This window comes from Lonchura striata, chromosome 11 (assembly GCF_050655825.1).
Source record: "Lonchura striata isolate lonStrDom1 chromosome 11, ASM5065582v1, whole genome shotgun sequence".
Lineage (NCBI taxonomy): Eukaryota > Metazoa > Chordata > Aves > Passeriformes > Estrildidae > Lonchura > Lonchura striata.
The window spans coordinates 3,167,943-3,309,185 of NC_140713.1; the positions used below are offsets into that span (position 1 = coordinate 3,167,943).

Here is a 141,243-nt window from a genome sequence, read left to right on the forward strand (position 1 = left end):
TGTTGGTTTATTTCTTTATTTGTAGGGTGGCTAGTTGTCTTAGGGGTTCTTTGTAGGTAATTCTTGTTACTAGCTCTTATGGGAGTTTCATATTTGCTTATTAGGTGATGTAATCTTCTTCTTGTATAGTCCGTCATTTTAGTAGGAACAGCGAGGGTAATACCTGATGATAAGGGGATTTAGTTAACAATAGAATTATTGAACAACCACTTTCTAACTGACATTGCAACTTCACAGAGCGATAGAGTATCTAAGAGGTAATTAACACGGAAACTTTCTGTCAACTCTCTTTACAATGTATTAGGTCTTCTCTGTAACAGGAGTGTAAAAATAGCTGGCTGTGCCTTTGGGAACAAGGGGCAGGACTGGGGGTGCGCAGGTGCCAGGAGGGCGCACGGCGATGGTTCCCCGGGAAGGATTGCGCCCCTCGGAGCCCCCTGGTACCTGCACGGAGCGGACGGTGAGCAGCGGTGCAGCCGCCCCCCTCGCACCGTGAGCGGCAGCAGCACGGCGGCCCGGGGCAGCGGCAAGTGGGAGAACTTGTCCCCGACATCTAACTCCCGCAGGCGGCGCCGGGCCTTCTCTGTGAGCTCCTGCCTAGGAGCGGGCAGAGCGGAGCACCGGCACCCTCCGGCCGCACCCTGCTCACCCCCCTGTCAGCCCTGGGCAGGGACAGGGATCGGGGCCCAGCTCCTCTTCCCACTCTGCCGCCACCTCTGGCACAGCCACCGCCTGCGCCCTGCCCGGCCCCCGACCCAGCACCGCGCCATTGTTCCCTTTCCCTTTTCTTTTCCCCTTCCCACACCCAGGTGCGTCCCTGGGCCGGGAGCCGTGGGGCCGCTCGCTCCCTGGCCAACGCGGGGCCCCGCTACCCCAGACATGCGGCGGCTCCATCAGTTCTGTCCAGTCCCACCCGAACTCCAGGACCAGAGGAGCTTGCAGTGGGAGGACCGTGAAAGTGCTGCATTCGTGCCCAGTCACAGAATCATAGAACATGGAAGGGATCTTAAAGCTCACCTTATTCCTCCTCCATGGTTTTAAAAATGTACTCACTTTTAGATACAATTAAATGGAGACAAATCGTTGAAGCAAAACAAAACTCTTTATTAGTAACGATTCTGCTGAACCAGGTGTGTGCCTCCCTTCCCCAAGAGATGAACACACACCACCTCTGAGAAAATGGTTTCTATTTATATCCTTTCGTGGCTGGGGTGGTCCCTGTCCCCTTTCCCATTGGATGGGTACTCGGTAACTTGCATTCTCTACTGACCGCCAACTATGGACAGAATCACAGAATTAATTAGGTTGGAAAAGACCTTTAAGAACATCTCGTGCAACCTGTGACCTAACACCTCCTCATCAATTAAACCATGGCACTGAGTGCCATGTCCAGTCTTTTTTTAAAAATGTCCAGGGTTGGTGACTCAATCACCTCCCTGGGCAGACGATTCCAGCATGCAGTCACTCTTTCAGTGAAGAATTTTTTTCTAATATCTAACCTAAACTTCCCCTGGCTCAGCTTAAGACTGTGTCCTCTTGTTCTGTCAGTTGTTGCCTGGAAGCAGAGACCGACCCCAAACTGACTACAACCACCTTTCAGGGAGCTGCAGAGTGATAAAGTCACCTCTGAGTCTCCTTTCCTCCAGGCTAAACACCCCCAGCTCCCTCAGCCATTCCTCACAGGGCTTGTGTTCCCAGCCCCTCACCAGCCTTGTTGCCTCCTGGACACGCTCGAGTGTCTCAAGATCCTTCCCAAACTGCGGGGCCAGAATCGGACACAGCACTCAAGGTGTGGCCTCACCTGTGCCAAGCATAGGGGAAGAATGATCTCCCTGCTCCTGCTGGCTGGTATGAACAAAAATAAAATTTAAATTTTTGGGGAATGTAGTTTGCAATATTTATACAAGGTTAAATGTTGTTGGCACAAGTAACAAATTGTAATTACAATTATAGTTAACAACGTATGTACAAAGTTGGATGTTGCTGATACAAGTAACAGGTTGTGATTAGAATTGTAGTTAACAATGTATGTACATGGTTAGGTGTTGTGGATGCAAGTAACAAATGGTGATTAGTTATATTAAAACTCAGTACTGTTGTGCACGCATAAAAGGGGAGTGGAACCGGGGAGGAGATGCCAATCTTTGTGGAGGGGGCAGAGAAGCTTCCAGAAGTATTGCATTGTAGAGCACAGCCACAGCTTCAATCAATGGAAGGGAGACCAACTAATAGGAGGCGAGAATCCCAAAATGATTGGTGAAGACTGCACCAACTTAGTAATTAGGGACACTTAGTAACGGAGAAATAGACCTATCACAGCACGGATCCTGAGCACCCCAATCAGGAGTGTCTTGGTTTGACAAGACAGGAGTCTGTGAAGGAGGGCTAAAGCCTCTTGTGCAATGGAGAAGGTAAACCCCCTCCCTCCGAATTACTAGGAGTTTTAAATTAAAAGGCTCTCCGGCAAAAATATGGGAATGGGAGTAACAATTCTTTACTAGGAGAAAACTAGACAACAATTTAAAAAGGCAAATGCAAGCGGTACAAACAAAACCAGTGAAAAAAGTCCACAACCTGAGGATTCGGGGTGCCAGTGGCAGTCCTGCTGGGACGATTGCTCCCCTTGCAGTGGTTGATGAACTGCAGCTGCAGTGGTGATCTTTAGAAGGGTATAGTTTTCCTCTGAAGATCTGGTGGCAGTGGGGCTGGTCTTTCTCTGCGCCGGGGTTGCCTCCGAGCTCTGTCGCCGCCGCCTCCCCGGCTGTTTCGCTGCGAGATCCCGCAAAGAGAGAGAGGGAGCTGCTTCTCTGGGAGTCCCGCAAAGAGAGAGCGCGAGCTGCTTCTCTGGGAGTCCCGCGAAGAGAGCTGCCTCGTCTCCCCAAAAAGCTACCCCTTTATACAACAATAGAGTGCTTGGCTTCCTCCTCTGGGTGGGACCCCTCACAATGGGATGGTGTTACATTTACCAGCCCGGCAGTGAGTCAGTCAATAGTGTATAAACAAACCATTGCCTCTACGGGGCAAACCATTGTCTTTGGGAGAGATAACAAACCTGCCCAACCTTCGACAGATGACAAATAGAATACAAGCTTATCTTACAACCCAGGACATTATCCACCCCTTATTCTATTTCCATCTGCACACCATGAAATCTTACACCCAGTTCTCACTTAAGACCAAGTTTCCCTGTGGTACACAGTGGGTCTCCCCATCTTTCTGCATTACCCACCAAGTGTAACCAGGTCCTTGAGCAAAGACAATCCCACGAATGGGTTGGTCTTTGCCTGAGGTGGGATTAATCCAAACAGTTTTCCCTAAAATACCTTTCATATGTACTACAGGGACCTTATCTCCATCTACTGTGTGTAAGGGTTCTGACTGGGCAGGGCCAGCTCGATTGACAAACCCTCGGGTGTTGACCATCCAGGTTGCTTTTGCCAGGTTAATTTCCCAGTTTCTAAATGTTCCCCCACCAAGTGCCTTCAGGGCAGTCTTAAGGAGTCCGTTGCACCGTTCAACTTTGCCGGCAGCTGGAGCATGATAGGGAATATGATATATCCATTCGATACCATGTTCTCTGGCCCAGGTGTTGATAAGGCTGTTCTTGAAATGGGTGCCGTTGTCAGACTCAATTCTCTCAGGGGTGCCGTGTCTCCACAGGACTTGCTTTTCCAAGCCTAAGATGGTGTTCCAGGCAGTGGCATGAGGTACAGGGAAAGTCTCCAGCCATCCAGTGGTGGCTTCCACCATGGTCAGCACGTAGCGCTTGCCTTGGCGTGTCTGGGGCAGTGTGATATAGTCAATCTGCCAGGCCTCCCCATACTTGTACTTGGACCACTGCCCACCATACCATAGGGGCTTCACTCTCTTGGCCTGTTTGATGGCAGCACACGTCTCACAGTCATGGATAACCTGGGAAACACTGTCCATGGTTAGATCCACCCCTCGGTCTCGTGCCCACTTGTAGGTGGCATCTCTGCCCTGATGACCTGAGGCATCATGAGCCCATCGAGCCAGGAACAACTCCCCCTTATGGTGCCAATCTAAGTCTATCTTTGACACCTCTATTTTTGCTGCCTGATCTACCTGCTCGTTGTTTCGGTGCTCCTCATTAGCCCGACTTTTGGGGACATGGGCATCTACATGACGGACTTTCACCGTTAGCTTTTCCACCCGAGAGGCAATGTCTTTCCATATATCAGCAGCCCAGATTGGCTTTCCTCTACGTTGCCAGTTGGCCTTCCTCCATCTTCCCAGCCAGCCCCACAGAGCATTGGCTACCATCCACGAATCAGTATAAAGGTAGAGCTTTGGCCATTTCTCCCTTTCAGCAATGTCCAGAGCCAGCTGAACGGCCTTGAGTTCAGCGAGTTGGCTTGATCCACCTTCTCCTTCGGTAGCTTGTGCAACTTGGCGTGTGGGGCTCCATACGGCTGCTTTCCACTTCCGGTTCATCCCTACGATGCGACAGGAACCGTCAGTGAAAAGAGCGTAGCAGGTCTCTTCTGCTGGTAGTTGGTTGTATGGTGGAGCTTCTTCAGCCCTTGCCACTTGTACCTGCTCCTCATCCTCAGTGAGACCAAAGTTTTCACCTTCTGGCCAGTTTGTAATTATCTCCAAAATCCCAGGGCGATTCAGGTTTCCAATACGGGCGCGCTGAGTGATGAGGGCAATCCATTTGCTCCATGTGGCGTCAGTGGCATGGTGGGTAGTAGGAACCTTTCCTTTAAACATCCACCCCAGCACCGGTAGTCGGGGTGCCAGGAGGAGTTGTGCTTCTGTGCCAATTACCTCTGCGGCGGCTTGAACTCCTTCAAAGGCAGCCAAGATTTCCTTCTCTGTGGGAGTGTAGTTGGCTTCAGACCCTCTGTAACTTTGGCTCCAGAATTCCAGTGGTCGGCCTCGAGTCTCCCCAGGCACTTTCTGCCAAAGGCTCCAGGACAACCCATGGTTCCCGGCTGCAGAGTAGAGCACATTCTTGACCTCTGGTCCCGTCCTGACTGGGCCAACGGCTACAGCATGAGCGATCTCCTGCTTGATCTGGGTGAAGGCTTGTTGCTGCTCAGGGCCCCAGTGGAAATCATTCTTCTTTCGGGTAACCAGATAAAGAGGGCTCACAATCTGGCTATACTCAGGAATGTGCATTCTCCAGAAACCTATGGCACCTAGGAAAGCTCGTGTTTCCTTTTTGCTGCTTGGTGGGGACATAGCTGTGATCTTGTTGATGACCTCAGTGGGAATCTGGCGCCGTCCATCTTGCCATTTCACTCCCAGGAACTGGATCTCTCGGGCAGGTCCCTTGACTTTGCTCTTCTTGATGGCGAAGCCAGCTTCTAGTAGTATCTGGATGATCCTCTCACCTTTCTCAAACACTTCTGCCGCTGTGCTCCCCCACACAATGATGTCATCAATGTATTGCAGGTGTTCTGGAGCCTCACCCTTTTCTAGTGCAGTCTGGATCAGTCCATGGCAGATGGTGGGGCTGTGTTTCCATCCCTGGGGCAGTCGGTTCCAGGTGTACTGCATGCCCCTCCAGGTGAAAGCAAAATGAGGCCTGCATTCTGCTGCCAGAGGAATGGAGAAAAACGCATTAGCAATATCAATGGTGGCATACCACTTTGCTGCCTTGGACTCCAGCTCGTACTGGAGTTCCAGCATATCCAGTACAGCAGCGCTCAGCGGTGGAGTCACTTCATTTAAGCCGCGATAGACCACAGTCAATCTCCATTCTTTGTCAGATTTGCGCACAGGCCAGATGGGGCTGTTGAAGGGTGAGTGGGTTTTGCTGACCACCCCTTGGCTCTCCAGCTCCCGAATCATTTTGTGGATGGGGATCACGGCATCTCGATCCGTCCGATACTGCCGGCAGTGCACTGTCAAGGTCGCAATTGGCACACGTTGTTCTTCCACCCTTAGGAGTCCTACTGCAGAGGGGTTTTCTGACAGTCCAGGCAAGGTGTTCAATGTCTTAATGTCTTCTGCCTCTACAGCGGCTATTCCAAAAGCCCACCTGAGTCCCTTTGGGTCTTTGTAATATCCGTTCTGGAGGAAGTCTATGCCTAGGATACACGGAGCATCTGGGCCAGTCACTATAGGATGTTTCTTCCACTCCTTCCCAGTCAGGCTCACCTCGGCTTCCACCAGAGTCAATTGTTGTGATCCCCCTGTCACACCAGCAATGGAAACAGGCTCTGCCCCCACATGTCCCGATGGTATCAGAGTACACTGTGCACCAGTATCAACTAAAGCATCATATTTTTGTGGCTCTGATGTGCCAGGCCATCGGATCCACACTGTCCAGAAGATCCGGTTTTCCCGTGACTCTCCCTGGCTAGAGACAGGGCCCCTCTAACACTGGTTATCATTCCTTTCCTGGGCATACATACTAGAGGTCCCTTCAAGGGGGTCTGACAGATCGTACCCACAAGCTTGGTCACGGGAGGTTGAGGCTACCTTCACTTTGGTGGAACTCCCCCGGTTAGAGTTTCCCTCCTTGAGTTGACGGACCCGTGCTGCCAGGACAGAAGTGGGTTTCCCATCCCACCTCCCCATGTCTTCCCCATGGTCACGCAGGAAGAACCACAGATTAGCCCTTGGGGTGTACCCTCTCTCTCTAGCTGGGGATTGTTGGGCACTGATTCTGGGGCCTGTGACTCTCACGGGTGCTGCATTAACCTTCCTTATCTCCTCCTTCATCTCCTCTTTAAACTCCTTAATCACAGCTGAGATATGAGCCTGCATTGGGCCATTAATCATACTCTCATAATTCCTAAGTTTGTTGGCAACAGAACCCACTGTCTCCCGGTGAGCGTCAGCATTGATTGTTGCAATGAAGGTGGTGTATTGAGATGGCTCGAGATTTGCTAGACTCCACAGCATTTGTCCCGTACACCTGACCTTGTCAGGGTCATTATTGTGTCTTCCATCCCTCCCAAAGAGTACCTCCAATACTGCCACTTCCCTCAGCTGTTGGATCCCTTCCTCGAGGGTCTTCCAGCGCATTCTATGATGGTGCTCTTGCATTCTATCTCTGTGGACAAACCTCTCCCTGACACTCATTAAGAGCCGCTCCCAGAGAGAAAGGGATCCTGGTTCCCTTACAAAAACCTGATTTATACCTGAGTCCTGGGTCAAGGGTCCCAAGTTCCTTGCCTCACCACCGTCCAGCTGCACGCCTGTACCCATAAGATCCCAAACCCGGAGTAGCCAGGTAGCATAAGCCTCACGCCCTCGTCGCACAATGTCTTTATGCAGATTACGAAGACTTTCGTACGTCAGGGACTCGGTGATGATAGCAATCTCTGGGTCCCCTGTGGGTTGTGAGGTTCCTCCATTCCTGTCCCTATCTGCAGGGTGCTCTGCTTTCATCTTAGACTTCCTTGTTTCTACTGGGGCAACTGCTCCTGGCTGTGACTGCCTTTGTGGTTCAGCTGGAACCTGGACAGTTGTAACATCTGTGGGTTCCACAGCTGTACTATTAGACTGTCCCTCCTCAAGGCAAAGGGCCGGTTTCTCACCAGCTGGGGAAATGCACTCCTTCAGCATCTCTCGTATCTCCTTAACCAGAACCCTCACCCAATCTGGGCGGTTCATTTCTGAGGTGGGCTGTGGGGCAGGGTCAGGCTCTGGAGCAGCAGCATCTCGAGTCTCTGGTGTAGGTGTGAGGGTAGTTATCCAGGTTAATCTTCCCTTATCTCTGAATGCTAAATATAACAGGACTATCAGCAACACCACCCATTGTATGGTATCATTAGCACTTAGAAAGGATCTTAACCCTTTGAGAACTGGTGGAGCATACCCAAAAAGATGGTTAAAAGGTTGGGAGAAAGTTTGCCCAGGTGCTATTTCCTCGCAGTAGGTACCGTTATTAAAGTAACCCCAAAAACATACAGTTAATGTGTGATAGCTATGAATCCATGTACCTGCCTTCCAGAGGAAATTAAAGATCCATGAATTCCTCACCCAATTAACCCAGAAGCCAAACTTGATAACAGACACCGTAGCCTTAGTTATAGAACCCATTTTTAGATAAGGGTCTGCAAATGGGAAAAGTATAGCTACGGTCACATGCCACCCAAACCAAGGTAAACTAGACCACATGGTGATGCTTAAGATGTTTTTACACACAACAAAAAAACCAAATTACTTAAGAACTGTTAGTCCTTTTTCCCTCTCAATGCCCTCGAGCCGCACGTTGATGCGCCAAAATCTGTCTTGGTTTGACAAGACAGGAATCTGCGAAGGAGGGCTAAAGCCTCTTGTGCAATGGAGAAGGTAAACCCCCTCCCTCTGAATTTCTAGGAGTTTTAAATTAAAAGGCTCTCAGGCAAAAATATGGGAATGGGAGTAACAATTCTTTACTAGGAGAAAACTAGACAACAATTTAAAAAGGCAAATGCAAGCGGTACAAACAAAACCAGTGAAAAAAGTCCACAACCTGAGGATTCGGGGTGCCAGTGGCAGTCCTGCTGGGACGATTGCTCCCCTTTGCAGTGGCTGATGAACTGCAGCTGCAGTGGTGATCTTTAGAAGGGTATAGTTTTCCTCTGAAGATCTGGTGGCAGTGGGGCCGGTCTTCCTCTGCGCCGGGGTTGCCTCCGAGCTCCGCCGTCGCTGCCTCCCTGGCTGTTTCGCTGCGAGATCCCGCAAAGAGAGAGAGGGAGCTGCTTCACTGGGAGTCCCGCAAAGAGAGAGCGCGAGCTGCTTCTCTGGGAGTCCCGCGAAGAGAGCTGCCTCGTCTCCCCAAAAAGCTACCCCTTTATACAACAATAGAGTGCTTGGCTTCCCCCTCTGGGTGGGACCCCTCACAATGGGATGGTGTTACATTTACCAGCCCGGCAGTGAGTCAGTCAGTAGTGTATAAACAAACCATTGCCTCTACGGGGCAAACCATTGTCTTTGGGAGAGATAACAAACCTGCCCAACCTTTCGACAGATGGCAAATGGAATACAAGCTTATCTTACAACCCAGGACAGGAGACAAGAGACTTTAAAAGGCCTGGGGTGTCTGACACCCGGGTCTTTCCTGGGAGCTGGTTTCCTTGGAAACACCCCGAGGTTACATTTACTAAATTGTTGAAACAGTCTCTGGACTAGCCCAAGGCGTTTCCTTCCAGTCGTTCAATTTGTAATTAAATACAAGCAAGCCTGTTTATTAACTGGCCTCCTTTTTTGTTAAAGTTTTCTTTGTAAGCCTGTCTACAACACGGGCCACACTATTCCTGATCCAGGCCAGGTGCCATTTGGCCTTCTTGGCCACCAGGGCACACTTTTGGCTCATGTTCAGCTGGCTGTCAACCAGTACACCCTGATCCCTTTCTTCCTGAGCACTGTCCAGACACTCTGTCCCCAGTCAACATGCAGGCCAATGTGAAGGACTCGGCACTTGGATGTTGCCTTCATGGAAGACAACGGTGACCTGGTTTCAAGGAACAGCACGGCAGCCCAGTCTCCCCTGGGCCACTCGGTCTAACAACACATGCAGGCACCAATGTGGTGGACGGTCGAAAGCGTTTATTATCTTATCTCATGGGTTTAAATAGTCTTGGGGGACTCTGCTACGTCAGGAGGGGGTTGGCAGGGTCTCTAGGGTTAGTTAGGAGTGGAAGACTACTGGGTTAGGTGTGGTTACATTCATTGGGGTAATGGATAACATGTTGCAGGGTGAAAGGGGGATGGGGGTCTTTCTTTCCGTCACATCCCGAAATCTTCCGTTCGCCTGTCCCTATCTACTACATCTCCCCCCTCCTTTTCATAAATAAAATGAGGTAGTCGTAGATATAGGCACTGGAGTGAGGTACAAACTTGTAACTTGGTAAGGAAAAAGGGGTTTGGTAAACCTGAGTAATTCTCGCAAGGTGAGTTTTGAAGGCTTTTGCAACTGACTGTGTTCGCAGTTTTTGGTTTACAGCATTTGTTGCTGGCCCACGAACAGAATGTTTGCCCGTTCTAGACGGGCCTGAACAAACGAGACTAGCTTGTTCAGCACGCATGGTCCTATGGTAACAGCTAAAAGCAGTATTGCCAGTGGACCTACCAGGGCGGAAATTAAAGTGGTGAGCCAAGGTGATTGAACCAGGATTCGAACCAGCTCTGCTGGGTTTCCCTGTCTCTCTTTCTCTGAGCCAGTCTATCTCGGAGTTCTGCCATGGAGTCTTTAACGACTCCCGTATGATCTGCATAAAAGCAGCATTCCTCTTTCAAAGCTGCACACAGTCCTCCTTGTTGCATGAAAAAGAGGTCCAGTCCTCGCCTATTCTGTAAAACTACTTCTGAAAGCGAAGAGACTGATTTCTCTAGAAAGGAGATGAATTTCTCGATCCTCTGCAGGTCTTCATCAATGGTCATTTGCAGCTGAGAGAGTCCGTGCTGTTGGGTTGCGATGGCTGAGACACCAGTGGCTGTACCAGCTGCTCCCAGGCCGAGCAGCATTGCGATAGTTATACCTGTGATTATTTCTCTTTTGTGGAGTCTGTCAGGTTCTTCGAAAAGGTGGTACACTTCTTCATCTGAGTGGTACAGGACCATAGGAACAATCAGAACTTGGACACAGAAGTCAATAGAGTCATTAAATTTGGCAAGGAACACACAATGACTCACTCCGGATCGCTGGCAAACCCACATCCCAGATGCGGATGGGATGATAACCTTCTCTAGATCTCTTGGGGATTACAAACACAGGGGTGTTCCACGGGCTGGTGGAGGGCTCTATGTGACCCTTTTGCAGCTTGCGGTCGACCAGTTCCAGCAAGGCTGCCATTCGAGGCTTTGACAGGGGCCACTGCTCGACCCATACGGGGTCTGGTGATTTCCAAGTCAGTTTGATTGGCAGCAGTGGGTGTACGGCAGTGGCCCTTATTATAAATTTGTAATCCTGACTCCTAACATAGCAAGGATGTCCCTTCCTATCAGGGGTGGAGAGTTTTGCAAAATGTAGGGGTGGATTGCTACTGTTTGTTCCGGTCCCTTGCGGATGGGACCACCCACTTATTGGTCTTTCTGTTGGGCTTGACAACTTGAGTGCAGAAGTTGCCTTTCTGCTTTGCTAAAGTTGCATTGCCAGTGTCAGGGCCACAGTGCTTGGGGAAAAATCGAGCAGTCTGCTCCTGTGTCTGCCCAAAACTGAAGCCCTATGACATGGAGGTCCTGACTGCCATAAAGGCGGCACGTCCCCCATAGCATCAGGGGCTCCTTCCCTATTTTCATGGCCAGGGCCACCCAGGGGTCCCGTTCTGGGGCGTCCCCTGCTGACCCTGCGGCACGGGCGCTGCTTGTGGTGGTAGTGGGTACGAAGGTACTGCAGGCTGTGTTGCAAAATTCGCTGGTGAGGGTACCAAGCTGGCTGTGTCTTTGTGGGGGTATGGGGTATAAGGGCGCCCCGCCCCACTGGGGGTTGGCATAGATGGGCCGCCTTGCATTCGCGGCGGGAGGAGGCTGAGTGCAGCCCGCACACCCCCTCCCTCTCCCGGTTCCCTGGGGCTGGGACCTGCATTCCTTAGCGAGGTGCCCCTTCCTCCCGCAGCTCCAACAGGCTCCTCTCGGGCGTGCTTGGGGTGGAGGTGCCGCGGCGGGCTGCCGTGCCGGCTGGGGACAGCTCACCGCGATGTGACCTGCCTCACCACACTTGAAACATGCCATGGCACTGGTCAGGGTGTGGACGGCTGCCTGAATGGGTGTCAGGTGCTCTTCCCTTACTACATGTCTGATCATGTCAGCCAGGCTGGCTCCGGCTGGCAGGGAACGTAAGATATCCTTGGTGACAGAGTTGCACTGCTGGTGCAAGCAGTCAGCTACCACGGGGCCCTTTGCCTCTGCCGGCAGGGTAGAGGAGTCTATCGCTGCCTGCAGGCGATCTACGAACTGCGTGAAGCTTTCGCTCTCTGCCTGCCTCATGGTGGACCACGGCGACGGCTTGGCCACGACCCGGGAGGCTGCACGAATAGCCTCCCTAGCAGCCCGAGTGGTCGCCCTGACCTCCTCAGCCCGCATCTGCATGGCTTGTTGCTGAGGCGTGATCATATCATCATGCTTTCCCATAAGCCTGGATAACGTCGATCCACGTAGTGGCTGCCTCGCGCCAGATGCTTGGGCTAATAGCTTTGTACAATTATCCTCCCATTCCTGTCTAAACACAATCATTCTGGCACCATCAAGTATCATGCGACCTATTCGCTCGATATCAAAGGGAAGCAGGTTGTCATTACTAAAAAGGCCATCGATTAATGTGGAGACCATGGCCGAATTGATTCCTTTTTCTGCAATGGCTTTGACAATTGACTGTACATCTTTTGGGTTTACCGGGGCATATACCCTCTGCTGGTTCCCTTCCGGGCCGGTGATCCTCACCGGGAAGGCTTGTACGGCAGCCGCTGGGGACCATTCAGCACAGGCTATTTTTATTTCTCCCCAGTCGGTAAACTGGGCTGGTTTGTATTGTGGCTGCTTTTCGGTGCAGCTTAAAGCTTTACTTGGTTTTGTTTTAAATTGCGTTGGCTCTATTCTCTTCGTCTCAGAGTCCCAGCCGGCTCCCAACAGCTCTTCCGAGCTGCCGGAGCTGCTGCTGGACTCCGAGTCGGAAGTCAAATGCCAGCGCACTTCCGGGGCTCGGTGCCGTTTTGTGCGGCTCCGACCCCGCTCCTCCCCCTGGGGGTGGCGCCGCTGCCGCCCCCCGGGCTCGCCCTGCCTCCTGCAGGGGGGGGGTTCCTCCCTTACATGGTAGTGGCGTCAGGCGTGGCTGCCAATTGGCTCCGAGCCCTCTGCCGCTCTCCTCCTCTTTCTCCCGCGCACGCGCATTAGCAAAACTCCGCACCTCTGGGCTCTTCGCGCCGAGACTGCCCGCGCCCCGCCCCTCCCCTTGGCTGCCGGCGCCATTTTCAAAGGGATACGGGGGCGGCGTGGGTAGGATCTCCTCCCGAGCCGCGGCCTCCGCGCCTCTGGCTTCCCCTGCCAGTCCCCGCCAAAAGAACTCTGCGCGCTGCTGCACCTCCGGCAGCGGGTCACTGACCGGCAGTGGTGGGGCGGATGGGGAAGCCGCGGATATTTGGGAGGTTTCCGCGGGGGGTCCCGGGCCCCGGGCCGGGGTGGGGGGCGACGCGCCGGGCCCCCCCGGATCCCCGCTCCCGGGCGGATCACCCTCAGGGCCGGTTTGCGTTGCCGCTCCTACGCCTAGCTTGGGTGTATAATAAACACGTACGCGCTGCGCTCCATGTCTCCTGCTCTTCTATTGCTCTGCGCAGGGCTTTCTCTACTTTGCCCCATGCCTTAAGGCTTCTGCCACTGCCTGAGGATTTTGTGTCCTCGGCCAGCACAGCTGTGCATTTTTCCCATATCTCCGGATGCAAAACATCCACAGGGCGTTCAATTGCCCCAAGCTCAAGCAGCCTTGCTATAGCAAGATAAAAGTCTTTGAGCTTACACTCAATGCCCCATTGCTTATGAACCTCACTTACGACCCTGGCGATGGCATCCATGACGACCGCGGGTCCTGGGACGTCTCCCTCGCCGAGAACACGGTCTCACTGGTCTGGCTGCTGCTCTTGTCCAGGTGACACCCGCTACCCGAGCGAATTATTCCCGGGCTTCAGCACCAGTTATGTTGCCTTCATGGAAGACAACGTCGACCTGGTTGTAAGGAACAGCACGGCAGCCCAGTCTCCCCTGGGCCACTCGGTCTAACGACACATGCAGGCACCAATGTGGTGGACGGTCGAAAGCGTTTATTATCTTATCTCATGGGTTTAAATAGTCTTGGGGGACTCTGCTACGTCAGGGGGGGTTGGCAGGGTCTCTAGGGTTAGTTAGGAGTGGAAGACTACTGGGTTAGGTGTGGTTACATTCATTGGGGTAATGGATAACATGTTGCAGGGTGAGAGGGGGATGGGGGTCTTTCTTTCCGTCACATCCCGAAATCTTCCGTTCGCCTGTCCCTATCTACTACACTTGGACTTGATAAACTCCATCTTATTGGACTCAGCCCATATATCCATCAAACAAGCTGACAATTAACAATTTATTAACAATTGTTTATTAACAATTAATTGAAAATTATTCAGTAGGTAATTAAAGTTATAAGTAGGTAGTTAAAAGATAAGCTGGAGGTGTTCACTGGAGCTTGGAAGGGTAGCTGCAGAGGTTTCCAGGTGGGAGACCATCAGCAGCAGGAGGCACGATGGTGCCGGCTCCAGGCGGATGCACCAGCTGACACAAATGGTGTTCTTTGGGTATTGGTTTCCAGAGCACCTCCTTCTTGAGTCCCTGGTCTTCCTCTGTCTCCTCTAAAGTTTCACCAAGACTATTCTGCTCCTGGGCTCTGCCTTTCACAATCACCTGCCCCATCTTCTGAGCCGGATTCAGGTTAGGAATCCTAGGAAGAGAGGGACTGGTATTAACCAGACAAACATTCCAGGCCAGCTGCTTTTCTGTCTCCTTGCAGAGCACATAGTGTTGCATCCTCTCTCTGTGCAAGCAGTGAGCAGCAGATTTAACAGCTGTACTCGCTGCATGGAGGACAGGAACAGGAAATTCCACCTGAACCTGAGGAAGAACTTCTTTCCTGTGCAGGTGCCATGCTGCCAGAGAGGGTGGGGTGTGTCCCTCACTGGAATTATTCCAGAGCCCTCTGGACAAAACCCTGTGCCATGTGCTTTGGGATGAACCTGCTTGAGCAGGGAAGTAGGACCAGATGACCTACTGTGGTCCCTTCCACCCTGTCCCATCCTGTGATCGCCCAGTGGTACCCATCAGAAGCATGAGATGGCAAGTGTGTCGACGTTTCCCACCTGCACAGCACGGTGGTCTGAAACATCCCCGTGAACTTTGGAGAGAACTGCACATGAAAGGTCTGCTTCTGGCCAGGAGCAAGGATGCCATGGCAGGGGTTGATGGAGAACAATGGCAGGCCATGAGTGAAATCTGTGAAGATTTCCAGGGCAGAACCAACACGCTTTGAGTAGAGTAGCCTCTTGGAACAGTCCTGCTCCTCGGGCTGCTGCAGCTCCTGCTTGAAATCCTGCTCCTGCTTGGCAGGCTGCTGCAGCTGCTGGGCCTCAGAAGGGTGAATTTGGAAAGGATGCTCCTGCTGCCACCTAAAACGATCCAGCAGCTTTCTGTAACGCTTTAAAGTAGCAGAGACGAACTGACCTGCATAGAGGAAGAGAACACCTTTCAATGACAAAATCCTGTGTTCCCAGCAACTCTGCCTCCTGTGCAGGTAGCTGGAAGAGAGCTGGGATGCACTTGGAGCATCCCTGACCAAGTACTTCTGGCAGGAAATAAGAGTGTCTGGGAGCAGAGTCTCTGCCTGCAGCACACACTCCTGTGCCAAAGCAGGAGAGTTGGTTTTAGACAGTGACTTTGCATTTGCCCTGGAGTGGGGAACTGCACACAGACAGTGGCTGCAGGGCAGCTCATTTGTTACACCATTGCTTTTCACAGTCTCAGACTTCTCAAAGAGATGACATGACATCCCCCTTCCCAGTCCTGACCCAGCACATGGCTCTCCCCAGAGCCTGGCTCAGCTCCTTTGCAGAGCAGAAGTGGCAGAGCAAGAACAGAAGGGGCTGAAAGGCAGATGGGGACAAGGAGAAAACTCTCCAGCTGCAGCTGGGAAGCTGCTGATGAAAGTGGACATGTGGACAAGGATGAAAAAGCAATTTATGTTGTGAAGTGACAGTCTTCTCCCAGGCCCTCAGCTACCAAGTGAAATGCCCTTACTCATCTGACCAGTTGCAAATGGCTTCTTCACCGCTTCACTATCTGCAGCTTTCTCCCAGGAGTATTCCAGGGCTACCTTCCCCGTGTTGCATAGCCTGAAACTGAAAAGCGAGAAGGAGGAGTAACAAAAAATGTCCAATAAATATAAAGCAAATAGTACAGTAACACTGTCTGATGGTACTGCTTTCTGCCGAGGAGCATCTTCTTCGCCAGGTAACTCTGCCATGCTTAGACTGCTGTCGTGAGTGGCCCAAAAAAGTATTTCAGAGTCTGGAAGTTTAAGAGGAAAGGGCCAACATGATGCCCAGGACACTGAAGCTAAGGGGCTTACTCTGGCCTTTAGGTCTTGGTTTGACTGCAAACTTATTCTTGAGCAGATGCAGACATGCTGTGAAAGCAAATCCATGGTTGTTCTCAGCAGAAAGGTATGGCAGCACTGAACCTTCTCTTGACCACCACCAGCTGCTTGGCTTTGTGTGCACATAAATGGGCCTGTGCTGGTTTTGGCTGGGGCAGAGTTCTGGGAACACGGCACTGGGCCAGCCCTGGGCAAAGGCAGCTCCTGCTCGCAGGGCCCTGCGTGGCCTCCAGCACTCACGTGGTGGTCCTTGTCTGGAAGGGCAAGGTATCCTTGAACTGAACCACGGTCGTGTTCAGCTTGAACTGGGTGTAGGCAACAACGGCACTGAGGTACACCTCCAACTCCTGGCTGCTCTCCTCCACCACAGTGTGAGCTGGCTCCGGGGCTATCTCGATCACCTGCAAACAGAGAAGGGAGGAATCACTGAGCAGAGCCCAGAAAGTCAGGCTGAGAAAGGAATCTTCTGGCCTCCAAGATCAGCCTCACGGAGGGACTAGAAAGGACCACTCACTTTTACTTCCCTGGAAAGATGACAACATTGAGACTGCTCTGCTACAGTAGTTGTTTCCACCCACGGATCAAAGCAGTCACTAGCACAGCTGTTAATATATCGATGGAGACTATAGCTGTGCTCTAGTCCTGTACTTCAACCTTGTAGAGGCACTGACTCTTTTCCTGGTCCCCTTGAAATCCAGCAGGTCTCAAAATTTGGTTTCAGTTCCCCTGCTGGAGTTCTGTGGATGGAGAACCCCAAGACTGAAGAGTTCTAGAAAGCACCTTTTTCTTCTTGTCTTAGGAGAAAGTGCTTTCCAGATGTCTTGTGTGGAGCAACAGCTACGTTGCTGGGAGCTGAGGATGTGCATTTTGGGATGTGAAAGATCTCACTAGGAAAGTCTCCACCCTCACATGTTCTGATAGAAAAGAGGATGGTATAGAGGCCTTAAAATGGTCCAGAAACTCAGAAAGAACCATCACCCAAGATAAGTGTGTTTGGAAATAATGACAATAAAAGCAAGAAGCTCTGGAGATGATCCTTCTCTGGACTCCTCCATACTGTCATTGGTGCCTGAGCTACTCCATGATGAGATATCCCACACAATACAGAGACAACCAAATTCTCTGGTATCCAGGCAGACAAAACTTGGGGTTCATATGCAGGAGAAGTGGATTTCTCTCCGCTTTGAAAGAAGAGGCAGAGTGCAGCAGACTTAACTCCTTGTTTGCAGAAAGACACGAAATGAGGTGAAGAGATTTCTAACACCATAAAATGGGATAAACTAAGAAAACGTTCCCCATTCAACACAGGCTGCAACACTCGTGCTTGTGGCACAGACTGATGCAGTTTGTGTGTGGCTAAAGGTCTCTTGCCAAAAGGCTTCCCCCTCTCGTGTGAGTGTATCCAGTCACTGTGTTTCCACCTCTCTCCTGGAATGCACTGCTGGTGAACCTCACGGCTGTCCAATGTCCAGAGAAAGCAGGAGCTGCTCAGCCAACAGTGATGGTGTTATGGTGGTTCTTTGTGTAGAAGCTGGGTTGGCTTGTTTGGCCATTTTGCTTCTAACCTTTTCTTTTTGAGGCCAGCTGGCTGCCGGGTCTTTCTTGGTGGTTTCCTTCCATGTGACGATGCATATTTGGTCATCCCAGTCAGGAACCTTCCTTTGTGGCAGCTCAAAGTTAATCTTGGTCACCTTGCAGCTCACAAGGTGCCTCCTGAAGGTGGCTGGGACATCTGATTTCAAGATCACTGTGATGCCCTTGGCACAGCCAGGATGGAGGTGTCCCACCTAGGGAGAATCAGAGAGGGAGTCAAGACCAAATTGGAAGCCTGGTCCCTGCCAAGGTATCCTGGTTTGACAAGGAAGTGAGTTTTCTCAGGAAGTTGGGGTCAAACCAATCAGTGGTCAGATTTGAATGCTGACATGTGGTGTGACCACTGAAGACACTGGACACATGTCTGAGAACACAGGGGGTTAAAAGCGGAGAACTCCAGGGCAACTCTCTCTTTTGTTCCAGTCAGTGAAGAGCTCAGACCTCCCCTGCCCAGCCACGGGCTGGGTGCGGGAGGGGAAGCCATGCGGCCTGGGAGAGGTCAGTCAGGGGGCAAAGGGACCGGAACTGGGCCAGCCCCTGCGGACGGTAGGCCAGGACTGACAGCAAAAGGGACTGATGTGGTGAACACCTATGCCAGGAATCTGCACCTCAGAGTGGATGTACACAAAGTTGGATATCCAAAAGTATGAACAGAAGGTGCCACCTCCCATAACATGAAGCCTTTTCTGCAAGGCTGGCAGCCATGGCCCAGCCAAGCCAGGGGCTGCATCTCCTCCGTGGCACTGGAACAGGCTATCACTGGTACGTGAGGACTCCCTGCCAGCTCCTGGGAACACCAGGGCAGGGCTTGAGCAATGGGGAAAGGCAGAGCAGTCCACGCTCACCTTGGGGAAGAACTGGAATGGGGCGTCTGTCTCCCACTCAAAGCGCATGACCTTTGTACGGGTGTGGTTGGTGATGGTGAAGGTCCTGCGGCAGGGCTTCCTGACAGGACAGTACCCAAACTGGAGGTGATTCACTCTGACAGCTGTAAAGGAGGAGAGCAAGGGATCTCAGCATGCAGGAAGCTCCACCTGCCCCCCTCACGTGCAGACACCTGCATGTTCAATGCTTCCTTGCTCCAAGCCTTCCTCCCTCTGGAGGGAGTGCCCCAGGCAATTCCCCATCCCACCACTTCCAGGGAAACACCCTGACACGTCCCTAAGCCAGCGACATGCAGCACAGCACACGCTGCTCTGCACGCATGGCTGCCATGCCCACAGGCCACCAAGCCCTGTGGGTGACAGCCCAGGCCTGGATAGAGGGAGGACACACATGATCCGACATTTTCCTCTTCCTTGCTACACCTTGGCAGCCTGTCCTCTCTTACCATCAATGATGTCTTTCTTCAGACTGCTCTCAGCATTCCTCTCCTGGATGTCTTCCTCTAATCCACCGAGGGTGAATTCATCCCTGTGGCCTTCACCCACCAGCTCTATTTGGGTCATGCAGATGTCCCCCACTAACAGACAAATCTTCTCTTCCAGACGTTGAGCCAGAGTGGGTTTAAAAATGACATCAAACTTTGTCGATTGCCCAGAACACAGAAGGAAGAAAAGCTTCTTTGGGGGCTTGCTCTCTGCACAGCAATGGAAATCAGATTAAGTGATACAGCTGTACAGAGGAAATATTTCCACAGGATAGATGAGGAATAAGAGGTTGAAACCAGCTGCCTTCTAAGCACAGGTTCTACCCCCAGTAGCCCCAGAACCTCTTCCTCTGTTCACAGGACTGCCACCTCCAGACACAGCACCACTTAAGCAGCTTAACCTCAGGCTGATGCCCAGCCCTCATTCCATTTGCTTCCAGCCAGCTCCAGCCATATGCAAAGCTGAGCCAAAGAGTGCTTTTGGCTTCTGCTGGCTGTCTCTGTGCTCAAGGGCTGTGTGTGTTCAGGCTGGTACCGTCCCACATGCAGCAAATACTTCAGAGGGTCCACTGAGGTAGTGACAGCCCCCCACAACTCAACCCACCATGTCTAGAAGAACAGAAGAACTTCCTACAACTTGCTAGGAGGAGACCCTGCAAAAAGTCCCCAAGAAAAGCTTGGGAGACAGAGCCCAATAAAAGAAACTGTGCCTAACATCTGGCTGCTGCTCGGAGAAGCCAAGAGCAGGGCACAGGTTTTCCCTCTTTGCATGATCACACTTCATGGTTAATGGATTTACCGTTTCCAACGGAGTTCTCTTCCACATCTCCAGTGCGGAATATCCTGAGTGTGGAGGCCCTGCTTCTCAAGAAGAACACTCCATGCTTATCCTCCAGGCATAACATAAACTGAGAAAAGGGAACCCAGAGCACAATGATACTGGTGTGAGTACAGGATGGCACAGGGAGACTGACACCACAGTGCTGCTGGTCCTGCATGAGAGCCCAGCACCTCTCCCACTACAAACAGCATTTAGCACAAAAGTTAAGTCAAACCAGCAGGAAAAAAGGGTGTTCAGAAGCATCTGGATAGAACTGACACAGAACCAAACAGGACAGAAAGTAATGGGCAGAATGTATTTAAAGCACAACTAAGTTTACTTAAAAGGTAGTAAGCTAGGATCAAATACAATCTAATGGAAGTGGGAAATCACACATGTCCATGAGAACAGAGGGTGACCTGAGAGACGGGGGAAAACACCACTTTTCTTGTGTTCAACTTAAAAGAAGAAAGACTGGATAGAAAATTTCCAAGAACTCTCTTCTTGGAGAACAGATGTCGGTCACTTGCTTAAAAAGAATTCTGACACCTCTTCCCAGGTGTGCCATGTTTTTTGGGACCCTTCCCCTGTGCCACAAGCACTTGCTCCCAAACCAGACCATTCCTCGAGCAGGTCCTCCTCACCTCCACAGGTGCGATGCCATTGTTACGGACGACCAGGGGCAGCGTCTCTGAATCCCCCACCTGGAGCCTCTTGAAGCGCAGCACGGCATTTCCCCTCTTGCTGCGAGCACTTGGGCACACGACTGTCAGCTGTGGCTCGAGCCCCTTCCCGCTGATATGGAAGGTCACGATCCGAGGTTCAATTCTCACAGAGCTGCAGGAGAGACACAGAAACAATTTCAGCTGGCACTAACCCATTTCTCACGGGCAAGTTAAGCAGCAAGGGCCACCCACAGTGTTTTCCCTGCTTGGTGCTCATGTACCGCACAACACAGCCCCCACCAGCCTCTTCCCAATCCACTCAGGGCCATTCACAAGAGGAATCTGCTCCAAAGAGCCAGAGCCTTCCACAATAACAGTTAAAACTAATTCCACTTAATTGAATCAAGCAGTGCAGCAGGTAAAAAACGAGGCATCAGATGAGATATGGCAAATCCCCTGGCTGCAGTGAGATGAGACATGCAACAAGCAAAAGCATAGCTTAATTGTTGTAGTGTGTTTTTATATTCCTGTAACAGTTGTGCAGCGGCTCGCCCCTCCACCCGCCATTTTCTCCCAGCGGCTCCGCCCCGCGTTTTCCCGCCGCCCCCTCAGCGCCGATCTCCCTCACAGCGCTCGGGCACTTCCCCGCTCCCCGCTCCCTGGTCCGTCACTCGGCTCCCAGCGCCTTCCTCCCGATCTGCTCCCTGGGCCTCGAGGGATTGGATGAGGGCCCGGGCTCCCTCCCTTCAGTTTCCCCATTGGTTTTTGTGTCTGTCTATCCTTTCACCTTCCACTGCCCCAAATCCCGCACGGGTCAATGGGCGTTCCCTTCCCCCTGCTACCGCCCCGCTATTTAAGACGTTGCAAAAGCCTCGAGGGCGCTTTTGGCTACTGGATTCTCCGTGGCACTGGGTTCCCCGGAGCCTGGATTAAACCTGAAATTGTTTCCCTAGCCTTGAGTCGGCTCCCTTGTTATCTCCTCGGATGCCACCTCTCCGCCACCCAAGGCAGACAGTGAAACTTCTGCCTCAGCCGCTCCCCGGCTCTCCTGGAGATCCAGGGGAGCGTTCCCCGCAGCTGGCCGTGCCTCTGCCGGGCAGGGGAAGCCCGGCGGCTGCAGCTTGGCACGGCGGCACTTAATGAATGCCAGGGAATCAGAGGATCATTTAATTGTACGGAAACAAAGAGCAAAATGTGCCTGCTGACCTGCTGGCACAGAAACTGCTTCATCTAAGCCTTTGTACTTGGAAACGGCCAGAGCTCAGCTGCAGCACATCTCAGTAGCTTCCAATTCGCTACGGAGTATTTCCCTGTCTTCATGGTTTCTCACAGAGAATAAATCATCAGCCTCATTTTTCTGCTCTAAGAGTTACTCCTAGATCATCTGATGCCAAGAACTCTGCCTAAGGCTACCGAAAGCATTAGAGCTAACAAGAGGTCTGTGCCTTCCCAGGGGAGAGGCAGCTGTCAGTGAGGCCTCCCCCAGTATTTCACAGGGTTAGTTACCATTTTGGGATGACAAGGGAAGCCTTGATAATGCAGTCGTAGTCCTGTTCATCTGGTGGGGTGAAGGTCACCTTCACAAGAGCATAGGATGAGGCGGCAATGGACATCTTGACTGGATCCACCTTGAAAATGCTTTCGATAGGGTTTTTTTCCTTGGGGGAACCCAGAGAGCAGTGTTAGGAGAAAATACCTTTCATCATGACACAGTTTTATTCATAAATGCATTACTGAGAACAGCCCCAGACAGTGTCTTCCTTCCTGCTTCCCTGGACAGGCTCCCTCCCTCCCAGGGCATGCTGACCTTGTGCTAAAGCATTGTGTGTTTTGAGTCCTGGCAGCTGCCCCAGCCTATATGGGAGGTGGGCACTGCATGGAAGATCCTGCAAATAACCTAGAACTGGCATTCAAAGAGAAGGAAAAGCCAGGGAGCCTGAGAAAATGGTCTGCTTTGAGCCCTGGCATGTCAATTCGTAACTGAGAAAATGCTCTGCTTTGAGCCCTGACATGTCAGTTCATAACAGCCCGTCTCCGAGTGTGCTTCCAAGAGAGGTTTAGAAGGATTCACTTCTCCCACTGAAGACCCAGAGGTGTGAGCCAAAACCTTGCCCCAGACATGCAGAATTCCACACAACTGTTCCCTGGCTCTGCTGCTCTCTCCTGCAGTTTGAGCTGCACTGAGCTAGCCTAGTCTGGGCCACAGGAAGCAATGCATCTGGAGAACAAAACAGGCTCTCACACGGCCTTTAGAGGACAACCACCACCTTGGCCTCCGTTCTTACCTCTCCAGGCAGGGGTTTGATGGAGAGGGCCACATCACATGGCAGACGGCTTGCATTGTAAATATTGAAATGAGCTTCAGCCTCTTGCCCAACCACAACCTTGTGGAAGACAAATTTGTTCTCATCTCTGATGAACAGGCCCGCGCCTTTCAATGACTGCAGCTCGTGGCAGAAGTTGGTGCTGCTGCAGATCGGGTACTCCTTGAAGATTAACTTGACATCTTTAACAAGTGCTGTGGACAGACCAGAGGGGTGAGCATGGAGAAGCCTCCCTGATGACCCTGCTGGCCTCTCAGAAGCCTTGATAAGCCCTTTCTGCCTGGGTGACTGCTAAACCCAGCCTTGGGTGGGGGAGCTGGCTGTGAGGATGGAGCTCAGTCAACCTCAGTCTTAGAGAGCATTGCTTTCCTTTTATCCTTCCATGCATCCCTCTCAGCCTGGAAGGGATGAGTCCACTGGTGGACTTGAAGAGGGCTGGAACCTCTGAGGATTTTAAGGTGGGACACCAGGGCTAGCGTGCCTCTCTATCCAAGCAGCAAGTTTAGGTGCTGATCAGCAGCAGGTGTGACTGTGGGCAGTAGGTACCTGGGAAGTAGGACTCGGCCATCAGGGTAAAGGGAATGCCGAGGGGATTGTCCTTGGGGTCTCTTCCTGTGATGTCAATGTAGAGCTGCTCCTCATATATCCCCTCTTGCCTGGCGAAGCATTCCACTCTGATCACCTGCTGGCCCCACGGATGGACAGAGCCAGAGCAGGGGGACACCTTGAACATGCCAAGAATGAGGCGATCCTGCAGAGAAAGTTCCAGGAGAGGCTGATGGCTAATAGCTGTGCCTTCAGCACCCCAGCAAGGAATATGTCCTGCCTTGGCTTCCAGCTGGGCCCAAGCACCCAGTCCCAGGGCAGGGAAGGATGACTGCATGGCCCAAAGGCAGCTCCAGGCTGAGAGCAACAAGCCAAGAGGAGCTGCAAGCCTGTCCCAAGTGGCAGAGAGAAAGGAGTCCGAGTGTAAAGAATGAAGGTGGTAGCTGTGATCCTTCAATCTCCAGAGGTAACATAGGAGAGCAGAAATATCTGTGAGAAATGATGGGAGAGAGGTAGAGACTGGGAAGAAGAAAAAGCAATGTTGTCTGAGCTCTGTGGACTGGGAGTTCAGTGGGGGATGTTTTTGCTTCTGTGGTGTTCACAGACCTATGCTGGCTCGCAGCTACCAAACACAGGACCTGCTCCCCCCTCTGTTGACCCTACAACTCCAGGTCAGAGCCAGAGTACAGAACGTTCAGTGGGACTGAGCAGATACTGGACTCCATCCTGCAGACCACGTTCCATCCTGTGGCGATGAGCCCCCAGGCCTGGGCACAGCAGCATCTTCTCACATCCCTTGCAGCAGCACTACTGGGGAGCAGGAGTCATTCACCTGTGTTGAGGAGCTTGATTTCCTTCCTGTTGAGAGCTCTGTAGCTGATGGAGCAGATTCCCCTTGCTTTGAACTGAGGGGAGAAAGCAAAGATATCTGTCATGCTGAGCTCCCCTGCCTTTCTCTGAGGCCAAAGCTGGCCTTCCTTCTCACAGAGGAAAGCCTTCTTGCTCCTGATGGCTCCCAGAGAGCAGCCTGTAGCACCCATTGCTGGACAGAGCAGCTTTATCACCAGCTTTGTACTACACATGGGGATACTGAGACATTTTTTTGTTCCCTCTCCCCTAGCCAGGGATGCAAATGGATGATAGCTGTGGCTGCCTGCCACATACCAGCTGTGGGGTGGTGCCTCCTCACAGGAAGGGTGGTGCAGGGCTTCTCATACCTTTTGCTTTCCAATGCAGATGCAGCCTCGTCTGCTTGGCGGATGTGGAATTTGAAGTTGACCATGCCTTTGTTCTTCAGCACAAGAGTCCGGCTCTTCCTGGTGCCCTTGATCATGGTACCGAAGTCGGTGGGTGAGGCAGGCTCAACGCTGTACTTGCTGTACTCGGCTCTTGCTGACACCTTCAATGGGATGTTGGCGACAGCCTGGCCTCCTTCCCTTGAGCTGCCATCTATCACCTGTGTCCACAGGAAGGGAGGTAACCAAAGCAAAGAGGCCAGCCTCTACCCCAGTCCCAGCCTCCACCTCCATCCATTTACCCTCCCTGTTTAAGCACCTCCTCCAGAGTCAGATGCTCAGCTCCACTTAGGAAGCCTCCCAAATGGTTTTGAAAGGCTTTGTTTGTGTATGTAGCAGAGAGGATTCTCCAGTAAGGCACTCCTTCCATTAGACACCTATCCTGTTTATGCTCCCAGAACACCGTGTGATAACACAGCCTGGCCCAGGCAGCTCACCTGGCAGTACAGGATGGGCTTGTTCTTGAGGACAATTTCACTTGTGGGGTGGAAGAGCATCTCAATATTCACACCAGACTGGGAGGCAGTCAGCATGCCTGACTGAGGCTCAACAGTGAAGTGGGATGCCAAGTCTTGCATCCTGGGACCTGCATCCTTCAGCATGAAACTGGGGAGAAAGGGAAGGAATGGAGATCTCTGCAGTTAAAAATATAGGTGCCACCAGCACAGCCAGGACTTTGCATTGGACCAGAAAAAAAGGAAAGGGAGAGTCCAGCTCTGCTCAGGGAATCCTGGATCTTGACAGAGTGCAGTCAGTCATGAGGTTACTGCAAGAAACCTTAAGATAAAATTTTTCATTCACTCTTTACAGAGTCTCAGAAAGAGAAAGGAGGTGACCATCAAAGAAAGGCAATGAATCTCAGCATTTCAGTGGCTGACATTTCTGGGGCTCTCCTTTGGGCTCCAGCTGAGCTGTGAAGAACTGCTGGTTTGTGGCTGGATTCTCTGGTAGAATAATTGAGATCAGAGAGCCCAAGTTTTTTATTTACCATGAGGCAGCCAGCATGGAAACAGTTCTAGCCATTGACAGAGGGACAACACAGGCTTGGGAGCCTGAGGAAATGCTCACTACCAGGCAGCTGGACTCACCTGTACTCAATGTTGTATACCCCTTTGCTCTTCAGACTCAGGACTTTCTTCACATTATCCAGGACATTAATGGTTCCAAATTCCAAGCTTCCATCTGGACCTGCAGAAAACCCACAGAGCAAAGTCAAACATGGTTGCAGAATATACCAGGTCCCAAACTACATGGAGGTCTTGGCACAAAACCCTTTTCAGCAAGTTTCCATTCTTGGAAGTGTTTTCCAGCTACTTGTCTACCCTTTCTCTTCCCACTCAAAATATCTGCAGGCTTAGTACCTAAGGAGCTTGTCTGCCATTTCCTCGCTTCCAAACACAAATCCAATTGCTTTATATGCTGTGCTGAGCCTGTGGGAGTTGCAACTGCCTGTTTACATCACTGTTCTTTCAAAGCCCCAAAATCCAATCTGCACATGAAGCTGCACACTTCAGAGTTCAGAGGGGAGAGAGTTAAGGCTGTCAGTGCGCTGACAATGCTTTATTCCATGCACCTTGCAGGGTACGTGCTTTATGTGTCCATCCCATCCCATCCCATCCCATCCCATCCCATCCCATCCCATCCCATCCCATCCCATCCCATCCCATCGTGCTTTGGTTGCCCACCTCCCAAGGTAATGCAGTGCACCTGGACTGCTTTGTTTGGGAGGCATCCACTGACCTTCAGGGATGTCGATGCTCAGAGGAATGTCATAGACTTCTGCAGAGATTTTGATGTTTTCAGTCTGAACAATCCCCAGGATGTTTTCTGTATCTGAAACCTAAGGCAGCAAGAAACAGACACTGTTCATTAATTATTCTTTTGGTAGACAGCCTGACAATCCTTGTCTCTGCTGGCTGCTTCCCCTACGGCCTCCCTGGCTTCACAAGCATTGGAGGACTCCCAAGCTTTGCTGTTTATCTCATGGGCTGCCCCAGTGGGATTCTGCTGCAGTAAAAAACCCTGTCAGCCCAACTCTGCACTCCCACAGCAGGGAATGTTGCTGCTAAAGCATCCTTGAGAGGCACAGAGATGTAAGAACAACCACAAGAAGTGTGAGGTGTCTCAGAGCAGGTGGCATTGACAACCTTCTCCAATCACCTAGCACCCTCTCTGAAATGCAGCCCCTAATCCACGGGGAACAAAATCCCAGGGGGAGAGTTTGTTGCACTATGCAAGAGCTTCAGAGAACGTCCAGGAGGAATGTAGAGATCACGCTGCAGTCTGTACAACCACACAGCAACCTTCAACCACTCACAGGGACAAGGTGGTTGTGGTACAGGCTCAGGATGCAGTGTCTGGTTATCTGGGGGGATGTGGACGCACTGCACATTCTGGCAAACGCTGTGCAGAGGCAGAAGCTGGGGTCACAGCACCCTTGTGTCTGTCAGGTGCAGCTCTTCCTGGCTCTGTCCCTAGCAGCACACAGCTGCTCACTGTGCCCCGCTCTGCCAGGCAGGGCACAGCCCCTCTCACCTCTAATTGGAGGCTCTTCTCAATGCTGCCAGGCTGCCCGGCCTTGAAATGCACTGTCACTTCAAACTCTGAGCAGGGATCAATGGTGCCGTTATCTCGTGACAAGGAGAAGTCCTCAGCAAGGTCATCCAGCCCACTGAGCTGCCAGGCCACGGGCAGCAGGGTGTTGTTTCTCAGGACCAAGGTCCTGTTGTCAGTCCTGCAGAGACAGGAAGGCACTTGGTGTCAGCTGCCGGATGGTGACACCAGCCTGGCCACTGAATGCAACTTGGAGCAGCTCCATCCATGCCCTGGAAACCAGGGTCAAATGTTTTCTCTTTGTCACAGGTTTTGGAGTGCTTGTGGGATGACTGACCTGTGCAGAAGCAGCTTGTCAAAAGACAGCTCCAGGGGGCTGACCTCCAGCTTCACGTGCACCCCATGGCAGCACAGGCTGAAGACCACTGGCTCCGGGTTCTTCCCAATGCTGCAGATGAGTTTGTCTTGCAGGAAGCCAGGGGAAGTGGGGTATGCCCAAATGGTCAGCTCCTGGACACGGCCCCACAAGAAGAAATTGAAAGAGCTCTGTGTGTGAGCAGGAGGAGCAGCCCCTGGGCACTTCTACGGTGCCTGCTCTGCCTGCCCTTCTCCTACCTGCTTCTCCTTTGGTTTCAGCGCCATCCTGTGAGAGTCCAAGTGGAACGTCGCTGCTTTCCCAGCATTCTCAAAGGAGAACTGGACCTCTATGTTCATGGGGGAGTTGTTGAGGATGGTTATTTTCTCCGAGTTGCTGGGACAGTTCTGGCACTTGTACCTGTCCACAAAAGGGGAAAAGGCTGCAGAGCAGACTGCTGCCCTTGTCACACACAGAGGAGAGCACCGTGTGCACCTGAGGAAGCAGTGCTGGAAGACCCTACTCTAACAAACAAGTGAGGGAAATGGATCCCAGTCAGGGGCATGGCCGTGTGCTCAGCCTGGCCTTACTCTGATGCCTTCCCCCAGACTTGGTGCCTCCAGCCCAGAAGCCTGATGATGCTCAGGCCACTTTGAGAGTTTTTGATACAATGCAAATTCAAAGGTGCCCAGAAAAATAACAGTGCACCAGGCACATGGGTTCTTTCCCCTTCTTTCTTGGTGTGCCTTCCCTGCAGGGTATAAAGAAAGGCTTTTGGAAAAAGAGTTTAGCTAATCTTTTTCATCAAAGTCATGAAACTGGTTTGAATTTCATGGGTTAGCTCAAAGTCTGAGAAAGAAATATAAAGCATCAATTTTCAAGAGAAATGCAAAAATATAACAAATGACCCTTCTCTCAGGTGTGGAAATGACTTTGGAGTGAAAGGGTAAAAGAAGCAAACACAAATCCCAGACCATCCATCAATCTGGCTAATGATTGTCTGCTATTTTAAACTATTTTGATTTCATTTCCTTGGGCTGTCAAAATAGACTTAGCCCTCCAGAGTTCCTATGGAGACAAGACCTGAAATATTACTGGAAAAAAAAGAGTGACAGTAAAAGTAGAAATACACAATAGCTTCAATGACAGTGTGTTTAGGCAAACTTTATCCAGCAGTGAGGATGCAACGTTTTTACAGGAAAATGTAATTCCTGCTGTACGTTCCTCCTGATACCCATTGGCAGGTCAACCATAAAATCTTATTAATAATTCCAGATTAATAAAAGGTTTACAAAACCATCTACAGAATAATTGCTTGATCAGGCTACTTGCAGAGCTCAAAGCATTTCAAAAATCACCATAAAGTTCATTTTCTAAGGGGTGAAGCTGAGATGTGGAGGGGGACAGAAGTTGCCCCCAAATCACTTTTGGACTGGCAGCAGCTTGTGGCTCTGGCCACCAAGGCGGCCACCAAGACACCCACTGGGCAGGCAGAGCAGCTCCTCCAAGGCTCATTTGCCTCTTATCTGCTCAAGTTCACACATCTGTGGTCCTTCAAAACCCATGTGTCTCCCAGGACTCTGCTGGGGACTGCCCTGGATTGTGCCACCAGGACAGCCTGTTCTCCCTAGGTGTGTCCACAAAAGTGCAAAGCCCAGCAGGGAGCACATACCAGTCTCTTGATTTCCCACACAGCAGCGGTCCAAAATGGAATTGCTTTGTGCTCTCAACATATTCCTTGAAGATGATGTCATCTGCCTCCATGGTCTCCCTCCACTGTGGAAACACCAGCCTGGGCAGAGAAAGTGGGGAAGGAGGAGCTATGAGATGCTCCAAGTAGGAAATGTAGTCAGAAAGCCAAAACCCTTCCTGGTGGCTGAGGCACCATCTGCCTTGCCAGCTCCAGCACAGGAGGAGGTGCTGGGTGACCTCAGGCAGCACGATCTGCCCAGGCAGAAGCCCCAGGGGTCAGCCCTGGCTGTGAGTTCAGGGGCAGCTGTGCTGTGGGGGCTGCCGGGGGCCAGCCTTACCGTGGGTCCTGGCTGATGCTGGGGTACAGGCCGGTGCCACAGCAGGGCAGCTCGTACGCGTGCTTTGTCTGCACGAGCTCAAACCTCAGTGTCTGCTCAAATTTCCCTGGCTTTTTGGTGGAGAAGTGGACCCTCAGTTTCACCTCACCGTGGGCAGGCACTAGCCACCGGTACCGTTTCAGCCTGGCAATTAAAGAGGAGCCTTCAGACATTGCTGAGGAGCAAACGAAACAAGGAGGGTGCACTCGCCATCCCGTGGAGGCACTGGCACAGGGTCACTGTGGAGCTGGGGATGATGGGCCTTGTTTGGCCAGAGGACCAAAGAAGCAGAGGCATCACTTCCTCCTGTGCGCCTCACCTGAGGAATTCTGTGGGGTTTGAGGCACTTTCCAGCATACTTTTGGACCTTGTTGCAGAGGAATCCTGGGGACTTCTCTGCTTCTCCTTTAGAGAGCTGTCTCTGCTAGCTGCTGTACCTGTCTTTGGTTGGCCCTCAGCAGAACTGCCCTTCACATTTGGGGCCTTGGCCTAAGGGGAGAGAGAAAAGGGAGGGAGAGGTGAGCCCTGAGACATCCCCATCCTGGAAAGCAAAATGAGTGTTTGTTCACCAACAGAAGAGAGAATAAATAAGTCAGTCCACCTGCCCATGGACTTGGTCTTCCTTATTGGTGTTTTGCCTAGGACACTCCTTCAAACTCAGGACTCTCCTCAAAGCAAGTTGATGGTTTTAAGTGATTTTTTACCTCTTGTCTTACAGAACTGCTCTGTCTCCACAGAGCTGTCTCTTTTGTCCCATCCCTGACAGAAAGGAGACCTGCAGACACGAGGCCCCATCACATATTCACTACCTCTCCACAATGCTCTTTCCATCCAACCTGTCCCCCATGCCCCCATCCAGCCTGGTCCCTGCCCTGGCACCACTGGAGCACCCACCAGATTGTCTTCCACAGCAGCACCTCGAGGTGCCACAATGGTGAAGGGCTCCACACGCTCTGCCCGGCCCAGCCGCTCCTCTGGGTACTTGACCATGGAGAGCACAGCAGCAGGGGCAAGGGGAGGGCCGTCGGGACGCAGTCCCAGATGTTGCAGCATCTAAATCAGAAGAGAAAATCCTGCTTATACTTCTGTCTCCTCCATCCTTCTTCAAAGGCACTGGGCTTTTGGCAATGGGTTTTTTGACTTATATGAAGTATAAGTGCTTTGTTATGCCCAGTGGGGTGAGCAAGCTCCAGAGCAGAATCAAGAGCTACAAGTGGGACCAGGAGAGAAACCTCTCCCAAGTGACTCAGCGGAAGAAAACAATGACTATGAGCTGCCCTGTCCTGGGACTGTTTATAATGATTTCCGGGCTGGGAAACTCTGAACAGATGGGACACTTGTACACAAAGCACTCATACTTCCTGCCCATCTGAGGGATGGTGATAACCTCCCCATCCACACAGATGGTACAGAGCCATTGTGGAACATCATCAGGGGCCTGGACAAGGCTCTGTGCCATTATCACCTGGGGGACACAATGCTCCAGGGCCCACCACCACGGCAAGCTCAAGATCTCAGCCTTGCAGGGTTTTACCTGGTCTTCTGTTGGCAGCTTCCCATCCCTCAGGATCTCCCTGATCATGGCCTTAGGATCTGAGACCTGGATGTCCAGGCATGGCACCCCAACATGCTTGTCACTGACTGCCCCTTCTGTAGCTTCACTTTGCATCCCCAGCTGAGATGACTGAAGACTCCTTTGGCCTACACGTTCACGTTCAGGCTTCTTCACCTTCTCCTGAGGCTTACTGGTTTTCTTTAGACCTTTGTTTTCACCTGAAGGCTGGGACTTGTTTCCCTTTTGGATCATAGGTAACTGCATAGTACCCTGAACTCTGTCCCAGGAGGAGAAAACCTCTGCGATGTTCTGCTGTGACGACTCGTAGATCTGAAACCTCAGGATCAAGTTCTCCATCTCAGCTGGGTCCCCTAGGATTTTGGCTTCCCCCTTCTCTGGGGCTTTGGTTTCCTCCTTCCCAGAGGTTTTGGTTCCCCTTTTCTGTGGGGCTTTGGAGTCCCTCTTCTCTGGGGCTTTGGAGTCCCCCTTCTCTGAGGCTGTGGTTTCCTTTTTCTCTGAGATTTTTGTTTCCTTCTCTTCTGGGGCTTTGGTTTCCTTCCTCTCTTGGGCTTTGGTTTCTTTCTTCTCTGGGATTTTGGTTTCCTTCCTCTCTGGGATTTTGGTTTCCTTCCTCTCTGAGGTTTTGGTTTCTTTTTTCTCTGGGATTTTTGTTTCCTTCTCTGGATATTTGGTTTTCTTCTCTAGGATTTTTGTTTCCTTCTTCTCTGGGCCTTTGGTTTCCTTCTTCTCTGGGGGTTTGGCTTCCTTCTGTGGTTTTTCAGGCTGCTTCCCCACGGAGATACGTATATTTTCCTTCTGCTTCTCTTCCTCCTTCTGCCTCTCTTCCTCCCCTAAGTCTTTTGCCTCCTTCTCAAGCTTTTGAGCCACCTCCTTCAGCTCCCTTCAGCAAACAAAATAGAAAACATTGCGGAGAGTCACCACCAGAAACTTGGGCTCACTAGTCCTGGCTGGCCCTGCAATTCATTCCTTGACCTCGAGGCCAGGCAGAATCATGAGACCATTTCTGTGGATTTTCCTCAACCCACAGAGGTTGGGAACATCCCAAGAGAGTGCCATGGTGGAAGAGGACCTCCAGGACCAGCCAAACCTACGCCTTGCCATCGTAAAGTCTCGACTGCAACCTCCCTCTTAAGGCACACCCAGACACCTCCAGCCCAATGCCAAAGGCTGATCCACCAGCTCTCTGTGCTGATGCCTGAAAACGCTCTTTGTCTCTTGATTTCCCAGTTTAAAGCAGAACACAGATTGCTAACATCTGCTTATCCCTCCTACAATTCATCCTCCGCTCATTCAGCCCCCTTCTCCCTGGGCACAGCCTGCCCCTTCATGTGAATAATCCTATCAGTCAGAAAGCAAAGGCTGCAGGAATCCTCTCCTGCAAGACAGGCTCCTGTCAGCCAGGTTTCCTGCTGGAATCAGCTGTGACCAAGCAAACCAGTGCTATCTGCCATGCAAACAATTTGAAGCAGCTTTGTCTGTCACCTCGCCATGAAACCAACTTCAGCCTGGGCTGAAAGGAGCCCTGATACACAGGCTTGCTTCAAGCAGCCTCCACTCCCAGCTCCACAATTTTCCTGTGAGTCCTGAGCTGCGCTGCCTTGCTGGAGCAGAGCTTGCCTACTGCTGCAGCAGAAGGGGAGCCTAAAGGACGTGAGCTTTTATGGGTGGTGTCCCACCATAAGGAGAACCTTGGCAGCTCAGCATTGCAAGGACTTCATCTGTGGCAGGACCAGGACCCTGTGCCCCACACCTGCCCATAGCACAATCCCACTGTTTTGGTGAAGAAGGGAGATGATAAAGAAGGCATAAATCAACATCATGGACTTGAAGAGACTTCTACAGGCAGTGCCAAGGCAAGCCCAGAGCCCAGCTCCCTGCAGGCAGCATCTAAGCCAGGAGGGCTCACCACTAAAATAGAGAAGATGATGTTCTAGCTCAACAGAAGAAGGTGCTTCCTCTCTTGGGAGCCAGGGAGCTAAGAGAGTGGCCATCCTTGTGTTGCTTCTGGCCTTTGCTATCAAATACCTCTGAGCTCAGAGTCCTTGGAAACCCTCTAGGGACCCTGAGCAGTAACCCATGGACGGCTTACTCACCCCTCCATCTGTATAGTCTTCGTTTCCAGTATTATTTTATCCACTTCTGCTTTCTTCTCCTCAGGGAGGGTGTCATACTCGTCCTCATCCATTTGCAAGACATGTTCTCTGTTCCTCTGAATAGCTTTTTTCTGCTGCAGTTCTTTAAACCAGAGGAGAAACCATGAGTGACTGCAAGCAGAGCTGGATGCTCTGTGTCAGCTGCAAGGATTCACAGCCTTTCCTGACCCAGCCTATCATACCAGGAGATATTGGGGAGCTCATATCCCTGCTCCAAAATTCAGACAATCCCCCAAACTATGGCCGGGCAGTGTGGTTCTTGGGCTTTGCCTGGCTTAAGTGCACCAAGGCTGAGGACAGTCGTTTGTCACTGAGCTACAGCAGCTGGCACTTGTGCCCAAGATTTAATGTTACAGATTAAGGCGAGTCTTTAAACCTCAGATCTCCTGCAGCTCTGAGATGAGTGCTGGTTACACCGAGGCAGAAGGTAAAAAGATTAACAGGAGTGCTGGTTACACTGAGGCAGAAGGTAAAAAGATTAATAAAAACATTTCTTACAAGCTCTGCTGCAAATCCAGATACACAGAGATATGGTTGAGGGCTTCAGAGAGATAATTTGAGAGGAGATATCTCACCTTCCTTCTCTGTTTGAGCTTTCTTCCTCTTTCTTTCAGCTTCCTCCTTGGCTTTCCAAGAAGCATAATCCTGATGCAGGTTCACCATGTAAATATGATGACAATTCTTGACAGCTCTGAGTACACAGAGCAAAGAAGATTCCAGGCTGCTTGCAAAGAGGGTCTCCAAGCCATCAAAGACCACTCCCTTGTAGCAGTCTTTACCCTGTGAATAAAGGGAAGAGTAAGTCAGCCATTGCACACAGGGGGCTCGCAGCTGCACTGCAAACCCAGATGTCACCAGCCATCCTTGTTCCAAGTGCAGTAGCTAAGAGCAGCTTGGACCTGTCCGTGGGCTCTGCCAATAAGGGCAGCTGCAGCTTCCCCCAGGGCTCCCTGCACACAGTCCAGCATCCTCCTCCTCCTCCTCCTCCTCTCCGAGTTGTACCCCAGTGCTATCTCTCTGGAGCAGGAATGTCTCCTTTTCCCCCACCCCACACACCTTCAGCCTCTCACTGAGGATGTCCACCAGCAGGTCCTTGGGCAGCACACAGCTCAAGAAGTTCAGCTCTTCCCCACCACTGCTGGTAATGTTCAGCTGCTGCGGCGCAGGAGCAGTGGAAACTGTGAACTGCAATGTGGACCATTGTAAGGAAAAGAAACCACGGTGGAAAGCCCTGAACAACTCCCACTGCTGGGCTTGGAGCTGGGGTTCCTCCCTAGTGCAAACTAGAACAGCCCTGCAGTGCAGGCTGGGGGCTCCAGGGGATGGTCCTGGAGGGCCCATCCCTTGGCCAGCAGACACCCAAGATTGCAAGCCCCCAGTGCAGCCTCCCAGCACTTTGTTCACTGCCTGCAGCCACACTAGCCAGGACTGCACTTTGCCAGCAAACCACTGAGAAGCAGTGGAGCTGTCTGCCAGAGCACATTCCCAGCCCAAGTCGTGGCACTATGGACCCACCTACCAGGCCGTGGCTGGCACAGAGCCTCCACTGTAAGCAGCCCCTGCTCATCTCAAAGACAATGCAAAGGTCCCAGGCATCAAACAGGGCAGATCATGTTTACCTTGGTGTCCTTTATGTTGGGTTTGCTGGCTGGCACCTTCTTTTGTGCCGGAGGGTTCTTTCCTCTGGCATCCTTCTTGTTGATTTTTTCCCCAGGGGCTTGTTTATTCTTGGTCTGAGCAGTGAGGTGAGGCTTTTTACCTGCACAGGGGACAGATGGTTCAGAGGGGCTTTGAAAGCAAGCAGGCACCTTTCCCTACAACAGGCACAACCCTGGGAAGGAACATGGCACTTTTTCCCCAGTCTGCTGGGCACTGGGAGCACTGTTTCCCAGAAGCACCTCCTTCCCTGCTTTTCTTACCAGCAGGTAAAGCACACCATCCCATACTTGATTTTAAAGTCAGCACTATGTCCCTCCTAACAACTGTGCACACAGGTGACGCTGCTTGCACAGCAGTTCCCCTGCAGATCAAACCAAAGATTCGTCCTCCAGGAATAATTTTTCCATACACTGCACCCATCCAGCATTCTCCTGTGGAGACCTGCAGCCCTGCCCCACTTGCATCACCTGTCTCCACTGAAGCTAAATCCTCCTATGGGAAAAGTCCGGCTGGGACCCAGATTCTTTTCCTTCCCACCAGCTCCCAACCCAGCCAGGTTCAACACTGAGCAGTGCAAAACTTCCCCCTGCACCGAGCCAGGTTTGGCCTCACCCTGCAGAGCTCAGGGTACCAAGTGCCCAGGAAGTTTCATGAAAGTCTCCAGTCTCACATGGAGAACAGCCCAACGAGCTGTGTAACCTGACAGTGGCCATAGGTAAATCTCTGGAGAAAAGAGCTCATATGGAGCATGTCTCTCATTAGAAATTCCTCTGGGAGGCTGTCCTTCCCTTCCTCTCACTTGCAAGGTTACACTAACAGTCAGTCTTCCTGTGGCTTAATGAGCCACTTCAGAAGACTTTTCTTTGTTGAAGTGCAGGGCAGAACTGCTGCCCACGAGGAGCAAGCTCAATTCAGCTTTGAGGAAATATAAAATACTTGGGAAAGAGACAGGTGTGCTTCACCACCCCTAGAAAAACAACCACATGCCAAGAATGGCAGCAAAAGGGGCTATAGAAGAACCTCTGACTGAGCCCTTAAAATTGATTTTTTTTTTTTTTTAGACAAGCCAGAGATGCACTTCAGCCATGTTCCCTAAGAGACTCAAGGACTGCAAAACTGCTGCTCTGAGTAAGCAGAAGTGGACATTCAAGGTGGGGTTCTCAAGCTCTGGGTCCAGCATTTCTCCTTACCAGCATTACCTTTATCTTTGCCTTTTGGCTCCATGGCAGCGTTGGTGCAGAGCTCCCGGGCACTGAGCCCTGCTGGGCTCCCATCGTTGGCCATGGCCTCTTTCACCACGGTGTCAATGGATATGTAAGCAGCATCATAGTACTGACACAGGCCTGCTGCTATCTCCGTCTTTCCTGAGAGAGAGAGGGAGATGCTTGGTGACACTGGCACAGGAGGCATTGCAGGGACAGGCCCTGGAAAAATCTCCAACAAGATTTCAAAGTTAAAAGGGCAGTGGGAAATCAAGTGTCCCTCCAGGGGAGGCCATGGGGGAGGCAGCTAGAGCGTGGGTACAAGCTCTGAATTCTAGAGCCAAGAGGATCATCTCCACCTCCTGTTCAGCTGAGGACTTTGCCTTAAGCACCATGGCCCACCAGGATATGTTCCTCCTGCCCGCCCTCTCCCTGCAGCCCTGGGCTGCAGCTGACGTACCTGCCCGGGGTGGCCCATGGATGATGACAACAATCCCTCTGGGCTGCCTCTCTGAAGATGCATCAATGCTCAGGTGGCGCATGACAGCCCGAGAGACAGGACTGCCAGTGCCTTTCACCATGGACTCAGGACAGAACGTGAGAGTCCTGTGATGTGCTGCAGTGCAAAACCAGGTCAGCCTCCGGCCTACCTTTGATCCTCATCATCCTCCCCATCCCCTCAGATCCCAGGAAAGGAAACTTGGTGAAAGCAACATGTTCTTGTTCTTTTGTTGCTAGGAAGGTGCAAATATCAAAGAGCCACTGATATTAGACTTGGTCCTACTGGCTGAAGAACTCATACAATCCTAGTCTTTGTGGCTAAGGGACACAAGGGAATATCCTGATTATTTCCCCAGTCTGTGGCAGGCAGATAGGAGTTTGCTTTGGCTACACACAGGGTTGGTAGAGGATGCCACAGCCCTTCACCCAACAGCTCCTCTGCCATCTGGGGAACAGACAGCTGCTAAAAGTATGGACTTTCCCTGGAGAGCAAGGTGACAGAGAGTTCCGGGTGTATGGACTGGAGTCCCAGCTGTAACCACAGTCAAAAGACACCGCCAAACCCTCACTGTTTTTCTGACCTGGTGCTGCCTTGCCCTTGGCCTCAGCCTCAGTCCTGGCCTTGGTCTTAGTCCTGGCCTTGAGCTCTGCCTGCTGGGCCTTTGTTCTCTTCTCTGTTTCATGGTCTTTTAGCACCTGTGGAGGCAGAGTCTTACCCACAGCACATGGAGGCATTAAAAAGCTCTTTTGATACTCAGACCCCACTGCCATCCGCAGGATCTGTGTGTGTAAGGAAGAGAAACCACACACAAGATTCCTTTTCTTGCCTTTTGATCACACAGACTCAACAAACCCGATTTCTGTCTTCTCCCTTCCTCCCAATAACAAAAACTATTTAAGTCCTCCCAAGGTATGTCAGCAGAGTTGCCTTTGCCCTGGGGATTGCCTCCATCTCCCCGGCACAAGCCTGGGAATGCTGGAGTGCTGTGAAGCTTGGGCAGCACGTACATGGGGACCAGACCTGCCTTCTCACCTTCTTCTCCTCAAGGTACTGCTCATCAAAATCCAGGGAGCAAAACTCAATGGGGAAGTCGCATGGGTTCCTCACCACTGCTGTGGCCTCCACCCCATCGCTGTCCACCAGCACCCATCCCATCTTTAGTGCTGGGGGGTTGAACTCCAACCGTGGCTCCAGACCTTGTCCTGAGAGGTGCAGCTTTAAGTGATTGCTGCTCCCACAAATGTTTAACTCCAGCTCATTCCTGTAAGACCTCTGAAAAGAGAAAAGTGGAGAAAACTCATCCAGGTGACAGGACCCTAAATACAACTCCTGCCCCAAGGTCAGGGTGTTATCAGTCCCTCCAAGGTGAATGGAAACCAGATATTTACTTCTGCTAGGGACTACAGCATCTGTGTCCTGGTCTGAGTAACTGGGATGAATCCTGGTGTGCACTGTATCTGGGTATTTGGTAGCAGATGCATGTACAATGGACTGTCAGACATTTTCCCCTAGTCATGCAGGAGTGCAATGCTCATGGGAAGGGCCCTCGGGGTTACAGTGTCCAGACACTGTCCTGGCACTGCTGCATCAGGCAAACATCAGCTCCAGGAGAGAGGCAAATCAGCTCTCACTGGCCAGAAATAAGGGTCAACATCTCTGCTTAGTGTTTGGCTCTGGTCCAAGCCAGACAAAAGATGGTTACATCTCTTGAGCAATTAAAAGATCCCTAGGACTGTCTGTGAGCACAGAAGCACTTGTGTCCATGCTGTTACACACTACCAGTTTCCAAGACCCAGCGGCCACAGGCAAACTACTTTTGGGAATGCTCCATCCTTCAAGTTGAATCCCCAGATGCATGGGAGTGTACAGACAGGCCAGAGCCCCAGGCACTGCTGGCAGCACACCACTACAGGTGACTGTCCCACCATGCCCAGGAAGGTGTGTGGTGGCTGTTTTGTCTGTCAGTCCTGCAGTAGGATGAGCCTTGACTGGCCATTCCAGGATTATCCTCTGCAAGTGGGCAGCTGCTCTGTACTGAGTGTTGCAGCTGCAAATACAGCCAGGCAAGGGGGAGGCTGAGGAGAGTTGGGCACATTGCCCCCATATGCTGAGAGGCAGCCCTGATGCTCTCTGTGCAAGGTCCCTGTGGGCATTTCAAAGCACATCTCATGGGAATGCTCTGTGGGGTGAACTGAGCCACGCTGAGTATGGGCCTGGCAGAAAGCTCCCTGTGAAGGCAGAGCTCATACCACACCCTCTGCACCAAGCCCTCATTTCCAGACAGCCCTGACAGGCCTCCTGGGCTGACACCTGCCAATCTCACCTCCTCCTTGGGTGTAAACCGGATCTGCAAGTTCCGCCACTTTCCTGCACCAAGGATTCCTTTGGAGGGCTTCACTTCAAAGGGACAGGGCTCATCCTCCAGCACCCGCTGCTTCTGAGGTACGGCTGGTGTCGTGTATTTGAGGTGATTGTTCTGGGCACAGAAATCAATTGTGTGAGGTCTCCTCGTGCTCTGAGACACTGATATGGTGCACCCACAGCCAAAGCAAGTGTGGCCCCAAAGCCTAGAGCTGGAATTCAAACCTGTAGACAGGGCAGGCAGACAGGGAACTACTGTCGTCAGAGGAGGAGGAATGGGCAAAGATGGCAGAAAAGCAAAGCATCAGCTAATGGAACAGGTCCAGGCAAACCAGCCTGGATCCAGACCCTCAGAAGCTTCCTCAAATGCACTGTAGACCCAAATGCTCAGGCAGCCACAGGAGCAGAAAGGGCAAGAGACAGAAAGAAAACACAACCAAGAAGTTACGTGTTCAATGTCGCCTGTGCTTTACCTTCAGAACAGGCTTGGTGCCAGTAATGAACCATTTGCAGGGTACTCGGAACCAGTTGTGGAGTTGGATGGTCTCAACCTGGCACTGCCCAATGAGGATGTCAGAGAAGTGCAGTCTGTTCTTGGAGAGTTCGAGCGACAGTTCAGACACGGTGGCATGGAGGCGGATGTTATATGTGGGGCCGTTTGTCACCTGGAGAAGGACAGAGAATTCAGTGGAGGGTCCAAGTGACATCTGCTGCTGTGCCCAGCCTGCTGGCTGCCCCAAGAGCTGTGGTACCTCTATGGGCAGCAGCACATCCACGTCACCCTGGGGCTGGTGGGCACTTTCAAAGCGCACTTCAAGCACCACGGTGTGGTTGGGGGCCAGGCCCTGCACGTGGTTCAGGTCCACACTGAAACCTTGAAGAGGTGAAAACAGAGCAGCTGAGATGCATGAGAAACACAAAATGTGTCATAAGCATGTTAAGGCCTTACAGGTGTCCTGGCTGAGAGGTCTGGGGAAAGCCCCACACTGTGCTGTGACCTGGACAAAAACTTCAGACTGCACTGAACACACCTCAGATGCAGTGAGCCACTGTGTGATGGAAGTGCAGCCTTGCCTCAAGGCCTCTTTTGATCCACCAGAGGATCTCACAGGCTGTTTCCTCAATAAAGGCTGAATACAGGAGCTGCGACAGTGTGAACTCCAAACAAAGCACTTCCAAAAACAGCAGACCCCACTGGATGACAAAACTAGCCCATAGAGTGCCCAAAGAAACTTGCTGCTCGTGGGAGCCAAGGGCAGAAGATGCTGAGAGGTGACCAGGGTGATGAGCCCATCTGGCCCCTGCACAGAAGCATTTGGGCAGTCACAAGGCAGACCAAGTCCCTGGGCATGAGAGTTCTGCCTCTAAAGCTCCCAGCAGGGCCACTGAGAAGAAAAAGCTCAGAAACCTCCCCAGGTTCAGTGGCTTAAGCTAATCTGTCTGAGACACCTCCTTCAAGCTTCATGAAGTGTCTCTACACGCTTACCTGTGTCTGGCAGGACAGATACATCAACCTGGAAGGACACTGGGATCTGCCCTGGGTTGGTGATCTCCAGAGTGCTTCTCTCAATGTGACCCTTATGGACAGGGCCCATGTCCAGGACATACTCGGGCAGCTCAACTCTGCAAGGAGGAGTAAGGACAGTCCTTAAACCACAGCCTGGCTACACATCCAAGTGGATGGAGGATACAAAGACAGTGGCTATTTCTCTATTCACTGCTGTAAAAACTCAGCTCAAGCCCATGAAACCCATGGCCTGACCACCTGGCAATGACTTTGGGAAGTCAGGAGGAGTGCAGGTCCTAGGTTTTATCAACTTCTAATGGTACCTGAAAATAAAATTAGTTTAAAATGGACACTGGCCACAGCTGCTCTGCCATGAAAAGCCAGTGTGAGTACACTGGGTCTCCACTGGTCTCAATGAAACTGCCTAGCCTGGTATATAGCCTGAGCCTGACATTGCTTTGGGGCCTAGGAACAAGATTTGCCTCCACAGGAAATCTTCATTGCTCTGCAACCAGATCACATGATCTGTTCTGCAGAGCATCTTCTTCCTGAATTGAAGCCTCCTGTGCTTGTGCTGCATCACGATGGTGCAAAGAGAGGGACCAAGTTACCTGGATAAGCCCTGCCACCCCACCAGGGTTCAAGCCATCTGATTTTGGGTTTTAAAGGATTTGCTGACATGTGCAGTTCCCTTCTCCTTTTGTTTAGTGTGCTCTGTTAGTTGGCACCAAGACATCAGCTGGGAGCTGTCTCTTTCAGAGCTAATCAGCAGGAACAGAATTTATGCTGTCTGGAAGGGCTTGAAGGTCTGCACTGGGTCCCCCAGCTCTAGGGACAGAACCCCAACACCTGTGGGGAGCTGAGCAGTCCAAAGCTCAGCGTGGTGCTGGGGAAGGGAGGACACTCTGCTGTTCCCATGTAGCGTGTCACAGCCACCGGGACCAGACTCTTTCTGAAGTCCAGGCTATTCCCAGCTCTGCAGACACAAGGAGCTCTCAGGAGAAGGGGACATGGCTGGGTGTTCCCCATGGGGCACCTGGGGATGGGAGTCCCTACTCACTTGACAAGACTCTGGCACAGCTCCTTGTCAGGGAACCTGCTCTTCGGGGGATAGTATGTGAGCTTTTGCTGCAGCTCCAGATCAGCCTTCTCTATCAGCGTCCTCATCATGTCTATCTGTAGCTGAGAGCTTGGCTAAGGAAAGGGAAGACAGTGGCCGATTAGCAAAGGTCCTTCCCAAGGCCCAGCTTGCACCTGAGAAAGGATCCCTCCCTGCTCTTGTTGAGAGGGGGTGTGGGGGTCCTCCTGGCTGGCTGCTCAGTGTCTGTGACACCTCCTGCTCTCTTAGCCAGGACCTCATCTCCAGGGACACAACTCCAGCATCTTTGCCTGCCCAGACACTGTTAGGAAAACTGATCTGGTCAGGCAGATATAGGATGTTGGATGGGAAGTTATGAGGCAGAAATGCCTTGGGAGGAAACAACTGTGTAGTTTAGGGAGAGAGAATGAACCTTTTTCCCATAGTTCCTTGTTTCAGATGCAAATACTGTTCTGTCCATCAAGTTGTAGTTCAATCCCCTGTTCCAGAAAGTTCAATGTTCTGTGTTCATTCATTGGTCCCTATTACTTGTCATTCATCCCTTGTTCCTCCATTGGTTGCTTTCCAATCACCCCATCCCTGCTCCTCCCATTACCCTTTCTCTGGCTGGTTTCTTTCCACAGTTACCCCGCCTATCCTTTCCCAGTTATATACCCTGGACCCTCCTTCACTCAGGGCTTGCTGCCTCTGAGCCTCTTCAACCTGCCACCCTGCTACCTGATCTCTTTACCTCGCTTCGCCTGGACCCTCCAATAAACAGAGTTGGACCCTCTTCAAGCAGCAAGCCTCTCTCCCTTTTACTGGTCTGCCATTATTACCACATCTAGCCCTCAGAGCATCTGGTGGTTTGTGGGAGCTATCCGCACTGACCAGAGAGCTCGCTCTCGGGAAGGCACCACCCCACCGACACCTGCCCTGTGGCCACAGGCAGACAGACCAGCCAGGAACCTTCCACAGCTCCAGGTGCTTGCCTGCCCACAGCTAGTACCAAGGCAGCTTGGACAAAAACTGCTTTGAAAAGGAACCAGAATGAAGCTGGTGCCTCTTGGAAATGAGCACCACCAGCACAGCCCCAGGGCACAATCAGGCAGCCGCTGTTCAGGTCTGTAAATCTAGCAGGGCTTGGGTCGGGACCAAGAAACTCCCCAGAAATGACCTGCATTTCCTTCAGAGCACCATCTGAACTCCATCCTTTGATCTCTCCCTGGGGTAGAGCTGTTGCAGCCCCAGAAGAGGCCATGAGCAGAGTGGCAGCCCTAAGGGCAATGCTGAGGTGACAAATGGTTGTAAGTGGGCAGGGAGGTCCCAGGTGCAGCAGGGAGCTGCTGTGGGCTGCAAGGGGCTCAGGTGACATGGGGAGGGTCGCATGTGCCAAACAAGGCTGTAGCTGTTCTTACTACAGTGCCAGAGCCAAGATAACGGGGCTTCAGGTCCCGAGTCTTTGGATTCAGAGTCTTCAAGGTCTCAGTCATCAGGGTCTGAGACTTCTTCCGAACAGCTGATATACTCCTCCGACTGTACTGATGCAGGGGTTTTACAAGCTGTTTCAGTGGCTTCTCATGTTTTTCATTTCCTGAAGGAAGAAAATATCCACAAAGAGAAGTGTGGGCAAAGTGCCAGTCCCATTTCAGCTGGGAAGTCCCTGCCTCCCAGCACTGGTTTCTTCCAAAAAGAAATCCCTGAAGCAATCTATGGGAAGTGGATGCTGCTGCTGCTCTCTGAATCCTCATGTTTGCTCCCACCCATCTCCCACCCCCCAAGGAGCATCTCATCCCCTGCAACGTCACAGAATTCCAACCCTGCCAGAAGCCCTGCCAGCCTCTCTTACAGCTTTCCCAAGCCCTTCAGTCTAGCCATCATCCTTCAGGACCCTGCCAGATGTGCTGGCAAGCTCTGCAGGTTGGTTCCCGGGACAAAGCCCACACGGCATCCTCTGCTCAAGACTCATGAAGCAACCAGGGGGCTTGACTTAGTCTGGGAGTCCTGCAGCCCTCCAGGCTCGGTAGAGGTGAGCATGAACTGCCCTACGGGCATATGGTAGGGAACAAAACCAGAGGAGCCCTTCCTGGGGCCAGACAGGCAGTGCCCACCTATGATGTTCCAGGGCAGGTTCACGCTGATCATGGGACAGGACGCTTCTCCTTTCAGGAGGATATTTTCTGGGTCCAGGTCACCCACTTTAAGCTGGTAAGTCCTCTTGAAGGCTCCTGGTAATCCTGGCACGTAGGAGAATTTCAGCACTTGCTTCTCACCAGGTGCAATGGAGCCCTGCAGGGACAGGAGAAGAGGGAGGGAATGCATCAGAGTGATGGGGATGGCTCAGGGGACAGACAGGCTGAGGAGACAGGTTCTCATCTAGAAGAAGCCATCAGACCACATCACCTTTGTGACAAATACATTACAGTGTTGGCTTTCGCAACTGTTAGAATAAATACCATGCGTTTTATAATGTTGACTTTTGTAAAAGAAGTTTTGCTAAGGTTTAGAGTTCTTTAAATGTGAATGTTGTGTTGTGATATAAATATTAGTGAAGAGCTCTTGTAATAATAACGTTTAACCAGTGAAGGAATGGAAACCTGTTGAATGTGCTGAAAGGTAACAAATGACTGGGACCAGGACATCTGCACATGCTCCAAAAAGGCAGGACAGAGGAGGAACTATGTTAAAATATTTCAATATGTACAAGCATTTGTAGGTATGGATTAGGCTGATGCAATACCCAGGGTATATAAGGGGTGTTGCTGTGTTGCCTGGGTGCCTCTGGCTGTGCCTAAGCACCCAAGCCAAACACCCAGCGCTGTTACTTCTCCTTTGTTGACTTTGTCCCCTACTGTCTCTTATTAAATTTTCTTTAAATTTTAACTAAGGAGTGGCCTTCGTTTCTCACACCTTCTACCTTCCTTGTGCCCAAAAAGTCGAGCCTCTGACCCTAGGGTGCCGTGTGTCCTCCCCAGGGCTCATAAGGCTGCAGCCCCAGCACAGCCTGATGTGAGCACAGCTCTGCTGCTAATGGGGTTTGCCCTCTGCCAGCAAGAGCCCACCTCATCAAAAAAGGCTCTTCTGCTGCCACTGGGGAAGTCCCCGCACTGAGCAGGGCCAGCAGCTCCTCTCCTCCCTTGTAGGAGACAGGCATGAAGAAATGGGAAAGCAATTGGCTTCCTCTTCCCACTGCAAGGAGGGACAAAGGCAGGAGTGCTGCTTCGCCTCAAAGGCATCCAGGCAGGACTGAGAAGCTTGGATAGCAGTGGGATGCTGTTAATTTTTCTCCCCGCTCTTCCAGCCCTGCTGCTCCCTGGCCCAAAAAGCCGCTGCACAGCAACAAAGCTGGAGGAGGCAGAGACCAGCAAGCCTACTTAAGGGATATGTGATCACACAGGCACGGTAAGGTGACCCTCAGAAACACTCCAGTGCCAACACAACCCGAGATCTCAGCCGTTGGAGTCCCCAGAGTGACTGTGAGCAACCAATTGCACTTTTAATTATGCCACAACGTATGTTATAAATACACGTTCTGATGTGGGGTGAAAAATTACTATAGGGGCTGTAGATGTGCTGAGAGCCTTAACACATCCCATGTGTAAAGGAGATTGCTGGGAGACAATGCAGGCAGGCTTTGTCTAGGGGGCTGCAAGAGACCTCCCCCGTGGAGGCAGGCAGACCCCAAAGCCCAGGAAATTTTTGCCTGTCTGACCAATCTTCTAACAACTTTGCCCGTTTAACCATCTTCCTAAAAGGGGTGAGTTATGGGAGGAATCTTACCATATCAAAGCAGTTAACACTGCCAGGCTTTCCCCACCATTTTTTGTTTTTTTGTTGGGCTGAGAGCACCTGGAGGGTCCGGCTCCCTGCAGAGCCATCTCTTCCCCGTCTGTCTACGCTGCTGTCGCCGCTTCCCCGCTCGCCACGGCAACCCAGTGCTCCGCTGTCTCTCCGAGGGAGCAGCCGCCGCGCCCCGACCATGACAAGTGCCCGGTGACAAGTGCCCGGTGACAAGTGCCCGGTGACAAGTGCCCAGTGCCCGGTGCCAAGCCGCAGCTGCTGAGCCCGGCCCGGCCGCAGCCCCGGGACAGCCGCTCCTGCTGCCGCTGCAGATGGAGCCCCTGCACCGCACGCTCGGTGCTGCTGGCAGCACACTTCCTCCATCTGCCGAGCAGGACCCAACAGAGTGGCCCAGCATTCTGGCGGTAGCGCTCCGTCCCTGTCCTCTGTTGCTGTCTCCGTTGCTCATTTTCTCTCCCTGCTCTCTTTTCTATCCCCTTCTGGTCGGGACCATACCCTTTCTTTATCAATAATCAGTTTTCAGATATAACACTTGCTGCGCTTGTGCCTTATTTTCATCTGAGAAATCTATCAAAAAGAATTCTCCTCTACTTCCCTTACAGCAGAACAGTGACCAACACACTTGTGCCTCCTGCCAGTGTCTGCCCTGTGACAGCAGAGCCCCCATCAGCCAAGGCCTGGGGGAGTCTTATCAGGAGAGCTCTTGTTTGATCTCCTCTGCCCCCGGCAGAAATTGCTTACAGCTCTGTCTCTCTCATGGCTGGGTTTGGGGTTTTCCCCTCTGACTTTTTTCCCCCTTCCCCCCACCCCCTTTTTTCCTTTTAACACTCTCCTGGGCCACCTGGCACAGGGCTGGGGTCGTCACTTGTGCTACTTACAGTGGTGGGATTGACCAGAAACACACCAGGCAGATGCTCGCCTGCAGCGCTGGGATTTAGCGTCCAGATGAATTCAATCTTGCCAGTGTTCACCAGGGTGACCGTGCTGTGACCAATTTCATTAAATATCTGGAGAGAAGGCACAGGAGCAGGAAGTTACAGACTCAGGCCTGCTGCTGGGAATCTCCTTCCTCTCTCCTGGCCTTGGAAGCAGACACATCATGGGAGCAGGGACCAGGGAGGAGATAAGGGCACTTGGGAACCCGGGGAACCCCCAGACACAGGGCACTTGCACAGGACCAGGGAGCTCTGGCAGCACACAGTGGTGTGGTAACAACCGTGTGAGGGGCAGCAATAAATGAACCGGGGGACACGGGCCCTCTGCACTCTGAGGGGTCACCAACAGCCAGGAGAAACAGAGACAGCACTGAGGCATTGCAGGAGAAAAGGCACCTGCATGCAAGTATTGGCAAGCAACATACATGCAACAAGGGATTCAACACAGGGCAACACCGACAGGGCCAGCAGCTGGAAATATCTGTGGGCTTTCAGTTAAAAGAGTGATGTGGGGATTATTCTGGGACAGTCTCCCCAAATACAGTGACTGGAAGCCCAACTTCTTCCCTTGACTGTTGTGTGGATTAAGCAAGAGCTTTAGACAAGAGCATCTTCGTGGAGGTCAGGCTTTGAGAGTGGATCAGCAGAAGCATGTCTCAGGAACATGCCCCTCAGAGCACCCCCCGGGATCCTGCCTTCCTCAGGAGGCAGTCTTAGGTACCCTGAAAAAGAGGCACTCCCAACATTTTGGAGAGGGTTGGAGATGGCCATTTTAAACCAGCTTGGATGCCAGATGTGTCCCTCAAAGGTTGTACTTCCAAGCCCCAGGGCCAACAAAGAGGCTGGGAAGGGAAGGGAGCCCTGGACCGAGGTGGGCAGGAACCTGCTGGCCGTGGTCCCAAGGCAGCTGTGCCAGGGTGTTGCAGTTCCTGTTTATTTTATTAGTTTATTGTCAAATAATTTGCTCTGTTGCACCTCCATGTTCTCCCCAAGTTGGTTCATCCCTGATTTGTACCCTGCCTCAATGCTGTCTTTCATGCCATTCCCCACCCCTTGTTCCAGCTCTTTTCCCTGCCTGTCAAGGCAACCCAACCCCTTATTCCCAAACCTGTGCCACTTCTTAGCCTGGGCCAATCCCCAACTGCAACACCCCTTTGGAATTCCCCTAAACTTGGATGCCCCTTTGGCCCATGTGACTTTACCCTTCCTCCCCCTGCCCTACCCCAAAAAAATGATGTACTCCCTTTACTCCTCCCCTGAAGATTCCCCACTGGACAACTGCTAGCAACTTCCCCGTAAGTTGCAACAGTATAAAAACCCATGCAGCAGGGAGGGCTCTTTTACATTGCTCCTTTCACTTGAAATAACATCTTCCCTGTGGAGTCTTAAGACAGAGAGCCTCCTCCTTTCTCCTTCGCCTGGTCCCTGTTGTGGCTTGTATCTGGCACTGCAGAGCATGTGGCTCTAATTCTGTCTCTGGCAAAGCCCCACACCAAGGCAGTTCCTCACACCTGGCAGCACCAGAGTTTCTAGAGCTAGCCTGGGCTCTGGTGGGCTGTATCACCAGGGGACACGTGTGGTACCTGAGAGCCGCAGTTGATCTCCCGGAGGCTCAGGGAGTAGCTGACACGTGAGGCCTCCCCAGTCACCATCACCTCGTAGGTGGGGCCTCCCTCCACGTGGCACAGCGCCGTGACACTGGAGATGGCGTTGAGGTGGCCAAAGAAGGTGAAGGAGACCTGCTGGCTCCCTCCTGGCTGCAGCACACCTGACACTGGCACAATACTGAAAGCCTGGAGGACAGGAGAGATTGAGGTGTTGAGCATGGAAATGGGTGCAGAAGAGCATCCTGGACCAAAGTGCAGCTGTAGCCACTGCACAAACACGGCCACAATCACCCTAATCTCTTCCTGCATCTGTGCCACTGACCAATGGAGGGACCATGGGGAAAATCTTCTCCCATACTCAGGAATCAATGCATGAATTAACACATTACATTAAAGTGAACTGGGATGTCTCCTGGTAGCAGAAATTCTCTCTGGTGCACAACTTTTTCTTTTTAATGCCTTTCAAAAGCATTTCTTACTGCTTTTAGAAAAGGGGAAGACTCAGAGTGAGAGCTCTTGGAGCTCAGGGAAGGACTCTGGCCCAGCTAATCTGACTTATGAGGCTTTTCCCCTCTCTTTTGATTTAAATGCTGCTTTCTCAAGGTGCCTCAGCAAAAGGTCCTGCAAAAATTTCCTACGGACTATCTGATGTGCTCCAGGGGGAGCAATGCCCTCTATAGGTGCTGCACAGCGTCCCTGGAGTGTCCTACAACATGTCCTGCACAGCCCCTCCAACAGCCAGTTGGTTCAGCAGCACTTTGTATGGGCCTGGAGGGACGTGAGGCCCCTCTGTGTGCAGTGCTGGGGGCCACCAGTGGGACTGGGAGCTACAGCCCTGCTTGCCACGCTGGCGATGGATGAGTGAGACGGATTCCCTCTTACCTCCTGCGCTTCAAGGGAAGTGTGCGGTACATCCATAGAGCACCTGAATCCCGTCAACCCTAGTGGGGTGTAATACCCTGCACGAGTTTGTGGTGGCACCTGAAAAACAAGCCATTTTCTATGCTAGGAGGAAGAGACGGCCACTTTGCAAAGTCTCAGTTTGTAAGACAGCTCCAGGGCCAACAGTGTAATACCAGCTCTTGGGTGAGAGCAGACACCTGGAAACAGGTAGTCTGGCTGGGCTGGGAAAAGGGTACATGGAGATCAGGACTCATCACAGCTTGCTCTGGGAAGGAAGCTGGAGGTCTTACCATGATGATACAGATAAAAGCCTCATCTCACATTGTGAAGAAAACAAAGCAAAAAAATTCCACACTCAACACAGGCTTGTAGAATCTGAGCGTGCTCCTCCAAGAAAAACTCTCCTATTTCTCCCTCTCCCCACATCCAGCCACTGGCCCTGCTGCCTGGCCAACTTTCAGAGCACAGGACAACAGGGCAGCAAAAAGAGAGGTCAGCACGAGCATGACTGGTTGGTGGCAGGCTGGGGAGGCAGCACAAGCACTAGGTGTACAAGAAAATCTACCTCTGCTCCTACAGATTGGGCAAGACCCTGCGATTCTTTCAGGGCTATGACTGCCTCCTCCACATTTCTAATCTTGAAGCGTCTTGTTTGAGATGCCAAGGAATCCAAACAGGTTCTCTTCTCCTTTGGCGGTTGAGGTTTGAATGTAGGCAGGTAAAGCTCAGATCTGGAAAACAACATAACTATGAACAGGGACCTGCAGTGGGAAGGAGGGAGGAACACCTGCACAGGCAGCTCCTGGTCAGGATGCAGCCCCTGACCAGGGTGCTGGCACGTTGAACTGAGAAATGGTTTGATCCAGCCCTTCCCAATCCAGGCTGGAGCGGGTCTGCTCTATAGGCAGCCCAGGGATGACACTGAGGTAGCAGTGGTACAGCAGCTGCAATTGCTTACATTGAGGAACTAGAGAGGATAGGGATTAACATCTTGTGGGGATGCAAAAAGCACAGTGGGAGGAAAGCAAAAAGGTGAGATCTGAGGCACTGAGGGGCAGACCCGGCCACAGACGAGCCAGCACAGCCCTCCACAGTGCCCAACACCAGAACCTCTGCAGCTCCACCAGGTATTGATCAGGAATGTTTCCCTGACAGTGTAGGGGGGGTTGATTGACATTTTCCAACACTCCAGGTGACTCAGGTCACATTCCCCATTTTAAATTGAAGCAGGTGCCTGGAGTAACTCTGCTTGTGTTTCTAATGCCATGTGAGGGACACCGTCAAGCCGTGCCTGCCTGTCACCCTGATGAGCTGCAAGTGCTCCCCACACAGTCAAACATGACCTGGATGCACCATTCCCAGACAGGCATTCAGGGCCTGTAATGACCTGCTCCCCAAAGAATCACTGCCTTTGGCTTTGTAGCGTGTGATCTAAGGCTGGGTTTCGTTTCTGGATGAGGGGCTCTCTCATCATAACCTCCAAGAGATCCGCTAATCATCTATTCCACTGTCTTTAGTTGAATGAATGGTTTGAGGCAACTTCCCAGGACCATGGTGACCAGAAGACATTTTTCACCCTAACGTAGAAACTCTCTGGAAGGCAGGGATAGGAGATGATGTGATGAGCAAGTCCTGATGTCAAGCAGAACAGAACCCATAAGGTACATGTTGCACGGTGGACAAGTCAAAATAAGTAACAAGTGTCCACAAAACAAGGGAGTGAAGAATCCAAGGTGTCCACTGAAAGCTGACCCCTGGGAGGGAAATCATCCTGGCAGTAAAGGAGTTGTCCTAACAAAGAAGGAAAGGGAAGGTAACAAGATGTTCAGCATCAGCCCAGGCACTAAGTAGCTCTTTCTCTGGTCTTGGGACTTTCTGGGCATCCTGCAGCACAATGCAAGGGAGGAAGGCAAGGAGCAGAGAGCAGCTCCTGCAGAGAGGACCCATCCCAAAGCAGAGGGACCAAAAGGGCCTTCAGCAGCACTGTGGGAGCTGGCACTAGGAGCCCTTCATCAAGGTGGACATTGCCTCAGGCCACAGAGGTCTGAGAAAGCAGCTTTCACCCCAGCTTTCCTTCCCAGGGGAAACCACTGTGGGGGCTGCACAGCACCAAACTGCTGGAAACCTATTCCCTGAGCATCCAGCCTGACCACGGCTGGTCAATGTTATTTGCCAGATCCTAGGCCAACACCTTTGTTCTTTGCCAAGTACAAACAGGACACCAGCAAGAAGAGCTTCAGGGAGAGGACAAAGGTGCACACACCTCAACTTGTTCACCTGGCTATCCGAATGGAATGACCAGTGATACTTGACAGGAAGTGGGCTGCAGTTGGTGATCTCCAGAGAACGCACTTCTTCAGTGCCAGCCATGATGCAGCCAAACTCCAGGGTGCTGGGCTGGATTTGGAGATTTGGGAAGAGGACTTCTCCCCAAAGGGCGATATGCTCCACAAATGGATGGCCCCTGACCATGCCTATCTTCAGAACTTTCTCTTTTTTCCAGCTCTTAAAATCCAGGTCATAAGCTGGGTCAAGTGCAATGTAGAGATGACAGGTCTCCCCTACATCCACTGTCACAGGCTGCAGGACACAAACAGTAATTAATCACCTGTGGGATGATGTCCCAAGGTCTGACAGCACAAAACTGTAAATGTTCAAAGTGACCCCAGCTTGGGCTTCTCAGTTCATGGTTCATTTCCTTACAGCAGGGGTCTGTAGGCACCACAGTCTAGTCCAGGACTCCCTCAGGCCATTTCTGTGCTCAGCCCCAATACAAGGGGGTGGCTGCGGCAGAGCTGGCATGCTTTCCATGAGACACCTTTACTGCATGGCTTGCCCACACCCAGTTGCCTGCTCCCTTCTCCCTGTGCCTTAAAGGCAAGACGGATCTTCTCAATTCAGGAAAGATTTTGATTCCTTCAGCAGCTCCGCTGATGCAGCTCAGGCCAGCTCACTGCTGATGCTGCAGAATGAACTTCTTGACCCAAGGAGCTCCCTTGAAAGGCACCAGAAAGGCACCACATCCCTCCTGTTCAGACCCCACTGCAGGAGTCCAGGGCTGCTCACCTGGCCATCTGGGAGGGGCTGCTGGTCCTCATCACAGACCAGGAACGGCTGCTCCAAGTCCAGCATAAGGTCCAGTGGCAGCAGGCAGGTGTTTTTTAAAGACAAAGGCTGGTACTGCCGAGTCAGGTCATCACTGGGTTTCTATGGAAACAGGAGACAAGGAAAAACAGCCTCAACCAGGCACAGACCTCCTCCTGCTTCTGCTGCATCTCACATTTTTCAGCCCCAGAAACGCATACATTCCTATTTACCCTTTCTATTTATTACCCTTTTTTCCAGGAGGTTTTTCTTTAAAGATACTTCTCATGTTTAGAAACCACAGCATCCTCTGGGGGACAGGGAAACACTCCCATGTACAGATGAGGGAATAGGTCCCTGAGAGGAGGTGGCTGCTTCAACAAAATCTAAAGCAGAAAGTGACTCCAGACCATTTGTCTCCAGTTTTGTCCTTCTATTGGGCAGAACAGCACTAGATGGTCTTCACTCACATACAGTCATTTCTCACAACCTTATTGGCTCTAGCAGCCTCATAAAAGCCTAGGCTCTTTTTTCCTGTCTATGCATTGTGCTGGGCTTCTTGCATGGTTTAGAGAAACCAGAGACTTTGGGAAACTACTTCTGGATGTGCTGACATCAAACAGGTGCTGTGCCATAGCATGCAATAAATCAGTTTGTGTGTGTGGCATCAAGCAGAACCCAGGCAGAATCAGGTAGAGCTGAAAAGCTTCTAATTACATCTGAACTGCCTGTTCCAGGGGGGATTCTGTACTTCAGTGGAAGCCTGGGAACCAGAGGAGAGGCCTGAAACTGCAGAAACCAAAGGATGAAACATTGTCTCTTTTTCAGACAACTTGCAGGAGAGGGAAAGATGATGCTGGAGTTGGAATCCAGAGACTAAAGGGCACCTGCTCTGCTTCAGTGTTATCATCACTGCAGCTGCAGGATGTCTGGGGGTGTGGGTCTCAGATTCAGTCAAAGAGAGAAATGGAGAGTTTCTAACCAGGCAGAAGCCTGGGAAAGAGTTGGAGAAGAATGTAAATAATTCTTTATCTCTCTTGTTGTTCACATTGTTTATAGTGAAGTTCTATCACTGTGCGTCAGGCACTCTGCACCAATGGGGTGGGTTGTTTCCACTTCAGGACCAATGGAACTGGTCCTCACAGAGCTCTGTATAAAAGAGCAGTGTATTTTGAATAAATGAGAGTTTCACTCTCAGCAGCCTTCTAAGTCAGTCTTCTCAACAGCAACATGGGGGGTCCTCTGAAGCAGGTGCAGCTTAGGGAAATGCACAGCAAAGAAGGCAAAGAGACACAGGAGATGATGGGTTTTTCCTTGTCAGCCTGAGGAATTCACAGGAATCTCCATTTTTCCCAGCTTCCTTACAGCATCGGTGTACAGACATCACTGTGCCTTGGAGGATCCTCAAAAGCCTCCCTTTACAGTGAGCAAAGAAACTAGCATTTCTCTGGAAGCGGCCACGATCCCCCTTGGCAGTGCAGCTGTAATTTTACTTTGGGGAAGTTAAATACCAGTCTCGCCTCTAAAAGCGTTGTCACTTACTTTACAGAGTGTCTCAGGAAAGGTAAAGAGGAGCTTTAACACAAGCACACAACCCCCTCAGCCATGCTGTTAAATGCCAGGATGCAATCCCAAAACTTACCTTCTCCACGTGGAAAGAAAATTGTCTGGCTGATATTTCTATGGAGGGATCAATATATTTGCAGATAAGGACTGTTTCTATTATCTTCTCTCTCCTGCTGGCTATCCCTCTGACAGCTTCACACATCACATAATCCTGCACCTCCTGCATGCAAGAGTCACTTGTCACCAGTGGGTGGTGGCAGGGCACCCTGCAAATGCCCGACATTGGCTCAGCACCCACCATAGGCCTCATTCCTGCCACAGAGTTACGGTCACTGCCCCTTTTTCTTCCTGCGATGCAGCTTGTTTATTCTGTGCTCAATTGTCTGCAACACTGCACCCCAATAACCACTTGGCACTTGTTTAATTCACTTTCTTTTTGGGCTCCTAGTCTAAGTGTAATTTATTTCTCTGCCCTTCTTTGCTGACTAAGCATGCAATGCTGTTTGCCCCAAAAGAGCAGTATTTCCTTCCAGCCCTACTTTGGTATCAGCACTGGGTTCTGGTAGCTGTGGAATCACAATAAAGTCTCAGCTGGTCTGGGGGTGGCCAGCAGGGAAAGCAACTGGTGCTGCCACAAAAACGTGTGGTCTTAAACCAGTTTCTTGAAGGCCCCTGCTCATTTCCCCAGGCTAACGTCGAGGGACTGTGGAGCAAGCCCAGGAGAGGGGATCTGATGGTTGCCCAGGCTCAGCCCCTGGGGGCACCTCACCTGTGCGACGCGGGAGAAGCCTCGCAGCACCAGGTCCGCAGACTCGCCTGGCTGCAGTTTCATCAACGGTGGCTCCAGCGCAAACATGGGGGCGGCACATTTGGGGCTCTGGGAATCATCTTTGGGGCTACTGAGGGCTGAGATGCCCTGGCCCCCCTCCTCAGGTGGGCTGTAGCATCCCACGCTCCAGAAGAGCTGATAGAAATGGTGGCCCCTGTTTGTCACTTTGAACCGATGAATACAGGGAAGGAAGCTAGAATAGAAGGCAGGATGGAAAATATTATGGGAATAGCTATTTCCCTGGTCATCAGATTGCTCCCAGTGAGCAACCTGAGGTGTTAATAGCTTGGAGAAGGTCTTCATTTCCAGCTCTTAATGTGGACCAGAAATAGTATCTGATAAGCTGCCCTTCTGATGTCATTATTGCAAAGAGAAATATGTTTATAATGGTAATGTAGCATTTTCCAGGCAAGGCTAACAGGACCTGGTGTTTTCCTCCAAAATGTTTGTTCTGGGGTGATTCATACTGTTGCTGTATTTTGTATTAATCTGTGCCCAAAACTGTAACTGAGTTTTGAGATCCTGCACTTGGGGACTTTGTGTGTGGGGATATGATTGCAGGCATTCCCAAAAGCCAGCTCAGAGGCAGTTTCTGGATGATCCCAGCAAGCTGATAAAAATTGTCTGCCTGCTCCAGGAGAGGAAACCAGGGAAGCAGGGCCTCTCTCTCGTTGGTAGCAGCCTTGGTTTTGCACTGGTAGCCATCTGTAGAAACTTCATTTTGCAATAAGAAACTGTTTGGAAGTGAACTTTGCAAACTCTGCTGGCAGTGAAAAATTGAGCGAGGTCCTGGGCAGAGCAGGGCAGCAGCAGAGCCCATGAACAGCGTGAGGAAGCAGCGGTGCAGACCCCACACAAACCAGAGAGTTTCCATCTGCCTCTGGGGCTGCTCTGTGGGTTCCTGCCTTCCCGGTGGGAACTGTCACCCTCCTGTCTCTTTGTTCCCGGGGCCCCTGCATGCCATTTTGGTGTGATGCCATCTTCCCTTGGTCCCTCAGCCACAAGGAGAGACCACCTCATCTGGGCACCATTTCAGGAACCTTTTGTGAGCCTGCCATCATCACTTGATCATTACTCACTGTCCTGCTGACAGACATTTATGTCCTCACTTGATCAAGTAATAATCAAGACACTAGAACTAAAGAAAATTCAATGGCAATTTAGCGACTTGTTTCTCTGACAGTGGCTTTTGAGGGTGTCCAACAACTCTCAACTGGCCATCACATGTTTCTAAAGGAACCTCTCTGCCTTCAGGGAGTCAGGGCTTTGGACACTGAAGACCTTGCCTGAAGGACTACAGCAAAACTGCTCTTTGTTGAGACAGGAGCAGAGGTGGGAGTGGAGAGATCTCCTACCTGAATTGGCATCCCAGGTTGAGCTCTGGGGCAAATGGTTTGTCTATGACAATTGTGCTGCCAGTGCCCAAAGCCACCAGCCGACAGGCAGTCCAAAGGCTGTCCCCAGTGAACAGCTGGATAGTGTTAGCGAAGAGTCCAGTGTCATCCAGGGTTGCTGTGACAGTCACAGGCACCTGACCCCTAGCAGGGATCACTCCTTCTCTGGGTTCAATGGTGTAACAATGGGGTTTGCAAGGCTGTAAGACAAGCATAATATGCATTTAGGATGGGAACCATACACCCTGGTGTCTTGTGGAAAAAAAGACTAAAGAGGGGATGATAAAAATCATAAAGACTTAAAATCCCTAAAATAGAGTATTGGGCAACAGCAGAACTCCTACAACTTGTCTTTTCCCCTCCTTTAACGGACTCACCTAATTAACCCAGTTCTGCCCAACCCAAGTGTTGCCTTCATGGAAGACAACGGTGACCTGGTTTCAAGGAACAGCACGGCAGCCCAGTCTCTCCTGGGCCACTCGGGCTAACAACACACGCAGGACACCAATGTGGTGGACGGTCAAAAGAGTTTATCTTATCTCACGGGTTTAAATAGTCTTGGGGGACTCTGCTACGTCAGGAGGGGTTGGTAGGGTCTCTAGGGTTAGTTAGGAGTGGAAGACTACTGGGTTAGGTGTGGTTACATTCTTTGGGGTAATGGATAACATGTTGCAGGGTGAGAGGGGGATGGGGGTCTTTCTTTCCGTCACATCCCAAAATCTTCCGTTCGCCTGTCCCTATCTACTACATCTCCCCCCTCCTTTTCATAAATAAAATGAGGTAGTCGTAGATATAGGCACTGGAGTGAGGTACAAACTTGTTACTTGGTAAGGAAAAAGGGGTTTGGTAAACCTGAGTAACTCTCGCAAGGTGAGTTTCGAAGGCTTTTGCAACTGACTGTGTTCGCAGTTTTTGGTTTACAGCATTTGTTGCTGGCCCACGAACAGAATGTTCGCCTGTTCTAGACGGGCTTGAACAAACGAGACCAGCTTGTTCAGCAGGCATGGTCCTATGGTAATAACAGCTAAAAGCAGTATTGCTAGCAGACCTACCAGGGCGGAAATTAAAGTGGTGAGCCAAGGTGATTGATTGAACCAGGATTCGAACCAACTCTGCTGGGTTTCCCCGTCTCTCTGAGCCAGTCTATCTCGGAGTTCTGCCATGGAGTCTTTAACGACTCCCGTATGATCTGCATAAAAGCAGCATTCCTCTTTCAAAGCTGCACACAGTCCTCCTTGTTGCATGAACAAGAGGTCTAGTCCTCGCTTATTCTGTAAAATTACTTCTGAAAGCAAAGAGACTGATTTTTCTAGATAGGACATAGATTTCTCGATCTTCTGCAGGTCTTCATCAAATGTCATTTGCAGCTGAGAGAGTCCGTGCTGTTGGGTTGCGATGGCTGAGACACCAGTGGCTGTACCAGCTGCTCCCAGGCCGAGCAGCATTGCGATAGTTATACCTGTGATTATTTCTCTTTTGTGGAGTCTGTCAGGTTCTTCGAAAAAGTGGTACACTTCTTCATCTGAGTGGTACAGGACCCTAGGAACAATCAGAACTTGGACACAGAAGTCAATAGAGTCATTAAATTTGGCAAGGAACACACAAGGACTCACTCCGGATCGCTGGCAAACCCACATCCCAGACGCGGATGGGACCACCCACTTATTGGTTTTTCTGTTGGGCTTGACAACTGCGGTGTAGAAGTTGCCTTTCTGCTTTGCTAAGGTTGCATTGTTAAACATTTGCCCCGTCTTGTGATTTGACTCAGGGTGATTCCTCTGCGGGGGAGTGTCCCATCTGCACTGGTGGGGGGCACTAGCTGTGGAGTAACTGAAGGGGGTGTTTAAAGCAATGCCTTCGTAGAAAGGGGGTTTAACATCATAACAAAGCCAACAGGAGTTAGTCAGGTTCGGTTTGGTTTCGTTTAGGGTTAGAAAGGTAGCTTCTAGCATACAAACACAGGGGTGTTCCACGGGCTGGTGGAGGGTTCTATGTGACCCTTTTGCAGCTCGAGGTTGACCAGATCCAGCAAGGCTGCCATTCGAGGCTTTGACAGGGGCCACTGCTCAACCCATACGGGGTCTGGTGATTTCCAAGTCAGTTTGATTGGCAGCAGTGGGTGTACGGCAGTGGCCCTTAATATAAATTTGTAATCCTGACTCCTAATATAGCAAGGATGTCCCTTCCTATCAGGGGTGGAGAGTTTTGCAAAATATAGGGGTGGATTGCTACTGTTTGTTCTGGTCCCTTTTTTGTATGAAGCATTATGGCTACTAATTGGGTGCTTTTCCAAGCTCGGGATGGCCCTCCCGCTCCGTTCACTGGGGGGACTTCTTTGCATTCCCAGTGTTGGGGCCACAGTGCTTGGGGAAAAATCGAGCAGTCTGCTCCTGTGTCTGCCCAAAACTGAAGCCCTATGACATGGGGGTCCTGACTGCCATAAAGACGGCACGTCCCGCCCAGCTTCGGAGGCTCCTTCCCTATTTTCATGGCCAGGGCCACCCAGGGGTCCCGTTCTGGGGCATCCCCTGCTGACCCTGCGGCACGGGCGCTGCTTGCGGTGGTAGTGGGTACGAAGGTACCGCAGGCTGTGTTGCGAAATTCGCTGGCGAGGGTACCAAGCTGGCTGCCTCCTGTGTGGGTATGGGGTATAAGGGCACCCCGTCCCACTGGGGGTTGGCATAGATGGGCCGCATTGCATTCGCGGCGGGAGGAGCCGAGTGCGGCCCGCACGCCCCATCCCTCTCCCGTTTCCCTGGGGCTGGGACCTGCATTCCTTGGCGAGGTGCCCCTTCCTCCCGCAGCTCCAACAGGCTCCTCTCGGGCGTGCTTGGGGTGGAGGTGCCGCGGCGGGCTGCCGTGCCGGCTGGCGACAGCTCACCGCGATGTGACCTGCCTCACCACACTTGAAACATGCCATGGCACTGGTCAGGGTGTGGACGGCTGCCTGAATGGGTGTCAGGTGCTCTTCCCTTACTACATGTCTGATCATGTCAGCCAGGCTGGCTCCGGCTGGCAGGGAATGTAAGATATCTTTGGTGACAGAGTTGCACTGCTGGCGCAAGCAGTCAGATACCACGGGGCCCTTTGCCTCTGCCGGCAGGGTAGAGGAGTCTATCGCTGCCTGCAGGCGATCTACGAACTGTGTGAAGCTTTCGCTCTGCCTGCCTCACGGTGGACCACGGCGACGGCTTGGCCACGACCCGGGAGGCTGCACGAATAGCCTCCCTAGCAGCCCGAGTGGTCGCCCTGAGCTCCTCAGCCCGCATCTGCATGGCTTGTTGCTGAGGCGTGATCATATCATCATGCTTTCCCATAAGCCTGGATAACGTCGATCCGTGTAGTGGCTGCCTCGCGCCAGATGCTTGGGCGAACAGCTTTGTACAATTATCCTCCCATTCCTGTCTAAACACAATCATTCCGGCACCATCAAGTATCATGCGACCTATTCGTTTGATATCAAAGGGAGGCAGGTTGTCATTACTAAAAAGACCATCGATTAATGTGGAGACCATGGCCGAATTGATTCCTTTTTCTGCAATGGCTTTGACAATTGACTGTACATCTTTTGGGTTTACCGGGCCATATACCCTCTGCTGGTTCCCTTCCGGGCCGGTGATCCTCACCGGGAAGGTTTGTACGGCAGCCGCTGGGGACCACTCGGCACAGGCTATTTTTATTTCTCCCCAGTCAGTAAACTGGGCTGGTTCGTATTGTGGCTGCTTTTTGGTGCGGCTTAAAGCTTTACTTGGTTCGGTTTTAAATTGTGTTGGCTCTATTCTCTTCGTCTTAGAGTCGCAGCTGGCTCCTGGCAGCTCTTCTGAGCTGCCGGAGCTGCTGCTGGACTCAGAGTCGGAAGTCGAATGCCAGCGCACTTCCGGGGCTCGGTGCCGTTTTGTGCGGCTCCGACCCCGCTCCTCCCCCCGGGGGTGGCGCCGCTGCCGCCCCCCGGGCTCGCCCTGCCTCCTGCAGGGGGGGGTTTCTCCCTTACATGGTAGTGGCATCAGGCGCGGCTGCCGATCGGCTCCGAGCCCTCTGCCGCTCTCCTCCTCTTTCTCCCGCACACGCGCATTAGCAGAACTCCGCGCCTCTGGGCTCTTCGTGCCGAGACTGCCCGCGCCCCGCCCCTCCCCTTGGCTGCCGGCGCCATTTTCAAAGGGATACGGGGGCGGCGTGGGTAGGATCTCCTCCCGAGCCGCGGCCTCCGCGCCTCTGGCTTCCCCCGCCAGTCCCCGCCAAAAGAACTCTGCGCGCTGCTGCACCTCCGGCAGCGGGTCACTGACCGGCAGTGGTGGGGCGGGTGGGGAAGCCGCGGATTTTTGGGAGGTTTCCGCGGGGGGTCCCGGGCCCCGGGCCGGGGTGGGGGGCGACGCGCCGGGCCCCCCCGGATCCCCGCTCCCGGGCGGATCGCCCTGAGGGCCGGTTTGCGTTGCCGCTCCTACGCCTAGCTTGGGTGTAACTAATAAACACATACGCGCTATGCTCCATGTCTCCTGCTCTTCTATTGCTCCGCACAGGGCTTTCTCTACTTTGCCCCATGCCTTAAGGCTTCTGCCACTGCCTAAGGATTTCGTGTCATCGGCCAGCACGGCTGTGCGTTTTTCCCATATCTCCGGATGCAAAACATTCACAGGGCGTTCAATTGCCCCAAGCTCAAGCAGCCTTGCGATAGCAAGATAAAAGTCTTTGAGCTTACACTCAATGCCCCATTGCTTATGAACCTCACTTACGACCCTGGCGATGGCATCCATGACGACCGCGGGTCCTGGGACATCTCCCTCGCCGAGAACACGGTTTCACCGGTCTGGCTGCTGCTCTTGTCCAGGTGACACCCGCTGCCCGAGCGAATTATTCCCGGGCTTCAGCACCAGTTATGTTGCCTTCATGAAGACAACGGTGACCTGGTTGTAAGGAACAGCACGGCAGCCCAGTCTCCCCTGGGCCACTCGGGCTAACGACACACGCAGGACACCAATGTGGTGGATGGTCGAAAGCGTTTATTATCTCATCTCATGGGTTTAAATAGTCTTAGGGGACGCTGCTACGTCAGGGGGGGTTGGCAGGGTCTCTAGGGTTAGTCAGGAGTGGAAGACTACTGGGTTAGGTGTGGTTACATTCTTTGGGGTAATGGATAACACGTTGCAGGGTGACAGGGGGATGGGGGTCTTACTTTCCGTCACATCCCGAAATCTTCCGTTCGCCTGTCCCTATCTACTACACCCAAGGGATGCTTATCCTCAGGAGAGTGTTCCTTCCCCAGTCTTTCTCTGGAGTGTGTGCCAAGGAAAGCTGCTTTCTCTCTCCTGGCTTCTCACAAAGGCTCAAGGCCAGAGGAAGCCAGGACTGCTCCAATCCCACTCCAGAAACCACACAGCTGGAGGATAATGCTGAGAGCCTGAAGAATATCTCTGTAAAACCAGTTGTGCAAATCCCCAGCACCAAACTATTCTTTCCCAAGGGGCCATCAGTGCTTCTCAACATCCCCTAAATGACCGAAGCCCTCACTTCCCACCAATCATCAGCTGTAGAGAGGTGCCCCAGTACCCTCTGCTTTGGAAAAGTCACCTCCAAATGGTAAGAGCAGAGCAGGAAAACAGGAAGCAGAAAGAAAAGTGGACATGTGCTCTGTGGGCACGGCTCACTGTTCCCTAAAACTCTTGTCATCTGGTTTTTCATGGATTTCACAGATTGGGTAAAAGAGCTGGAAGCTGCCCAAAGAAGGGAGGAAAGGCCTTGCACCAGCACAGCTGTGCAGACACAGCTCCCTGCTACCAGCATGTGAAACCCATCCTTTACACACCACGACCACCCAGCCAAGGTGCATTGCTCCCTGCAGAGGCTGAAAGCAGAATTCTATTGCGGAGTTAGAGAAAGCTGTCCTGGAAAAATCCCTCACTTTGAGGTTACATTTATCCCCCAAACGGCGGGAATAGCAGCAAGAGGAAAATCCATGCCCCTCCTTGGCCCAGGAGGCTGTGGCTGGACTCTCCCACATGGCCTAATGCTTTACCCACAGCCACAAACAAGTCCTTAGTATCAGGTTTTAACCAACCCCACAAGTCCAACACACCCAGCATGAAGAAAAACAAACCTCAAGCCCCTCATGGATCTCCCCATCCAGCAAACATCCCACCCAGCCGCAGGCCCAGCCTACAAGGCCTTCCTGGCTGCACCAGCTCTGCTCCCCCTGCCAGGGGAGCAGCCCCAGCTCCTTCTGCCCTCTGCAGCCTCCAATATTAAACTGCCTTTCTCTGCAGCTGGTGCCCAAAGATGCTCTTCAATGGCACAGAGATCACAGACTGCAGGGGTGCACAGCCCCACATGTCTTTGTGTGGACAGCCCAGCTAGCCTGACCCACAGGAGGTGTGAAAAATGCCTCCCCACGAGCAGTCTGAGGACAGACCCCGCACCCTGCTCTCTACTATGAACAGCAGTCTGGCACAAAGCAAGTGAAGATGGAACAGGGAAACCATGGGGAAATCCATGTTCTCTGGGGAGCAAAGGACCACAGGTTTCTCTTGATATCAGAGCTGAAGACAAAAGATAAAATTAAGGGAGAACTTGTCAACACAATCCAGACTAGATTCTGCTCCAATATCTCTGCAACTGATTTCATTGAGGGGTGCCCCAGCTAACACCACTCCAGAGCCAGGTTCCTCTTGCCTCGCTCAGATAGAATATTGGAGTATCTTGCCTCCTCTCACACAGGGCAATATGGAAATCTTACATTTAAAAACCAAGTCATGGCTGCTACTGACCAGTCTATTTCCCTGGAAAACAGCCCCACAGATGCTTACAATGTCTATCCTGAAGTCTTTAGGGATGAGACCTTTGTTGAAGAGGGTAAAATTTTGAGAAGTAGGCTGTAGTGCTGGGATCCTGCCAAACACTATCAGCCTTGGACTTGGGTAGATTTTTGCCAGCTGTCCAGAGCTCCGTAATTCTGATCTCTATTCCAGGAAGCAGGCAAGAAAGATTAAAAAAAAACCAAAAAACAAAAAACAAAAAACCCACCAAAAACCCTGAAAAAAACAAAACAAACCACAACAGGGAAAGCTAAAAAAGCTTAACCAGCTCAACTCCACTCAAGTTATTTCTTTAGGGACAGCTACCACTCTTCACCTGAAATGCTGGGCTTTTTGGGGGAAAAAAATATATATTCACCTCCAAATTTAAAAGGATTAAAGTAAGAGAACCTTTTAAACTACAAATTGTTGGTCGACAGGCAAAATCTTTGCAAGAAATCTCAAGTTAAGACCAGGCTGACAGTTAAACAACTGGTTATTCTGGTGGGGAGAAACCCTCCTCTTTAAGGTAAGCAGCCTGATAGTTGAAAGCAACTGTTTTGTCAAACTTCAGGCTCCCTGGCACAGCCTGCACTGCCTGTCCTTTCTGCTGATTTACATGCAGTGCCACAATGGCCCAGGTTCAGATGTTTGGCACCATCATTTCCATGTCTTATATTAAAACATGTAAGTTTAAGTCCTCGCAACCACTCTTCAAATGCCAGCTTTCTTTTCTTTTACAGAAAGCTCAAGGTTCCCAGAAGTCTGACATCCTCTTTTGTGCTCAGAGAGATGACATTTAAAAACAGGTGTTTCCAAAGTTAATAGCATTTTAAAGAACAATTAACTAAAATTATCCTTGATTGCTGCTTAGATGAACTACCTTCTGTGTCAGACACTGAGATTACCACCTCTAAGGTGTGAGCTGTTTGTGCCACCGATCCCTCCTGTCCTCCTCAGCAGCCTGTGCCTGTTTTCCCCAGGAGAATCCCTGTACCCTTGCACCCTGCCAGGAGCAGTTGCACAAAGGCACACATCTCCCCTTGCACTCACCAGTGGGTTTCTCTCATCCCCAAACACGCCGATAAGATGCTTGCCCACTGTTTGGACTTCAATTGTAACTGGAATCTCTGCAATGCTGTGAGGCTGGACAATCCCACAGGGTTTGTGGCTGGAGTAGAACACAGGAGAGTCCTCCTTGTGTTCCTGGCAGGGACAGAATCAAATGCAGCTTCAGAGGGACCTCTGAAGAAATTTTACACTCCTTAACATCCACCGCAACAGCAACTTACACACATTTTTAAACATCCCCAGGACAAAGGTAAAAGGCACAAACAAGATGCAAGAATTGTAGGCTTAGCATTCTCAGGGGTTCCTGCAAGGAGGCTGCCAGCACAGGCACTGGTGTCTGTGGATGCAGCAGCTTTTCACAACCCTCTAATATCGCCCACAAGAAAACACCCTGAAGACTGGAACATCAACTATCCTCAGGAAGTTAAACTACATCCTGAAGTTTACATTCAGGTAGGATCCTGTTCTCAGCAGATCTTTAAGACAGAACAGAAACCAGCAAGGCCTTATCCAAACCCTTTTTTACCCTAATATCTCCTCAGTAATATTTGAGAGGAGGAGGAGGAGAGGAGGAGTTGGATGCGATGCCAAACCTGGGGAATAAGCCCGTAGCAGCCAAGAAGATTGGTGCTATTTGCAATGAGGAACTTCCTCTGGTATGGCACCTTCGGCCGGCACTCATCATACAGCAGGACTTGGGGGTACACGTGCAGCTCAGGAACGAGACACCTGGGCAAAAGATGACCCCGGGCAATGAGACACTGAGAGAATGGAGAATGTTTACCCCCAAAGATTGTGAAATGGAGCATAACACATTTGTCACTGTCAAACGGACATTTAACAACCCTACAGTGGTAAATTGCCTTCAAAGTCTTCCTGGTCAAACATGTCTTGTAAGGGAGAGGCAAACCCTGAGCGGCAGCGCCAGAGGCTGCCAACTGCCCCAGGCAGAGCACTTTGTTCCGCAGGGGCTGCCTCAGCTCCTCCTTTACCCAAGGGGGCTTGCAAGGACTCCTGTAACAGTCCCAGTGATCTCTGGGGAAGCCTTCTCAACAAGGATCAGTGCTCACTAGGGCTCAAGGAACACACAACTCTAGCATCTCAGTAAAAATTATTCTCTTCTCTCCCACGGTGCTGCTGCCCTGCTTGAGAACTCAGCTGTTTGCCCCAGCCTTGGAGGGTATGAGACACCCCCTGCCCTGCAGAGTGGGTGATCTCCCCTCCCAGGTCCTACAGCTCCCTCGGTCCCTCACTCCACAGCTCCATGCACTGACTGTCCCCAGTTGCACTTGCTTGACAAAATGGCAGCCCAGGCACTGACTGGCTCTGCCTGGAACAGGGAACAGCACCAGGGAACTGCATCCCTCCTGTCATTAAATGACAGCCAGAGCAGCATAGCAGGATGGAATTCTGCTGCAGCAAGAACGACTTTTGGGTCGAGTCTGAGAACATTAAAGCTCAAAACAGGAAGCAGAGGAAGGAGGAAAACTAGAGCTGACCTGCCTCATCAAGGGCTGTTTTCCCCTCCTAAGACCTTGCCCTCACCACTCTTTCTGTGAGCCACTTCCCCCTGCCATGTGCCCTCATTGACAGAACCAGACCCTGACTCTCAGCAGGCTGCTTTGTGTGTCCCAAACCAGTGCAGGGTGGTCACAACCAGCACAACTCCACCTCTTGCAGGAAGAAGGAGAGGAGGCCTCAGGAAATTTGCTCCAGCTCAAGCACCAAAACCCAGACCAATAAAATTTATCATTCCTGGTCCCTTTAGGAAAGGGCCCAGAGCCGTGCTGGGCAGTGAGCAGGGGTGCTTTTCAGCACAGGCTGATGTCCAAGCACCGCTGTTCTCATGTCCAGCTAGGCACAACAGGAGGTCATTAGACAGCACTTCTCCTTGGGAGCTGCAGCCAGCAAACCCCGTGCAAGGCAGCGGCTGGGGGAGGCCAGGGAAGGGCTGGTACCTGGCTGTGATGACCAGTGATGCCACTCCCTCGCCAACACCCTCCAGGTCCACCAGCATTCTCCGACAGAATTCCATCACTGTGTTGGAACACAGGGTCACTTGGTGGAAGAGAAGAGCAGTGAATTCTTCCTTACAAAAGCTCATTACCCACGTGTGATATCCTCCAGCTCTTGTTTCATGGTAAGGAAAGGGCAGATTTTGCCTTTATTCTTCTGCTGGCCCATGTGTAGAGCACAGTCTCAGAGTAGCAAAAGTCTTCTGGCAAGACCAGATTTGTTAAACACACCTTGGTATCAGGGCATAGGTCAGCCAAATTAAAACATTAGACTGAAGCTCTATGGACCACTGTATTCAAATTAAGAGGCCAATTTTTCATCTGACTGCAATGACATAAATGCAGAGGAAATCTGACTTGAACAGAATGAGTTCAGCTCTACAGCAGGAAGCTGAGGGCAAAGTGGGGCCCAGGAGGTGCTGGGCAGTTCATGGCTGCATTTTTTTGTCTCCACTGGAGTTCCCTGCAGTGAGCACAAATCATTCTGCTCCCCAGGAGAAGGGAAATGAGACCGAGAAGCAAAGTGCTTTTTACAATGACATTCCTCTAACAGCCACCTTCTGTCCTCATCCTCCCTCTGCCCACTTGCAGTCAAAGAAATCTCTCTCAAAAAGCACAAGAATGGCTTCAGTACTTGACCATATGGTATGTGATCTCAGCTTGTGATTTTGGAAACAACAGGGTGCTCCTTGAGGAACATCCCAAGGAAGCCAGCCAGCAGAGGCCTTTCACCAGTGCAGATCTCTCACTCACACAGGGCTCCAAGTGCTCAAAGCTGGCACCAGAGCTAAAGCCCTCCCACACTCCAGGGAAGCTTCAGCCCTGGTGCTGAAGCATCTGTGGCTGGGCTCTTCCCATACCTCGATATCCTGGTGTCCCTGGGGCAGGATGGTCCCTTGGCTGGGATTCATTGTAAACTCCTTTGGCTCCACATAAAAACGAATTCCCTCCCTCCAGGACGGGTCACTGTCGCTGTGTATCTGATCAAAGACGTTCACAGCGGGCTGGGTGCCATCATCCAACACGCGGAGCTTGAACGTCACTGGCACCGAGGAGGTGTTAGTCAAGCGACAGCTCTGGGTGTAGGGAAAGCCTAGGAAAGGACACAAATATCCATTTAGGCACCAATTATGACATAACCCTTGGGGTGAATATCCCGGTAGGATGAAAGTGTGACTGGAGTTTAGCTCTTTATTGTCTGAACTACAGCTCACCGAGAAGCTGCAGGAAGAATTCATCATCACTTAATTGCCTTTGACACTGATTCCAAACTGCAGCCTTGAAAATGCCTACTCCTAGCCCTGCTGAATACTGCAAGCTTCTCTCTTTGTGATGGGGAAGAGCTCCCTCACCTGCCTCAAACCAGCACCAGTTATTTCTCAGTGATGGGTCTGCACCCAGACCGAGGATTTACTCTGAGAATTCAAGCTGTAAAATTCCCTGTTAAGGCTACCAACACTCCCACCCTTTTCAAGATCTATAAACAGTGAGTCGTCATTGAGAAGAGGCTACAGCAAAAGAAAGTGAGGATGCTGTCAGGAACTAGAACGTGATCCAAAGCACCCTAACGCAGTTCTCCTTTGCAGGACCCTTAAGGCAGCTCTTGGTTTGGGCCAAACAGACTGAGTACTTGACAGCTCAGAGCCCATTCAGCTGGGGGCAAACCCGAGCCTTGCTTTGAGATTAGCAATTGGGAACCATGGCCCACCTCACCCAACAAACGGGGACATCACACCCGTGCTGCTCACCGTGATTGCTGCCTGCAAGGGCTTACCCCACTTTAGCTCTGAGATTTGCTTTCTGTACTGGAAAGTCAGATCCAGCCAGGCATGGTGGGGATGCCCTGCAGAGCCTGGACAGCAGCCACGACCTGCTCTGCAGTGGACATCTGGCTGGGCTGGCCAGCCCTGTGGGGAGGAGGCTTCTCCCTGGGCCTGCTCACCCAGACTCATTGGAACACAGATGGGGAGAAAAAACAACTGCAGGTACAGCCCAGAGCTTCTCTGTGCCCATCAACAGTGACCACTGCCAGCTCCAGCAATGACTCCAGCAGGGAGGCAAGGGAGGCACAAAAAGGACAAACATAGATGTCAAAACCTCAAATGAGACTGAGGTCACCACATGCAGACAACAGCCAGCAGTTAAAAAGAAGTAAAGATACAACAGCTACCTTAGCTAAAGAGACTTTAGGAATTAAATCGGACTAAGCAGGATGAAGCTCTTGTTTCAGAACCATATTTCTACCTGTTGCCTTTCTTGTTTCATTTATTCAAAAGGCAACTTAACAAGTGCCTCAGTGGTGATGCAGGGTGGAGAAGAAGCAGCTCAGGAAAGGCAATTAGTTTTCTTAAAAAGTTAATGAAAATCATTATTACGGGTTTAGGCTTTGTAGTGAAGAGGGGGGATAGGGGTCTTGGGGGGTTTTGGCTCTGGGGGTGGGCTTCTCCGTTGTGAGTTTTTGGGAGTTGTGGCGTGATGCCGTGGGCGGCTGTGAGGCCGGAGCCGAGGTTCGGCAGGGAGCGGAGCTTCCCTTCCTCCCGCTCGGGATGGAAGGTCGGCTGCTGCTGCTGCGGGAGGTTGTGTGCTTGGCCCGGGACTGCGGCTCAGCGCTGGGATCCAGCCTGCCTGCCTTCCCCGCTCCTGCCTGCTGCTGCTGGGCAGTGCCCAGATTCCCTCTGCCCGTGAGTTTGCAAAAGGAGCATTTCCCATTTCCTTCCTTCCTTCCTTCCCTGCCAGTGCCGGCTGGGAGGGGATCACTGCCCTGCCAGAGCCTTCACCTCCTCCTGCTGTGATCATAATTACACCAAAGGAGAAAAACACTGTTTGACAGGTTGGAAACTTCTGCTTATTGTGTTGTTGTTTGTGCTGATATATTCTAGTAAAGAACTGCTATTCCTTTTCCCATGTTTTTGTCTGTGAGCCCTGTAATTTCAGAGGTATAATAATTTGGGGGGAGGGGGTCATCTTTCCATTCCAGGAGGATTCCCACCTTCTTTGGCAGACATCTGCCTTTTAAAGCAGGACAGAGACACCAGAAAATACTGACTTTCTATGCCTTGGTTCTATTTGATCTCACAATGGCAGAATGCTACCTGAGGCACCAGCCCTGGAGTTCACACCCTGAAGAGGCTGCTGTGGCAGAACAAGAGCGAGGGATGCTTTGGATGTTCAAGTGCTCCATTGTGGAACACACAGATCCCTCACGCTGTGTCCCAGCCCAGGGAACACTCACCAAAGGAGATGTCCCCGAAGCTGAGCTCATCGAGGTCGAAGTGTAAAGTTGGTCGAGTGACATTGCCCCTGCAGTGGCGAGGACAGAGGAGGACATGGCTTGGTTAAAGGGAATTGCAAAGGTCCAGTGTTGTGGCTTGGGGGCATAAAACCTGGTGTCAGGGCACTGCGGGGCTCAAATCAACACACCACCATGTACTCGGCACAGGGCCCCTGTGGACAGGAGGCAGCTAAAGCCAAGTGGCCAGCAGCCAACAGCCACTGATGGGGCTTTGGGCTCAGGGCAGGCAGGAAAAGCCCCATGGTTGCTGGTGGCCCCATGAAGGACCCTGAACACACACCCAGACATTGCCCTGTGCCTCAGTTTCCCCATCTGTAAAGTGAGGGACATAAAGGTGCCTCCACAAACTTCTGTAACCAGCCTTTCCAGCCACAGGTTCCCTGCTTTGCTACTTCTGAGCTGGAACTGCTGCTCCCATGGAGGAGCTTTCTCAGGAGAGTTTGACCCATGCAATTATTACAGACAGTTTAGAGACATGAATCCAGGGGAGCCCCAAACATCCTCTGAAAAGAGCAGCAACAGTTCTACGCAGTGGACAGATGAATCCTAGAGGAAAGGAGCAGCTTGTCAGCAGTGCACCAGCTGGCACAGCCAAGAGCAATAGCTTCAACAACCAAACAAGGGTGTCCTGCATCTAGCACAGCACCTCACCTGTCCTTGACCTCAGCAGACAGACTCCAAAAGTCACCAACTGAAAATCAGCACTTGAAGCTGCACAACACTCACGAGTTTATTTCATGGCAGATGCCAATCAATGCCCACTCTGCCTTCTGGTTAAAAATCAAGGACCAGTGAACTGTGCCTCCTATTGTGTTCATAGGACTGCCACTGGCTCTGCTCTACACCTCTCAACAAGAGACACCTGCCCTTGCTCAAGGAGAAAGCTGCTTATGTAATAAAATCCCATGAGCAATCTGGGGGAGGGACAGAGGAGCATCAATTATGTGATGGTCAAAGGTTCCCTCTTGATTTCCAAAATAAAAAAGCATCACTTTTCCTCCAAAAACAAAGCTAGCATGATTGTTTCTCTACTATAGGCAGACTTACTCACCACTTTTCTCTTGCTAAGTAGTAACTTTCTTGTTCTTTTTTTTCCATCTCCCTTATCTCATTGGTATAATTGACTGCAGATTGCTTTAATTTCTTTACTGCCTTGACCCAGTGCCTCCCAAGAGCAGCAGCCCAGCTCCAAAGCTCCAGAGCAGCCAGCATCAACTCTCCTGGCTTACCCTACATGATCCTAGCAGCACGTGGCTCAGGCTAGCAGGGACAAGCCCTCATGCTGCTGTGGTGCTGAGGACTGAGCTCTGCCTCCCCTCGTATCAGCCCTCCTCCCTTTTGCTGGGCCAGGATTATCTCTTGCCTTGGCACCAGCCCATGGGATGACGCCCCTGTCCTTGGCACAGTTCCTGCTGCACAGTTCCCTGTCTCCCACATCAGCCCTTTCCTGGCTGTGGAAAGGAGCTACCAGGGCACTCTCTGCACAGGAGCTGAGAGCACAGCTCGTGCCCCACAGCATGGCTGTGAGAGGTGAGGTGAGGCTGCTGCTGCTGCCCATCTGGGATGGATTATTAACACAAGTTTTTACAAACACTGCTGCTGGTGCAGAGTCACCCAGGCTGGCCCACCTCCAAAGCCCTGGGGGCCTTGCTGGCTGTTCAGCGGGACATCCCAGAGCAGCTACTGCCCAAAGCTGATCCATCCCACTGCCTGCCATGGCCCAAGGCAGAGGGAGATCCCTGCAGGGAAGAGTCATTCCAGCTCCTGGGTACCACACAGGACAGGAAGCATCCTCACACTAAAGCAATGCCAGGATCAGAGCAGAGATTAAGACCTCAGGAAACACCTTTTTTCTCTACTCAGCCCCCAAATGAGGAAGGTGGGGGATGTCCCAGATGTGCCCACCAAGCTCCCACAGTCCTTACTTGATGGTCAGGATTGCAGGCACAGGAGATCCAGCCACACTGAACCGGACTTCTTCCTCAAACCTCCCCAGCACGGTGGCGCTGAAGAAGATCTGAATAGTTTGGATCTCGCCTGGTGTAATGATGCCCTCCTCAGGTGCAAACTTGAAGAAGCCCACATTTGTAGTTGAAGGAATACAGGTGAAGGGAGCATTAATAGCTCCTTGGTTAATCAGCTTCACCTGCAGCAGCAAGAAAGCAAAATGGAAATATACATGGAATCTTGCCTTTTTGTGAGAGTTGTTTTCTAATGATGCAATTAAGACCCAGAAATGGCAGAAGGTGCTATGTGCTGCTGAATGGCAGAAGTTAAAAGATACAACAGGACAAGGTCTGCCTTTAGGTTTTCATGCAAAGCTGTGGTAACTCCACATAACTGCTGGAACCCTGGGGTTATCCCATGGACACAGAGCAGTCACCTCTGGTCAGCACCACCAAGCTCATTCAGACCTGGCCCTGACAGCAACATGGGGTGACTGCAGCTGCGTAGTGAATTACCACAGAGCTGCTGCTGCTGCCCCAGCGAGCACAGCTTCAACAGTACCATCTACTCATTCACCTTTTCTCACACCATGAAAACAATACATTGATTAGGAGGCATCAGTGTCTAAATATATAGACAGCACCATCTTTTGGTAAGAAAAATCTGTGTGTCTTTGCCTTCCCCAGCCAGGCTTTTGAAAGTGTCCGCCATGAGGCAGTGCTTCATTTTCTACCTCTTTCAGTTGCTCTCTCATGATTTTTTTGTAAACTTGATACCATTGTCAGGGGAGGAAAATAGGTAGAAAAATCCTTTGCTTTATTCCCAAGAACACGTTTCTCTTTCTAGAGTCAGAAATACACTAAGGCCAAAGCGTGGTGAGGGATTGGTCAGCAAGGGGAAGAATTCCCAAGCCCTTTGCAAGGGCCAGCACTGAGCCAGGAGGCTGGATGGCTTTCCTGTGGCTTCCAGGAATGAGCAGCAGACACTTGACTGGAAGCTGTTTGCAGTGGACTGGAGTCCAAACGCAGCCAGTTTGTTCCAGCTGCTTCTCAACAGCCCAGTACAAAGGTGCCTTGTGTCTGGCACTGCCACAAAAGCCTCTGAAGGTGCAGCTGTCTGACCCGCTGTTGCTCTCATGTGCCAAGGGGTTGTTTTGCAGGAAGCCTCCCAGCTGATCCCTAAGGAAGGCTGCCCAAAAGCAGGGACTGGGGCTTCATGAGCGACTGACACACTTTTCTGACCCCGCCAGATTTGACCATTATATCAAATATTCCCTGCTCACAACTGCCCAGGTTGGCAGGAATTCCACAGCTCCACCAGCCTTGCTGCTGCCTCAGGAGCCATCAGGATCCATCCCAAGCCCTGCTGCTCACCTCACAGATGCGGGGGTTGTTGCAAGCATGTTCCCAAGGTTCCCTGAAGGACAACTGAGTTCAACCAAGGGTCCTTGGCCTTCCCCTCTGAGGTGCAGGGGCAGCCTGCTCTCACGGCCTGGGGAGAGATGTCCATTTCAGTACAATAATTCCATCTGTTACACTGCATTTTCCAGGCTGCCTCAGGTGCTAGTCCCCGACTCTGAGCTGGATGCAACCAGCTCCTGATGCTGCAGGAGAAAATATGGACCCTTCTCTTCCCTCAGGAGATATCCCTTGGGGCTGACTTGCAATTTCTAACCCATTCCTTGGGCTAGTTTCCAATTTTAGCCACCAGTCTGCTGCGTCAAAAACGTTTCTGAAGTCCTGTAGTCATAGGCCAAGGTGTAATGGGTACAAATTGAAAGAAAGGAAATTTAGGTTATTAGATATTAGGAAGATATTAGGAATATTAGATATTAGGAAGTTAGATATTGGGAAGAAATTTTTTACTGTGTGGGTGGTGAGACACTGAAGCATATTGCCCAGGAGTGTTGTGGAGGTTCCAGCCCCGAAAGTGTTCAGAGCCAGGCTGGATGGGGCTTGGAGTGACCTGGTTTAGGGGGAGGTGTCCCTGCCCATGGCAGGGCCCTTGGGACTAGATGACCTTTAAGGTCCCTTCCATCCTTACCATACTGTGATTCTGTGGTTTCCTTCCCATGCACTTAGAGGAGCTCAGAAATCCATTCAGTGCAGGCACAAAGCTCATCAAGAGTTTGGCAATTACCAAACTACCTGGCCCAGTGGCACACAACTTTGTTGCCAAAATCCTCAACTTCTGGCACTCAGCATTGTGTTCTACTTCCACAGACTGAGCTGCAAGGTGACAATTCCCACACAGGGACAGAAGCAGGTGCTGGCCAAGGGTGCTCCTTCTACAAACACCCTGGGCTCACCCACTCTGGTCTGGTGGTGCCTGGGCAGTGGGAGCGATCCAGGGTCAGGGAGCCCATTTCTAACTCAGCTCCTACCAACTGATGATGGAGCCATGGCAAATGGACCCATCCTGGAGGTCAGTGGCCTAGAGGGGCTCAGTGCCTGTTCACTAAAGCTGTTGTGCTCTGCAGCTCTTTGGCCTTTGAGGGAATATGCTGGCAAAGCCATGGCAGGAAAACCTCTCCCTGCACTGCCTGGGTTGTTCTGGGATCAGTAACCCAGACACAGGATTCTGAGCCCTGGCCTTGCACAGGAGACTCCCTGGAAGCTGCAGGGCCAGTGGGGATATGCCAGCACTGCCCTGCTGGCCAGGGACTCTTCCCAGCAGTTACAGGGGAGCCCAGTGGGCTCAGGCTTGCACCGTGGCTTCACTGTGGCTGAGAGCAGCAGGGGAAAGGAGCTGTACCTGAGATGTTGCAGTAAGCCATAATTTGGTATTCCAGTGCCTCTAAGGGTTTGAAGGTCACCTTGATTTCAGCCCAACTATATGGCTGAATTTCTCCCTCCTAGAACAGAAAAGGGACAGCAAAACACTTATCTTCAAACTTCACATTTCTTGTTTTCAACCACAGTCCTGTAAGCCTTTATTTAGAGCATCAGCGATGAGTGAACAACACAAGGAAGCACTCCAAACCCAGCTCAGCACACCGCTGGAAGCTCTCAGTGCTCAGCTGATCAGCTCCCACTCTCTACAATATTCCTACTGCTCTGACACAAGCTCTTGGTCACATCATGCTGCTGTCACCTACAGTGGGATGGATGCAACTGCCACTGTGCACTGGTGGCTCTTGGCCTTAGATGGCCATAGGAGGCCAACAGAGGCCATAGGAGTAACCAAGAAGAGAACATGATCCCCCCTTCCTTGGAAATAAAAATGTTAGTTTAACCCGTTTTGAAAGAATGCAGAGGTTGGGCTTATTCTGGGGTTTACTCCAAAATGAGAAGGGATTTTGCACTGTGCAGACACCAGGCATTCATCATCTCTCACAATGCCAGTACTCAGAATCAGGGCTCGGGTTGGTGGGAGGACTTGGCAGTTTGCTTGCACAAACAGAAAAGGAAAAGGTTTTCTGTCCCTGTGTGCAAGAGAACTCAAAAGGCCCATTTCAACCTTCCACCCTTGTGTCCATGCTCTCAGATGACACTGGAAGGGACACTCAGAAATACTGCACGACATGGGGATGGGAATTGGCATTTCTAGAATTAACCTTGGGCTGAATTTGGCCTCCAGCGAACCATTGCAAGCTTGAGGTCAGTATGTGAACTGGCAGAGCTGCAACAGCCTCTGCTGAGCCCCACGCACCACGTGTCGGGGGAGCCCCTGCCTACAAGAACTGCTCCCTGTGGACACTGCAATGACAGCACAGAGCACCCTTGAGCTCGAGCCCTGGCAGCAGAGCTCGGCTCTGTCAGGCTCCCAGCCCTGCCTTGAGCCTGCAGGGCAGAAATGCTTCCAGCAGGGAGCTCTGCAGCCGCACCAGAAACTTGATGTCCTCCTTCTCAGCACACCCAGCCAGCTGAGGATCTGCTGAGGGGCCAGGGATAGGGTGGGTGGGAGAAAGAAGAGGAAAACGGGGAGGAGGAAGAGGAGGAAAATGAGGTTCTCAGCTATCACCAATGGCTCAATGCAAAAAATGGCACTGGAGAACAGCATGGGGTCTTCTTGTATCTTTGCCATCTCCTCTTGGACCACACTCCTCATGAGGGAAGTATGATCTTTACAAGAGCCCTTCTCCATTTTTCTCTCCTCCATGAAGTTTTCCAGGCACACCGCTTTTCGGCGCCTGAGCAAGTACTGCCTGCAGCCACAGGGAGAGAAAAGGCCAGCAGATCATTTAATAAGCCACGTATTTGCAGAGAGAAGTGTGAGTGCAGGAGGGAAAGCACTTGGGGAGGAGCAGCAGCAGCTCCCCAGCAAGGGCTGACCCCAAGCCATGGGGGTCCCACATGGATCAGAGGAGAACTTGCTGTTCACTGGCACAGCAGGTCGTTTTACTCCACACTTGCGAGCTCAGGAGAGGTTTCCAAAGCCAGTATCCCTCAAGAGAACCTCCTGGCTCAAAGCCTCTGCCACAGCTGAGGGAGAATCCAGCAGCCACCTCAGTTAGCTTTTCCTACCACTGAGCTGCCTGGGGGAGGCAGATCAAAATCATGGAGCAGGACTTCCCTCAGAAGGGGAGGTGAAGCTGGGCTGCAGCTACATGTTACCAGCATCACTCTTTGTTTCTGCCATTTTGGACCTGCCCTATTCCCTACTCTGCTTTCACAAGAGCATCCCAGAGCACTTCCAAAGGAAATGGATGAATTCAGGCACCTCATCCCTTCAGTGACAGTCAAGGTTTTAGATGCAATATGCATGAAAACAGAGGCTCTGAAAGGGGAAGGGACTTTGTTGTGCAGGAGGAAACAGCAAACTCCTGGAGAGGCCTTTTCATGATCCAGAGCTGTTTGGGTCCCATCCCAGTGCATGCTAGTAGAATGTCCTGAGAGGGAAAGGGTCCTGCACTATCTCCTCTCATAAAAAGTCCTCTCTGCTCTGAGATCTCAAAAGCTTCTCTGACAGCAGGACAGTGGCCCTGGAGCTAAAACCATCCCTAAGACCAGAAGTAAGGAAGAACAAAATGTCCTGGTGGCACTCTAGGACACAAACTGGCATGAAAACACATGTAATTGGAACAAACCCCACAGAACCAAAGCCAAGTTGAAGTTTACTCTGGGTAAACATAGTTGCTTCTGAGGGGAGAGTGGCTCACCTGGGGTCCAGGCTGAGGCAGGCAAGTGGGAAAAACATGAAAATAACAGCCCAGGGAAGTAGCCAGAGAAGGATTTTCTTTTAACATGCAGAGCTTGTATGGAAATCAGACACTAAGGAGATAGAGAAGGAGGAAAGGAGATCGAGAACAGAGGAAAACCAAGAAGCCCAGGGCACCAAAGGACCCTCTCGCCAGCCATTCAAGCAGGCGAGGGTCAATCTCCTGGTCCATTGCAGGCAAAGTGAAATAGCTCCGGGGAGTGCGAGCAACCTGGCCCGCAGCAACCAGGGGCTTGCCACGGCAGTTTTGGCACAGCAGTTTTGGCACAGCGTTTTTTCAGCTTTGGCGTGGCTGAGCAGAAAGAGTGCAGCCACCCACCCTCCTTGTGTAGTGGGTTGTGTCTTTTAGCTGGTTTTGAGGTGCTTGCCTTTTTTTTCCCCCTTTTTTCTTTCTTCTTCCTGCCTTTTTTTTTTCTCCAGAAACGGCTTACAAACGATGGAAAGTCATTGCTGCTGCTGCTGCTGCCAGCAGGAATGTACTAACTCATACTGAACCCCCCAAGAAGGACGCAGCTGTCCAGGCCCCTGGCTGCAGGGAGGTCTGACCCTGGTACTGATATCAGAGAACAGTGTGAAAGACACCTGTGTGTGGTGTCAGCAGGAGAACGATCTGCTCTGTCCAGTGTCAGAACTTAAGAAGTGGAAAGGCTGAGGAGCATCAGGAAGAGCGAAACAGAAATAAACTGGTGGAGTTACACCTGTCCAATCCTGAGAGAAGCTCAGCAGAAGTCCTGCCCTTCTTGTGATCAGGCAAGAGGAGACCTAAGAGAAAGTGGGGAATGGAAATGGGTCTCTACTGGGGAGGTAATAAAATTCTGTCCTGATGCCCATCACCTTCCCAGGTGCCCTGAGAGAATAGGTATGAGGCCCTGGCTCTCGAGTGTCTGGCAGATGACACTAAAGAAAAAATTCTGTCTGGAGAGTCTCCCAGTTGCACTTGTCTGTCAGACACATCACAGCCTCAAGTATTAAGAAGAAGGGTAGTGGTAGTAGGTGACTCCCTTCTAAGGGGAGCTGAGGGCCCTGCAGATCAACTGGATCCATTCCACAGGGCAGCGTGCTGCCTCCCTGGGGTCCAGGTACTGGATATCACCAGGAGATTCCCTAATGACTAAATGAACTTCATCTGTTCACCATACAGTGACCGTGAAAGAATAGAGTTCTCAATATTCAGTGAAATAAGGACAGGCATCAACAAAACTTCCACTCTGGACTTCTGGAGGGCAGATTCAGCCTGTTCAAGAGATGGATTTGGAGAGTACCTTGGGAAACAGCCCTTAAAAACAAAGGGGTCCAGGATGGATGGATGGACTTCAAGAAAGAAGTCTTGAAGGCACAGGAACAAACTGTCCCTGTGTGCTGAAAGATGAGCTGATGGGGAAGACAACCAGCCTGGATGGGCATGGAGCTTCTAAGGGAACAAAAGAGGGTGCATCACCTTTGAAAAGAGGGGCTGGCAACTCAGGAAGTGTTTAAGGATATTGCTGTGTCATGTAGGAAGAAGATTAGAGAGGCAAAAGCCCAATTAGAACCTGAGGAAATCCAGTCATTGCAATCAACCTTTCCTTCCCAAAATGCCATCCTTGGCTGGAGTATAAATGGAACTGGAATGCTCAGTGCTGAGCTCCTGAAGCCCAGGGACACACACCCTAGGGCCAGGGATGGTTTACTTGGCCTAAACCATTCAAAAACACCAACACCCCCCTGCGGCCACACGCCAGTTTCAGTCTTGGGCCATGTCTCTCACTGAAATGCATCTTTCAAACCAACCTCCTCTTCTCTTCGTTCTCGTATTCCTCAGTAGGCAAAGTCTTCCACTGGAAGTGGGCTGTGATGTTACTCCTGTTTTCAATGAACACGGTTGTGTGGTTTGACATGCCAATGAAAGTCTTGCCAACGTCCACGGAATTTGTGCTCAATCCAATCTTGAGATCTACAGCTTGTCCATGGAGGTTTGTCTGGATACTTTCTTCACCTGGAACAAAGCAAAGGAGTCTTTGCTCAGCTTCCTGGCTGCCAGAAAGAAGGAACAGAGCAAACCACAGGTCGCAGAAGAAGGTGTCACAGTTTTTAGCTGAATGAGCAGTTCTGTGTATCAGTACGTTTAGCACATCCTGACAGCTCTGGGTGTACAGAGTGAGGATGTCCTGGGCACCTCCTTAAACTCTTTGCTGGTCAGCAATAAGGGATCCAAGGGATCAGGAGAGACATGAGTCTCATGGGATGCTCAGGGGAGACCCTGGGCAGGCCAGGACTGAACAGGGCTCCTCAGCATCACCTGAAGGACTTTGATGCAGAAATCCTGGTGATCTGAGTGGGTCATCGGAGCACACGGACCAATCTCACTGTGTACATACTGTCACCTAGGGGCCAAATCTCTACAAACACACTGAGAAATAAATGCACCTGGGGGCATGTGGGCAGCAAAAGGAGGCCCAGAGGAACCAATGAAGTGACAGCCCACAGCAGGAGGGGACACAGGTGAGGAAACAAGCAGCCCAGCTCTGTAATATGACAAACCACTACAAAATGAACACCATGAAAATCATTATCATCTCCCTGTCCAAACCCACAGCCACATCAGTCTTGAAATATTTTATATTGTTCTGATCTCAAAAACCAAGCTGGAGCATTGCAAATTGAATAAAAAAGGGACAAGGGAAAGATTAGTAAGTACAGAGCAGCTTCTGTATGATCACTGAATGGGATTCCTCAGTCTAGAAATCAAATGGGAGATAGATGTGAGAGGTTTGCAACAGCATGAATGGCCTAGGAAATGGAGATGAGGAAAAATCTGTCTTGATTTGTCACCAATCAGGAACTTGAGGGCTTGAAAATGTTATTAGACAAAAACTACATATATATGTAGAGGGTGACAAGAAAAAGGGTCTGTGACATGCCAGTGGAGAAGAAGCACCATATGGGACAGAGGTGTGCAAGCAACACATTGTTATGGGAGAGAGTCTGATGGAAACCTCACACCTCACATTGCCCAGGAATAAAATAAAACTTCACCCAGGCATAACCACATGACAGGGGAGAATTAGGGATCCTCCTTCTTCCACTCAGCAACTCCCAAAAACCCCTGTTAGAGGGGATCCACTTTGTCAACTCCCTAAACACCAAGGAGTTCTCAGTTTTCTCTGGGGCAAAGCTGAACAGGGGAGGGACCTCTAGAGGCAATGGAGGGGGATGGGACAACAGGGAGTGATGGTGCAGAACTGTCCCATGCCCCGTGCAGGGCCCAGCACTCACCTGTGTTGCAGCACACTACCAGGGACCCGGAATGGTCACCAGTCTTCAGCGGGTGAAATCTCACTGTCACCTGCATGCTGTCACCAGCGCCCAGAATTCCTGTGGTTGGAACCACGGAGAAAGGACTGCAACACAGAGAGAGGGATCAGGACTGGGGGCACACCTGGGGATGAGATTCCTTCTGCAGTGCAGCTCACTTCAGTTCACTTGGGCAAGCAGGGAGAAAACCAACCACAGTCAGCAGAAAACAGACAGAAAAGACTGAATCAGAAACAGCCACTGACCCACCTCTAAGAAGATCCAGCCCTCACAAGATCCTGTGGGATAAAATTACTTCATGACCCCCATACTCAGCCCTCTGCAATGAGACTCAAGGGTCCGACTGCCAGCAATCCCATCATGGTTTGTGAAAAGCACAGAGAGGGTTCAGAACTATCTGCATGCACAACTTGACACTGACTGCCTCAGGAATTTCTCTTTACCTGCTGCCTATAAACCTCATCTCAAGAGATGCAAATGTTAGGGCACTACCTGTCCTGTGAGATTACAGCCTAGGAATCAGACAGGGAGAGGGAACTTCTCCTTGAAGACCAAGGAATAATTACTGCTCAATTTGCAGTGTGGTTCTTTGGTTTATTTTACCTTGAAAATGTGCTGATTTAGCCTAAAAAGGGCACATTTTATCAGCATTTCGATGAAAGCTAAGAAAAGGAGCAATCAAAGCTCTGAAAGAGTGCAAATGCAGATTAGAGCAACACAGTGACATGGAAACCCAAAAGGAGGATGCCATTTGCAGACTGAAGGATCTAATCCCAGCTAAATGAATCACCATTAGCAGCAGCACATCAAGGAAATGGAACAGGAAGTTTTGGTGTATTTACTAGCAGTGCAGTCTGGCACTCTGGGTTGTCATGCATGCTGGTAACTGTTTGCTTGGCCCAGCAAAGAAACTCTGTGCTATGTGTTGGTGCACTTTGGATTTAACAGGAGCAATTAGGATTGGTCACCAGGTAAACAGCTCTTGCCTGACAAACACAGGACTCCATGCTTTGATGCTCAGGGAGAGCTCAGGGGAAATGTGCTTCTGCCCAGCAGCTGCTGGGCTTTGTGCTCTTCTACAGCCCCACTGATAAAACAAAAGTTCCAGGCCTTGGGGCTTTGCTGGTGGCCAATCTGTCACTTAAAATGTGCGTTCTGGGGAGTTGGGTGATGAATGCATCACACACAAAAACAAAAGGAACATCTGGCAAACTGAACTTCATGTCAGTAGTGACAGCTGATGAACTTTGCTTCAGGTTCTGCTCATTAAGGATCTATTGCTGCAATGATGGGCCTGACCTATTCCCATTACCACTAGTGAGAACATCACTACTGGCTGATGGGGAAGCCTTGGGCCAGCAATGTTTATGTGCTGGATGTGAGACTTTGGAGGGAAGGGAGGAAAGACAAGGCCCCACCCTCCCTAAAGCCAGACCAGTGTACGTGCTCCTGCATCTGCCCCAGGGGTGATGCCAGGACTGCTGCAGGTCTCTGCTGGGGCTTGGGGCGATCAGTGCCTGGTGTGGGCAAGGCACGGGATTTTTTCCTATTCTTTTGCCAGGAATTTCACCAGAACAGAGAAGCTGCCAGTTAAGGGAATCCCTGGCCACACTCCAGCACTACATTCCATTCCATGCCATTCCATTCCATGCCATTCCCTTCCCACTGCTGCCACATGTTACATGCTCGTGCCCTCAGATGGCAGGATGGGAATAACACTCCAAGGGGTGACTTCAGGGGTTGCCTGAGAAAGAAGGTGTCTTCTTATTTTCAAATTATCAGGAGAAGAGTATCCAGCCAAGTTCAGGATTCAGTTTCAGGACTGAAAAACTGAGTGCAAATCAGCCTCTGCATCTCCTACATCCCACCCTGGGCTGTACCCAGCAGACTCCTCTGTTACTGCTGTAGCAGTCATCTCTCACACAGACATGGCTCCCCAAGACCCAAGGACACAAGCTCTACAGCTAAACTTAACTTCTCTGAATTTCAGCCAACATCATTAAGCTGTTCCCCGAGCCCACAGATAGAAGAGCTGTGAAGAAGACATCCCTGACACTGAAATAACCAAATGAAAACCACTGCCAAGAGATGGGGCTGGTAGGCTCAATTTTGGCCTTTTATCTGTAAATTGTGAGCTTTCCCTTAAGACAGTTCTCATCCTGTTAGATCTGCCCTTTCAATGAATCACTGCTGTACCCAAAAGGCAGAAAAAGATAAGGTATGGAGGGGGTTTTAACAGGTTGCTTTCTTCTGCCTTTTAACTAGGTCCATTTTTATCTTTGTTTCCTTGTACAGCATCTAAAGACGGGTCCAGATCTCCCAATGGCACCTTGCAATCCCCAGACACTGCTCTTGCTTTGAGCAGTGTGTCTGCTCAGATGATTTCCAGAGATCCCCTCCAGCAAGTTATTCTATACTTTTAACTTCTAAATCAGCTCAACTGCTTTTCACATATTCCCCAAATATCTCTTATTTCCTAGACACCTGTGCATGTAGCTATGAGCATGTGGTATATTGATAGGCATTAGAGGAGCTCGACCTTCATGGAAGTTCCCAATGAAGAATGCATGATCTTCTGGCAAACATTTAACACAAAACAAAAAAGAAAAAACAGCAGAAACAGAGGAACTTCAGAATATTTAAAAATAAATCTCAGTGAAAGGGGGCTCAACCATATTCAGAGATTTAAATCATCTGTTTGAAATTTTAAACTGGCTTTCAAAGGTTTATCATGGAACAGAAGAGGTGACTGATGTCCTCAGCTGACAAGGGAAATCAGATCAGCTTTAAGTAATAGGAATGCACCAGATGCCTGCAGCACAGCTCAAGCTGGGCATCTGATGCAGGGACCACTGGAAAGCCACGTGCCTGTGGCCTCCCAGAGAACGGGTCTATTTGGCTGACAGTGGTGAGTAAGCATTTCAGAAGCTGCTTGCGCTCAGGTGGGTGCAAGCCAGCTACTAACATGTTCCAGCACCCTGGAGGAAATCTGGGACAGAGAAAGCTCAAAGGCTGCATCCTGCTAAGAACACTGAAAGCAAGAGCAGATGCCATTCATCCTGCCCATTTCCAGCCAGGCTGCAGGGCAGCAGCTGCGATGCTCTGGTTCCTTTTGTTGCTCTTTCCCAGCCCTGTTATCATCCAAAGGTGTTTTGGACTCCCTCACCTCTGGGTGCTCAGCTGGTAACGAGCTGCCTGGTTGCTGACATTGCGAATCAGCAGAGTCTTCTGGCTGCTGTACTTGACCGGACACACCGGGAAGTCCAGCTGGTCAGGGAAGTCCAAGATAGCTCGGGCACCAACTGCCCGAATTGGCACAACTATCCTTTCCCTTGCACTGCTGCACACAAGCTCGTGGAAATAATCCTGCAGGAAAAGAAACTAGCTCAGCACAGGATATTTAGTGCCATCCCCATGGCAGAAGAAAAACCATTTCCTTTAACTCATCAATGGCATCCATTTACCTATCCCACCCTAAAATGAACACTAAGTCCTACTAATATGTCACATTTTAAAGGCACCAGGGCACTTTGCAAAACCGATCTCTGTGGCATTAAGCTCTTGTGTCACTTGGATCATACAGAGAAATACCCTAGGCCACCATAAGTTTTACTCTAAATTTTAATAATGTTAAATAATTCCTAAGTCCCTTCTAAGGAACATGGAGCTAGGGAACACAGGACATTCCTCTTTAGGTTTCTATATTCCTGCTGTCTGAGAACAGGACAAAGTGTTAAACTGACTCTAAGCAGCAAAAGGAAGATGAGAAAACAGCTGCACCCAAAGAGCTCCTGCACCCAAAGAGCTCCTGCACCTCTGACCTGGTGTAGAAACATTAGTTGGCTCAGAACTCCCTTCTAACTTTGCCTCTCCAACCAAGTCAGGAGAAGAACAGTGCTAAGAGGTTGAAGGATGCTGTTGGAAAGAGCCTCTCTTTGTTTCCCTGCAAGGCTTCCTCCCTTCCATGCCATGTCCTAAACCCTTCTGTATGAACAAGCCTCTGGATCACAGCACTGAGATCAGACTTGCCAGGGCCCCAGCACTGGTGTTCAAACATCCTCATAAAAGCAGGTTTGGCAGGGAATGGGTGCCAGTTGACAGAGCCACCACAGTGACAGGCATGAAGACAGAGCCACAGCAGCGTCACTGCCACAGGCTCTGGGCTCACGGGACTGCCTGCAGGTTGTACCTGCCCTACACGAGCTCTTTCAGGCAGGTGTCCAAGTCCCCTGCAGCTCACCAGCCTCCTGCTGACTAAGGGCACCTAGAGCCCAGTGTGCCTGTGCCAGGCCGGGCTCACAGGCCCAGCACATCCTCTGCCCTGGCCCTGCAGCTGTATCATGGTCAGCTGTGCTCTGGGACAGCACAGCTGCAAGGCTGGAGAACAGAGGGTGTGAAAAAGCATCATCTTTGCTCCAGCCCCGGGTGAGGCAGAGAAGCTGCTGCCAGTCAGGAAGGAGGAAAGCTCTCTGACCTCTTAATTCCTCTAGTATTTTCCATAATAATTAAGGTCTTTTCACTGTACCTAGAAATGACTGAACATCTGTCAACACCCCTTTGTCATTTTCATACTGTTCCCTATGCACCTTCCCTTGGGAATGCTCAGGAATGTGCAGGGAGGGGAAGCAGAGCCTCTCAGGCCTGGATGCAGTGCCTGACAGCACATGCCAAGGTGTGACTGGCAGCAAGCTGCTTGCCCATGGCCGGGAGCCAAGCTCACAGCATGGAATGGGATGTACCCAGGGTGCAGGGAACAATGACTTTGGAGATAATTCTGTTTTGGCTCCTCCAGTCTCACCTTGTTCTCGTCAGGGGTGAAGCGGATGCGCACATGGGCAGGCACACCCGGCGTCACAACACGGTACACGTTGTTGGAGCACATGAGCTGGAAATAAGGTGAGCTCTCCATGTAGATCTTCACCAGCTGAGGAAACTGCAGGAAAGATATGAAACAATGATTTTACCACTTGTGGAAACAGGATGAGACAAGACCTGTCCGTGCCCTTGTGACATCCCTCCTTGACTCCTTTTCCAAACCACTTTCAGCTGTGGAGGTACAGGCACGTAATTCACAGGGGTGAACTTGAGTCCTTTCTGTCTGGGTCCAGCATTTTGGCCAGGGGCAGTAGGGCAGTGCCTGGTGGGAAGGAAGGGCCAAGCAGGTCAGCACTAGGATAGAGACACAGCACCTGAACCAAGTCATCTGCATATTCAACAAGATCAAAAAACCTGCTGGCTTCTGCCAGCACACAGCCATGCAGTCATGTTCCAGAGGGGGAAGGTGCTGCCTGAAAGTAAAACAGCACATTATCCTGTGGGAAGGAAGAAAATCTCTTCTACCAGATCAGGTTTGGGTAGGGCAGCTCTGGGGATACAGACAAGCAGACAGACCAGCAAGAGAGGAGACCAAACACTGTGCCCTTACTGAGAATAAAAGCAAAGGAAGGAACACAGCAAGACAATTCCTAAACCAAGGTGACGACAAAGAGAATTTAAATGGGCAGTAAAGCAGCAAGGAAGAATCAAAAAATTATGACAGCAATCAACTTGCCAAAAGTGACAGAAACACAGACTGTGCCTATCAACTATGGGCTTCAAAGGCATTTTATGCCTGGAGAAAGATGACCAGCAGTGACTGACATTGTGGTTCCAGCATTTAAAGCCAATCTTGGCTTTCTAGGGGTTCTTGCTGCCTGTGCAGGCAAGCTGGGCTGTTGGGCATTCCTGCCTGCAGCCAGCAAGCCAGGTTCTGCCCTCTAGGATAGACAGACACAGCATACATGCATTTTCTAGCACAGATATCAACCCCTGAGCACCAAAATGCTCTCCAAAAGTCTGAACCAGATGCTTTTGATTCCCTCCTGTCTCTTCCCACCAGGCCACTCTTGGTACAAGCCTTATTTGAGAAACTGTTTCCTTGACTGGAATTCAAATGGTCTCAGTTGTCCTTTTACAGTGGAAGACAACTGCTGACATTTTTCAACTTTTTCTCTCTCAACTCTCTTGGCAAACTACAAAACAATCACAATTTCTTCAAGTGAACAGAAAACCTCCAGGAGCACATGGCTTTGGATGTGCTGTGGTTCTCCAAAGGAACAGCAGAGCACCATGTTGCTTTTGGAAAACCTGAGCAGAGCTGGATGAAGTTTGGTAGGAGCCTGAAATGGCACCTAAAGGCCTCCTCCTACTTCTGCTGTATCAGTCTCATTCCAGGGCTGTTTCAGAATGCATTCCCTGCAGTGCCAAAGCCATTAATGATAAGTGATTCTAGCATAAAGTGGAGAAGTTACAGCCCCTGAGCTTTGACTGTGAGCTGCACAAAGGGAGACAAACAGGCTGAGAAAGGCAGGGATTCCTACAAATTTTAGGAGCCAAGATTACCCAAGGAGACACAGGATGTGGTACAGACTCAAAGCAAAGCATGAGAGCAGGTAAGAACTGCACAGTACTCAACATTCCTATCAATCCAGAGCTTTCAAGAGAAGGAAACTCCTTTGGAATAAATACCATCAATACATGGCCAAAATCAGGGGACAATTCCCTGCACAGGAAATGTCTCAGCTCCATCTTGCAGAACAAAGGTGCTGAGATATTTTCTTCTATATCTCCTGCAGTAGGTAACTTGCTTTGCTGTACACTAGGGGAATTACACCACCCTCCTCTTCCAGCACAATGTTAAACCTTCACACCCCAGCACTTACCTTGCTGTTATTAATGAGAGACACCACCATTTCACAGGCCTCATGGGTAACGAAGTTCTGAAATAACATCTCTGGTGGGGAAACCTGAAACAAGCTCTGTTTCAGGGGAGCTGATGGCAGCTGGAGAGGAAAGAGAGAACACAGAGAGGTTCAGCTGCTGGGAAGAAGGTTCACGAAGGAGAATCTTACACTGACCCCCAGTGAAGTCCAGGCTCTGGGTAAACACGTCTGCCCAGCCCACACTGGGCAAACAGTAGCTCACCTACTGAGCTCTGAGCTGATCAAGAACTGCTGGGCAACACAGAGCAGGTTCAAGGCAAGCAAGGCAAGCTGCTCTTTTGGCATGTATTTCTCCAGGTTTCCTTCTCCAGAATGCCAGGTAGCACTTACCTTAAGCACAGCCCTGTGCCCAGGTGGTCACAGAGCTCTGCGACGCTCATGGAGTAGAAAAACCCATGGGTTTACAGGAGTCTCCATGGGAAACAATTCTGAGATGTCCTTTACTCTGAGACAGGGAAACCAAGGCCCACACAACTGCAAGTATCTTTTTTGCTCTAGAACTTAGACATCAGTAAGAAGTAAACAGTACCAAAGGAAGTGTGAGAGATGAGGCGATATCTTGCTAAAGCCAAAAAGTTATTAAGCAAAAGAATGGAATTTGTTGGTTCTATGTGTTGTTTATGGTTTGGATCTGCTCAGGTTGGGTGTTGCAGTGAGAACAGGGTTGAAGACCTGACCAAAAGGAAGTAGGATGAGCGGGGAGGGAACAGGAAAGTTGGTGGTCAGTAGAGAATGGAAGCTCCTGAGTACCCATCCAATAGTAAAGGGGACAGGGACCGCCCCAGCTGGGTACAGAGGGGATAGAAAGATTGCCATTTTCTCCAAAGGTGTGTTTGCTTGTCTCCAGCGGATGGGAGACACGCCCAGCTCAGCTGAATCGGTACTAATAAACAGTTTTCTTTTGCTTGGATGATTTTGTCCCGCTTAATTGTGCTTAAAAGATGGTGCATTTCAAACAGAGGGAATGACAAGAATAAAAAGACAAATGAGGTAAATGCTGAATGAGGATAAGATTCAGTGGTTTTGTTGGTACAGTTGGTTATCTTCTTTTTCCATGTGCTTTAAGAGGGCGCTTTCTTGTAATTATTGCTATCTTATTTAATGCCATTGTAGAGGCATGTCTGGAATGACACAACAGCAGCAAATGCTTCTGGAGCAGAGACATTACTTTATCTGCCTGCTTGGTTCCCAATTGCCAATCCCCCTCCCCGCACAGGTGGTCCACGGACAAAATTGCACCATCCACATCCCGCAAGATCTCTGCATCAGCCTATAAGTCTGGCAACACCTCCCTGATTTCCCCCTTCCATTCGGATTCCCAAATTAAAAACTCTGCTTGGGTAATTAGGCAGCAGGAACATACTCGGCCGAGGAGAGGGTTGCTTTCAACATGCCTCTAAAATATTCACTTTCGCAGCCGAATTATTTTCGGGATTTGCAGAGATCCTTGCTTGTCTGCTGTGGGATGGAGGACCACTGTGTGAGGAGCCCGCCCCCCCGCCGAGTTGTAAAGGTGACCGGTGCAGCCGAGAAGGCAGGCAGGGAATGGGGCAGCCCGGAGTTCCCACGCTCCCCCCCGCCCCGGAACCCAAAGCGTGGGAACCGGAAGTTGGGTCGTGGGAACCAGGGGAGGAGCCGGAAGGGGCGGGGTCTGGATCAGGGGAGTGGCGTGTGGGCAACTCCCCTCCCCGGGGGTGGAGCCGAGGGGCGGGGTGCTGCATAATTCATTAGAGGAGGAGTTAGGGGGCGGAGACGAGGGAGGGGCGGAGAAATCTCGGGAAAGGAAGGGGTTGGACAATGTCCGGAAGGGGTTTCGGGAGGAGGGGGGATGGGAAGAGGAGGCAAAATTGGCGGGAAAAGCCACGCGGTCGCCGCCATTTTGTGTCCTCGGGCCGCCATTTTGTGCCCTCGGGAAGGAGGGAGAAGGGAAGCCATTTTGGGGATTCGGGGTTAAGGGAGTAGGGGAGAAGGGATTCCTATGTATCTGGGGCAGCTTAAACCCAACAGAATGCTTTCGGCATGGGGTGGAACATAGTGGGGAAGAAGGGGTACAGGGAGGATTCGGGACAGTGCCAGCACTGTCCTGTCGGGGGTCCAGGGAATTCACAGAGGGGCCAGAATCTGCCTGCGAGCTGAGAACACCCGACCTTGGGAGAGAGGGAGAGGAAAGAGGGGTAGGATTTTTAGAACTGGGGATGGGTTTGTCTGCAGATGCTTGTGGCAGACCTTCATAATTATTTTTAATAATATCTCTAATTTGGAAAGCCAGGTGAGTAAATTTAGAGAGAGAGAGATCCGACTGCCGAAGGATCTCCCTCCCCACTTGGTCCCAAAAAGGAGACTTGATATAATTTACCTGCCGAAATTTCAGGGAAGGTCTGAGACAGCCATCGGACAGACTTCTTAATGTCCGATTTTTTAAACTTTTTTTTCCCAACAACAAGGATACCCACAACTTGGGAAAACAATCTCTTCTCCGGCGCAGACAGCTTAGCACCCATGCTGTCAAGTGGAAAAGTGTGCCACAAAAATCAACCACCGGGAAAAAACCCAACTAAAAACAGAAAACTGCCCTGACAGCTTAGCCAAATTGTCCTAAATGCTCCCCACACCCCGGGAAAGGAAGCACCAAAAAAGAAAGTGGGATCTTTCCCCAAAACCCCGGGAGAAAGAAATGCCCACCCACCAAAGGAATCTTTTCCCCGGACCCCGGGGAGAAAGAAACACCCAAAATGGACAGGGCTAAGCCCCGGGGGTCCCCTTACTTACCGAAGAGGGTCCGGTGAGGTCGGGGCAGAAACGAAAAAATCCCGGGAGTAGATCCAGCCGCGGGAGGAAGCCGACTCCGGGGGTGCTGTCCGGAGCTGCCGGTCCTGTCCCCGGGAGCGCCACCCTCTAACACGAGGGTCTGCTCCCACCGGGGCAGCCCGACAGCCAAAAGAGGTTGTAATCCTCGAGTCGGGGAGACTCAGAAGGTCCTCTGCCGTGGGGTCCGTCGCTGCGGGGGGAGCCCAAGTTGGGCGCCGGGCTGCCGCGCTCCCCCCCGATCCTGCCCCGGCTAGCTGTCCGGTGGGGCGAGAGGGGCAAATGAAGCACCCTCCGCTGGACCCCCAGGGGCTTTGGAGAATGCTCCGTGGGTCTTCCGAGCGCTGCTGGACCCCGCGGCGATGAGAGAAGAGAGGCTCCTGGCAGGGGTATAGCCAAGATTTATTGCAGCCCAACCGGAGCTAACAACACCCGAACAATCCTGCTGCCAAGAGCAGCTGACAGGTGCTTGCAGCGCCTTATAACCGGGGAGGGAGGGGAACCGGCTGACCAATGGGGATGGGGTGAGGAGTGGCTCTGGTGTGGGGTGATGTGTATGGGATCCAATGAGGGGCAGACGTAGGAGGGGTCCCCAGACCCCTGTCCAACCACCCGGCACCCAGGGTAGAAGCTTCTAGGTGTCCGGGAGGGGATGCCGAGTGACTGACAGGGCGCCTGGGAGGGGGCAAGGGAGTGGGTAGGCACTTTAGGGGAGGATTGACACGTGGGGTAGGGCGGGAAAACTGGGGGTAAACCAAATAGAACATGGGGGTACAGAGGAGCAAACCATTATATAATAAAACTTATAATAACACAACTCCACAGGAGAATATCTTTGAAGTTCTTTCACAATGTTCAGAGCAACACGTACCGTTCTGGGGGTTGTTGACACAGGCACAGAGAGTGCTGCACACCGAGGACCAGAGCTGATAGCAGGGATCAGTGTTTTCATCTGACACATTCTTCTCAGAGGTGGAGAGAGTTGTTCTGTTAAGGACAATGCAAACAAGTCCCAGAGAGTCAAGGAAACATAGCTGCCAACCAGTCCATTATTTGTCTGTTTGAATTTCAACCCTCTTTACCTGAATAACTGCAGCAGCAGGCTGATGCAGCCTGTATCTCTGACATAGGTTTGCCCATTTTCTAAAAGAGAATACACACAAGACTCCAGAGACAATTGCAATTGCAGACAAAATCTTAACATCAAGTTTAGTTTACATACATACATTCCCTTTCCTAAGCACATATCCTCCCCAGAAGGAAATACAAAATCATATCAACATAATGGTAAACAACCTTTCTATGTCTCTCTCTTTCTATACACTCTCAGAAATTATGGGTTTGCATTGGCAAACTATATTTTTAGAACTAAACCACGTTCTGCTGTTTAAGGAAATCCCAGTGAGCAATGACCTACTGCAACAATTCAGGTTCAGGTACATGCAAACATTCATCTTTATAAACTAACTTCACCAAAACATTACTTATTGAATGTTCCAAATTTTGTACTGCAGAATGGAAAACAGAAAAGGAGTGCTGTTGTAACACAGAAAAAAACCCAACTTACTATTATTTGAAACCAGTACTAAGATGACATAAACAGACATTCTTTTCAAGTTCACACCAGAATCCTTTTTCATTAAAAATAAAATGAGGTCTTCAAACAATGCAGAAGTACACAAAGTCTGTTGGCAATACACTGAAAACAGAAAGTGAAAACCATTAAGTCCTATGTAAGCCACTCATAATCCTAAACTTTTATGTCTCACTTGTGGCCAGTATGTGGGGAGTGGAGGCAGGCAGGACTATGAAGTGACTGAGGGCTTCCCCCCACAGTGAGCTCTACACCAACCAGGACCCTGGCAAGCTTTGCAACAATCCTGCAGCCATTGAACACTTGCTGCTGAGGGAGAGGGGGAGTGCAGGTGTCTGGAAACTTGAAGACACCCTGTGTGCACAAGTCAACAAGGTACTGATCAAATCTGGGGATGGACAGGGCAACTGGCACACCTTCATTGCCCTTGCTCCAACTGACAATCTTGTAGTCTCATTTTGTGAGACCAAAAGAAAATGGAGACAAAGCATGAGCACAAGTAATGACAGGGGCTGTGGTGCACTCAGAAATACAAACAATACTATTTTTTATTATTTGTATTACCATTACTCTCTATAATAATCCCCAATGTAAACAAAGCTGCTTCCTTTACGATGCAATGAGCACTCAACTTGGCAAGGTCATTTATAAACATCAAACCACCAATTTCTCGAAAGTATTCACTCACTTCACCTACAAGAGGAAAAAAGAACAGAAACTTTTGCTTTTGTTTCTCTGCAAAATGAAAGGCTTCTAAGATTTTCCAACGTCTCCAACCTTATGTCCTTTGGACATTTTTACAGTGCCCACCAGTTTCTTAGCATACATGGTGAACACAAATGACTGCATTGTTTCTAAGGAAAAGCCTTCCTTACTGTTTTGTTGGCAAATGGAATAGATAGTGATCAAAGCCTCCTTCTGAGACAGAGGGCAGTCCATCTGATATTTAAGGCATTCAAGCAGTAAATATCAGTTTTCATGTCTAGGAGCAAACACAAAAACCTTCATTAAAATTGTTATATCTTCTATATGTTAATCTAGTCAGTACTACAACAAACCTGTCCCAAATGTAGTGTGCACATGTATTTCAAAAATAGGGGAAAAGGGAGTCAAAACGGAGCTACATCACTTCTATTCAGCCACAAACAACAAACCAAGAAATATTTCTGTCTATAGTTTGTTAGTTGAGCATGATTTCCTTTGCAGAGTAACAGCCTCCTTTTAACATTTCTGGCCTTTATTTACTAGTAACTCTTAGTAAGTCAGATGTCAACTACTAAATAGTAAATTCACAATTGCAAGGTGCATTAAGTGTAAATAATACACAGCCATTAAAATATTCAGAGTGCAAATACAGTTGAAAATCTATGGAGTAGTAAGGAAAGAGCCCAAGAGCACAAGGCTGCTCCATGGTACTTAGTTACAGGAGACATAAATCATGCACCACAGCAGCAGAGCCCTCAGTCAGGTAGTTGGAGACATAACAGAAAATATCCTCATACAACCCTAGGCGGGTAAACAGACTTGGAAAATCTGCTTCTTAGTCTGTAAACCCTTACAAGGTTTGGGGGTTCTTAGAGAAGTTAAAATACAATAACAATGTGGATAAATATTAGCAAATAAAAAAAGACTTTATGGGGGTGTGCTTTACTGTATATGTAGGTTTGTCATTTGATTTACCCTTTGCATATCCAACACAGTATCCAAAATGTGGCAACTAGGAAAAAGCACATTTTCCCAACTGCTCACCACCCCACAACAGGCCTATCACAGTCTACTAAAACTTTGTAAAACTGATGCAGACTATAATGACAACTTATATTAGGTTATCTTACCACACTGATTTATCTGCACATTTTGAGTGTTCATTTTTGTTTTATCTCTGTTCTTGTTCTACAACAGCAAGGAAAAAGTGTTTTCAGTTTTGTTCACATTAGCAGTGTTATGTTAATAATGATGATATATGCAGTATAAATGACATCATTCTTCTAAAATGCACTTTTTCCAGTTTTCTGCTTTTACTCTGGCATCTCACACACACAGTTTCAAGTATTCTTGTATGGCAAAGTTTTCCTTTGGAATCACATTATTTTATAAGAACCCTGCATTTCTAACTACCAGGTTATCATCTGAAAGTGGACATTCTGCAGAAATCAGGTCATTCCATGTTACCATTGAGGGGCACTGTCAGGAAAGAATATCCCCTGCTCTGTGTCACTGATCACAACAAAGCTGATCCAATTTTCCTTACAAGAGTGGCCAACTTTGCCATCAGCCAACAACTGGCACTAAGACCAAGTAATGTTACTTAGGGCGTGAACACTAGAAAACACTCAGCCTCCTGCTGCTCAAGGAGCCACTAAACCATCAGCATTGTTCTGCCAGGACTGATCAAACCAAAGGCTATGAGCACAGAGACATGTTCCTTACAGTGAGAACTCATTAAACTCACCAAAGACATTGTCACATTACACGAACCATGTAACCCACAAAACCCCACAGCGTTGATTCTACACAAACCCAACGTGGCAGCCTCTGAGAGCAGAGCAGCAGAGTGACATTCAGCTTTGGAGGCAGAAAGATGCTCCCTCAAACATGCCCTGTTATAAACGAGAGTTTATTTTAGCCAGATTAAAAAATAAAAATAATTTTATTAGCGGTCAAATTCTATCTAGCCAGCCACACAGAAAGGACAGAGCCGAGCCCGGGGTCGACCCTGGGTGTGCAACAAGGAGTCAGCCTCAGCAGAGGTTTTCCCCTGTGCCCACACACCTCCATCCTGGCACAGGCGGTTTTTATAGGGAAAATTCTGCCTGAGGCCAAGGTTTTAGCAATCAGTCCTTTCTTCTATTCGGAGTCCATATGTTAATAAGGATTTCTTTTTGGTGATGAGGAGAAAAATTCAATGTTGGGCGTTTACGGGAAGGCTTCTTTCACATGGATCTGTCTGAGTATTTCCATGATATCCATCTTGGACGATCAGCACAGACGATCAGCAGACAACGGCCCATCTCCCGGCCAAGCCACATCTGTTTACTTGTAAATCAGTTTCCAGTATACACTCAAGTCTCACCTACAAAAAGGCGGGGGAAGGGGGGAGGAACTAATACAACGGGCATGATTTAACAAGCATCCAATATTACATATTTCATACAAGGAATGGCGCGAATTATATTTACTATACATAACAATCCCCCACCTTTTATATTGATTAATTAATTTGCGCCCTAATTTCTACCTCTGTTCATTCTTGAGACTGGCTTTTAGTCTACATTTGGGATATCTTGGTAATTTTTGTAGTTTTGTTCTTTTCCCTTTATTCGCCTTTCAAATTTTGCTAAAGCCTCAGCCGCCCTGCTGTGAGGACTTTCCCCCCATTATACACATACTAATTTTATTCGGATTGTAACACACTGGGTTAGCTTGGAAATAAGCAACAAAGATAGACTCCTGTCTTCCCCCAACCCATACAGTACTGTTACATTCATTACAAACCGGAATTGAGATTTCCCCTGTGCTCCTTCGATGCAGTTGATGAGCTGACTGTCCGTTTTCACGGTATGTTTTTGATTTTCCCTTGAATTTGTATACCCCTTGTTGAGTGTTTGTCTCAAGACACGGTTTATCAGGCTTACCCCTGCTGCAGTTCCATGAGGTGAGGGATAACTTCTCTGGGTATTTATCTCTAAGTTCCCCCTTGAGGCATGTGGCTAGGCTCAGGCTCACTAAGACTACTCCCACTGCTAGGATCCCTCTGCCATTCCCGGCGCCCACTGGGGTGCTTCCAGCGGCGGGGCAAACCATCTTCTTGGCAGCAGGAATCTTCGTCTGTGGTTTCATGTTCAGGCTGAGCTGCATACCTGTTTAGAAATGCCTCCCTGGTGTAGTTCAGCAGAGCCTGTGTGTTGTTCAACCTATGAGACTCAACAATAATAATTTTAATTTTCCAAGTAATTTTTCCCTTAATCCGTTCTAATATGGGAAAACATCAGATTATTGAATTTAATTTGAAACAATCTCAGCCTTGTGGCTATTACCAGAAAACGGATAGTCAGCTCTAACTCCTGCTCAAAGCACTCCCACATAACCCACTTAGTTGGAGCAGTCTAACAGTATTCATAGGGGAAGCATACAAAAAGGATAATAGTTACACTCTGGCCCAGAAAGTTTGATTGGGATGTTTTCAGTCAGTTACTTTGCCATGCAGGGTTATCTTCAGATCTCCAGGGCGGGAGGTGATTTTCCACTCTGGTGCTTGATCCTGGAGTTCGACTTTCTTTATCCTTGATGCGTGTGTCCACCCCTTTTCTGCAGTTCGTATAGCAGTATCTGTGGTCAAAAGAACAATGAAGGGTCCCTCCCAATGAGGCGTTAATGGAGATTCCCTCCATGCTTTTACAAGCACTTTGTCCCCAGGTTGTATTTTATGTATCGAGAAGCTAAGAGGACTGTGCTGCATGATCACCCCCTGCTTTCGCAATTCTTCAAGATTCTTATTTAATGCTATTAGGTATGGTTGTATTTGTGTATCCTCTAATCTCGGATGCCCTACAGGCATACCGTGGGTATAAGGCATCCCATATAACATTTCAAAAGGTGAAAGTCCTGTTTCAGAGTGAGGCATAGTCCTTATATTTAATAAGGCCAACGGGAGGCATTTTGTCCATGACATTCTTGTTTCTAACATCAGTTTGGCTAATTGGGCTTTTAGTGTTTGATTCATCCTCTCAACTTGTCCTGAGCTCTGGGGGTGCCACGGGGTGTGGTATTCCCACCGAATGCCTAAAGCATATGCCAATTGCTTAATAATTTTTGATGTGAAATGTGTTCCCTGGTCTGAATCAATGTAGCTTACTAACCCATATCGTGGTATAATTTCTTCCAATAAGATTCTTGACACTGTTTGGGCTGTAGCCCGAGAGCTTGGGAAAGCCTCTACCCAGTGGGTTAGTTTGTCCACTATGACTAATAGGAATTTGTATCTCCCGACCTTAGGTAGATCAGTGAAATCTACCTGGACCCTTTCAAAGGGCCGGTAAGCTGCTGGGCGACTCCCCATTGTTAACTTTTGGGAGTTTGCTCGATTTATTTTTCTGCAAATTATACACCCCTGTACCTCTTGTTTAGCCAATTCATAAATACCTCTACAGCCAAAGAATCTTAGGAATTGTTCTGCCAGAGCTCGGGCTCCCCAGTGTGTTTGTTGATGTAATCTTTTTAAAATTTTCCTGGTGTATTCCTTTGATAACAATTCCCGCCCGTCTGATAGCTTCCACTTACCTTCTTCTAACCGTCCCCCCATCTCTTGATAAGCCTTTATCTCTTTTTCAGAGGGGTGGTGGGGGAATTATTCTTGAGCTTTTCCTTTCCCAAGTTCTGGGGTACTCAGTTTTAACAAAGCAGCACTCTTTGCCTCTTTGTCGGCTAAATTGTTTCCTCGAGTCCTGAATTGCATCCCAGTTTGATGTCCCTTTACATGGACCACAGCAGTAGCTTCTGGTCCCCTGATGGCTCTTAGGATTTGTCTAATTATTTCTTCATGAATTAGCCCTTTTCCCCGTGTGTTTAGCAGACCCCTTTCTTCCCATATTTTTCCAAAGGTGTGTACTACCCCAAATGCGTATTTGGAGTCAGTGAAAATTGTTCCCTTTTTCCCTTCAAGTCCCAGCAGAGCCCTGTATACTGCATACAGCTCACAGGCCTGAGCCGACCACCCTGCACTCAGGGGCCCGGATTCTACCACCCTTCCAGTCTTCCCGTCTATGACTGCATATCCTGACTTTCTTTTACCTTCCACAATTTTTGCAGAACCGTCCACAAACCATTTTTCCCATTCTTCGAGTTCTTCTTCTTCCAAATCTGGTCATATTTTGGTCTGTAATTCTACTATCTCAGCACAGTTATGGAGGGGGTCCCCTGGGACTGCCCCAAACAGGAATTGGGCAGGATTTTGTGCCGGGGTAGTCTTTAGCTCCAGGTCCTGGGAGTGGATTAGGATGGCTTCATATTTCAGAAGCCTGGCATCTGTCAGCCACTTGTCAGCTTTTTGCTGCAAGATGCTTCTTACATTATGGGGGGAGTAGATGGTTAATGAAGCCCCGAACGTTACCTTTTTGGCTTCTTCCACTAATATTGCTACTGCCACAATTGCTTGTAAGCAAGTGGGCCACCCCCTGCTGACAGGGTCCAGGCGCTTGGATAGATATCCGACTGGTTTCTTGGCCCCTGCCCAGTCCTGGGTCAGAACCCCGTGGGCAGTGTGGTTACTAACAGCCACAAAGAGCTGAAAGGGCCTTTTTATGTCAGGGAGACTTAGTACTGGAGCTGCTATGTATGGAGAGTTTTGTGGATGAATGGCTTCGTGAGAAAGGACATGACTACATGCAGTTAGTGAAGCAGTAGCTGAAAATTGCACAGTGCAGCAATAGCAGATGTAGCAATAATATCTTATGTCCTTGGCTAAGCTGGTTCCCAACAGTAGAATGTTCAGCAAAAAGATAAATGTAAGGGAAAACAAAGCAAGCTTAGAAAGCTCCAAAGGCGGGATTGACCTGTTTTTCATACACCAATGATGAGCTTAAATTTTGCAATATGCATAAGCTTCATTATAACGGGTATAACTATACATGTGTGCTTGAAATAAACTGAGACTTGTTGACATTATAGAATGGATTTGTCTCCCGTCATTTTTCCACAAAATGGTGACCCGATCGACGTGATAGGCACCACGGTGGAGTGACGAAAAAGGGTTCGGGTCCTGATGCAGCCAGGACGGCAAAAGTGCTGAACTGAAATAGAGTGCACCGTGCCCCAGGTGACTGCAGAGGCAAGCCTGGCCGATACGTGCTGCCGACGACCTCGGAGGGCTGCAACAGCGCTGACAATATAGGTATGGAGAGGCAAGCAGCATATGATTTATTTACTGCATTCTTGCAGAGAAGGCAGATTAAAGGCATTGATTTGCAAAAAGATCTGCCAGGGTTATTAACATATGGGTATTCTAAGGGGTTCTTTGTAAATCCTCATACAGTACATGAGTTGTCTGAGTGGCATAAGTTCGGGGATAAAGTGTGGGAGGAAGTTTTAGATGATGATAAGACAGCTAAAAAGTTGGGAAAGTGGTGGAAGGTAGTTCACAATGAGTTATTACAACATCAGTCAGAAAAGAAAGCTGCCGAGCAGAGAACTTCAGCACTAGAGAAAAATAGAGGTTTTAGCAGGGAGGATTGGTTGCCTGGTGTTTCCATGCCACCTGCTGTGTCTACAGTGGAGTTACCTCCATTGCGACCTGTTTCTGAGGACACAGAAACAGAGTCACGTTGTGAGCCCACGGCTCCTCCAGCCCCCTCAGAACAGAAATCGACAGTTTGTCAAAGTTTGTCTGTCAGTAAGCCGACCCCTAGGGCAGAGTCTGACCTAACGGAGGCTCTGGCCAGGGAACGGAGGGAAGTTTGGGCGACTTTGGCAAGAGAGGAGCTGGACAAAGGAGATGGGCAGGCTTTGGAATTAGCAGCGGAACTGGCTTGTCCTGTAATTTTTCAGCAGCAGGCAGGCGGAGGGTTAACAGCTCAGATTACACCGTTAGATTGGAAGTTGTTGTCACAGTTGCGAGCTACAGTGAGTCAATTTGGAGTTACTAGTGAACCGGCTAGGCAGATATTGGATTATGTTTGGAGTACTAATATATTGCTACCAGGAGATTGTAGAAGTCTTGCTAAGCTTATTTTCTCGCCGCATCAGAGGCTTTTGTTTGGTGCACACTGGCAGGCAGAAGTTAATGAAGCTGTAGCTATACAAAGGCAGCCTGGAGATCCTCTTCATGGAGTAACTGTAGATGAATTGATGGGCTTAGGACCATATTTTCGCACTGAGGCACAAGCTATGCTAGGACCTGAGAAGTGTCGAGAGGCAATGCGACTGGCTCGAAGGGCTATAGATAAGGTGAAAGACCCGGGAGGTTTGCCAGCGTATATGGGAATTAAACAAGGAAGGGATGAGACTTTTGGAGCGTTTATTGATAAGGCAGCGGCAGCAATAGAGAGAGCTGGAGTGCCTGAGTTTATGCGTGGATCATTGTTGAAGCAGTGTGCTTTGCAAAATTGTAATGCTTCTACAAGAAGTGTGTTAAACACATTAGGAGCTAATTGGACTATAGAAGATGCACTAGAGAGGATGGCTACTATACCAATGGGGCAGCAGGCATTTTTAGTTGAGGCTATTAAAGAGCTGGGGGAGGGATTAAAAGAGCAGGCAAAAGCTTCACAGACACAAGTGTTAGATGCTCTTGCACCCCTCCAAGCGTCAGTAGCAACCCAGGGAAATGTTTACGGCAGCCGTATGAGATGTTTCCGATGTGGAGGGACAGGACACGTTCGGCGAGAATGCTCTGCTGCTGGAATATGGTGTCCTAAGTGCAAATCGGATACTCATAACATTTCTGCCTGTAAGAGGAGACCGGGAAACGCCCGAAACAGCGCGAACAAGAGCAGCCGCGCTCCGACACAAATAGCTGCTCCAGCCTTTCCAACAGGACATCTTGCGTCCAGCCACAAGAGAGAGCCTCGGGATGGACTTGGCAGCTGCAGTAGAAGTGACTTTAATGACACCACAGCCACAGAAGGTCCCCACTGGAGTTAATGGACCTATTATAATAGAGGGCAGGACAATGGGAGCTTTGTTATTGGGAAGATCATCGGCCTCTATGCTTGGATTATTTGTGCTGCCTGGTGTCATTGATGCAGACTATACTGGTGAAATTATGATTATGGTTCATACTCCATTTCCTCCTATTGGGATTAATAAAGGACAAAGGATCGTTCAATTGGTTCCTCTGGAGCAAGTTACTAAGGCTGTATCCTCACGGAAAAGCCGTGGAGGAGATGGATTTGGATCTACAGGAGGCTTGACTCTATTAACTTTGGATCTGAATGACAGACCAAGAAAAGAGGTTTTGTTGGAGTATAAGGGACAAAAATGCATGCTTACAGGTTTGCTGGACACAGGTGCTGATTCAAGTATTATTGCACCAGTGTTGGCCTGCACATTGGCCCTTACAGCCAGCTGCTACAGCAGTAACAGGAGTTGGAGGTTTAACTCTTGCAAGTCGCTCGCCACCTCTTACTGTCTCAATAGATGGTAAAGTCATAAAGGCAATATTTTCTGTTGTTCAGTTACCACCTACGGTGCAATGCCTAGTTGGGCGAGACATTTTAACACAGTTAGGGGTTGTCCTGACAAATGAGCACCCTTTGGGATAATAGCCATTGCTTGGACTTTCCCGATTCCCATAATTTGGAAAAGTGATGAGCCTATATGGGTAAAGCAATGGCCTTTAAAAAGGGAAAGTCTGCAACATGCTCATGCCTTGGTCATTGAACAATATCAACAAGGGCATCTGAAATTGTCTACAAGTCCTTGGAATACCCCTATCTTTGTAATAAAGAAAAAGTCAGGGAAATATCGCTTGTTACATGACTTGCGGGAGGTTAATAAACAGATGGAGCCAATGGGTGCACTACAGTCAGGTCTGCCTAATCCAGCAATGTTACCTGAAGGATGGCCTCTATTCATAATAGATCTCAAAGATTGCTTTTTTACAATAGCTTTGCATGACAGGGATACAAAGCGCTTTGCATCTACTTTGCCAGCTCTGAACAGAGAAGGTCCAGATCAAAGATTTGAATGGACGGTTTTGCCTCAGGGTATGCATAACAGCCCTACTTTATGTCAGCTTTACGTAGATTCTGCATTACAACCATTGAGGCAACAGTGGCCACAAGCTATCATTTATCACTATATGGATGATATTTTGATTGCTCAGCCTAAATCATTTACGAGTCAACAGGTTAAACATGTACAAAACTTGCTGGGACGTTTTCAGCTTGTTGTGGCCCCAGAGAAAATACAGTTAACTTCTCCTTGGAAATACTTGGGATGGACATTGTCTCAAAGCTTGGTAACGCCTCAGAAATTAGAACTGAAAACACAGATTGTTACTTTAAATGATGCTCAGAAATTACTAGGTGATTTACAATGGCTTAAACCTATAGTGGGCCTTCCAAATGAACTGTTAGATTCTCTTAGACCCTTATTGAAGGGCACAGACCCAACAGCACCAGTGACCCTTAATCCTCAGCAGAAAATAACTCTTCAGCAAATTACAGACTGTGTGGTTCAGGGTCGTGTACATCGGCGAATACTGGGAATCCCGCTTAATCTCACTATATGGTGTGGTGAAAAACATTTGCTGGGAGCTTTAACCCAGCTAGACACAAAAACGGGGGAGATAAGGGTGTTGGAATGCCTATCCCCTCCACTTCAGCAAACAAAGACTTTAATTCAAAAAATTGAACTGTTAGCAGCTTTGATAAAACGAGGTCGTGCGAGAATTTTGCAGGTTGATGGGCGAGAGCCTGAATTAATACAGATTCCAATGAAAAAGGTCTCTTTACAATGGTATTTGTTCAATAGTGAAGAACTGCAGGAAGCTCTGCTAGGAATAGGAGGTGCTGTCATAACTGAAAGTATTAAAAAATCCTCCATTACAGTGGATTGGAAAATTGAGTTGGATGGTTCGGCCACAGCGAGAAAAGGAGCCAATTCCTGGTGCAATAACAGCATACACAGATGCAGGGAAGAGGTCAAGAACAGCAGCAATTACATGGCAGGAGCAGGGAGTTTGGAATCATGAAATTCTCACTGCAAATGACTCAGATACCCTTCAGACCTTGGAGTTAGCAGCTGTGGTTTGGGCTCTAACAGTCCTGAAGGGGCCTTTGAATATTGTTACAGATTCCTTGTATGTAGTTGGTGTTGTGGAAAGAATAGAGGATGCTGCTATCAAGGAAGTACAAAATCAGAGACTATTTGAACTGTTCATACAACTTCAAAAAGCAGTAAAAATCCAAGAACATCCTTATGCTATCATTCATATAAGAAGTCACAAATGGGAAATTGGCTTAGGAGAGGGTAATGCCCGGGCAGATAAGCTCGTCACAGTGACTCAAACTTCTCCTTTATCAGGGCAAATGCTTGCTATGGAGGCACATTCTATGTTTCATCAGAATGCAAAAGGGTTACAACGGGAGTTTGGAATATCCCATGCAGATGCTACTGCTATAGTGAGAGCTTGTCCTACCTGTAGTCATCATAATGGGGGTCATGGCATGGGATGGGGAGTTAACCCACGAGGTCTTTCATCTAATGAACTCTGGCAGATGGATGTTACTCATGTAAATAGTTTTGGTCGCTTGAAATATGTTCATGTTACTATAGATACATATAGTAAATACATCTGGGCAACAGCTCAAGCTGGAGAAAAAGCATTACATGTTATAAGGCATTTGTGTAGTTGTTTTGCAGTAATGGGAGTGCCAAAGCAGATTAAGACAGACAATGGTCCTGCATACATTGGTGGCAGGGTGAATAGATTTTTAAAATCATGGGGAATTAAGCACATTACAGGAATAGCACATTCTCCCACTGGACAAGCAATTGTAGAAAGGGCAAATGGAACTTTGAAGAGATATCTGGAAAAACATAGAGAGATTGGAGATGTTCAGGAAAGATTAATGAAAGTGCTCTTTGTTCTTAATCATTTGTGTGTATTTGGGGATTCAGAGGCACCACCTGCAATGGTACATTATGGACAAAAAGAAATAAGCAAAAAGGGCAAAGAAGTATGGGTCAGGTATAGGGACCCTAAAACAGGTATTCGGCAGAACCCAGCAAAGGTCCTATATTGGGGAAGGGGATATCTTTGTGTTTCCACCCCTACAGGTTCACTCTGGGTGCCAGCAAAGTGGACCAAACCAGCTCTGGATGAGTCGTCTCTTAGCTCGCCTGACGGATCAGGACCAGAGGAGAATTGAAGAGAAGCTGATTCGCACAGTGGGACCTATTCTTCAAGAGATAAGAGGACTTTCCCCAGTGATTGATCAATTTTTGCCTTCAGAGTTAACTTTTACGGCAATTGTTACAGCTATTGAGGCTTTACAGACTGTTCATATTCCAGGACCAAAGAATCCTGAGTGTCTTAGTTGTGGGAATTTTAATTGTAACAGTTGGATTGCTTTTGTTTGTGGGGGTTGTGGAAAAACATACTGGGAAGATCAAGTATTTTTAAAACGACTTTTTTGGTGTAAACATTGTGACTTTCGAAAACGAGGAGATTCTTGGCAGAAAGATTTAATACGAGACACAGGCTTAGGAGTTGCTATAGCTTTACAGTTATTTGAAGCACCAGAACAAAAGATATTAGCTTTTTATAGGTGGGAAGCAGAACACGCTTGTGATAGATTAATTAAGCAAGCAAATTCAAAAGTTTTATCAACAAGGTGTCAAAAGCAAGTGAAGGTATCTATAAGATCTTATTTAGGAAAACCAGTAGTAGGAAATCCAGACATAGAATTAGATAAGCTTATTAAATATGCGCAGACATTAAAATTAAAATTCAAGCAAAAGAAATCATGAGGGCGATAAGGTGGATAATTTATCTTGTTCTTTTGACTAATCTTTGTCACGGACTAATACAATTTAATCAGCCCAGAGAAAATATTTGGGTAACCTTGGCTAACATGACTAATCAAAGTTCGCTATGCCTTAGCTTGGGAGGAGTGACAAATCCATTTCGTACCTGCCTAACAGGTGTTCCTGTCTGGAGACCAGAAGAATTTTGTGGATTAATAAGGAATCAGATGCTTTGCAAAAATCTTGCAAAGGTGAAAGGGCCAGACAAGAATATTGGTTACACAGAAGCTCAACGAGATGGCTATAGGCAATGTTTGTTGGTACTGTCACTTAAAGAAACATTGCAATCTCCACCAGAAGAATTAGATCTCTTTGGAAGTGCTAATGCTAGTTTAGGGAATGTTTCAACAGGAGGATGGTTTAGCTTTGTTCCATTGAATTTGCAGAGTGTAAATAACCCAAGAAACAAATGGGCTTCTCTGGACTCTTCACTGGACTCAGGTAGGGTAGCATCACAGTTATATTCTAACTGTGATGGTTCCAAGATAACGAAACCCTTAAGGTTGCCAAAGGGTGTATTTTTGATCTGTGGAGATAGAGCTTGGAATGGAATACCAGTAAAACCACAAGGGGGACCCTGTTACCTAGGAAAGCTAGCGCTGTTCCATCCTAATATATCATTGCTAATGCAATGGGACAGGCTAGGGAAGACAAGGAAGAGACGTGATGTGCATGACTTAGAATGTGATCAGGTTGGACAACCTCAATTTTGGAGTACTTTAAAACAGGTAATAGTGGCAACCCTGTTACCAGGAGGAGCTGCCAAAAAGGCTATGGTGTTAGCTGAACAATTGGGATGCTGGACTAAAGATGAACTTAACAAAACATCAGAGGTTTTAGCTATGCTTGCTATGGATGTACAAAGTGTAAAGCATGCTGTACTACAGAACAGAGCAGCAATTGATTTTTTGTTGTTAGCCCAGGGACATGGATGTGAGGAATTTGAAGGAATGTGTTGCATGAATCTCTCTGATCATTCTGTATCAATACATGCTAAGATTAAAGAACTACAACAGGGCCTTCATCAATTAAAAGAAGAAGATGGTCTGGGGATAGAAGAATGGCTTAAAGGTTTAGGGATCGGTCCTTGGCTAAGAACTTTTATCATGTATGCAGTAGGAATCTTGATTGTTGTTTTCCTACTCTTGCTGATTTTGCCCTGCCTGTTTAACTGTCTTCAGAAGCTGGTAGAACGCATGGTTCAAAAGATGTGGACAACTAACTTAATGGTCCAAAACAAAAACGGGGGAAATATGGAGAGTTTTGTGGATGAATGGCTTCGTGAGAAAGGACATGACTACGTGCAGTTAGTGAAGCAGTAGCTGAAAATTGCACAGTGCAGCAATAGCAGATGTAGCAATAATATCTTATGTCCTTGGCTAAGCTGGTTCCCAACAGTAGAATGTTCAGCAAAAAGATAAATGTAAGGGAAAACAAAGCAAGCTTAGAAAGCTCCAAAGGCAGGATTGACCTGTTTTTCATACACCAAGGATGAGCTTAAATTTTGCAATATGCATAAGCTTCATTATAATGGGTATAACTATACATGTGTGCTTGAAATAAACTGAGACTTGTTGACATTATAGAATGGACTTGTCTCCCGTCATTTTTCCACAGCTATGCGGGTCTCTTTTAATCCTTGGTAACTCTCTTCGTCTTTTTCAGTCCACTTAAGTCTGTCTGTGGTAAGTTTGTCATATAAAAACCTTACCATTTCACTGTATCTTTCGATCTATTGTCTGCAATGCCCAAAAGTCCCAGCAATTGCCTGATTTCTCTTTTTGTCTTAGGGGAGGGTAATGCAATTATTCCTGCCACCCGGTCTGGATCTAATTTCTTTTTCCCTTTTGTCAGCCAGTGCCCCAAATATTTTACTTCAGGTTCAGTGAATTTTAATTTAGACTTTGAAACCTTTAACCCTTGTCCTCCCAGGAAGTTTAATAAAGTTATGGTTCCAGCCCTGACTTCTTCCTCCTTAGAGCCGGCTACCAATAAGTCATCTACATATTGCAATAGTTTGGTCCCGGGGACTGGCACAAATTCACTGAGCACCTTTTCAAGGGCCTGACCGAAAAGATTTGGTGAGTCTACAAACCCTTGAGGGAGGGAAGTCCATCTTAGTTGTTGTTTTCTGTGGGTGTCTGGATCCTCCCATTGGAAGGCAAAATAATCACGACTTTCCTCAGCTAGAGGACAAGTCCAGAAGGCATCTTTTAGGTCGATCACACTATACCATTTATCATCCGGGGACACATTGTTCAGCAAAGTATATGGATTAGAGACCGTGGGAAATAGGGTTTCTGTTCTTTGATTTACTGCTCTTAAGTCTTGTACTAGCCGATAATTACCATCTGATTTTTGAACTGCCAAGATAGGTGAATTATGTCTTGACATGCAAGGCTCTAAGGTGCCTCTTTTTATTAAATCTTCGATTATTTGTTTTAATCCTTTTCTTCCCTCTAGAGGGATGGGATATTGCTTTACATATGGGGTCTTCTGGTCTCTCAATTTCAATGTGGATTGGTTCCATGTCTAATTTTCCAGCTTCCTCGGGAGTGTGCCAGACCCTGGGATCAATTTTATTTTCATCTTCGGTAGTTAGGTTGTATAAACTTACTGTGAGTTGTGAGTCTTTTGCAATTATACTTATTCCTAATGTTACCATAAAATCCCTTCCCAGTAAATTGTATTCTGTTTCTTCCACTAATAAAATATCTCCAACACAGATTTTATTATCCGATTCTATTTCTACATTTTTTAGGATAGGGACCTGAAAAGGTTCTCCTTTTGCCCCGATCACAGTCATAAAATCTTTACCTTTGATGCACCCAGGAGGTAGTTGTTTGACTGTGGTTTTTTCTGCTCCAGAGTCAACTAAAAAGGTTAGTTCTTGTTTTTGGGGTCCAACCTTTAATTTTATCAAGGGCTCTCTAGATGTCCTTGGCCCCAGATTGTAAAGCCCCTGACACCTCTATTCCTCTTGAAAGACTATTTCATCCTTTATTCGTTTCTTACAATCCCTCTTGAGGTGTCCTTTCTTTTTACAGTAAAAACATTCAGGAGCACTTACCCGTTTCTTTGTCTTTTGTGTGTGCACCGGCTTTCCCTGGTGCCCCGGGGCTGGAGATGACGTCCCAGCCGTTTGTGCTTGTGCTTCCCTTACTGCTGCCACCAACACCCTGGCTTGTGTCTTTTGTTTTTCCTCATCCCTCCTCATATATACCTTTTGTGCTTCACTCAATAGTTGTTGTAAACTTCTTTCTTGCCAATTATCTATTTTTTCTAACTTCCTCCGAATGTCTTCCCATGATTTAGCCACGAATTGTGCTTTTAAAAGGACCGCCCCCACGGGGGATTCAGGGTCTGTACCAGAATACATTTGAAGGCTTTTCCTGAGCCTCTCCAGCCACTCAGTAGGAGTTTCATCCTTCCCCTGGCATTCCCCTAATGCCTTGCTAATGTTTTGTCCCTTGGGGACTGCTCCCCGAATACCTTGTATTACCATGTTCCTTAATCCGATCATTTTTGCTCGGTCTGCCTCCGCCTGAGCGTTCCATGACGGTCTTTGTTCTGGCCACTTTTCCACCCCGCTCCCACCCTGGGGGTTTCTGAATTCCCAATCCTTTATGGCAGCCTGCCTTATCATAGCTCGTTCTTCAGCATTAAACAAAGATCTTAATATAGCCGAGATGTCATCATATGAATATATACTATTTCCCAAAAATTCATCTAACCTCTCCGCCACACCCAAAGGGTCATCCATTAATTTCCCCATTTCCTTTTTGAAAGCCCTTACATCCCCGGTGTCGATGGGAACATTTACAAACCCGATGATTCCGGGAGCTGTGGGGACTTCCCTTAAAGGGTATAGATTAGGTCTGTCCCTTTCTCTCCTCGTTTTCTGCCGGGTCCTACTGGCAGGAGGAGATGTGTTTTCCCCGTTGTGTGTGTGTGTGTGCGTGTGTGTGTGTGTCCCCGTGCTGTGTGGAAGGGAGGTTTGGGGGCTGAGAAGGTCCCAGAGCACCTGCATCGGGACTTGTACATTATGTGGCGGTGCAGGCTGAGCCGGGGGCGCTGATGGGGGAGCTGCCGGGACCCGTGCTTGAGCTGGGGGAACCTGGTATGGGGGGGGCAGGTTTTCTAGGGGTTCCCAGGTTTTTTCCGAGCTTACCCTTTTACCAGAGGTCTTAATAGGGAACAGTCATGCACTGGCATACTCCCATAGCCTGGCATAGTCCAATTCCTCATCGTCCCACTCCTCCTCCTCGTACAAGTGGTCCGAGAGTGCTTGGCAGAGCTTATTTTTGAAGGTACCAAAAACGGGCCAGTATTGGTATTTTCCAATTTCCATATTTCCCCATACTTCTACACAATAGTGTACCATTTTTTCTTTGGACCTTTTCCGTCTCACAGAGCAGTCCTCCCAGTGTTCTAACATCCACCCCAGGGGACTTTCTCTCGGAATCTCAGGGAATTCCTCTGTTTCCCCTCTCCTTGGTTTTGAGTGCTTACCTTTTCTTGCTGTCAGGTGTTTACCCTTTCCTGGTTTAGGATTTTTTCCTTTTGGTCCCCCCTGCACCTTACTGTTTTTTTGTCCCATATTAAAGTTTTCCTTACCGTATTCCAAGTCAGTGTCTGCCAGCCGTTCCAAGAAGTCAGCAATCCGCGTGCTAAAATGTGTATTTTGGTCCTGTCCTGGACCGAGTCTTACCAAGTGTTTAAACCGGTCTGTTCCTGACCGAACCTTGCCAACCTAGTTACTGCACAGCGAACCGATCCGTGGGTTTTCAGTTGGAAGAACAGTGAGCTCTCTTTTACCTTTTTGTCGGGCTCCCCGAGCCCGGGGCCAGTGAGGTTTACCAGTTTCTCGAATCCACGAGAACGTACCTTCCCTCCCCCGACCCGTCCGTGGGTGGATCCCCGTAACTCCCTGAGTTTCAGGTCGTATGCATGTTGTGAGTATACTGAAATACTTTCGCTTCCCCCGTGGCCAACCACCTCCCTCTCGGGCTAGTGGAACTGCAGCTCGTTGGGGTCCGCTCTCGCGCCATGACTATGTCACGTCTCACACACACCCACTCACGCCCCACTCAACCACGCGATACTCACGGCTCCTTTTCCCGCGTGGATTCTTCGTGCATGTTGATTTTACGAGTGAAAGTTTCCTGCTGCAGCCTCGGAAATTTAGCTCCGAGTTCCGAGAGCTCTGGGCCCGTTTATACCCTTTCCTTAACGTGGCTTTTCGGCTGTTTTCGGAATCTGGTTGGTCCCGTGGAGTTTCTCAGTCCTGTCCGGCCGCTGAAATCAGCGGGGCACCGCCCGGATCAAGGATAGGGGAACTCCTGGATACCCCCAAACCAGATCATGTCGGGGTCACCAAGATTGTTATAAATGAGAGTTTATTTTAGCCAGATTAAAAAATAAAAATAATTTTATTAGCGGTCAAATTCTATCTAGCCAGCCACACAGAAAGGACAGAGCCGAGCCCAGGGTCGACCCTGGGTGTGCAACAAGGAGTCAGCCTCAGCAGAGGTTTTCCCCTATGCCCACACACCTCCATCCTGGCACAGGCGGTTTTTATAGGGAAAATTCTGCCTGAGGCCAAGGTTTTAGCAATCAGTCCTTTCTTCTATTCGGAGTCCATATGTTAATAAGGATTTCTTTTTGGTGATGAGGAGAAAAATTCAATGTTGGGCGTTTACGGGAAGGCTTCTTTCACATGGATCTGTCTGAGTATTTCCATGATATCCATCTTGGACGATCAGCACAGACGATCAGCAGACAACGGCCCATCTCCCGGCCGAGCCACATCTGTTTACTTGTAAATCAGTTTCCAGTATACACTCAAGTCTCACCTACAAAAAGGCGGGGGAAGGGGGGAGGAACTAATACAACGGGCATGATTTAACAAGCATCCAATATTACATATTTCATACAAGGAATGGCGCGAATTATATTTACTATACATAACATGCCCCAAGTCCCAAACACAGAAGGTTGATGCAAGCATCACAGTAACCTATTACAATTTCTCAAAAAATTACTTAGTTCAGGTAGGAACTTTAAATCAATGCTGAATCCAGCTTAAGAATGGATTTGTTTTCCTTCTCAAAGTGGAGCAAAGGCTCAAAGCAGAATCATTGTCATCTTAAAGAAGACAGCCAGCCCTGCTTTCTCTTCAGAGTTACTGATCACCCCCATAGAATTGAGAGAGTTCATCTCCCCACAGCCTTTCAGAAGTGAGAACAGACATGCATTTCATTTTCCTGCAAATCCAACCCTGCCACATCAAGGAAAAGCTTGCAAGCCTTCCTCACCTCTTTCTGTCCTACTGCCACCACCCCACCAGCCTAAGAAAAAACAAAAACCACCCAAACAAAAGGAAGGCTGTAAAAATGAGTTCACTCTGGAGCTAATTGCATTTCAGAAGAGTTTAATTTAATACATGTTTATACAATTATACAATTTAGGAAGCACAAAGGGTTTAAAATTGAATGTATACAAGGACACATCCTGGCCTCACCTGGATCGTTTTTACTTTTGCAACATACAGAAAGTACACAAAATAGTATTTATAAGCCAGCCTACATTAATTAGATGCAAATAGCTCACCCTCTGTTGCTGCATCACAGGGCTAGGTAGAAAGACAAGAAAGTAAATTTGCTTCAACAAACATCGCACAAATGTTGCATATAAAACTCTTCTCCATCAGTTATGCAAAATAACCCAGTAACATCGCTTCAAACCGCAGAAACCACTCCTGGAGAAGTGCAGATCTGTCAGTCTGTGTGCTCAGTAGCCCTAGAGCACATGGCTGGCACGGTCAGTAGACCAGCCAGCCTCGGCGGGACTTGTCCTTCGAAACCCAGGGACCAAACCCCAGAGGGGAGAAGTGCGGGTTGTTGGCGTCCTGTGGAAACCAAACCCCACAGCAGCAGCGGAGGCCGTGAGGACGCTGCGCTGTGCAACAGGACTCGGGAATGTCCTGGCCTATTTCAGCTCCCTCGCACCCTCCTCCCTCAGATGAGCCGTGTGTGATTTACAGCTCATTATCAGAGCTCCACTCTGAAGTCTTAGCAACCACTCCAGATCAGCCCAAATACAAAAGGGAAAGAACATATAGAAGATTGAAAATAAAAAGGGGGGTGTGGGGGGAGGCAACAGTCTAAAGATGAAACAGCAGCTGCATTCTTCTGTGAGAGGGCTGGGGAGTCCCGAGGGGGAAATGGGCACAGCTCAGGTACCTGCGACCCGGCGGCGCGGGCGGCTCGGGGCAGACCCCGAGGCGAGGCGAGCGCTCAGTGCCGAGCGCTGCCCGGCTGAGGGCTGGGATCTGCGGGATGAGGGGTGGGATCTGCGGGATGAGGGCTGGGATCTGCGGGATGAGGGCTGGGATGGCCGGGATGAGGGCTGGGATCTGCGCGATGAGGGGTGGGATCTGCGGGATGAGGGCTGGGATCTGCGGGATGAGGGGTGGGATCTGCGGGCTGAGGGCTGGGATCTGCGGGATGAGGGCTGGGATCTGCGGGATGAGGGCTGGGATGGCCGGGATGAGGGCTAGGATCTGCACGATGAGGGGTGGGATCTGTGGGATGAGGAGTGGGATCTGCGGGATGAGGGCTGGGATCTGCGTGATGAGGGACAGTGGAGGCCCCGCCGGGCTGAGGGCTGGGATCCCCGGGCTGAGGAGCGGGCTCTCCAGGCTGGAGCACAGCGGAGGCCCCGCCGGGCTGAGGGCTGGGATCCCGCGGGGCTGAGGGCAGCCCCCGGCCCGGCCCCTCAGGAGGCGCCGCAGCCGCAGCGCCGCCCGAGCGCCTCCGGGCTGGGACAGCTCTGAGCATTCCCCTCAGCCAGGCGGGAAGCGCTCGGAATTGCAGAACCGGCAGGGCTGAAAGAGATCTTTAAGATCATCCAGTTCAACCTCAGCCCAGCACTGCCACTGCAAACCCAAAACCATTTCCCAGTGTCAGATCCAGAGGCCTGTTTAGCACCTCCGGGGATGGCAACTCCACCACCTCCCTGGGCAGCCTATTCCCAGGCCTGAACGCCTAACAGTGAAAAATTGTTTTTGTGAAATCTAACCTGAATTTCCTCTCAATGTGAGGCCACTTCCTCTGGTTCTCACTGCAGGCCCAGCAGGAGAGAGTGGCCTCCCCCCACTGCACGCTCCTGTCAGGGAGTGGGAGGGAGCGGTGAGGTCCCTCGCTCTTCTCCAGACTGAACAAACCAGCTCCCTCAGCTACTCCTCATGGGACATGTTTTCTAGTCCCTTTGTGAGCCCTGCTGCCCTTCTCTGGACACGCTCAGCCCCTCAATGTCCTTTTCCACCAGGGCCCAAGGCTGGGCACAGCACTCGAGGTGCAGCCTCAGTGGTGCCCAGCGCAGAGGGGCAGGCACTGCCCTGGTCCTGCTGCCCACCCTGCTGCTGAGACAGGCCGGTGCCATTGGCCTCTTGCCCCCTTGGGCACACTTTGGCTCACACTGAGGCGGCTGGTGACCTGCAGGATGTGCCACTTGGCCTTGTGGAAACTCACGCCCTTGTCCTTGGCCCATTGATCGAGTCTGTCCAAGTCTCACTGCAGAGTCTTTGTGTCCTCCAGCAGATCCACACTCCCACCAACTGAGCATCTGCAAATTTACTGAGAGTGCTCTCAATCCCCACCCCCAGTTCATCAATAAAGATGTTAACCAGGATCAGCCCCAAAACTGGAGAACACATTTCAGTGCAGCTCATTTGCGTACTTTGCAGTTGGAGGCTGCAATGCCCCCACAACAGAAAGAGCTGCCATCCCTTGGCATTGGCCACACACACTGGTGCAGGAAAAAAACCTTTTACTAGGTGAATATGGCTGACAGAACTGAGCTTTCAGGCACACACTCCCTTTCCCTAATGACCCTGAACTCATTGAAAGGTATTTCACCTTCCAGCTCTTTGCACCATTGGATCCTCAGACCATCAGAGCTCCACCAGCCTCTCTCATCCTTTGCGCCTTCTCCCCACTCAAGCTGATGAGCAGCTTTTATAAGAAAAAATGCAGTTCTACTGCCAACAAGGTGATCCAATTTGTAAATGCAACTTACCCTGCCAAAAACAGCTACTGCCTTTTTCTTTCAGAAATGAGTCATCAGAAGTAATGAAAATGTATTGCATTTTAAACCAAAGAGGAAAAGGAAGGAAAGCACTCACAGAGGATTCAGCAAAGCCAATATGGCTTATCCTGTTGGCTGCTCAGTTATTGCAGCCCTTTGCTACTTTACCATTTGTCTTGTTTGGAGATTGTGCTCAGATAATTCAGTGATGGGCACAACAGAAATTAAATAAATCATAGCTGATCGTGAAATAATACAACATAGGAATATTTAAATAGACTGTGAAGTATTTACATCATGGTGATGACAGTTGTCACAGAGACCAAAAAAAGCCCTTTTAACAAAACTTAATTTATATCCTTGTTCCTCAAGCCCTACTATCCATTTTTTGGCTAATGTAGAATGATGTAAAAATATCGTTCAGTATCTTGTACTGTTTATACTTTCTATGATTTCTGTTGTGTTTTCTAAAAGCTCTGAGTATTTTTTAGTTTGAAAAAAATATATATCATTTTGGTAGAAACATTGCAGTTCTGTGTTTTCTTTTGGTACTCAGCTGAAGAAATAAAGAAAAAAAAGAGCAGAAAATCTGGAGAGATGGATAGTAGATCACAAGGAGAAAAGTTACAGGAGATGAGTACATTGCTACTGCCACTGCTTTAGAGCATGTCTCACAAAAAGCAGACTGGATACATTGTCCCAGCTCCATCATTTCAACTCTCCATGAGTTGTTTCCTGCTTTGTAAATCTGAGTTGAGCCATTTTTACCTAATATGAATAATAACTATAATACATATTTACAGTTCTCTTGTATTACTGCACCAGCATTGGGTGCCCTTGGAATATTTTAGAGTATTGCAAAGCCATCCTTTAATTTACACAGGTTCAAGATATTATTTGTAGCTTATTCTTTCATTTGTAGCAAAAGTAAAAAAATTACTGCACATGATCAGTAACAGAACTGTTATGTGTATGGGATGCACATAAGGATTTAAGTACTGCTTCATTCTGTGTGACTCCAGGCTTTGAGAAAGAGTAATCCCACTTGGCATTTTGACTCAGTTTGGTCTCAGTAATTATGGATCCAGAGTAACTTGTTAGAAGCTTGTGAAAAAGTGTCTCTGAAATTTACAGCAGAGCTCAAGTGTACAAAAGGATGAGAATTCAATGAATAATTCAATGAATACTAAGAATAAGTTTGAAAAGCATATACAGTTATTCTACTGGCCATGTCCAATTGTTACCCACTGTTACAGTACAGTGCACAATATCACCAGGAAAATTGTGAATGTCATCTTCAGAACGATCTATTAACACATTTTCTTTTTGATCAAATTTATGTTCTACAAATTACCAAGCTGTTTTGCCTTTTTGAGGCACTTGTCTTTTCATATTAAGTAGTTACATGTATAATTCAGGTGGTTCCTGAATCTGCTTGAGGAACCCAAAACGAGCTTTTAGGTTTTCAAAGATAAGGTCTGTTTTGCCTATTTCTGAAGCTTCAGTCCAAGAGCAGTGACAGAAAGGTAGCTGCTCTGGGAGCAGGGATTCTTGTAGCTTGAATTTAAACCTGAAGGCATTGTACCAATTTGCACCTCTTACAAGAGCTCTGTCACTGCACAGAATTTCCATAGACATTACAAGTCCCTTTCAACAAAGAATTCTCCTTCCCACCACAAGCTCTTGATGCAGCTTTCTGTGCCACCCTGGTTATGCCCTCTGTGATGGGCCTTTTGCAGAAAGGAGAAGGATACTCTTTAGCATAATTGTGTTTTCTGTGGAGTGTTTTGTCCCTATTGAGTGAGAAATGACACAGACTCTCCAGAAGGCTGGCTTGCACAAAGTGCGAATCTTTACTATGGATCCTCTCTTTATACATTGTTCTGATACAGATAGACTTTGTTGGTCAATTAATCAATACATTTTGCCTGATTGGCTAATTAACAAGATGCCTTTCTTATAAACCATCTTTGAGAAACACAAGGAAACAGAGAGCAGGAAAACACCACCTGCAGCTTGTTTATGATAATAAGCTATCATTGTTTCTCTTCAACTCCCTAAAGACTCTCAGACCGATTCTGGGAAAATTTACCTAGTTTTCTTGCTTTCTGACCAGGCTCTCACATCCACAGGTCCCACTTTGTGTTTAAAGGAGGAGGCAGTGTTTGTAATCCTCTGTGAGGATCCTTTCAGAAAGCAAAAGAAACACAGCTCCAGAGGTTCCTCTATCAGTTGATAATTACCAATCAGAACCTCAATCGGACACCATTTTGAAATGGTTGGACAGATCAAATCTTGGGATTCCCTCTTACAAGAAATACACTATTAATCTTAAAATATATTACCTATTCTAATACAATCTCAATACTAAATCTAATACAGTAACAACTTATCATTAATTTGTTCAAAGAACTGACAGTCTTAGCCTGTCAACAGTCCTTTTTAGAAACAAAGGATGGAATGTTCACTCCCCACTCGTGGAGGGGCCATGTGATTGATGATTGACAAACATCTCGATCATTGTTCAGAGGTTGCCTGTTGGCCATATTCTGGTTTTGGTGTAGCAAATCAGGGTGGACACACCTCGCAGGTACCCAGTGTACTCCAGTATCTGTGGAAACACATGCATACCTGCGTCCCCAGGTGATAATGTCGTACAGGCCCTCCCACTTACTAGTGACTAGGTACCATATCTGGATTTTCACTCAAGGTAGCTGCATCTCACCTGAAGAGTGCAATGAGAGAAAATTATTTAGACTAACAGGATTCTCTGAATTCTGTGGCACTGTAAGATGATTGATTGTATATAAAGCTTTTTCGAATTGACTATGTGGGGTTTCCCCAGGCATTCCCCATTTTTGTTTGAACAGAACATGCTTCAAGCACTTTCAACAATGGCCTGGCCCGTTGGAGAGTGCAGAATACCAAGTTTGTGTGACACTCCCCATAAACGTAAAAACTGCTGCATCTTCTGTGAGACATAGGCAGGGCCATTGTCAGTTTTCACAGAAGAAGATATTCCCAAGATTGCAAAAGCCATCCTCCAATGGGCAGTCACATTGTGACCCTTTTCTCCAGTGTGAGCAGAGGCCCACATGGCAGAGAAGGTGTTGATAGACACGTGCACATACTTAAGTCAGCCAAATTCAGGGCTGTGAGTAACATCTGTTGGCCAAAGCTGCAAGGCCTTTATGTCTCTGGGGTTCATCCCTGCTGGTAAAGGTGCAGCAAGTCCATGACAATTAGCACAAGAACTGACAATGTCACGAGCCTCAGCTGGCATTAAGTGAAATTGTTTCTGCAAGGTATGTGCACTTTGATGGAAAAAGTCATGCGATGCTTTGGCTTGCACAATCTTGTCAGCTGAGGCGCTACCTACTCAGGGTTAGCCAGCCTGTCAGCCCTGGCATTACCTTCTGTTACGAAATGTGGCAACTTGGTGTGACTCCGAATGTGCAAGATGTAATATGAATGAACTCAGGCCTGAAAAGCACTCCACACAGTTCTCAATAACTGAAACACAACTGCATTATTTACTTCCTTCAGAAGTGAACAATCCAAACGCTTGGTTCTGTCTGCAAAACAGGCAGAATCAGTGGCCAAGTTCAGAGGCACGTGAGAAAATTTCTGGAGTGCCATGGCAACGGCTTTTAACTCAACCAGTTGGGCCAAGCTCATGGCCCTCCAGCATTTGCCATCCAGATTCATCCTTCCAGGTAACAATGCCTTTGACTGTTTTTCCAGAACCATCAGTGAAGACAATGGGCCCTTGCACTGGCACCCAGCTGCGTTTTGGCCGCAACAACAGATTGGTCTTTTTTGCCAACTTCAACAACTTGTGACTGGGCATATGATAGGAGATCTGCCCTGAAAAGTTTTGCAGCACTGTCATGATCTGCTTGTTGCGGGGTGTCGTGATAGTTCGTTAACCGATCCCAAAAGTGCAAAAAGGCAAACAGCAGGGGACTATCAGTTTAATCACAACAAATGCACTTTTATTAGGAGCCAGAACAATAAATGTGATAGTGGGGTCAGAAAGGAGATAAAAGCATAAAGAGAGAGAAAAGAGGGGGATGGAAATAGCTACCAACACAGGCAAGATCCTCACTGGTCCGGAGGGATGGGGATCCATCTTGTTGTGTCAGGGAGAGTCTCCAAAGTCCTGCTCAACCTACTGGTTTAGTTATAGTCCACCAAGGAAAAAGGGGAGAACATACAGGACAATGAGAGTCTATTGAAATTGCTGCGGGGGAACAGGTGAGTCCACTGAAACCACCAAGGCAGGACGAACACAATGAAGAATAAGTCCATTGGAGTTACTGGACAAGAACAGGTCATGTCAATAGTGGTCACACTACCATTTCCCTCATTCCCTGTGGTAGGGGTCTCAGTCTCAGTCCTCAGGAGGAGGGTCATCAATCTCGGTCTGTCATGTGGTAACAAGGTAGATGAGGGGTCTTCAGTGAGAGACCACCAGAGTCACCCCAAAAGTTCATTTGGCTTAAAGGTGGAGAGTGAAGCAGGCATTGCAGCAGGCTGCCCCATGCTGGGTCCATGTCAGGTCTTTGCCAATTCCTTGCCAACTCCTTGCCAAGTCCTTGTCAGGCCTTGTTTGGAACAGCAAGCGTGACGGTACAGTGGCTGCACCTGCATTGTCATCTCCTCCAAGTTGGAACTGCAGTGGGGGAAGGGGCTCCTACTCGTGGCAATCGGAAGGCAAAAGGAGAATGAAGGAGGCTTCAGATGACCTCTTACAAGCACACTTTGCAAAGAAGCCCTGTTAGCAAAGCTCCATTCAAAGTCTTCTCATTTTACCGGCAGAATGATTGTTGTGGGATCAGCTGCCATTAATTGCAAACACCGTTGACAGCATTTGATTATCAAATGAGTGATCAGCTCAAATAATGAGGGTGTGGTCTTTTTTAGTTGATGGGGCAAGAAGACCTGTTCCAAAATGTGCAAAGGATCAAACCATTTGTCACTCAATTGGCCAATGATACCCCATAGGATAAAAATCTGGATTGGTAATAATGACAGTGATATCAATAGAAAGGTCAAGTCAATGAACTCGACAACGGGAGGAAACAGCCTTTTGAACCTCCCCAAGCACTCATTGCTCCTCAGGAGTCAATTCCTGAGGTGATCTCAGGTCAGGGTCCCCCTTTAGAGTATCATACAGTGGGGACAGTTGTTTATTGGTTAGTCCCAAGTAGGGATGCAAACAACTGATGACACCCATCAGTTTCTGGGCATCATTCAAGATATTAATAGAATCCAAGAATTGCACATTCTGATGCTGGATAGTTTGGTCAAAAATTCTGACTCACAGATATCTCCAAGGAGGGTGCTGTTGAACCTACTCTGGAGCCATTTGCAGCAACTCATCCTGGGTGGGTGCTGCCGCCAGAATGTCATCTATGTAATGATAACAACACGTGTCAGGAAACTGCTTGCGGACCCCAGACAAGGCCTGAGCCACATACCATTGACAAATAGGCTATTTTGACAGCTCTGTGGCAAAACTTTCCATTGATATCTCTGTGTCTTGGTTTGACAAGACAGGAGTCTGTGAAAGAGGGCAAAGCCTCCTGTGCAATGGAGAAGGCAAACCCCCCTCCCTCTGAATTACCAGGATCTTTAAATTAAAAGGCTCTCAGGCAAAGATATGGGAATGGGAGTAACAATTCTTTACTAGGAGAAAACTAGATAACAATTTAAAAAGGCAAATGCAATCAATACAAACAAAACTAGTGAAAAAGTCCACAACCTGAGGATTCGGGGTGTTGGTAGCAGTCCTGTGGAAATGATAGCTGCTCCTCTTGCAGTGGCTGATGAATTGCAGCTGCAGTGGTGATCTTTTTAAGGGTATAGTTTTTTTCTGAAGATCTGGTGGCAGTCGGGTCGGTCTTCCTCTGCGCCGGAGCTGCCTCTGAGCTCTGCTGCCGCTGCCTCACCGCGCTCCGGCTGCTTCTCTGCGAGTGCCGCTGAAGGAGCTTCTTCTCTGGCAATCCCCCAAAGAGAGAGCTGCTTCTCTGGGAATCCCGCAAAGAGAGAGCTGCCTCGTCTCCCCAAAAAGTTACCCCTTTATACAATAAAAGAGTGCTTGGCTTCCCCCTCTGGGTGGGACATCTCACAATGGGATGGTGTTACATTTACCAGCCCTACAGTGAGTCAGTCAATGGTGCATAAACAAACCATTGCCTCTACGGGGCAAACCATTGTCTTTGGGAGAGATAACAAACCTGCCCAACCTTCGACAGATGGCAAATAGAATACAAGCTTATCTTACAACTCAGGACATTATCCACCCCTTATTCTATTTCCATCTGCACACCATGAAATCTTACACCCAGTTCTCACTTAAGACCAAGTTTCCCTGTGGTACACAGCGGGTCTCCCTATCTTTCTGCATTACCCACCAAGTGTAACCAGGTCATTGAGCAAAGACAATCCCACGAATGGGTTGGTCTTTGCCTGAGGTGGGATTAATCCAAAGTTTTCCTTAAAATACCTTTCATATGTACTACAGGGACCTTATCTCCATCTACTGTGTGTAAGGGTTCTGACTGGGCAGGGCCAGCTCGATTGACAGACCCTCGGGTGTTGACCATCCAGGTTGCTTTTGCCAGGTTAATTTCCCAGTTTCTAAATGTTCCCCCACCAAGTGCCTTCAGGGCAGTCTTAAGGAGTCCGTTGCACCGTTCAACTTTGCCGGCACCTGGAGCACGATAGGGAATATGATATATCCATTCGATACCATGTTCTCTAGCCCAGGTGTTCATAAGGCTGTTCTTGAAATGGGTGCCGTTGTCAGACTCAATTCTCTCAGGGGGGCCGTGTCTCCACAGGACTTGCTTTTCCAAGCCTAAGATGGTGTTCCGGGCAGTGGCATGAGGTACAGGGAAAGTCTCCAGCCATCCAGTGGTGGCTTCTACCATGATCAGCACGTAGCGCTTGCCTTGGCGTGTCTGGGGCAGTGTGATATAGTCAATCTGCCAGGCCTCCCCATACTTGTACTTGGACCACCACCCACCATACCATAGGGGCTTCACTCTCCTGGCCTGTTTGATGGCAGCACACGTCTCACAGTCATGGATAACCTGGGAAACACTGTCCATGGTTAGATCCACCCCTCGGTCTCGTGCCCACTTGTAGGTGGCATCTCTGCCCTGATGACCTGAGGCATCATGAGCCCATTGAGCCAGGAACAACTCCCCCTTATGGTGCCAATCTAAGTCTATCTTTGACACCTCTATTTTTGCTGCCTGATCTACCTGCTCGTTGTTTCGGTGCTCCTCATTAGCCCGACTTTTGGGGACATGGGCATCTACATGACGGACTTTCACCGTTAGCTTTTCCACCCGAGAGGCAATGTCTTTCCATATATCAGCAGCCCAGATTGGCTTTCCTCTACATTGCCAGTTGGCCTTCCCGCACCTTCCCAGCCAGCCCCACAGAGCATTGCCTACCATCCACGAATCAGTATAAAGGTAGAGCTTTGGCCACTTCTCCCTTTCAGCAATGTCCAGAGCCAGCTTAACGGCCTTGAGTTCAGTGAGTTGGCTCGATCCACCTTCTCCTTCGGTAGCTTGTGCAACTTGGCGTGTGGGGCTCCATACGGCTGCTTTCCACTTCCGGTTCATCCCTACAATGCGACAGGAACCGTCAGTGAAAAGAGCGTAGCAGGTCTCCTCTGCTGGTAGTTGGTTGTATGGTAGAGCTTCTTCAGCCCTTGCCACTTGTACCTGCTCCTCATCATCAGTGAGACCAAAGTTTTCACCTTCTGGCCAGTTCGTAATTATCTCCAAAATCCCAGGGTGATTCAGGTTTCCAATACGGGCGCGCTGAGTGATGAGGGCAATCCATTTGCTCCATGTGGCATCAGTGGCATGGTGGGTAGAGGGAACTTTTCCTTTAAACATCCACCCCAGCACCGGTAGTCGGGGTGCCAGGAGGAGTTGTGCTTCTGTGCCAATTACCTCCGAGGCGGCTTGAACTCCTTCAAAGGCAGCCAAGATTTCCTTCTCTGTGGGAGTGTAGTTGGCTTCAGACCCTCTGTAACTTCGGCTCCAGAATCCCAGTGGTCGGCCTCGAGTCTCCCCAGGGACTTTCTGCCAAAGGCTCCAGGACAACCCATGGTTCCCGGCTGCAGAGTAGAGCACATTCTTGACCTCTGGTCCCGCCCTGACCGGTCCAAGGGCTACAGCATGAGCGATCTCCTGCTTGATCTGGGTGAAGGCTTGTTGCTGCTCAGGGCCCCAGTGGAAATCATTCTTCTTTCAGGTAACCAGATAAAGAGGGCTCACAATCTGGCTATACTCAGGAATGTGCATTCTCCAGAAACCTATGGCACCCAGGAAAGCTTGCGTTTCCTTTTTGCTGGTTGGTGGGGACATAGCTGTGATCTTGTTGATGACCTCAGTGGGAATCTGGCGCTGTCCGTCCTGCCATTTCACTCCCAGGAACTGGATCTCTCGGGCAGGTCCCTTGACTTTGCTCTTCTTGATGGCGAAGCCAGCTTCTAGTAGTATCTGGATGATCCTCTCACCTTTCTCAAACACTTCTGCCGCTGTACTCCCCCACACAATGATGTCATCAATGTATTGCAGGTGTTCTGGAGCCTCACCCTTTTCTAGTGCAGTCTGGATCAGTCCATGGCAGATGGTGGGGCTGTGTTTCCACCCCTGGGGCAGTCGGTTCCAGGTGTACTGCACGCCCCTCCAGGTGAAAGCGAACTGAGGCCTGCATTCTGCTGCCAGAGGAATGGAGAAAAATGCATTAGCAATATCAATGGTGGCATACCATTTTGCTGCCTTGGACTCCAGCTCATACTGGAGTTCCAGCATATCCGGCACAGCAGCGCTCAGCGGTGGAGTCACTTCATTTAAGCCACGATAGTCCACAGTCAATCTCCATTCTTTGTCAGATTTGCGCACAGGCCAGATGGGGCTGTTGAAGGGTGAGTGGGTTTTGCTGACCACCCCTTGGCTCTCCAGCTCCCGAATCATTTTGTGGATGGGGATCACGGCATCTCGATCCGTCCGATACTGCCGGCAGTGCACTGTCGAGGTCGCAATTGGCACACGTTGTTCTTCCACCCTTAGGAGTCCTACTGCAGAGGGGTTTTCTGACAGTCCAGGCAAGGTGTTCAATTGCTTAATGTCTTCTGCCTCTACAGCGGCTATTCCAAAAGCCCACCTGAGTCCCTTTGGGTCTTTGTAATATCCGTTCCGGAGGAAGTCTATGCCTAGGATACACGGAGCATCTGGGCCAGTCACTATAGGATGTTTCTTCCACTCCTTCCCAGTCAGGCTCACCTCGGCTTCCACCAGAGTCAATTGTTGTGATCCCCCTGTCACACCAGCAATGGAAACAGGCTCTGCCCCCACATGTCCCGATGGTATCAGAGTACACTGTGCACCAGTATCAACTAAAGCATCATATTTTTGTGGCTCTGATGTGCCAGGCCATCGGATCCACACTGTCCAGAAGATCCGGTTTTCCCGTGCCTCTCCCCGGCTAGAGACAGGGCCCCTCTAACACTGGTTATCATTCCTTTCCTGGGCATACATACTAGAGGTCCCTTCAAGGGGGTCTGACAGATCGTACCCACAAGCTTGGTCATGGGATGTTGAGGCTACCTTCACTTTGGTGGAACTCCCCCAGTTAGAGTTTCCCTTCTTAAGTTGACGGACCCGTGCTGCCAGGACAGAAGTGGGTTTCCCATCCCACCTCCCCATGTCTTCCCCATGGTCACGCAGGAAGAACCACAGATTAGCCCTTGGGGTGTATCCTCTCTCTCTAGCTGGGGATTGTTGGGCGCTGATTCTGGGGCCTGTGACTCTCACGGGTGCTGTATTAACCTTCCTTATCTCCTCCCTCATCTTCTCTTTAAACTCCTTAATCACAGCTGAGATATGAGCTTGCATTGGACCATTAATCATACTCTCATAATTCCTAAGTTTGTTGGCAACAGAACCCACTGTCTCCCGGTGAGCGTCAGCATTGATTGTTGCAATGAAGGTGGTGTATTGAAATGGCCCAAGATTTGCCAGACTCCACAGCATTTGTCCCGTACACCTGACCTTGTCAGGGTCATTATTGTGTCGTCCATCCCTCCCAAAGAGTACCTCCAATACTGCCACTTCCCTCAGCTGTTGGATCCCTTCCTCGAGGGTCTTCCAGCGCATTCTATGATGGTGCTCTTGCATTCTATCTCTGTGGACAAACCTCTCCCTGACACTCATTAAGAGCCGCTCCCAGAGAGAAAGGGACCCTGGTTCCCTTACAAAAACCTGATTTATACCCGAGTCCTGGGTCAAGGGTCCCAAGTTCCTTGCCTCACCACCGTCCAGCTGCACGCCTGTACCCATAAGATCCCAAACCCGGAGTAGCCAGGTAGCATAAGCCCAACGCCCTCGTCGCACAATGTCTTTATGCAGATTACGAAGACTTTCGTACGTCAGGGACTTGGTGATGATAGCAATCTCTGGCTCCCCTGTGGGTTGTGAGGTTCCTCCATTCCTGTCCCTATCTGCAGGGTGCTCTGCTTTCACCTTAGACTTCCTTGTTTCTACCGGGGCAACTGCTGCTGACCGTGACTGCCTTTGTGGTTCAGCTGGAACCTGGACAGTTGTAACATCTGTGGGTTCCACAGCTGTACTATTAGACTGTCCCTCCTCAAGGCAAAGGGCCGGTTTCTCACCAGCTGGGGAAATGCACTCCTTCAGCATCTCTCGTATCTCCTTAACCAGAACCCTCACCCAATCTGGGCGGTTCATTTCTGAGGTGGGCTGTGGGGCAGGGTCAGGCTCTGGAGCAGCAGCATCTCGAGTCTCTGGTGTAGGTGTGAGGGTAGTTATCCAGGTTAATCTTCCCTTATCTCTGAATGCTAAATATAACAGGACTATCAGCAACACCACCCATTGTATGGTATCATTAGCACTTAGAAAGGATCTTAACCCTTTGAGAACTGGTGGAGCATACCCAAAAAGATGGTTAAAAGGTTGGGAGAAAGTTTGCCCAGGTGCTATTTCCTCGCAGTAGGTACCGTTATTAAAGTAACCCCAAAAACATACAGTTAATGTGTGATAGCTATGAATCCATGTACCTGCCTTCCAGAGGAAATTAAAGATCCATGAATTCCTCACCCAATTAACCCAGAAGCCAAACTTGATAACAGACACCGTAGCCTTAGTTATAGGACCCATTTTTAGATAAGGGTCTGCAAATGGGAAAAGTATAGCTACGATCACATGCCACCCAAACCAAGGTAAACTAGACCACATGGTGATGCTTAAGATGTTTCTACACACAACAACAACAAAAAACAAAACCAAATTACTTAAGAACTGTTAATCCTTCTTCCCTCTCAATGCCCTTGTGCCCCACATTGATGCGCCAAAATCTGTCTTGGTTTGACAAGACAGGAGTCTGTGAAAGAGGGCAAAGCCTCCTGTGCAATGGAGAAGGCAAACCCCCCTCCCTCCGAATTACCAGGATCTTTAAATTAAAAGGCTCTCAGGCAAAGATATGGGAATGGGAGTAACAATTCTTTACTAGGAGAAACCTAGATAACAATTTAAAAAGGCAAATGCAATCAGTACAAACAAAACTAGTGAAAAAGTCCACAACCTGAGGATTCGGGGTGGTGGTAGCAGTCCTGTGGAAATGATAGCTGCTCCTCTTGCAGTGGCTGATGAATTGCAGCTGCAGTGGTGATCTTTTTAAGGGTATAGTTTTTTTCTGAAGATCTGGTGGCAGTCGGGTCAGTCTTCCTCTGCGCCGGAGCTGCCTCTGAGCTCTGCCGCCGCTGCCTCACCGCGCTCCGGCTGCTTCTCTGCGAGTGCCGCTGAAGGAGCTGCTTCTCTGGCAATCCCCCCACAGAGAGAGCTGCTTCTCTGGGAGTCCCGTAAAGAGAGAGCGAGCTGCTTCTCTGGGAATCCCACAAAGAGAGAGCTGCCTCATCTCCCCAAAAAGTTACCCCTTTATACAATAATAGAGTGCTTGGCTTCCCCCTCTGGGTGGGACCCCTCACAATGGGATGGTGTTACATTTACCAGCCCTGCAGTGAGTCAGTCAATGGTGCATAAACAAACCATTACCTCTACGGGGCAAACCATTGTCTTTGGGAGAGATAACAAACCTGCCCAACCTTCGACAGATGGCAAATAGAATACAAGCTTATCTTACAACCCAGGACACTCTGCACAGGTTTGGCATTGTTGATTGAAAGCACTGTGAAGGCAAATTTTGGCTTGTCATCAGGATGCAAAGGATTTGTAAAAAAAACAATCGTTCAAATCATGATCAAGATCTCCCATCCCACGGGGATCATGGTGGGTGAGCATACTAGGCTACAGTGCCCCCATGCTTTCCATCACTGCATTAATTTTTCAGAGGTCCTATAAGAGCCTCCATTTCCCAGATTTTTTCTTTATCACAAATATAGGAGTATTCTAGTAGAAGGCTCAATGTATCCCTGTTGAAGTTGCTCCAGAACCAAATCATGAAGGGCAACCAGTTTTTCTTTTGTCAGGGCCCACTGGTGAACACAAATGAGTTTGTCCACCAGCCACCGTAAAGGCAGTGTAAGATATCTTCTGCCATTCAACGCAGTGGCCCCAATTAAAAATCTGTCCCAATTTATACCTCCCAGACTGCCAATACATCCTGCCCCCAAAGACTGAGTGGAACTGGAGTGACAGAGCTGGAGTGACAGAGGGCAGAACTGCAGCTCTCTGCCCATTCACAGACCACTGGCTTACCAAGGTATGTGCTGGACCTCCCACCCCTTCGATGGCCAACCCTAAGGGATCCTAAGGCCACTTAGGAGGCCATGCAGAGAGGGAGATGACTGTCACATCTGCCCCTGTGTCAAGCAAACCTCGGAGCTGGATCTGAGGTGGGCTGCCACCCAGAAGAATCAGGGTACACGTCATCTGTGGTTGCTGAGCAGAAACATCTGCAGACCAGAAGACTTGTGGCAGTCCCGTGGATTCGAAGCCACCATTCCCATGAATCTGCTGGCCAGTCCTGGGGACACGACTGAAAATGCACAAGTTGAGCAATCCGAGTCCCTGCTGGAATAGTGACGGGGGGAGCGGGAGTGGAAACCGTAGCATAAATTTGACCTGAAAAGCCAGAGTCAATGACACCTGAGTGAACAAAGATTCCTTGGTGGGTGACACTAGATCTTCCCACAAGGAGTGCACCCAGTCCTTGTCCCAAAGGTCCAAACACGTCCAAAGGAACCTTATGTTCACTATAGGATTCTAAGGTGACCGTGGTCATAGTGCATACATCTACCCTGGCAGAGCCTCCGAGCTGCTGGGCCTGAGCCGGTGCCATGCCCTGAGGAATCACTTGTGTCAGAACACAATTCTTCTGTGTGCTCATCCTCCCATTTCCCCAGGCCTACCAGAGATTAGCCATTAGTATGATATTAAGACTTACATTGGTTTGCATAATGACCTGCCTTTAGGCATCTAGAGCACAAGGAATTGGTACTTGGGTCTGTTTGCTTGTGCATTCCTTGCTTTTTCTTGCCCTTATTTTTGCTCTTCTTCTGTTGTCCGCCTCCTGAGGATTTCTGGCCTGGATGTAAAGCAACTGTCAGAGCAGACACTTTTGGTCTACAGCACCTATTTTGGCACATGCGTTGAAACCATGCCTGGGTCACCTGGAAGAACATCTATGATCCTCCGGCACTTATTGTTTGCATTGTCCTGAGCTAACTGCTTGCATAAAACCTGTCTCAAGTCATCATCGTCAACGTGTTTCTCCAGGGCAGCTGTAAGCTTCTCGACAAATGGCAAAAAATGTTCAACTGCTCCTTGAGTTATTGATATATATCATGGCTTGGGGGAGGCCATTTCAATAGTTCTTAACAATATAATAAATGCTACCCTTTGACTCTGCTCAAGAACGGCAGAGTCCCAGGATGTTATATTGTGTTTTTACATTCCATGTTTTATGTATGTGGTTTGTCCCTTTACCCCTCAGCTTTCCCCAGTGGTTGTACCCTAAATGTCCCGCCTCTTCCCTTAATGTCAATCACCCTAAAAGTGCCAAGTCACCCCCCTGTCCCCTCCCTGGTGCCTTGTCCATCACTCGGCTCACCATCCCACTTCTCCAGAACTTTTACCCTGGGTATCAAGTGATTGGGTGAGGGCCAGGAGTCCCTGCCTTAAACCTTTCCCATTGGATTCTGTAGCTGTCTGTTCCCCCATCTTCCAGTCCCCTAAATCCCCTTACTGGTCGGTGGGTGATCCCTTCCCCCTGTTTACACCCCCCCTTTATAAGTTGTGGTAAGAGCTAGTTGAGGGCTCTTCACCAGTTGTATTCTCTGAAGTGCAGGACTCCTCAGAGCCCTGTAATAAACTCTGGACTGTTACCTCGACGGTGAGTCCGCTCCTTTATTCTACAGATCATCGCCTCATCTCCTCCTCATCAGGGCTGACTGCGTTAGCGCTCAGCCTTAGCTGCTCCCTGAACCTCGTGAAGGCACAGGAGAGTGTCACCTGCAGCCAGCCATGCCCGAGCTGGTCAGGCAAAGCCAGGGGGCTTCAGGTGGGCATGGTGGCACCAGGTAGCCTGAAAATCAGGATTGGAAAAGGCCTGTTCTCCGTGGAGAGTGTCCACCCCCACACAAAACCTAGGATCCTCCTTGAGGCAAATGCCTGTAGCCTGCTGCAACCCTTTCAGCAGCCTGCTCCCAGTTATCTAGAAAAACCCTAAACTGCACAGGCTGGAACAGTGCCTGAGCTATACGTCTAATATCAAATGAAGCAAACAGGTCTGTGTTTAGCACTCTTGAGAATGTGCATAACAAAGCCAAGGCCATATTCTGCAACCTTGTCTTGCAGATCTTGGATCACCCGCCAGGCAATCACATCATGCCTGTCAGCGTGTCCAGAGTTTGGGACAGCTTTATACATGGGATAAGCGTGAACCTCTCCCTGTGGCAGAACTGTCTTCCTGAACCACCTGTGTCTCCTCCACTGATGCTAGATTAACTGCCTGACAGGCATACGTGGCTCCTTCTGTCGGACATAGTGTGCTGTCAGCTTCACACTTCAGCATCCCCACCCTGTCCAACAGGTCGCCACCCCCAGTTTCTGAAGCTCGCGTCTTAACTGCTTCCCAAAAGCATCAAGGGTTCTCGGGTCATACGGTCACCCAACAGGGGGGCAAAGTCCAGAGATTACTTGGGGACGATGATGCTGCCTGTCAGTGCTGGCATTCTGCCACCAGGGCACACCCCTGCCGGGGGGCTGGCTGTTGGCATTCATCACTGTCACCGTCCCCATGCAGGGATGGGGAGAACAGCCTGCAGGCAGCAGGGAGTGGTGGGCTGCCCGAAGGCTCCGAAGTTGAGGGGCCGACTGCGGAGCTGAGGGGCTGGTTACAAGCTCAGACGTGGGGGTGGCTGGGGGCCCAGCTGCAGATGACCCGGCTGGAGGCGCAGCAGTGGGCAACACAGCCATGGCCAGCGACGCTGTGCGCTGCCATGGCAAAGATGCAAAAGGCATTAAGTCAACCAAGTCAGCCACCACACAGGGAGGAGGAGAAGGCAGTTGTTCCGCAGTTAAAGGTGGGGGGCAAAAGGGGACACAGCTCCTGTTGTGTAATTTACCACTCGGAGAGATAGTGCTGATGTTGCAATGACAACTGCTGTCATCTGCAGGCACCATGGAAAAGGAGGGGGAAGCCAGCAGGGTTGTGACGTCAGCTGGAACAAAAACCCACCAGCAGGTGCTGACAATGGGCATGGCAGGGACATCTGCGCAGCCTCTGAGGCTGAAAAGAAGGGAGATCACAGAGTGACCAGTGTGGTCATGTGTCACTGTTGAGGCAGGACGGGAATGAGAAGACTGACTCAGAAGGCTGCTGAGAGTGAAACTCTCGTTTATTCAAAATAAACCGCTCTTTTATACAGAGCTCTGTTATGACAAATTCCATTGGTCCTGAAATGGAAACAACTCACCCCATTGGTGCAGAGTGCCTGACACACAGTGATAGAACTTCACTATAAACAATGTGAACAAGAGACATAAAAATTATTTACATTCTTCTCCAACTCTTTCCCAGGCTTCTGCCTGGTTAGAAACTCTCCATTTCTCTCTTTGACTGAATCTGAGACCCACAGTCATGACAGCCACCAACGATGGAGATGGCTCCACCCTCACCTGCGATGTGGCAGAAGGAATTTGAGTCAGGAATAACAGCCCTGCCAGCCGTGAAAGGGTAGGTCCCCACTGTGTGGGGGGGGCAAAGGTGGGACTGGCCGGCAGGGCCAAGAAGCTTCTGGGAAGCACAAGACCACCCCCCTGCCCCCTGCCAAATGGAGGCAGGCATGAGCGGAGCCAGCTGTCGCAGCGGCTCGCCAGCTGGTTTTGCAGGGCAGGAGAAGACCGACCCACCAGCCACAGCAGCAATAGTTTTGGTGCTGCCAGTGGTGATGAAGGGGCTAAAAGTGGTGCAAATGGGGAGGGGCTGTCTCCTGGGTGCAGCCAAGATGCAGCTATGGCTCTCGGTGGTGTTGGTTTTGTGGGAGGAGGAGACATCGGCCTCTCAGAGTCGTAGGGATAAGGATATGCCACGGAACATAATTTCTAGGCAAGAGATAGGTTCCACAGTGGGTCCCCACGTCCCCTGTCAGTCCATATGGAGCCAAAAAAAAGCCGGCAGTCACTCAGTCTGGCAATCCTTCCCCCAGGGTGTTGGTGCCCCCATAGGCGGCATCTTCACCCTCCAAGGTCCCAATTTCCGACTTGTTGTCCCCCTGGGTGTGGCCTTGGAAGACATGGGAGAGGAGTCCCCATACAAGCATAAGTCGAGGCATGGTGGAATTCCCTTTAGAAATTTCTTCCAAGAGCTGGTGGCCCAATGCCTCCCACAAGCATGGAAGGTGAGATGTGGACTTTCCACATCTAGTGGAAAGTCATGAGATTTGGCCCAGGCTAACAGAGTGCAGAGCGAATCATTCGACACAGAAACTCCCATTAAGGAAATCATGTCATTCCACACAGAAACAATTCCTCATTCTTCTTTAGAAGCCTGACTCCCTATCATGAAAACACTGGCCCGCAACCTCCAGCAAAAAGTATGGACTGTTTGCTTTGCTGGGGAATTCGTTCCCATCTGCGCTTCCAAGCTATCAGGGCAAAACCGCAACCCCAGTCCATTCTAGTAGGATGCAGGGAAAGGTTGTCACCTCTCTGGAGGAACAGAGGGTGTCCAGATGGAGGCAGGCTACGTGGGTGCCGCAGGGTCTTGGCAGAGTTCTGGCGGGGCTCCAGGGCGTCTCTTCGTCCGTCCCGCGATCCACTAAGGGCAGACCGATGACACGTGGCTTGGTCACCAGATTTCGCTTCCGAGTGAGAAATGACACAGACTCTCCAGAAGGCTGGCTTGCACAAAGAGTGTGTCTTTACTTTGGATCCTCTTTTTATACCTTGTTCCAATACAGATAGACTTGGTTGGTCAATTAATCAATACATTTTGCCTGATTGGCTAATTAACAAGATGCCTTTCTTATAAACCATCTTTGAGGAAAACAAGGAAACAGAGAGTAGGAAAACACCACCTGCAGCTTGTTTATGATAATAAGCTATCATTGTTTCTCTTTAACTCCCTAAAGTCTCTCAGACCAATTGTGGGGAAATTTATCTAGTTTTCTTGCTCTCTGACCAGGCTGTCACATCCACAGTGTTTTGTCATGGTCTATTAATATTCTCTTTTCCTCAGTTCCATAGCTGCTTACTACTTTCTAACTCATTGATTTTAATAAACCAACTAAGCATGCTGCTGTATTCTTTTCTACTCTCCCTATGGAGAAAAAAAATTACCCATAAAACCTATCTGCAACAACTGCCTCAATCCAGTGAAACATAAGAGGAAACAATTGACCAAAGAGCAGAAAACCCCAAACATGTCACATCAGATCACAAACAAGCTAATAGGACAGAGCCATGTGGTTGGAGCATTTGTATTCCACTCTGTATTATCAATTTACTGATGCTAAGTATTTCAGCAGATAACTTCCAGGGCTTCCAGGACTGTCTTAGTGCCTGTGATCATAAAATTACTCATCAGTGGCAAGTGAACAAGAAAAGCCTCTAGGAACAAGGGCATTTCTGAGGCTCTTGCTGGTTTGGTTTGGTTTGGTTTGGTTTGGTTTGGTTTGGTTTGGTTTGGTTTGGTTTTTTTTGAGGCTGACTTCCTCTGCCTTCCAGAAGATGTCTCTCACTACCAAGCAGAGGCTGGCCAGAGCTAAGAAGCTGAGTCTGCCTCAGATTGTCCAGCCTCAAGACAAGCATGAGATCTCCCATCACAAGGTAGCCTTTCCCTGCCCTTGCTGTTTGACGTGATCATTGAGGAGGGTGCCGAAAGAGCAGCTTGGCTTGAGCCTGCTCAGTGTGGTCCAGGAGTGTTTGATCAGCTGCTGTTTGCCCAGTGTGGGCTGGGCAGATGTACTCACCCAGAGTCTGTACTTCACTGGGGATCAGTGTAAGATTTTCCTTCGTGAACCTTCCTCCCAGCAGCTGACCAGCTCTCCCTGCTCTCTCTTGCCTCTCCTTGCAGCTCTCGGCACCTGACCCAGAGCAGAGCTCATTTCAACCTTGCCCACCCGAGGTGGTGTTTCGGAACTACACTCCTGGTGAGGTCTGTGAAGTGCTGGTGGTTCTGAGGAACCGGGTAAGTGCCAGGATGTGGAGGCTTAACACTATGCTGGAAGAGGAGAGCAGAGAAGGGTGGTTAAGGATTGCCACATCCTCACCCCAACCAAAGATCCCAAATCCACTCAGTCAAAGGGTGAGTAGGGCAGCAAGAAGCACTCCCTGCTAGACCCAGATGGGCTTTAGGGAGTGCCTCCGTGGGTCCCGAGGCGTAGCTGACCCCACTGGCGAATGACGGAGAGTCTCTTGGCAGGGGTAGAAATCCAAAGCTTTATTGAAGCTCCAAACAGCCCAACTGCACCCGAACATAGCCTGCTGACAAGAGCACCAGAGAGGTGCAAACCACAGATTAATACGGAGAGGGAGGGGAAACGACTAGCCAACGGGAGAACAATAGGGCGTGGCTCTTGTACGAACTGACAAACAGGGTATCCAATGAGAGAGGAACAGGGGAGGGGCCCCAGGCCCTCATCCAGTCACCCAACGCCCTGGATGGAAGCTTCCAGATGTAAGGGAAGGGACATCGAGTGACGGACAAGGCACCTGGGTGGAGACAGGGGAATGACTTGGCACTTTTAGGGTGATGGACACATGAGGAGAGGAGGGAAAACTAGGGACAAACCAAAGGGGCACAGGGGGTACAAAGGGACAAACCATTTTAAAATTGAAACACAGTAAGAAATACAATAAAGTATAAAAACACAACTCCACAAAGGATGGCAACAGAGCATGTCCACCTGTCTCCACAAGTGGCAAAACCATCATACCAGGTCTTTCTCGCAAGTTCCTCAGCTGGTGAAGGTCACCTTGGAGAACTCACCTTGTTTCTGGCTGGTGGGCCCCAGTGGTGTATATCGCAAGGTGCCACTGGGCTGCCACGGCGGGGTTTGACGGTGGAGTGCCGTGCCAATCCCTGAAGAAGCTGTCCTGAAAAGGACTGCCCAGCTGCACAGGCACGTGTTCCAGCCCGGCTGGTGATTTTCAGCTCTTTGTGGGGCGACGAGGAGTAAGAGACTACAGCATTGTGTGGCCTTCCACAGAGAAAGCCTTTACTGAGTGCAGGGGCACCTCTGTGAAGGGCCACTGACAGCCAGCTCCCCGAGCACAAAGGGAATGGGGTATTTATAGGGAAAGGCACGGGTGGGGAAAACACAGTAGTGAATCAGGTCTAACTTAGGAGGTGGGATGAGAGAAGCTGAGCCAATGAGTAACAAAGAATTACCACGTAAGGTGCAAGGCACTTTGGGTGTGAGCACTTCTCACCATAACTGGAAGTCAGTGGCTTAAGGACTGGCTCTCCAAGGGAGGGCTGTAACCCTTTCACCACTGGGCCTTTCGGCCCTTCACCAGTGGGCCTTTCCGCCCCAACACCGGGCTACTATACAACTGTCTGCATCCTTTTCACCCCTGGGCAGAACAAGGTGAGTCTGGAGGTCCCAAGAGATTGGTGACTTCAGGGGAACATGAACCTGTAAGGCTGGATTCAGGGCATCTGGCCTGTGTTTTGAGGACCTCTGCTGGTTTTGTTGGAGTTGCTCTGGATCTGGAACTGGGAGATACTCTTTGCCCATGCAAAAGATGGGCATAAATGCTCTGTGCTTATACAGTTTATTTTATTGCAGGATTATTTCCACCAGCTTCTCTGCACCACCAAAAGGGAAGACTTCACTGTGCCAATTTGAGCCATTGGTGCCCAAGCTATCTTGGACTTCCCTGACCAGCTGGACTTCCCAGTGTTTCCAACCAAGTACAGCAGCCAGAAGACCCTGCTGGTTTGCAATGTCAGTAACTGGGCAGCTCATTTCCAGCTGAGCACCCAGAGGTGAGGCAGTCCAAAACACCTTTGGATGATAACAGGGCTGGGAAAGAGCAACAAAAGGAACCAGAGCATCACAGCTACTGCCCTGCAGCCCTGACTGGAAATGGGCAGGATGTGTGGGGTTTGCTGTTGCTTCTTATGTTTTAAGCAGCATGCAGCCTTTGAGCTTTCTCTGTCCCAGATTTCCTCCAGGGTGCTGGAACATGTTAGTAGCTGGCTTGCACCCTCCTGAGCACAAGCAGCTTCTGAAATGCTTACTCACCACTGTCAGCCAAATAGACCCATTCTCTGGGAGGCCACAGGCACGTGGCTTTCCAGTGGTCCTCTCATGAGATGCCTCATGTCAGCTGTGCTGTGGACAGCCTGTGCTGTCCTGTCAGTCTCAGAAGAAAAATCAGTGTTTCTCCTGTTGGCTGAACTGGAGAGGGCAATGCATTTTTACACCGTATCTGCAAGGAAACCGGTTCAGTTGGCTGGTGGTGAATTGAGGGTTACTTAATCCCAGAGGTCTTGTTGTAGGAGCTGAGGTCAGGAATGCAGCACAGACCTGCTGTCTAAGCTGAGGCAGCTGAGTGGCTTTGATTCTTTCCCTGGCAAATCTGAGGTCAAAAGGCAAATTGACTTTTCTTCTGTGAAATGTGAGGGTCTGAGAGGAGCTTCCACCAAAGCCTGCTAAAACTACTTAAAGCACACAGTCCCTGTGCAGCACAGTCAGGGGAAACCACAGCTGAAACTGCTGTCGGTCCAGCAGGTAGCCTGGGTGCTGATGAAGAAGGAATATTTACATATGATATGGGAAGGGTATGGCTACCTTCTGCTGGAAGGAACAATTGGGGAAAATGCATTGCCAAATGCAAACACAGTTCCAGAGCACAGCCTGTTAACCAGAGGAAAGATTGTAGCAAAAAGTCTCTTGTAAATGGAAAAGATTCTGGTGGAATCTCAGATGACACAGGTTGTTGTTGCTCTTGAGAAGAAGTGTAATGAGTTCCGCATGTCTTTCCGTTGGTGTTATTCCTGAAAATGTGGCAGATGAGTGTCTCTGGAAATATGTTCATTATTAATGATATGAAACAACCATTGTGATTTGGCTGTTCTGTCATTGGATGACGCTGTCGGCCCCACCTGCTGAGTGTGGCTGCTGGCCAGGTCGTGTCAACCTAACTGAAGGGTCTGGGGTTGATGTTAGAAACATTGGAGAAGTTTGGGAAAGGCCTTGTGTTGCACTGGTTTCAAAAGGCGACTGATTGAATCTCATTTCAGGGTGAATGCTGAGGTCCAATCCCTCAGCGTTGCCGCAGGGTATTTGATGCAATGACTGCGCTTGTAAAAAGTTGTTTGCTTTGGCTGCTGTGGTTTCTGGGCACTGCTGTGTATTTGTTGTTAATTTTTGGATGTGCGCTGCAGCTGAACCATGCGACTGCAGACTCACCGATGCTGTGGAAAAATCCCAGCATCGCTGCTCTGCCGCTGCCACGACGCAGTTCTCTTGTTTTCCCGCCGCCGCTGATGGAAGGAAATGGGCGGTGCGTCGCTCGCACCCGCTGTGGAGAGGCGGTGACCAAAGGGAATCCCTGCCCTGGCTCTGTTCAGGCCCAGTCTGCACTGGCGTGAGGGTGTGGAGAGGACCGTCTCTGGTGCAGTCACGCCCTGCTTCCGCCTGCCTCGGCATGGCTGCGCCTCTTTCTTGCTCGCCCCCTCCTCGCTCACGCCCGGTGTCCGCTGTGCTGAGCTCTTGCCTGGCATTTGCCTCTCCGACCCCAGCGCCCTCATTCTCAGCTACTCCTGCGTTCGCCATCACTCTTGCAAATGCATACACAGCCTGGATTCGCCCCCTCTCTGTCTGTGTCACCCTGGGGATGTGGGAAGGAATGCCCTCGTCTTGACCGTGCCCCTCCTGCACCGGCTCTGGCATGGGAATGCCACAGGAACACCTCCTTCCTCCAGCCGGGCCTGGAACTGCCCCAGTCCCGTTCTGGGTCGCTCCCTTTGGGCTCCATGTTGTTATAAATTGAGGCAAATAATTTGATTCAGCCTTTTAAGATCAATTAATAATTTTATTAATTACAGCAAGAGATAGCAAGCAAACAGCGCTAGGTGCAGCTGGGGAGTCTGGCTCCACCAAAAGCTGACAACCTTTCCTTCTCTTCAGTCCCTTTTTAGCCAGCACAAGTGGGGGTGATGGGTTTCCTTCCACTGTGGTTATCAGTTCCAGCAGCAATTGGTTTCACAAGTCGGGGTGGTGGGTCTCCTTCCGCTGTGGTTATCAGTTCCAGCCAGTCCTGCAAGATCTTTCACAATCTTTGTTTGTGGTTACCAGCCTTGCCCAAGCCTGCAAATTCCATGCCCTGACCGCCCCCCCCCCCCAACCCCTTTTATCCTAATTTCATACTTTTGATGAACAAACAAGTCAATGCAGTTTTTCACAGTCCCCCATTTTCTCATTTATCATTTTGTTCATCAAATCGTTTTATTTCTTGGTGGGCTAGAATCAAAGTCTCTTCTACTTCAGGATCTCCAGGGAGAGTTTCATATTTGGCTTTGATTAGCATCAGGTGTGCTGCTTCCAATCTTCTTTTTACTATTTCAATTACCTTGTTGAATATACATGGGCCAAATGTTAATCCTAACACTAATAATATTAAAGGACCCGCAATTGTAGATAGCAAGGTAGTTAACCAAGGGGAGTGATTAAACCAGGTCTCATACCAGCTCTGCTGGGCCTCTCTTTCCCTTTTCCTTTTCTCAAGTCCTGCTTTTAGTTTTGTCATGGTGTCTCGTACCACCCCAGTGTGATCTGCATACACACAACATTCTTCCCGGAGAGCCACACACAGTCCTCCCTGTTGTAAGAATAGCAGATCTAGTCCTCTTCTATTCTGCAGAACTACTTCTGATAAAGACCTTACTGATTTTTCCAATGCTGATATTGATTGTTCTATACATTCCAAATCCTCATCTACAGCAATTCTCAGGGAATTAAACTCCTTTGTTTGTTTTACTAGGGAGGCTACTCCCGTACCGATACCTGCTCCCCCTGCAAGCATTAAAACTGCCACTGTAAGTGCGGTGAAAGGCTCTAGTTTTCCTATGTGGTGTTCTGGGATGTTTTTTACATTATACATATATTCGTTGGGGTGATAGATAATTTTGGGAATCACAGCTACCTGTATACAATAGAAAGAGGTTTTGTTAAATATTTCTAGGGAAATACAGGGGGTGAATTCTCCTTTTGAGCAGATCCACTTGGTGTTTTTAGCAGGAACTAGCCATTTAGCTGGAGTATCTTCCCGTTTAGCTTTAGTAACAGTCTCACATAAATACTCCAGGTGTGTGGGTACTCTGCCAATACATTGTCCCCTTCCTGTTATTGAAGCCAAAGTCATTCCTTTACCCCGGGAATCTTTCCAATTACATTGTGGGGGATTGCTACCGTTAAGACCTCTCGCCTTTTCAGATATCCCTACAGCTTCGTAAAATGGAGGCCTAATATCAAAGCAGAGCCAACAGTGTTCTGTTAATTCTGGCTGAGTAGCATTTAAGACTTTATATACTCCCTCAACTAACTTCCAGAGAGTGTTAAACTGGGAATCCCCACTTGGCGGTGTTGTAGGAGTTGTAGTTTGGTTATCCGTTATCAGGTTCCTAGCTGTTAAATCCCCAACTATTACAGGATTAGAGCCCACTGCCTGTGTGTCTGCTGGTACAGGCCCTTTTTTTTTATGGTAAATACGCTCCCTCTGTCTTTTCCAGGTTCCCAGTATCGAAAGCCCCATGATCTTCCCACCATCCATCCTGGGTCTATGGGCTCAGTTATGTTTAAATGCACAAATTGGCAAGTCCCTTTCCACCCGCCCAAGAAGGCGCCACTAGAATCTTTTTGTGGAGGTGTACACCCATAGGGTCCCCATGATACTTTAAGAAATTTATCTCCTGCTGCTTTCCAGTCTGAGGTTATTGTTTCACACCCCCAGTACCCACAGAAATATTCTCCAGGGTAATTGCAATACCCTTTCCCTGGGTTTGATGCTGGACACATGTAAAATCCTGTGGTATTAAAACAGGGCTCTACAGGGGCTAGTTCACATAACTGTGGGGTGAAACTAGGGGGTCCGGATGTTATCTGACTCCGAATTACCCTGCCATTTATTCTGGTTAGCGTCCACTTAAAGGGCTGGTGCAGAGCCGAGGAACCCTCCCCTTTATGTATGATACAAAGCATTAAAATACTTATAATCTGCCAATAAGGGTGGGGTCCTGACCTTGTTTTTACTGCATAATATCCTGTTTTCCCTTTTTGGGTTTGTTGCCTTTTTGGTGTTTCAGAAGCAATCAGACTGGTCATCTGGGGGAACCTAGTACTCGGTTGGCAATAGTTGGAGCATTTTAGCATTATTCCATTGGGGGGGGACCTGGCTTTTTCCCCTCTGCCTCGCTCGCCGACTCGGGTGCTTCAAGCCGCGAGGTGAATTATCTTCTCGGCAACAGCGGTACTCGCCTGGGCGTCCCTTCCCCTGCTCCTGCCTAACCTTGTACTGTTCCCAATTTTCATCCTTGACCCCAATCATGTTTCCACCCCCCAAACAATCAATACTCAGTCCATCGAGGGAACAGAGTCTCTCCTGTGCCACAGACCCCCCAAGGAAACACAGCTCCACATCCTGTGCTTCCATGTCACACATGGCACCGCCCGGAGGAAAAGTTTGCCATGGTGACCCTTCTCCTTTCCATGCACAGTGCTCTCACCGCCAAATGCATGGATGGACAGACTGCTTTTAGGATTTTTCCTTTCAAGGATGCCCTGCCAAGAGGGGAGAAAACAACAGTTCAGTTTTTCATTGTTTGGGACCACAGTCCCCCCCATTTTCCCCTGGGGCCGAGGGCTCAAGAACAGAGATCTTCTTCTCTTCTCTTTCCTTTCCAGGACAAGGGGGTGCCACCACAAACCCCCTAACCTTTTCTCTGTTCACTCCAATTTTGTCTTTTTTCCCAGCTGAAGCAGGTCTCTTGACTCACTGGCATCCTCCCAAAACACAGTCCCTCTTGGAGGAGAAGATTGGTTCAGGTTGTGGCTAACACGGAAAAGTCCAGCCAAAGCCACTCCTTGTCCCCCTTCCATCTAGAATTCCTCCTTCTAACATCCCAGGGTCCAAGGTGTCCCTCTTTCCTCTCTTTCAATTCGAGGAGGGGAAAGGAAAATTCACAAAGCTTTCATTTCTCAAGGAAGGGTTAAAAGTCCAAACTCCCAGGACGGCTCGATGCCCAGACATCCAGCAACTCCCACGCGACTGGGCACCTTGCAGCTTCCCCCCCCCCACCCCGCTCCTCCTTCCTCGCGGTGGAATTGCTGACAAACTGCCGCTGTCTTCCCGCTGGGGGGGAATGGAGACATCCCAGATTTCTTCCACCCTTCCATCTGCAGGGGCCAGCCCGGTTCCAGTCCTTCCACCCTTCGGCCTTACCTTTATCAGGCCATGGGGCTTTCCCCTGCCCCGCCCAGCTCGTTGCTGGGCAGGGGAGAGCCCACACTGCACGCTGACCGGAACCAAAGAGAGCGAGTTCCCCTGGGAATTCTGCTTTTAACCCTCTGTGTTCTCAGAGGCGTGTCCACCTTTAATTGGTCAATATCTAAATTGACCTCTTCCTTCTGGAAAAAATTCTCTTTCCGTGTCAAACCACAACAGCCAAAACTAAAAAATAGCTCAGAAGCACATAATGCATTTAACATAGAAAGGATAAGCAGAAGTTGGGCATTATATAGTACAGGGGGAAAAAAAGGACATCAAAGTGGAAAAGGTTTGCTCCAATCCTCCCCAAACGTTATACATGACGATCTAGCTTCTACCCATCATGAAAAAAGGCTATGAAAAATTCCTACCCAAATTCATCAATTTGCATTTCTCACCAGCCAAACCAGCAGATGGTCCTAACCAAAATCCAGCAGAAGCTGCAAATGCTTTTTGTGCAACCTGATTCTGATCCAACAGTCCTGCTCATGATTGGCGTTAATACCTAGGAATACTGTAATATTTATTTATAACCTTAAATTCATCTTCATTGCACTCTGGGGGCAGTTGCTCACAATTTTATAGTATCAAGTCCAAAACTGTTTCTAGTGCTAGAAGCAGACATTCATTTCAATATTAGCACTCTGTGACTTCACTGCAGGACTTGGGAAAAGTACAAATTATTTCATCTACTCTCTTGCTTTAATTTAAGAATCGGACACTCCAAAAGAGGTTTGCTCCCCTTTTAATTTTATCCAATATTTTTTCATCAACAAGGAGAGGCGAATGTGAGTAGGCACAAGGGAAAAATAACAAAAAACAAACAAAAAAAAAAAATAGAAAATAAAAAGGAAAGGAAAGAGCAGTAGGCATTAAATAACGATAATCAGCAGGTACAAAGCTGCTGAACGCGGCGGCCTGCCCGGATCCAGGAGAACAAGCCCGGCCCAAGCCCCTCCCGCGATGGCCCCGCCTGTGGGGAGGCAGAGGGGGAGCGGCGGCCAAACCCCGCTGGGCTCAGCCTTTGCCCAGAAGAGAAGCCCGGCAGGGCGGGAGCTCGTGGAGCAGCTCTGGCCGCAGGTGGGAATCTCGGGCACTGCCCGGGAGCTGCGGCCCCTCGCCGGGAGCCTCCCCGCCCGCCCGGAGCTGCGGCGGTGCCGGCGCGGGCTCAGCGCGGCCTCCGCCGCCTCTCCCGCCCCGCGCCGCCTCCGCCGCTGCCGCGCGGCCGTTCCGGAGCCGCCGGGCTGCGCGGCCTCAAACGCTCTCCCCAGACGGGCCCCAGCCAGCTCCGGGCCCGTGCTGCCCGCAGGCCTCGGCAAAGGCACCCTCCGACACCTGGCCTGAGGGAACGCGGCTTCCCGGGCCGCTGCCGCCGCTGCTGCCGTCGGAAACGTGCCCGGAGCCGGCCCCTCTCAGGCAGGAGCCGGACAAGTGCGCGCCTCGTGCTGCCGCGGCTCTGCCGGCCCGAGGGAAAGGTGGGAGAGCGCAGCCTCGGGCCCTTGGAGAGCGCATCCCTTCACGGCGTGAGGGGCGGCTCCGTGACAACGGGCTCTGCGTGCTACTGCTAAACACCTCTTCCAATAAACCAGCTGTCGCTGCAAGGAAGAAATTGTATTGCTTCCTTTGTTTCCTACAAAAATGTCTTACACCGCTGGGGTACGGGACAAAATTCCATCAAGTACGACACTTGTGAAACAAGGCAAATGTATTTATTTACAGATTCTAACATCTTTAAAAACTACAACTTGCAAACATTGAAACAAAACAAAGGTTTAATTGAGTAAAGTACTAGGGACATTACAATGAACAAGAATTTTAGTGGATAGCACAGCACATTCTACATCCTATTTATAAACAATTTTATTATTTCCTATATTAGTAAGATATTTTATATAATACACTTACAGTCTATACTTAAAACGAAAACTCTTAAACATTTAAAATACAATGTGGATTGGGAAAGGTAACCTATATAATCTAACAATGATTACTACTCTATTCCTTAGATTGAACTCTATGCATATTTATATAGCATTACAGTTGCTGCATCAATAGCACTACTTCCTATTTATGAACAATTGAAATACTATTCTTATACGCTATACCTAAAATGAAAACTTCTTAACCGTCTAAAATATAATCTGGTATTGGGAACATACAAACATACAGCCTAAGAATGAATATTACTGTGTTCCCTGGCTGCAACTCTGTCCCAAAATCGCTTGTGGGAAGGGCTTGGAAGATGTGTTGACCATCCCTTCCAAACCCTCCTCAGACTTCTGCCGTCCTTCGACTCCAGACGCGCATCTGGAAGGCTGACTTGATCCAGCTTGTCAAAGAAGTCGGCTACGGCACGCATCCTCTTCCTCCTCATCATCCTTCTCTTCCTTGCAGGCACCGCTGGAGCTCCTCCGCAGGCTGAGCTGTCATTGGCCGACCTGTCCTGCTTGGGCAACCTGTAGATAGAAAAGAGCACCAGGAGAATCTCCACAGAGGGCCAGAACCACCACTGCTCAATGGCCCAGAGAAACAGGCTGTCCTCGGTGATCTCGGGCACCTCCTGGATCCTCTTCCCCATCTCCTGCAGCATGGCCATCTCCTGCTTGCGCTGCTCCTCGTGCTGGCGCAGGAGCTCCTCGGTGACCTTCACGGTCTGGTCATCCCTCCTACACAGGAACGAGAAGGCGCCCAGCATCACCACGATCTTGGTGAGAGTTCCACCGATGGTCTGGAGGAAGAGGGACAGAAGGGGCTCAGCAGGGCTGGGAGGGAGATGGCTCCTGGGCTAAGGGGCAGGACATGCAGGGCCCTGGGAATGCATGGGAGAGGGAGCTCAAGGGGAAGGTCAGGCCACATCCCTGCAGCCCCGTGGTGGCCCCTGCTCTGCCCAAGGTGGCCCCTGCACCCTCACCCCTGCCCCAAAACTCACCATGGCTGCCGATCCTGCCGCCCCAACCCTTGTCCAGCAGAGCCTTCCTCTCGCCTGCTGCACTCGCCGCTGCCTCGAGACGCAGTGAGAGCCAACGGTACCGACCGCTGTCCCTGGAGCTCCCGGGGACCCTTCCGTGGTTGCCAAC

At 49.7% G+C, this 141,243-nt stretch overlaps 4 protein-coding genes across 6 annotated transcripts; all 4 read right to left on the minus strand.

The window, feature by feature from the left end:
* Positions 1-13,695: 13,695 nt before the first annotated feature.
* On the minus strand, positions 13,696-21,540 carry LOC146766347 (uncharacterized). The gene is made up of 7 exons (XM_085589335.1): positions 19,831-21,540; positions 18,993-19,241; positions 18,508-18,650; positions 16,310-16,470; positions 15,689-15,812; positions 14,778-15,493; positions 13,696-14,362 (listed from the first exon to the last, which is right to left on the minus strand). Exons 1-7 carry the CDS (start codon positions 20,027-20,029, stop codon positions 14,101-14,103), a joined length of 1,854 nt encoding a protein of 617 aa, XP_085445461.1. The 5' UTR covers positions 20,030-21,540; the 3' UTR covers positions 13,696-14,100.
* On the minus strand, positions 21,540-97,821 carry LOC146766348 (axonemal central pair apparatus protein HYDIN-like). The gene is given in 59 exon segments (XM_085589336.1): positions 21,540-24,842; positions 25,119-25,287; positions 25,770-25,869; positions 26,422-26,521; positions 27,217-27,415; positions 27,495-27,573; positions 27,576-27,744; positions 27,850-28,009; positions 29,262-29,558; positions 29,620-29,833; positions 30,096-30,147; positions 30,553-30,711; positions 31,193-31,800; positions 31,945-32,114; positions 32,856-32,875; positions 35,007-35,146; positions 36,237-36,410; positions 37,947-38,022; positions 39,074-39,226; positions 39,585-39,776; positions 39,864-39,985; positions 40,598-40,688; positions 46,322-46,504; positions 48,016-48,430; positions 51,206-51,522; positions 52,009-52,149; positions 53,669-53,812; positions 54,362-54,614; positions 56,737-56,824; positions 58,398-58,448; positions 58,955-59,298; positions 59,980-60,093; positions 60,331-60,425; positions 62,613-62,765; positions 63,654-63,806; positions 64,265-64,400; positions 65,630-65,708; positions 65,783-65,846; positions 66,547-66,779; positions 68,919-68,986; positions 70,904-71,124; positions 71,950-72,113; positions 73,680-73,779; positions 74,889-75,072; positions 75,392-75,402; positions 77,852-78,060; positions 79,341-79,465; positions 82,546-82,745; positions 84,178-84,312; positions 86,081-86,200; positions 88,910-89,035; positions 89,555-89,688; positions 89,817-89,932; positions 90,028-90,088; positions 91,104-91,232; positions 94,175-94,399; positions 94,735-94,868; positions 96,473-96,822; positions 97,816-97,821. Coding segments are annotated over 59 exon segments (9,621 nt in total). The 3' UTR covers positions 21,540-24,446.
* LOC146766349 (axonemal central pair apparatus protein HYDIN-like) lies at positions 31,123-34,743 on the minus strand. Its single transcript, XM_085589377.1, has 3 exons — positions 34,444-34,743; positions 33,963-34,167; positions 31,123-33,469 (listed from the first exon to the last, which is right to left on the minus strand). Exons 1-3 carry the CDS (start codon positions 34,726-34,728, stop codon positions 33,324-33,326), a joined length of 636 nt encoding a protein of 211 aa, XP_085445503.1. The 5' UTR covers positions 34,729-34,743; the 3' UTR covers positions 31,123-33,323.
* On the minus strand, positions 35,926-45,692 carry LOC146766350 (uncharacterized). Of its 3 annotated transcripts, none has more exons than XM_085589379.1 (5): positions 43,808-45,692; positions 39,585-43,290; positions 37,858-39,226; positions 37,331-37,445; positions 35,926-36,864 (listed from the first exon to the last, which is right to left on the minus strand). In XM_085589379.1, exons 3-5 carry the CDS (start codon positions 37,903-37,905, stop codon positions 36,500-36,502), a joined length of 528 nt encoding a protein of 175 aa, XP_085445505.1. In that variant the 5' UTR covers positions 37,906-39,226; positions 39,585-43,290; positions 43,808-45,692; the 3' UTR covers positions 35,926-36,499. The 3 variants fall into 3 exon arrangements, 2 of the variants coding, with proteins under 2 accessions (XP_085445505.1, XP_085445504.1); XM_085589378.1 differs by having other exon boundaries at positions 37,783-39,226; XR_014957788.1 differs by having other exon boundaries at positions 35,926-39,226; positions 39,585-40,734; positions 43,115-43,290.
* Positions 97,822-141,243: the final 43,422 nt, after the last annotated feature.

Excerpts from the sequence above, each read along its gene's own strand:
- LOC146766350 (XM_085589378.1), bottom strand. The coding sequence starts at position 37,905 with ATGGGATGGGTGCTGGTGGACAGCGATGGGGTGGAGGCCACAGCAGTG. Across the intron at positions 37,446-37,782 it reads AGTACCTTGAGGAGAAGAAG|GTGCTAAAAGACCATGAAAC; the intron begins GTGAGAAGGCAG and ends CTGCCTCCACAG. Across the intron at positions 36,865-37,330 it reads CAAGGGCAAGGCAGCACCAG|CACATCACAGGACTCTCACG; the intron begins GTCAGAAAAACA and ends TTTGCACTGCAG.
- LOC146766347 (XM_085589335.1), bottom strand. The coding sequence starts at position 20,029 with ATGCAGGACCAGCAGCACTGTGGTGTCAGTCTCCCTGTGCCATCCTGT. Across the intron at positions 15,813-16,309 it reads TTCCAGACAAGGACCACCAC|TTTCAGGCTATGCAACACGG; the intron begins GTGAGTGCTGGA and ends CTCGCTTTTCAG. Across the intron at positions 14,363-14,777 it reads CAGACCACCGTGCTGTGCAG|GATTCCTAACCTGAATCCGG; the intron begins GTGGGAAACGTC and ends CTCTCTTCCTAG.
- LOC146766349 (XM_085589377.1), bottom strand. The coding sequence starts at position 34,728 with ATGGGCCCTCCAGGACCATCCCCTGGAGCCCCCAGCCTGCACTGCAGG. Across the intron at positions 34,168-34,443 it reads TCCTCAGTGAGAGGCTGAAG|GGTAAAGACTGCTACAAGGG; the intron begins GTGTGTGGGGTG and ends CTTTATTCACAG. Across the intron at positions 33,470-33,962 it reads AGCTCAAACAGAGAAGGAAG|AACTGCAGCAGAAAAAAGCT; the intron begins GTGAGATATCTC and ends TCTGGTTTAAAG.